The sequence below is a fragment of the Cannabis sativa genome, chromosome 9 (genome assembly GCF_029168945.1).
Source record: "Cannabis sativa cultivar Pink pepper isolate KNU-18-1 chromosome 9, ASM2916894v1, whole genome shotgun sequence".
Classification (NCBI taxonomy): domain Eukaryota; kingdom Viridiplantae; phylum Streptophyta; class Magnoliopsida; order Rosales; family Cannabaceae; genus Cannabis; species Cannabis sativa.
Window position 1 is genome coordinate 6,899,690 of NC_083609.1, and position 144,179 is coordinate 7,043,868.

General features: G+C 33.2%; 8 protein-coding genes, 1 long non-coding RNA gene, 1 other non-coding gene and 2 pseudogenes across 15 annotated transcripts; 7 read left to right on the plus strand and 5 right to left on the minus strand.

Moving 5' to 3' along the window:
* Positions 1-3,119: 3,119 nt before the first annotated feature.
* LOC115724204 (protein SRG1) lies at positions 3,120-6,039 on the minus strand. 3 transcript variants are annotated; one of them, XM_061103617.1, is made up of 6 exons: positions 5,816-6,039; positions 5,356-5,448; positions 4,433-4,677; positions 4,102-4,349; positions 3,677-4,004; positions 3,120-3,567 (listed from the first exon to the last, which is right to left on the minus strand). In XM_061103617.1, exons 2-6 carry the CDS (start codon positions 5,438-5,440, stop codon positions 3,304-3,306), a joined length of 1,170 nt encoding a protein of 389 aa, XP_060959600.1. In that variant the 5' UTR covers positions 5,441-5,448; positions 5,816-6,039; the 3' UTR covers positions 3,120-3,303. The 3 variants fall into 3 exon arrangements, with proteins under 3 accessions (XP_060959600.1, XP_060959601.1, XP_030509548.1); XM_061103618.1 differs by having other exon boundaries at positions 5,812-5,927; XM_030653688.2 differs by lacking the exons at positions 5,356-5,448; positions 5,816-6,039 and having other exon boundaries at positions 4,433-5,217.
* A 6,929-nt stretch (positions 6,040-12,968) lies between these two features.
* On the minus strand, positions 12,969-15,838 carry LOC115724205 (protein SRG1). The gene is made up of 4 exons (XM_030653689.2): positions 15,243-15,838; positions 14,927-15,174; positions 13,592-13,919; positions 12,969-13,482 (listed from the first exon to the last, which is right to left on the minus strand). Exons 1-4 carry the CDS (start codon positions 15,495-15,497, stop codon positions 13,225-13,227), a joined length of 1,089 nt encoding a protein of 362 aa, XP_030509549.1. The 5' UTR covers positions 15,498-15,838; the 3' UTR covers positions 12,969-13,224.
* Positions 15,839-27,305: 11,467 nt separating this feature from the next.
* LOC115722245 (sucrose nonfermenting 4-like protein) lies at positions 27,306-34,291 on the plus strand. The gene is made up of 14 exons (XM_030651400.2): positions 27,306-27,625; positions 27,810-28,012; positions 28,137-28,224; positions 28,721-28,894; positions 29,192-29,326; positions 29,437-29,496; positions 29,801-29,890; positions 30,444-30,578; positions 30,992-31,136; positions 31,211-31,384; positions 31,968-32,031; positions 32,230-32,299; positions 32,993-33,107; positions 33,667-34,291. Exons 2-14 carry the CDS (start codon positions 27,903-27,905, stop codon positions 33,756-33,758), a joined length of 1,452 nt encoding a protein of 483 aa, XP_030507260.1. The 5' UTR covers positions 27,306-27,625; positions 27,810-27,902; the 3' UTR covers positions 33,759-34,291.
* A 24,177-nt stretch (positions 34,292-58,468) lies between these two features.
* On the plus strand, positions 58,469-61,706 carry LOC133030865 (uncharacterized; annotated as a pseudogene).
* A 1,305-nt stretch (positions 61,707-63,011) lies between these two features.
* Positions 63,012-65,919, minus strand: LOC115720111 (uncharacterized). Of its 3 annotated transcripts, XM_061103754.1 has the most exons (5): positions 65,885-65,919; positions 64,645-65,373; positions 64,397-64,555; positions 63,885-64,270; positions 63,012-63,802 (listed from the first exon to the last, which is right to left on the minus strand). In XM_061103754.1, exons 2-5 carry the CDS (start codon positions 65,354-65,356, stop codon positions 63,257-63,259), a joined length of 1,803 nt encoding a protein of 600 aa, XP_060959737.1. In that variant the 5' UTR covers positions 65,357-65,373; positions 65,885-65,919; the 3' UTR covers positions 63,012-63,256. The 3 variants fall into 3 exon arrangements, with proteins under 3 accessions (XP_060959737.1, XP_060959736.1, XP_060959735.1); XM_061103753.1 differs by lacking the exon at positions 65,885-65,919 and having other exon boundaries at positions 64,645-65,585; XM_061103752.1 differs by lacking the exon at positions 65,885-65,919 and having other exon boundaries at positions 63,885-64,555; positions 64,645-65,588.
* Positions 65,920-71,891: 5,972 nt separating this feature from the next.
* Positions 71,892-76,971, minus strand: LOC115723528 (mitogen-activated protein kinase kinase 9-like; annotated as a pseudogene).
* A 7,090-nt stretch (positions 76,972-84,061) lies between these two features.
* LOC133031105 (uncharacterized) lies at positions 84,062-89,021 on the plus strand. The gene is made up of 3 exons (XM_061104425.1): positions 84,062-85,381; positions 85,487-86,711; positions 86,808-89,021. Exons 2-3 carry the CDS (start codon positions 86,520-86,522, stop codon positions 87,255-87,257), a joined length of 642 nt encoding a protein of 213 aa, XP_060960408.1. The 5' UTR covers positions 84,062-85,381; positions 85,487-86,519; the 3' UTR covers positions 87,258-89,021.
* LOC115723127 (uncharacterized) lies at positions 88,921-89,610 on the plus strand. The gene is made up of 2 exons (XM_030652555.2): positions 88,921-89,138; positions 89,288-89,610. Exons 1-2 carry the CDS (start codon positions 88,921-88,923, stop codon positions 89,553-89,555), a joined length of 486 nt encoding a protein of 161 aa, XP_030508415.2. The 3' UTR covers positions 89,556-89,610.
* A 219-nt stretch (positions 89,611-89,829) lies between these two features.
* Positions 89,830-94,340, plus strand: LOC115724134 (uncharacterized). The gene is made up of 3 exons (XR_009684596.1): positions 89,830-89,966; positions 90,291-91,375; positions 93,631-94,340. It is a non-coding gene; the product is annotated as an uncharacterized LOC115724134 (long non-coding RNA).
* Positions 94,341-94,684: 344 nt separating this feature from the next.
* On the plus strand, positions 94,685-96,773 carry LOC115722160 (uncharacterized). Its single transcript, XM_030651289.2, has 5 exons — positions 94,685-95,005; positions 95,112-95,266; positions 96,208-96,269; positions 96,355-96,444; positions 96,543-96,773. Exons 1-5 carry the CDS (start codon positions 94,875-94,877, stop codon positions 96,597-96,599), a joined length of 495 nt encoding a protein of 164 aa, XP_030507149.2. The 5' UTR covers positions 94,685-94,874; the 3' UTR covers positions 96,600-96,773.
* Positions 96,774-96,863: 90 nt separating this feature from the next.
* On the minus strand, positions 96,864-106,022 carry LOC115722159 (protein ALWAYS EARLY 3). Of its 2 annotated transcripts, none has more exons than XM_030651288.2 (20): positions 105,859-106,022; positions 105,160-105,283; positions 104,228-104,326; positions 103,994-104,056; positions 103,476-103,553; positions 103,200-103,389; positions 102,538-102,752; positions 102,050-102,422; positions 101,776-101,853; positions 101,419-101,534; positions 101,257-101,313; positions 100,496-100,816; positions 100,215-100,393; positions 99,812-100,094; positions 99,466-99,705; positions 98,709-98,870; positions 98,425-98,568; positions 98,117-98,317; positions 97,314-97,568; positions 96,864-97,199 (listed from the first exon to the last, which is right to left on the minus strand). In XM_030651288.2, exons 2-20 carry the CDS (start codon positions 105,262-105,264, stop codon positions 97,035-97,037), a joined length of 3,324 nt encoding a protein of 1,107 aa, XP_030507148.2. In that variant the 5' UTR covers positions 105,265-105,283; positions 105,859-106,022; the 3' UTR covers positions 96,864-97,034. The 2 variants fall into 2 exon arrangements, with proteins under 2 accessions (XP_030507148.2, XP_030507147.2); XM_030651287.2 differs by having other exon boundaries at positions 101,257-101,319.
* An 8,533-nt stretch (positions 106,023-114,555) lies between these two features.
* On the plus strand, positions 114,556-114,662 carry LOC133031588 (small nucleolar RNA R71). The gene has a single exon (XR_009684691.1). It is a non-coding gene; the product is annotated as a small nucleolar RNA R71 (small nucleolar RNA).
* The last annotated feature ends 29,517 nt before the right edge of the window (positions 114,663-144,179 follow it).

Genomic DNA, 144,179 nt, shown 5'->3' on the forward strand with positions numbered 1-144,179 from the left:
TTTGAATAATATCTTTTTGATTTTTGTCAAACGATTTGCCAATCATCAGTGGCGGAACCAGACAAAAATCTGAGGAGGGGCCAAATAGGAAGGTCAAGCGAATTATATTTTTACCTATTTCTTTTTAGAAAATATTAATAAAATTAGGCTATTTCAAAATTTTATAACCTTGAACTATTACAATGATCATATCGTATCCCTTGAAATTTTTTATGTTAAAACATGTCAATGTAGTTGATGTGTTATTGTCAACGCCACATATTTAATTTAAAATTTTAAAAAATATTTTCTTATTAACTATGAATTATAGGATACATACTATTTTAGACCCTCTACTTTGTAAAAGTTATCAATTAGACCCTTTGTCTTGTTAAATGACAAAATGGACCCTATATTTTCCAAAATGGTAAAAATATGATCCTAAACTCAATTTTTAACAGTTTTATTTTTTAACATAACTAACTTTAAGATAATTTCTAACACGAACAGATACAGAAAATGTAACTAGATTTGTCATAACATCTTTAGATCAAATTATTATTAAGTTTTATTTTGACAAAAAATCAATTCAGGGTCCTATTTGTATATTTTTCAAAAATACAGGGTATATTTTGTGATTTATAAAATATAGATTCCAATTAGTAACTTTTACAAAATACAGGATTCAAAATGGTATTTACCCTAAATTATATGAATAAAAATAAATTAATCTTAAATTTTCTTGTCAATTATTGATAAGAAAAAAAATTGTTTTTTATTTAAATTATACATGTGGCACTTATGTGACAATGACACACAAGTCCCATTACTATTTTATTAGTCACGTCATTGGATAAAACTTATTAGAAGTCTTATATTTCAACATTGTGACATAGTTCAAAGGGAATAGTAAATAAATATTTCAAAAGACGATTTGATAATCGTATTAATTTGAGGGACAATTCCTACACATAGCCTTTAAATTAATATAAAAAATAGAATACACCTATAAAACCCGTATATAATAATACACATCTATTTATGTACATTGAGGTAAGCTAAACTAACTATATTTCTTTAATAATTAAATTTAATTTTTATATATTATATATATATTAAAAATAATTCCCTAAAATATTAGGGGGGCCATGGCCACCCCATACCCTAACATAGTTCCGCCACTGCCAATCATATTGCTTACTATTTAGCTAAAACTTCGTGGTTAAATGCTGATTGCAACCTATTTAGATTTTACGATTTCGAATAATTTACGTAATGTTCTTTTGAATAATTTAAATGGATGAAATTGCATTTCTATTCAAAATAAATAAATAAACAAATAAACAAATTTAATTTGAATAGTTAATTTTCATTAATAAAAATTAATTTAACATATATATAAAAAATAAATAAATATATAATTTGACATACCCCACCCATTCAATACCCCACCACCAAAACCTCCTCTCTTTAGTATAGTGAATACAACCCGAACCCCTAAAGTATCTTTTCTCTTGATTTATGAAACACCACCACCACTCATGTCTCATGCACACCAAAACCAACTCCACCCCATATTCATATTAAACAACAAGAACTGTAGCGAAGCCTCCAACAACAAACCCCCACCAATTTGCCAATCGAATAGGTTGCACAAATTATAGAAGAGGACATACACGCATGCTACTAGAATCGAAGTCCTTAATTTGAAAATGTAGCTCACCAGAAGATAAAGCTCCCTAGCTAGCATTTAGTAACACTGTCCAATGCCCATGAAAACTTTCTTTTGAGGAAATTAACAAGCAAGCCCTCCCTACTAGAGCTACCCCTAAATCCAAGAGGGGCTAACAAGCCTTAGTCGAAAAGAGAAATATTATGGTTGCTGACACTACACTAGTCTCCACTCTCCAAAGACTATTGAGCCATTCATTGACTTAGGGGGCTGTTGGCTGTAGCCCTCCCCAAAAAAATCTTATGTATTTTTTATAGAGCATTACTATAAGACATTTATGGTGTCTAACACCACAATGAAGTGCCGTTTTATAATTAATTAGTATTTTTTATAATATTATTTAAGTAAAACAAATGGGATCCGATATTGAGTTACACTAATAGCGATCTTACACTTCATAAGAGTGTTAAGTATCATGGGTGCCCTTAGCATTTCTCATTTTTATATGTATTATGTATATATGTAAATATATATAGTTAGGGTTTTTACAAAAATACAAAATTTTAGACAAAAGTTTATAATTTTACTGCTGCACGGAATTTTTTTATTAAAGTACTGTCTTTTTACAAAATAACTGTAAAACAATAAAACAGAACAATCAAAATAACAGTGGGTTAATTAAAAAACAACTATGAAATAATCGTGAAAACTTAACACAATACACAGTATAAAACTTATACAATATTTTTTTAAAAAAAAATACAGTATTTTTGAAAAAAAATCTGCCTATAAGAAGATGCAAAAATTAAAAATTTTAGTATAAAATGTAAAAATACCTATTTTAGATGATGAATACAATGAAATTATGTAATATACGCCACTTTTGATTTTTTTGATTAAAGCCTAGATCACATCTTATGTCATCAAATGTTTGGACTCCTTAATTTCTATGTGCTCTTCTAGTTGTTACCACTCATTTAATAATGTCACTTCAGCTTAGAATCAGCAAAATATCCATGTAATAACTACTTGCTTTATATATAAAATATATATATATTTGACTTAGTGCCTTCCTTGACTCCAATTATATGAACAACTAAAAAGAAAAACAGACACACATGATGTAATTGGGGCCTCTCCTCACTCCCACCATTGACAAAAAAGCTTTCCTTTCCCTTGAACAATGGAGCACCCATATTATTATTATTATTATTGAGTTTTGATTTTTTATTTTTGTTCATGACCATATTGTGATATAATTATATGGTGGGCATTGTTAGATTCCATCCTAGCAAGTATTTTGATTGATTGGCTCTTTCCATATTAGGAATCTCAGAGAGGGAAACAGCATAAAGTGAAAATATACTTATGTTTGATACTCTTTTATTTTATTTTTTTTCTACTTACTACTACAACTTGCTACTACTTAATTTTTAGTCATTGAAAAACAAAACACAATTTGACAAAGAAATTATAAGTACAAGACCCCACAAAGCTTTCATTAATTTGTAAGATTTTTCAGAACATAGTTAAATCCACAAACAGTGTATAGATCACATTGAAATTAGCAAAGGACTGAAAACCCTCTTCTTTTTTTCCTTTTCCCAACTAAAACATTCTAGTTTCTCATATAATGTTACTATACTCTTTTTTCAACATGGGTTTGGTTTAGTTTGAATCTTGGCAAAATCCAGTGTTCTCTTGCCTTGTAACTTGTTTGTCACATAGTGCTTACTATACTCTCCATGATTGTATCTTCTATAGTTGCATGGCTTATTTTCTTCCACCAATTCAGCCAAAGGTCCTATCTCTAATTCATAGGTAGGAGCATAAAAGGTGACTATTGAAAGCCTATCTTTTTGCTTGTGAGTCACAGCTCTGTGTTCCACACTCTTGTACCTTCCATTTGTAAGGACCTGTATATGTTGTACAAGTTAGAAAAAAGAAAAAGAAAAAGGAAAGAAGAAACCCCAAAACACCCAAATTCTGAAACAAAGAAAAAAGTAAAGATATAATATGTCTTACTTCTATAGTGTCTCCAATGTTGATGACAAGGGCATTTGGGATTGGCTGAACTGAAACCCATTTGTCATCTTTCAAGATTTGAAGTCCCACTGAGCTGCCTTTACTTTCTTGTAGAACTGTTAGGGCACTTCCATCTGAATGTGGGCTTAGACCCAAAACAAGGTCAGGTCTTGAACATGGTGGGTAATAGTTCATCCTTATGGCTTGGACAGCCACACCAAACATCTCATTAAATACATCTTCTTTCAACCCAAGAGTCATGGCTATGTATTTCAACAGCTTTTGGCATAGTTTCCTTACTTCTTTTGAATAAAGATCCACAGTTTCACTGAATATAAAATATGTATATTATTACTAAATATAAATATAGATGTATGAGTTGACAAAGTCAAAAAAGCAGAGTAGTGTCTATATATCATCATTACCTGAAGTTAACAGGGTTTTTTGGCCATAGTTTTGGGCTTCTAATAAAATTTGGCTCAACCCCAAGTGCAAACATGTTGCACCAATCTAGTTTTTGGTCCTCTGAGAACACAAAAGCTTGTCCATAGCCCTGAACTGTCCCAGGAGCCATAGCATACTTCTGCTTCTCAGCCAAAGGCAACATGAAAAAGCCCTTGGATACCTTCTCTATTTGCTCTACCAAATTCTGGTCAATCCCATGATTTATCACCTAAAGAAAAAAAAAACATTAGTTCACATGACATTATTATTGTTATTATTACTATAAAATGAAAGTTTTTATGGTTGTAATACCTGAAAAAAACCCCACTCATCACAAGCAGTTGAGAGCTGCAAAAGCTCACTTAAAATTTCATCCTTTGAACCATTTGAAAGCTTGTGGAGATCTATAATGGGAATGTGAGTAGATGATATTGATGAAGTGGCTAGTGTTGGCCTCTCAGTTTTGTCTCTTACAAATCTTTCTGGGATTTTAGACTTAGCCTTTCTCAACTCTTGGACATCATCAATTTTCCCAACTTTGATGGAAGAAATTGGAACTGGGGCCATGGAAACTGGATTATTATTAACTCTAGACTTGGGTTGCTTTTGGGGTTTTGGGAAGGTCTGTATTTATAGGCAGTAGAGTATAACATGACATGTTTATTGTATTATATATTATTTTCCTTTCCATTTATTATATTGTGTTAGATTTAGGGACCCACATGTTAATGATTTCTTCATGCACTTTTATATGTTGAGTTATGCACTTGAAGATGGAGATTGAATACTTTGATCAAACAAATGAGGCAATTTTATTGGGCTTTCATTAGCATGACATATTGGGGTGCATGATATCATCATCAAAGTAGTTATGTGCTAAAACCAATATTAGAAATTAAAAAGCAGACACTTATACTTAAAATTTCAAAATACCATTTGTACGGTTGGGGTGTTTCTTTTGACTTTATTATTAGGGGTATTATAATTAAAAGAAAAAGAATATTATTAGAATATTTCATTAGTTTTTGAATAAATTATGAATAATTTTCAGTGCTGAAAATATCCTTTAGTAAGTTTTAGAGTAAATTTATTTTGTATTTTTCGCAAAAAAAAAAAAAATATTAATAATTATATAAAAGAAAAATTGACTTAAACTTTTTTAGATGTATCACAAATAAAAATAACAACTATAAAATTACTTATATATATTTATAGATAAATATAAAAATTCTAACCTGGTCCACTATGATGATGCTTACATAAGATCTTATTCCTTACTTGAATATTCCATACTACTTTGAAGATTGATAGTGTGGCCATCTTCACCACTATACAATATCAAGAAAGATTAGAAAGTAACCTTGTTTGAAATTCTCTACTTTTCCCTATTTTTATGCTAATGCTAAATTAAATGCTGACATAAAAGAAAAAGTGAATTTGATAAATTATCTTATGGGAATTGCAATCTAATGAAATTATTCTAAATTCATTCCCATTAGATATAATTCTACAAAACTAATGAATTCAGTACTCATTTTATATCATAATTGTTAGGAAAATTAAATTATTCCTATTCACAATGTAATGATGAATAAGAACTTAAACTAGCCAAGTAAAATAATGTTGTTGAAATAAATAATGCTATTGATAAGAACATTAGAAATTTACAAGGTTTGGTACGCAAAAATTACCTACATTCTCAAGTAGCGCTCATAACTTAACTATCAAATTGAATGAACTTCAAAATAACTACAGAGCAAGGCTGAGTAAACAACCACCCTGAAAAATATAAATTTTGGGATTATAATAAATATTAAAAGGGGACATATTTATAGGCTTCAGTATGGGTTAAATTCTCATTTACAATCAATGTGGGATTTTTTACACAGTTACTCACAAAAGAGCCAAAATCCAACAAATCTCCACCTTACCGACTTTACAAACAAATTCCTTTAATTTCTAAAATTTGCGACACCATAGCCAAATCAAACTTGTAAGTTATTAAATAATGTTTGAACTTGCCTTTTGTCATCATATCCGTTGGATTATCAATTATTTCGATCTTCAAAAAGAGAATTTTACATTCTTCAACAATCTTCCTCGGAATATCTATATGTTTTGTTCTTGCATGAACGACTTGATTCTTTGCTAAATGAATTGCAATTTGACTATCACAATACACCTTGATGGGTTTTTTCCCTAAAACCTAATCATCAAATAAACTTTGTAGCCAAATAGATTCCTTCATTGCTTCTATAACTGGCCATACTGCCTTTATGGTAGAAAATGCAACTGTTGTCTACAAAGTAGACTTTCAACTCACATGTGCTTTTGCAAGAGTAAAAACATAGACAGTTGTTGATTAATGCTTGCCTAAATAAGCTACCAATCACATTAGCATACATAACTTTTTCCATGTATTCTCATTCTTCATCAATCTTGGAGATACTAAGCATTGAGCTTGAAATGAGGAATAAGTGGAGTACTTACAGGTTTTATTTGTTCATTTGTACCAAAACGCTACAGTATTTTTTTTTTTCTTTTCAAATATTGACTTTTAGTCAAACAAAGCTTTCCTTTCTTTCTATTTTTACTTATATCCATGTTGAGAATTTAGAAAAAGACAAGGTTTACTTAGAAAAATGGGCATGTAAAGAAAAGCGTGTGAACAGAGAAGCGATCTGGGAACCTTACCCTAAAAGCCTGGTGGCGAAGAGCTTGAGTCAAGAACATGGCATTCTCGCTAGTAGTTATGGCTAACCTTTTTGGCCTAAGTTTCCCTGTAATCGTCCTGATTTGATCGAGAAGGTCAACAACAAAAGGGGTAATATCGCTCTCGAATGGCTCGGTGAATCTGGATGTGGCTACAAACCGATCCACTTGTTGGAATATGTTTTACCAGGATCTAGATTTACTAACAAGTATGTTTCATTAACATCCTAATATGAATTTCTAAAACAATGAAATATACACATATAAAGTTTAGGAAACCTTACATTGGGTGCAGCGGAATAATATATCTCCTGTCGCAGAGTATCACCAAAATCTGACCCTGAATGTCCTTCTCTTCAATTTGGATTCTTCACAATCTTCCACACTATGATTGAGATACCACTTGATGTGTGTGGCCACTCACTCTATCACTCAAGGTTTCGAAAAATTGAAGAAGAAAAGAGGGAGAGAGAGGTTCGACTATGGACAATAAGATAGGAGGCTCAATTTTTCTGAAGACAAAAATTCATATGATTTTCATTCTCTTTAAGTGTGAGCCATCACTATCTATTTATAGGTAATCACTAGGTTTAGGTTAGGAATTACTAGGCATTAAAATAATGAAAATATTAATTGGAAAATCATCATTAAGTGGCCGGCCATAGGGTAATGGGCCCCTCTTGGTATTTTTCCAATTTTGACAATTTTCATTTCTATTTTCTCAAAAACGCCAATTTTCTAATTCTAACCATTTAAATGCCAAAACTAATTATAACTAAAATAAATTATTAAATAATATTGTCATTTAATATATTTATTAATTAGACATAATAAAGACTTCCAATTAATAAATAAAACCTAGAATCTCTTTTCTTCACAATTTAAGCCCTTGCTAAGTGAAAATTCACAAACTAGACATAGTCTAATTTTAGAATTATAATTGATTAATTAAAATCAATTATTTGAGTCTTACAAACAGTATGGTCTCAACTAGAATGGGGACCATGGGCCTATATAACTGAGCTTCCAATAAGCTGAACTAGAATTTACCAAGTAAATTCCCTAACTTATTAATTTCTTGTTGCATCCACTCATAGAACTTGGAATTGCACTCTCAGTCATATAGAACGCTCTATATGTTCCACCATATAGATACGCTATCACATTTAACCATCGTTATAATCTCAATAATCAAAGATCCTCTATAGATTATTTACACCGAGTAGAAATAAATTTTTACCGTTTCAATCCTTAAAACATTTCCTGTAAATAATATTTCAGTGAATATAATCACTTAAACAAGAGCTCTTACATTTACATCTATTAAGTCAAGCTCGAAGGAAATCATTGTTTCACTTTTAAGTACCTATAGAAGCTATAGATTCCATATCTATGTTTAGCGCTCCCACTCAATCATACTACCATGTTCCCAAAATATATGTATCACCCTGACCAGAAAGTAGGTTTAACTAACAAATCAAAGAACATGAATAACACTCCTGAGATTGAACCTAAGCATATTAGGATTAAGATCTTTTGATCTAAGATCAACTAGTGATATTGACTTAGAAAGATACAACGGTAAGATTATAATATCTTAACGAAGATCAATATCGGTCCAGTCCAATGTATACTCCATACATTCGAAACTAGTATACTTTGTCAATGTTCTGGAAAGAACATAACACTTATGCAAAGTGTAAGTACACTTCATCGCTGATTATCACATTAGTGTAAATCCAACACACTGATGAAACATGGACTTTGTCTTTCGAAGCATATAATCACAATCACATTCCAATGTGTTGACATCACTGTAATTGTAAATGACTATATGTTCGGGACTTAACAGATTTTGTATATATATTAAACCATAAACATGAAAACAACATGTAAACATAAATGACTTCTAATCTTTTATTCATGACAAATCAGATTCGATTGGAATGGGTTTTATTTAGGGCATAAAATCCCAACACCACTAACTTCCTAGACAACCTTATGGATGGGTCCTGAGATGATAGCTCAACATTCTACTTGAAGAAAGTTATCAATAAAGTAGGTTCACGTCCCCTAATTTAAAATCCCAAGTGCAGTTTATCAGTTGGTCTTTTTCTTCATCGAGTGCCACCTCGTAGGCATTCAGAGCCAAAGGTCATATTGGAAATCAAGGAGGAACTTAATTACCTTTGTGCACTTCTTCAAAGCCTCCGGGGGCAGTACTCCCCACTGAGTCATCATAAGCTAAGTTCGTTTTAGTTTGCTCTCTTCTCTTGGCTGCCAAGGCATCGAGTATAGCCTTCTTAGCAGTTCTCTCCTCTGCATTCATGGACTTCTTTGAAGAAAAGATTTCTCTAGAACCTCATCTTTGCAAAGATCGATGATTTTTTTCTCCATTTTCTTGACAGCTGGAGCCAGAGGAGCAGAAGCAAAAGGTGGAATCTGACGCAGTGGGATGACATGAATGGTAGCCTCTGGGTTTAGTAATGCATCAACCAATCTGGTTGGTTTGAATTTTGGGGGTACTGTCTCCTTAGACTTTGTTTGAGATGCGAAAGGTTTTGACTTAGGAACTTTCTTGATGACACCAGCGATCGCTCTCAAGGCATTACTTCTGTTGGTAATATTTGTTCGGAAGGCTGCAATGACCTTCTTGGCATCATACACTATAAAATTAAGAGAGTTAGAAACACTTAACCAGCTGAAAATCACAAATACATAGCAAACATTACAATAATTCAAAAAACGAAAACAAAGATCAGGGCTCAACCATCAAAGTTGGAACCAAAGCCTTGAAAGATTTCCCTAGCAAAGTTAAGGATATCTTTGTGCCCTAAAAAGTTACCGTATTTGAAGACTCTAGGATTGTGCATAAGGATAAATGGGTCTACCCTAGTTTGTTGAGAAGGAAGTATAAAATGAGTTGGGATCTCCACTATCTCATCTACCCAAAGCAAATATCGCTTGATAGGGTATCAAGAAGGATTTTCCTAAGGAAATACGGGTTAAACATGTCCTGTCTAGTATTAACAAAACCTTCCACTTAGGGAGCACAAACCAAGTGGAAGGTAGTGTTACCTTCATCGAAAGTGCTAGCTCCTAGAGCCCCCTTGTTGGGAAGAATGTTAACAAATCACTTAGGAAGCTCTGTAGCCTCCTTCAGCACTTCTTGGTCTTCTTTGAATTCTACCATTTGACGCTTGACTTGGGTAACAACCTCCTTTACTTCCTCTGCCACTATGTTGGTGATCCCTTCTCTAACCTCTTTTGGGTTAGTGATTATCCTCAGAAGCTTGGAAGGTCAATGGATTGGTGGTTAGCGATCAACCCAACCTCCTAAAAATTGGCAGTAGTCATTAGTTTCCCAACATCCAACTCCAAACTATAATAAGTTGTTCGATGAGCTTTTAACCGAAAAATTGTTTGGGTTCGAGAATAAGGACTTATCTAGGAAAAAGAAATAAAAGTCGTATAATAATGTGTAGGCAACCAACAACTGAAGTACCAAAAGTGAAAGACTAAAATAGGGAGATGAATACTTACACAGTCGCTAGAAGTTTAGGAGGAGAGTTGGATGCTGATTCAAAGGGAATCCGGAGGTATAAAATAAGTATTATTGTATATTTGGAGGATAAATCTAGGGACTGGTAGGGAACTTAACTTTCTTCCTCTTCTTTAAGAGGTAGAAGCCATTTTTGTTCTTGTCTTTCTTGGAAGGGACATGTTCTAATTCGTAAAAGAAGAGAACCTCCGCAGGCTTGGACACTGAAATCTTCCTCTCCTTACAGAAAATGTACCACCCCACCAAAAGCTTGTAGCTCTACGAGATCATTTGAATTGGGGTGATCCTGACAAAGGTTAAAAATTTCGTGAAGTAATCTCTGAGCAGGAGGCGGGATTCGATAGTGATATGGCCCAGGCTCCATGATCCAAAGCCATCTACAATGGTGATGGATTTTTCATCTCTTCGTGAAAGCCTATTCTAAAATACGCAGAATGTATTTTTGAAGTCGCATTCTTCTTCCAAGCCCGTCAACATTTTGTAATTGTAGAATTTTAGGGATGTTGTCCATCTCCCATTCCATATCGTCAACGTGATCCTCCTCAAGGACCACCGGTCCTACATTGATGTTCCAGGAAGGATCATTGTTATTGCATCCTACATCCCATGCGCGTTCATCATTCTGGTTCTCTTTAGGCATAATAAAATTTGGAAAAGATGAACACTAAGAAGTTAACACCTCCAACTGAATAAAATATTAAAGGTATTGGAGAGTCCTCACAGGTATCTGCTTGGAGCGGTCCCCACCAGATCCTATATCCAGGAATAATTTGCCCATGGATAAAAGGTTTGGAGCATAAGAAAGGGAACAAAAAGAAAATGTGTTGCTATTCGGCACTAGAAAGATCTTGGATAGAATACACGAGTTATAGCAAAATCCTCAGGGAACATTGTTGGAACCCTTGAAATCGGTTGTCATTCGAAAATAGAAAACTTGAAAAATCCCTAGTTTTTTTTATTTTCTATGCATGGCAAGGTTCTCAAAATCAATAACTTCCCTATGGTCTCTAATTTATCAACCATACAAAGATAATAAACCATCCCTACACGGTGGTGCACGCATTTCCAATCATTGAAAAACTTAGAAAAGCCCCAAAATCATGGCATATTCGCCTAAAACCTGCTACCCTAGAATCTATCTAATCAAAAAACACAATAACAAGGTCATGGGAGAGGAGTACTTGAGTTTTCAAAGATTGGGGGTATTGGTCTTTGAATCGCCGCTGAGATTCTCACCCGAAATTTGCTTAGTCTTTTTGAGCTCGTCAGAGTCTCTTTGAAAATCTATAGAAGACAATTCTAGGGCAGCAATGAGAGAGACAGTATTTGGGAATAATCTCTTTTGAAACTTCAATAATTAGTTGACGGACTCTGAACTGATATCAGGCATTCACTAGGAAGAAAATTTTAAGTTTAAGCATGTTTCTCTCTCTAAAAACTCAAAAATTCAAAGAAATGGATAAAGTGCCAAACAAACTATAACTAGGTATTTATAAGGAAGATGGTTATCCATGTGCCTCTAATTTAAAGGCTCAGATTAAATCTGAGAAAGCACAACTCCCACCATCCAATGGTTTGGGAATACCAAAGGTTACATTTAATGCAATCCACAAAATTGAGGAGATGTGTATTTATGGTAATATTTACCTTGAGTAACATGCTAACATAATCAACTGTCAGTACAGCCTAAGACACCATGCGCCCTAACAAAACTATTGATGTCACTGCATCATGTTTGAGCGAACTATATCATTGTTGTAGCATGGGCCTTTACAAAACTAATAATGTTGTAGCACTACAAAATTTTTTACTTTTAGTCACAACAAAAGTTGTGGCTAAATGTGAAAAATATTATGACCAAAAGTTTTAGTCACAAATTTTTCTTGTGACAGCGTTGCGACTAAAAAATCGTGGCTAAAAGTTTTAGTCACAATAAAAACAATATTGTTACTAAAAATTATTTTTTGTCACAACTAATCAACAATTAGTCACAACCACCTTTTAGCCACAAATTATTTATCTTTGGCGATAATGTTTATTTTCATTAATATTTATTTAGTCATAATTTTTGTTGTCACTAATACTTTTTTAGCCACAAAAAAAATTATAACTAATATTTTTTTAGTCACAACAAAAAATTGTAGCTAATATTTCTTTAATCACAACAAAAAATTGTAGCTAATATTTCTTTAATCACAACAAAAATAATTATAATTAATATTTCTTTAGTTACATTATAGCATTGGCCTTTACAAAACTACTAATGTTAAATAGCATCAAATTTGAGTAAATTGCATGTGCTATATAGTTGAGTTGTCAACATTGGGACATTGGCCCATATTGTATGTGAATATGTTATACTATTTTATATGATTTTCTTATTACGTCTTTTTCGCTCACATATATTTATTAGACGTAGGTTGTTCAAAAATGAGTTAGAGGGTTTGGGGCAGAGAGATTGACCTAGGTCGATTTGAATGTAATAGTGCACTAAATTATTTCATAAATAAAGTTTGGGATCCTAAATCAATATAAAGGAAATAATAGAATTTATTTGTAGACCTTCTTTAACTAGTACCAAATTTTACTTAAAATCACACTTTTTTTTTTTTTATTTAAACGTTTATATATTACAACTATGTTTTATCTGGACTCGAACCTAGAACCTCCAACACACACACTCACCTATGGCCACTTGAGCTAGTCTCAAGTGGTTTACTTAAAATCACACTTGGATTTAAAAATATGTCGCTTCACAAGGCACTTGTTTATTAAACCACATGGCGTCCCTAAAGAACAGGGTGTTACATTTTCACAACACGGGGTTGGTTTAGTTTGAATTGTTGGTTTTGATCTTTGCAAAATCCAGTGATTTCTTACCTAACTTGTTTCTCAGATAGTTTTCACTATACTCTCCATGAGTGTATCTTCTATACTTGCATGAGTTATTTTCTTCCACCAATTCAGCCAAAGGTCCAATCTCTAATTCATAGGTAGGAGCATAAAAAGTGACTATTGAAAGCCTATCTTTTTCATTGTGAGTCACAGCTCTGTGTTCCACACTCTTGTACCTTCCGTTCGTAAGAACCTATATATGTATATGTACACTTCAAAGTTAAAAAAAAAACACCAAAAACTACCAATTTTTTAAACAAAGAAAAGGAGGAGAGATTATGTAAAGAAATAATATGTCTTACTTCTATAGTGTCCCCAATGTTGATCACAAGGGCATTTGGGATTGGCTTAACTGAAACCCATTTGTCATCTTTCAAGATTTGAAGTCCCACTGAGCTGCCTTTACTTTCTTGTAGAACTGTTAGGGCACTTCCATCTGAATGTGGGCTTAGACCCAAAACAAGGTCAGGTCTTGAACATGGTGGGTAATAGTTCATCCTTATGGCTTGGACAGCCACACCAAACATCTCAGCAAACACATCTTCTTTCAACCCAAGAGTCATGGCTATGTATTTCAACAGGTTTTGGCATAGTTTTCTTACTTCTTTTGAATAAAGATCAACAGTTTCACTGAACATAAAGAAAAGAAAAGAAAAAAGAATTATAATGTTTGGTTATGAGGTTATTTTACGGGCTTATTTACTAAGAATCACGATATCTCAGTAAAATTGAGGATTAATTAGGACATATGTTATTTTATTTCATATTAGAAAATTTATAGAACGAAAATATACTATATTGCATATAATTTAAAACACTATGAATAATTCAATTCAATGATATAGAAAATATAAATGATCTATAAAACATAATTTGAGACATAATATAGTTTGGTAGTGCAATACTAACATATTAAGTCTTTCTTTATAGATCTATAAAATAGAGTAGACCCAATAGATCAATTAAGACATACAATTGTAATAAGACAATATGTATTGGTAAAATTAGAGAGGAGACCTAACAACAAAACCCTAGTTGCACTGGCCTCCTTATCAAAAGCTTCGGTTGACTAAAAAATTTCACACTTCTACTTCAACTAAACATAATTCAGATGTTAAGTCCATTAATTATAGTATACCCCCATTAAGGGGTGTTTTAGTAGAGCACCCAAGAGAACTTTTAGTTTAATTTTTTTTTTATGATTGTGTATGTTATAGTTATTTAGAACCACATGTAGATTTTTAGAAAATTTCAAATAATTTACTATGCCAAAATCAAAATTTACATATTTTATTATACGCGCGACTGCTTTTTCTTATACGCATGGTAAGTAACTGTTTAAATCTTATTGTAAACTATTCAGAATTTTCTTAAAATTTACAATTAGTCTTAAATAGTTACAACGTATACAATATGAAAAAAAAAAAGAAATTATACTAAAAAAGTTTTTTAGATGTCGAAAAGAGATAAAAAAATCTATTAGAACGATCTTTTAAAAGAGTTTACTAGTGAAATTTTTAAAACTTTAATGTAAGATCATATAAAAGTCTAATATATATTAATAATACTAAATATGAAAAATAGAGATGCATGAGTTGACAAAGTCAAAAGCAGAGTAGTATGTCCATCATCGTCACCTGAACTTAGGAGGGTTTTCTGGCCATAGTTTTGGGTTTCTTATAGACTTTGGCTCAAGCCCAAGTGCAAACATGTTACACCAATCTAGCTTTTGGTCCTCTGAGAACACAAAAGCTTGTCCATAGCCATGAACTATCCCTGGAACCATAGCATACTTCTGCTTCTCAGCCAAAGGCAGCATGAAAAAGCCCTTGGTTAACTCCTCTGTTTGCTCGACCAAACTCAGATCAATCCCATGATTTATCACCTAAAAAAAGAAAAGATTAGTTCAGATGAAAATATTATTATAAAATGAAGTATTTATGGTTGTAATACCTGAAAAAAACCCCACTCATCACAAGCAGTTGTGAGCTGCAAAAGCTCACTAAGAACTTCATCTTCTGAACCATTTGAAAGCTTGTGGAGATCTATAATGGGAATGTCATTAGATGGTATTGATGAAGTGTCTAGTGTTGGCCTCTCAGTTTTGTCTCTTACAAATCTATCTGGGATTTCAGACTTAGCCTTTCTCAGCTCTTGGACATCATCAATTTTCCCAACCTTGATGGGAGAAATTGATACTGCGGCCATGGAAACTAATTATTATTTATTTTTGGTAATAATAGTGGAAAAACAAAAGACAAAAAGGGTTTACAATATTTTTGTTAATTTTAGACTTGGGTATCTTTTGGGGTCTTGGGAAGGTCTTTATTTATAGGCATGCAGCAAAGAAGAACATAGAACAGAACAATATAACATGTTTATTCTATAATTTTCTTTTCCATTTGTTATATTGTATTAGATTTAAGGACCCACATGTCATTGATTTCTTCACGAACTTTTAAATATTGAATACTTGATCAAACAAATGAGGCAATTTTATTTGGGTTTCATTAGCATGACATATTGGAGTGCATGATATCACCATCCAAGTAGTTGTAAAATATTACACAGTGACGGTGACGTTATAATTTTGTAAACAATCACATTTATCTAAAGAGTAATTGTGGTGACTTTTTATTTGGGCTTACATTAAATTTTATTGGTTTTATTAAAATTTGGGTTAATTGTATAGTTCTTTGCTGTGTTAACCCATATTGTTGGTGATCACTTGTTAATGGACTTAGCATCTGTGTGTAAAGTCTAGGTGAAGCAGAAGTGTGAGCTTTTCTAGTTGACTGAAGCCTTTGATGAGCAGGCCCAGTCCAACTAGGGTTATGTAGCTAAGTCCTCCCCCTAACTCTATAAATACATATTGTCTCATCACAATTGTATACTTTTTGATAACCAAATAAATAAACTGCTTCTGATTTAGAGATCTAGGGAGGAAGACTTAGTTGATAGTATTGGACTATCTAATTGAAATAATTGCTATGGATCGAATTGAGATAATTGCTATGGATCAATCAGGTACGCATACCTAATTATTATATATTATTATTGTGTTCTATGTTATATAAAAATTGATCTTGGGTTTATTATTAATTTATCTAACATTCTCGACATGTCGCGTTGTGATTGGCTAGCGATACTCCCTAAAAACTATTATATTAAATTATATGATTATTGCAGTGATATATCGTCCTGTTTGATATTTGGTACATGTTTTGAGTGTACACGTCGTTACTCATATGCTAAAACCAACATCACAAAGAATATAAGCAAATACTTCTCTACTTATTATTTCAAAATACCATATTATACATATGGGTTTGTAATATTTAAAATCTCTTAGTAGTTTTGTAGATATTTTGAAATAATTTAAGTGTTTAAAATACGCTTTAAAGTAACTTTGATGTGCTTATAGAACAAGCTTCAGAACAATCTCATTAATGTACATTTTATAATATGCTAGAGATTTTATTACAATGGAAGAAAATCAAGACATTACAATTCTATTGTAATATAATACAAAGATCAACAAAAAAATTGATAAAATATATGTTACAACACACATATGACTTGAACAAGATATATAAAAGTAGAAAAAGAAGATTAATATAACACATGTAATATAATACATATATATAACAAGAAAAGTATATATATGTATATACATTCACTCATAACTTTGAGTGTAGATTAGTGGGGATCACCGTGACTTGAACAAGGTATTACACCTATATCCAAAAGTTTATTTTCCTCTATCTCGAAAACTCTCATAGAAATAACTTTAGAAATTAGCAAGTCTTAGGATTTTCTAGCAATGTGCTTTTTTGATAGAAAATTTCTCATCCAAATGAGTACATTAGACTCATTTATATAGTGTTTAGGTGATCACACTTAGAATTCAAACACACTATCTCATTTCTCTCATATAATGAGCATTCATATAATTGTAACAACTATATTTCATAATATTTGAATCCTATCATCAATTTTTGTGTAACACTGTAACATTTCTTTTATTATACAAAATATAATCAAACAAAAGAAGTTACAAAAACAATTAACTTTGTAACTCATCTCCATGTTACAAAGTGTAGGTTACAATTTTAGGTTAAATAAATCATATGTTACACAATTTATTACCAAACACTTAATGTATATTATTCACATAATAACATATATTACCATATTTTAATTAAATAATATAACATAATACATATCGTCATATAAAAAAATAAAATTATAATTTTTTAAAATGTCAAAAATAGACATGCATTTACCACGAAGAGTACTGATATTTGGGTAACTTTCCAATGCATCCCCAAAAAAATTACACTGGTAGGCTTCAAAATAACTTTGATGCGCATGAATATTAAAGTATGTTTAATAAATCATGTTTAATTTTATTTTCATTATGCTTTTATTCCTTTTAATAGACTATGTTTAATTTTTAATATATTTAAATGATTTTTTAAAAAACTTTTTTAATTTTAAAAAGATTTTTAAATGTTTAAATTAATTTTTAAATACAATATATAAATTAAATGATGTGGACCAATCAAAGAGTGACATGTGCTCAACGATTAGGTACTTACAGATGCAACAAAAGTATAATAGAAGGTATTTTTACTGCCAAAAAAAATATTTAAGTATTAATCTACGACTAAAAAATAAACTTAGGTATTATCACCGTATATTACTCTATTTTAAAATAGTGTAAGGACATATTTAGAAGAAAATTGTTCTTCAAGAGAATTGTTTGATAATTGAGAATTAATATTTTAGGTAAAAATTACATAAATATGGGAAATTCTTTGTAACTTACAAAAATTATGGTAGTTATTATGAGTAATTTGTGGCATAACCCTCTCATAAATATGTCTAGTTTATTGCAACTAACCCCTAATTCTAAAATTTTAGTGGTAAAACTACTTAAACCTCAAAATTGTAAGCAAAAATACTTCCCCATCCAACAAATCCCAATTTCTGCTTATGTGGCTCGGAAGCCAAGTATCAGGTAGACTTACAAGTGACAAGTCATAAAAATACCAATGATGTGGCATTATCCACTAAAAAACTTGGAAATATAACTTGAAATTAAAATTAACTAATAATATTTTTAGAAATATAGCTTATGAACTAAAATTTAAAACAAAAAAATTAAAATAAAAAAAGAAACGGGTAAATAAAATAAAAATAAACTCTTTATGAATACAAATCTACAAAACAAAAATCCTAAATCAAACTAACCTAAAGACGAACACACCCCATAAATAATTGGAAATCGAAGAATAAGCAAACCCAAACCAATATAAGAACCATAATAAACCCATTTTTGTAAAATCGAAGGAAATCCATTTTTATAGTACTCAATTGAAAATGATTTAACAACTTCTAAAATATAACAATATTTTACTACTTGAGCATAATGTTAAAGATGCCCTTATAAATTTATGTCAACCACTACAAAGTTACAAACCGTATTGAGACAAATATTAAAAGCGGATCTAAGTTCTAATATTCTCATTGTGAAAAAGACAAAATAATAAAATGCACCACCTACCATTTAATAAAATTAAAATATATGAGGAAACAAATTAGCATGCCACCTCACCATTTTAAATCTCTCAATTATATAAAGTAAACCATCTATATAAAAATATCATATTAAAAAATAATCACTAATTTATTATAAATAATTAAGTTTCAATTTGAACTAATTATAAATAAGAATAACCTCTAAATTGTAATTAGTTATACACTTTCTAAATCTCATCTTAAAAAAATATACTTCTATATAAAAATAATTATATCTTAATAAAATATGTACATATAGTTTATAAATTTATTTATGTAAAATTAATAATTTTATTTTAAATTATAATACATGTATAAATATTATATTTACTCATAAATAATTTTATTATGATATAGTATTAACGATTGTTTATTATTATTATTGTTTCATTGATATTTTTAGTGTTTTGATTTTTTTTTCTAGTGTAACTTTATTTAATTATAATCTTTCAATTAGAATATAATTTATTTGATCTCATGTATATAATTATGAAATCTAAATATATTTATCCAAGTTTTGGTTTTTATTTATTTTTATTTTAAATTGATAATTCTAAATTTTAAATTATATGGCCACATTTTGTCTTTTTTCTTATATGGCCACGTTTTAGTTTTTTCTTTTAAATTGAAATTTTTAAAAATAATACTTTTTTAAAAAAATATTATCAAAATTAACATATTCAAATTATGTTTTGGCTTTTGGTTTTTTTTTAAGATAGAAATTCTACTGTATATAAATTGATAGATAATTATACAAATAAATTATATAAATATTCAAATTAATTTAATTTTTTGACAGTGATTAAAAAATTACTATTATATAATAACATTTTCTGATATTTTATTTATATTTGAATATGATGGCATTGTATAATAGAAAATCAAAATAACATATTTTATTTTTAAAAAAATAAAACTAATTGAATAAATCAGTCATTAAAAAAAAATTGACACAAATATAATAAGTAGTATAAAAAATTGTTTTATTTATACTTTATACCTTCTCAATTGTATAAATATGTAGATAGATATAAAATTTTCCATAGAAAGTAACTAAGAAGCCATCACCCAAAATTCTTAAAATAAACTAAAAAAATACAAAATATTAGAAAACAGAATAATATAGTAATAAAAGGAAATTAGCATGTCACTTCACCTTTCTTTTGCCGACAACTTTTTTTCGCCAGTCGAGCTTAGCTGATTCATTCTGTTCTGTTGGGTATTCGAAATTACATGAGTATCTTCATTTTACCTCAAAAGGTTACTGTTGCTATTGATAAACAGATTGGTTGCATGAGTATCTACGACTTTGGTGGCTACTATGGTGCATTTTATTTGGTGCAATCAAAATAGATACATCTTTGAAAGGGCTTGTGATTCTGCAATGTTTATAGGGCAAATCAATCAAGCTGATGTTAAAAGCTAGAGTTCAATTTTTTTTTCCTTTTCTAAAGCTTTCTAGAAGATAGAAGGATACAACAGATTTGATAAAAAAAAATTGAGTTGTTTGGATGTTGCTTCGCAATATGTATTGTTCAGTAATTGTTCGAATAAAGTTTTTGTCCTTTGCCTCAAAAAAAAATTAGCATGTCACTTCACCTCTTTTAAGAATTTTCAATTATATATACAAAACTAATTAGGATTTTTGTCCCTCGAACTTTTTTAGGTCTTTAAAACTTTCTTCAAAACTATTGACAATGTTAGATTCAAGGATTTTTGTCTAATTTTGTTTAATTTTACTAACGCAACGATTGTCCATGTACTAAATTGTGCCCTAAACATGATCTCCTACATGAAATTCTATATTTTGGTATTTTGAATCTGCATAACTTTTCTACCTATTTTGAGAAGCAAGCATCCTGGTCTTGATTTTCGCTATCGCCTCATTGGTCCGCTGAACTGATTCCAGACTTAGGTATTTTTTTTCTCCAGTTTCATCCCAGTGAATTGGAGATCTACATTTTCTGCCATTCAACATCTTATAGGGAGTCATCCTTATTGAACTCTGATAACTATTGTTGTATGAAAATTATATCAATGGCAGATACTTACTCTAGGAGCCTTCAAAATCCATCACACAGGCTCGTAACATGTCTTCTAATATCTTGTCCTTTCGGACTGACCATCTGTCTAAGGATGAAAAGTTGTACTAAACTTTAGCTTTGTACACATGGCTCGCTGGAAACTTTCCAAAAACTTAGAGGTAAACTTTGGATCCCTATCCGAAACAATGGACTTTGGAGCCCACTGTAATTGTACTATTTCTTTTACATAAAGTTCTGTGTATTGATCTATTGAATATGTTATTTTTGTAGGTATAAAGTGTTGGGATTTATGCCCTAAATAAAACTCATTACAATCTGATTAGTTATCAATTTAGAAGTGAAGTATGTTTACATGTTTATGGTTTAATACATATACTTGATATATGCACAAAATCAGTTAAATCCAGAACATATAGTTATTCACAATTACAGTATCGTCAATACAGTGGAATGTGATTGTGATTATATGATTCAAAAGATTTGGTCCCTGTTCATCAGTGTTTTGGATTTACACTGATGTGATAATCAGCGATGAAGTATACTTACACTTGGAGTAAGTGTTATGTTCTTTCCAGAACATTGGCAAAGTATACTGGTTTTGAATGCATGGAGTATGCATTGGACTGGACCGATATTGAACTTGGTTAAAGATATTGTAAACTTACCGTTGTATCTTTCCAAGTCAATGTCAGAAGTTGATCTTAGATTAAGAGAATCTAAATCCTGATATGCTTAGGCTCAATCTCAGGAGTGCTATTCTTGTTCTTTGATTTATTAGTTAAAGTCTGCTTTGAGTCAGGATAATACATATATTTTGGGAACATGATAGCATAACTGAATGGGAGTGCTAAACATAAATATGGAAATCTATAGCTTCTACTGGTGTATAGAAGTAAAGTGATGATTCCTTTTGAGCTTAGTTAAATAGAAGTAAATGGATGAGCTCTTGTTTCAGTGACTATATATTAGATCACTAAAACATCATTTACAGGTAACTAAGTGTTCAAATGGGCAAAATACATTGAGGGGTGTAAACGGTAAATTGGTCCCGTCTCGATGTAAATCATCTATATAGAGGATCTCTAAATCACATTAAGATTATAACAATGGTTAAATGAGATAGCATATTGATATCGTGAAACATATGATATGCTCTATATAAGTCTGAGAGTGCAATTCCAAGTTCTAAGAGTGGATTCAACGAAGAATTAATAAGTTAGGGATTTACTTGGTAAATCGGTTCAACTTATTGGAAGCTCTAAATATAGATCCATGGTCCCCATTCTAGTTGAGACTATACTGTTTGTAAGACTCTATAATTGATTTATGATTAATCAATTATAATTCTAAAAGTTAGACTATGTCTAATTTGTGAATTCTCACAGTTTAGGGATGAAGTTGTAAATAAGAGGGTTTCTAGGTTTAATTATTAATTATGAGACTTTGCATGTCTGAATTAATAATTAATTTTAAATGGCAATATTATTTAATAATCTATTTTAGTTATTAAATAATTGGTTTTGGCATTTAAATGATTAGAATTGGAAAAATGACATTTTTGGAGAAATAGAAATAAAATTGAGGAAACTGCAAAATCCATGTGAGGCCCATTCACACCATGGCCGGCCACATCATTGCTTTTTCCCAATTATTATTTTTCAATTTAATTTGTCATTTAATTGCTAATCAAAGCCTAGCCTAAATAGGAAAGTGGTGAATCACACTAAATAAGGCAGTTATTCAATTACACAGTAAAAGAGGAAACTGTTTATTTGGAAAGTTGTGATCTTCCCTTTTCCTATTTATAGCAGCCCCTCTCCTCTCTTTGTATGCATGTTTTTGCTTGAGAAAACTTTGCTTTGCAAAGTATGTCACACGAAATCAAGAGAGAAAAATAAGAGAGAGATTTCGAAATTCCTAGTGAGAGAGAAGTGCCCACTCACATCATTCAGTATCTCATCATAGTTTGGAAGACTGTGAAGGATCACATCCAACTGAAGAACTTTCGGGCTCAGATCTTGATTATACTCTGCTACAGACAGGAATTAAGGGTTAGAGATCTGAGTGGAAGGAGACATTAATTCCGCTGCAATCACTGTAAGTTATTCTTAACTTTTATGTGTTTAGTTCATCGTTTTAGAAGTTCAATATTAGGTTGTTAAATCAACATACTTGCAAATAGATCTTAGATCTTGGATAAATATAATACCAACATAAAGTGTGTTGACTTGGTAAATCGATCCACAACTACCCATATAGAATCAAACATACATGTGGTTTTGGGTAATCCAACTACGAAATCCATGGTGACATCTTCCTATTTCCACTAAGGAAGTGTCAAAGGCTGCAATAATCCTGCATGCCTTTGATGTTCAGCCTTAATTTGCTGACAAATCAAGCATCTAGTCACATAATCCACCACATCATTTTCCATAGCGCACCACCTGTAGTAGGGTTTCAAATCATGGTACATCTTGGTGGTACCTGAATGTAATGAATCGGGAGTGGTATGAGCTTCATCCAGAATCTCCTTTCTAAGTTCCACATTATTTAGGACACAAACTCAGGTTTTGTAAAGTAACACCCCGTTAGCTGATACTGAGAAGTCTATAGCTTGGCTAGCTAAGACTTCTTCTTAAACCCTTACCAATTTTGGATCCACCAACTAAGCAGCTTTAATTTTTTCTAACAAGTCTGATTGTAATGTCAAATTACTAAGTTTTCCAACCACAAATTCAATACCTGATTTGACCATGTCATCTGCCAACTGGGGTGAGATGATAATCGTGCTAAATATCTGCTCGAGACCTTTCCTGCTTAGGGCATCTGCCACCATATTGGCCTTCCCGAGATGATAAAGAATCTCACAGCCATAATCTTTAGCTAGTTCCAACCACCGCCTCTATCTCATATTCAAATCTTTTTGAGTAAAGGAATATTTGAGGCTCTTGTGATCGGCATAAATTTTACACTTTTCTCCGTCTAAAGATAGTGTCGCCAAATCTTCAACGCGAAAATCACTGCAACAAGCTCTAAATCATGAGTTGGGTATCACTGCTGATACTCCTTCAACTAGTGAGAAGCATAAGCAATAACCCTATCAGATTACATCAGAATGCATCCCAGACCTTGTTTGGATGCATCACAATAAACTATAAACTTTTCCTAATCTGACAGTAATGCTAATACTGGAGTTGTGATCAATCGCTGCTTCAACTCTTGGAAACTAGATTCACACTTGTCCATCCATACAAACCGCTGATTCTCTTTAGTTAATTATGTCAAGTGCATTGATATCTTGGAGAACCTTTCTAAGAATCATCGGTAGTACCCAGCTAAATCTAGAAAGCTTCTGACCTCGGTAACTGTTTTTGGCTTTGGCCAATCTCTGATGAATTCAATCTTTCCTGGATCAACCATGATCCCATCCTTACTAATAATGTGCCTTAAAAATGACACTCGGGATAGCCAAAATTCACACTTCTTAAATTTGGCGTAAAGTTTATGTTCCCATAATCACTGTAAAACCATTCATAGATGTTGCTCATGTTCTACTTCTAACTGAGAGTACACAAGAATATCATCGATAAATACTATAATATAGATATCGAGGAAATCCGTAAATACCCTATTCATCAAATTCATAAAAGCTATTGGCGCATCGGTTAGTCCAAAAGACATAACCGAAAATCTAACAATCTCAATAGTTTAGGAAAAATTTTTAACGGCCAAAAAATTTACTGAACGTGCGTAACATTAAAGAATATATAGTTTAAATTTTACCTTTTATATGATGTGGTGCCTTCGAATTTATGTTTTTACACGAGTTTTTAAAAGGTAAAGTATAACTATTAATAAAATTAGGGATATTGGCGGCTAAACCACATGAACTTTACGGTTTGTAACACTTAACCACAAAAATTAAATTTTTGGCGGCTAAACTACCTAAATCCTGGTTCTGTTTTGCTCTGCACACCTCCGTCTAAAAATCACAGTTAAGTGCCACGGTGGACTGTCCACGTGTATACACTTGTACACGTGGCAAGTTTTTAGTGGTCCACGTAATATTAATTTTAAAAATAATTATAAATATTAAAAAAATTAAAAAATCAGAAAAAAAATTAAAAATATTTTTTTTACTTTTTTTCTTTTCCCTTTTCTTTTCTTTTTTTCTTTTTTTTTTCTTCTTTTTTCTTCTTCGTTTTTCTACAGAAGCCCTCTCTCTCTATCTCTCTCTCTCTCTCTCTCTCTCTCTCTCTCTCTCTCTCTCTGACGAAGGCAACGACGATGATGCTGAATTGAAACTCTCCATCCTCTTCAGCTCCAAAGCTTCCTTCCTTCTCTTGTAACGAAACCACGCCGCTTGTACGAAGCAAGCCGTCCATGTTCGCCACTGAGGGGAGTGGAACCTGAACGCTTGTCGTATCTGTTTGCTATGCAGTCGCCGAAATTGAGCCGCCACGAATTTTAGATCCTTGGAGATCAGAGCAAAGGCCTCGACTTGCACAATGGCTTTGACTGTACGTGTTGACGACGGCAACACCACACCAGATCGAGGATCAAGCGCAGTAGCTCCTCGCCGCAGAACTCGCCGGGACCGATCTGGCACGAGTTGAAGAACCTGGTATAGCCACCGTTTGTGGTGCACGAATCCAAATGGCCAAAGAAGAAAAACGAAGAAGAAAGAAGAAGAAAAAAAATTTTTTAAAAAAAAAGAAAAGAAAAGGAAAAAGAAAAAAAATAATAAAAAAATATTTTTAATTTTTTTTTCTTCTGATTTTTTTAATCTTTTTAATATTTATAATTATTTTTTAAAATTAATATTACGTGGACCACTAAAAACTTGTCACGTGTACAACGTGTACACGTGGACAGTCAACCGTGGCACTTAACTGTGATTTTTGGACGGAGGTGTGCAGAGCAAAACGGAATTAGGGTTTAGGTAGTTTAGCCGCCAAAAATTCAGTTTTTGTGGTTAAGTGTTACAAATCGTAAAGTTCAAGTGGTTTAGCCACCAATATCCCATAAAACTAAGTATATTTTCGTTTTTGTTATCTGTCAAAAATATACACTTTAATTTATTGTAGAATTACTTAAATTTAGTGTCATAAGTAACATTTATTGAAATTTATCTTTCAAAGATATTTCACCCATATTTTATTGAAATTTATATACCTATAACATTTATATGAATATTTAGTTTAAATTGTACTTTTAGTATGATGTGGTGCCTACGAGTTTATATTGTTGCACGAGTTCTTACAAGGTAAAGTGTAACTATTAATAAAACTAATTATATTCTCATTTTAGTTATTTTTTAAAGATGTACACCTTAATTATTGTAGAATTAATTAAATGTAGTGTCGTAACGTACCTTTGAATTTATGTTGTAGCACGAGTTTTTAAAATGTGTAACTATTAATAAAATAGAGTATTATCGTTTAGTTATCTTCCAAAGATAAACACTTTAATTTATTGCATAAACACTTGAATTTAATGTCATAAGTAACGATTGATATTTCATGTATATTTTATTAAAATTTACAAAACACACTTAAAATTTATCAATATGCAATGTAAATTCTACCTTTACTATCTGATATGATGTCTTCAAATTTATATTGTTACACAAGTTCTTAGGTAAATTGTAACTATTAATAAAACTAAGCTTATTTTATACATTTCAATTTATTATAAAAGTGTTTGGATTTAGTATCGTAACATTTTTTTCCTTGTAAGGAGTATCATAATGTTTTACATTCTACATAGAATTTAATGATTAAGATATTTTTTTTCCTTAAGGAGTATCATAAAGTTTTACATTTTACATAGAATTTAATGATTAAGATATTTTATTTTTCATGATGCATAAAATATATATGAATAAAATTTAATACTATTAATTTAATTTAAATGAAGATCAATGGTGATAAAATGTTTTTTTTTCCTAAGAAAAAGATGACATAAAAGTCTTAGAAAACCTAACATTTGAATTTTTTTTTTGTTGTTTCGTGTAATAATAAAAAAATACAGAGAATAGGTGGAAGACTATATTGTTGTACAAAACAAATAAAATTATATTCACAAAATATAAAATTGTAACAATATAATAAAATGATTGTTCCCTACATTTTAAAAAATAACAATAAAAGATGTTCCTTGTAGTCCGGTTAGTTTTCTCCGGTTCCCACAATACTAGCCGCACGTGCGTCCGGTTCTCTACCAACACCAACTACTACCGTTATTACCAAACCAAACCAATCTAGAAACTAAAAATTGTCCCCTAAACTCTCTGTAAATTTATATATGACCCTGAAGTTTTTAATATTTTAGAAAAACCCCCTTAAATAATAATCAAATTCGTAATTTCATTTGTTAAAAAAACAAAAAAAAAGCAATTTCATTTTATTATGATTATTATTTATTTTTATTTCTAAACAATCTCTATCGGAGCTTTCTGTCTTTTTAGGGTTCCGAAATTAGATTCGATCGTATCGCAACTCCTCTCGGTTTTCTCACCCACCATTTAATCTCATTTCATTCTGTTTTTGTCCCCTTAAATTACTTATATTCGATTTTGGCTTCCTTAGGGTTTCGAATTCGATTACAGTTCTACTTGCATTTGCAGTATTTTTTATTTTTTCTTTCCCAAATTCGAATTTTTGTCTTTTTAGAGTTAGGGTTTTGACCGATGATTCTCATTAACTTGTAAGTTGTGACCTCAGTTTCTGTTTTATTTTATGATTTTTTAAGTTGAATTGTGTTTTTCTTATTTTGCTTTCTTTGGGTTAATTACAGAGTAATTTTAGTTATTTAGGTTTGTTGAAATTTATATTCTTTTTTAGGGCAAGGACAAGAATTTAACTCAATTTGGTTCAATTTGATTTTACAGGCAATAAGTAAAGCTTTGATGTTGAAGAATTCTTTTTTTCTTGGTGGGTGGTGAGTTTTTGGTAAATTATTGACGCAAATATTTGCTGCAAACATGGATGCTTCACGAGAGGTTGGTGGCGTTCCAGGTCCAGTGCTTATTCCAATGCGGTTCGTGTGGCCTTATGGGGGTAGAAGTGTTTTTCTCAGTGGCTCTTTCACACGGTAATAGAAATGGATTGAACTTGATTTCAACGAATTAACTAACTCATTCTGGTTTAATGATCATGCGAATTGAGAATGAACCAAATAATAATAATAATTCTGATTGGCTTTTAATTTTGTAAAGGTGGTCTGAGCTTGTTCCTATGACACCAGTGGAGGGTTGCCCCACCGTTTTCCAGGCTATATACAGCCTATTGCCTGGATACCACCAGGTTAGTTGATTAAATTGGTTGGAGAACAATATGAATGCATGCATTATATTTTATAGCGATTTAATCTTTAGCAAGAAATTTTTTTTAGTGATTTAATGGATTTTTATTTTGAATACTTAGTTGATGATTTATATCCTTGATTTGATGGAAACATGTAATTCTACTTATGACATGCACTCTAGAGATACAGTATGGCATATTGAAATGGTGCTTTAAATGGTCACTTCCATGTAAAGACTATTAACGTAGGTTTAATATGTACATTACAATGTGAGAACCTGCTGTCTTCAGCAACCCACTAACCTTTATTGTAGAATTATGGACACTATGGATGCAATTATATAATGCAATTCAAAAGGGGTGCTTACATAGCAACTATTATAGTTTTTTGTTCCTCTTGTAGGCTTAGGTGCGGTGCAGAGATTCGAAGTAATAATATTAATAATGCATTTTAAATTGGAGGCTTATGTTTGTATGTATTATATACCCTGTGCAGTATAAGTTTTTTGTTGATGGAGAATGGCGACATGATGAGCACCAACCTTATGTGAGTGGCGAGTATGGCGTAGTGAACACTATCCTGTTGGCTACAGACCCTAGTTTCCTACCTAATCCAGTAATATCTCCTGGACCTAATATGGATGTGGATACTGAAGCCTTCCAGAATTTGGTAAGAACTAATGATTATTAATTTGCTATTAGATACTATTGATAACTAACTTTTCTTCTTTCTGTTTGTTTCACACTTTTGAGTTTTTTTTTTTCTTTTATGTATAGATGTATAGACTGTTTCTGGTTTTCTTTTGTACTATAGTCTCTAGTCAGTAATGTATGCGGTAAGTGGCGTTTCTTTGCTGTATGTTGTTTCTAGCGCATGGTGCATTCCTCTGGGCAGTAGTTATTGGAGATTATGGACTATTGATTTTGCTGTGTTACTGTTATTTTGTCTGGTTTTGTGACAACACAGGTTCGAATTACAGATGGTTCCTTGACTGAAGCAGTGCCAAGGATATCAGAGGCTGATTTGCAGGGCTCCCGACACCGCATTTCACTATTTTTGTCAACACGCACTGTATATGAGCTACTACCCGAGTCAGGCAAGGTTTGGATGCTTTTCCATTTGCCCCTTTTTGCGTGTCCTGTTTTTGTTGCTTTTTTTCCATTTTGACTATCTTTGGATAGGTTCTGTTTTAATAACTGTCTAGCTTTCAGGTTGTTGCGTTGGATGTTAATTTGCCTGTGAAGCAAGCATTCCATATATTGTATGAGCAGGTATCTTTTTTTTTTTTTTTCAATAATTTGCTTTTAGAATCATTCAAGGTTTTTTGTAATGTTTGAGATTTTACCTATGATTGTCACCACAAATGTTGTGAATTTAGGGGAACAATTGAGGAAGGTCTAATTATTTATATGGCTGTGGATTTCACCTAAGACTAAATCCACTTTTAACTAGACAAATAGACTACATTGGTGTTGCTGTTTGAGTTTCACTCTGTTGTTTTTAAACATTTTCTAGTATTTATTTGCTGCTGATCAAGTACTTGGTTTGAATTTTCTAAGTTTAAGTTATTTTCAGGGAATCCCTCTAGCGCCGCTTTGGGACTTCACGAGGGGACAGTTTGTTGGTGTTCTTAGTGCATTGGATTTTATATTAATTTTAAGAGAGGTATATCCATGTCTAGAACTATGATCTTTTCCTATTTATGAGCTCTTCTAGATTGATAAATCACTTTGTTGATTTCATGGATAAGCTTTCTTGCTCCTACAAAACATACAAAAAATTTGAAGTAATTTGGAGGTTCCCAAATTCTGTTGTTGGATAGTGTGACATGGTAAGATGAGAATAACACATGTCATGAAATATACTCTTGAATGTATATTGAAATATTTGTTTCTGGATTTTGTTTTGCAGTCAATTTGACTTGCTTTAAATATGATCTAGAGGCTTGGTCGTGCTTTTATTTATTTGAAATTTCACTTTATTTCATTTCTCATCTTTTTCCAAACATGTCATTTGACATTTGACATGAGCAATTGATTTTTCACCTGATTATTTTTTTTGTTTTAATTATTCCATCAATTTGTTTGATGGGTGAAATTGTTCAGATTTTTTGTTTGTTTGTTAAAAATTAAATTTAATAATACCGTGACATGTATGTTTCCAAAATTATTTCTGAGTTTGTAATTATATTATATACTAACTTGACTGTTACTTTTAGCTTGGGAATCATGGTTCTAATCTGACAGAAGAAGAGCTTGAAACACATACTATATCTGCTTGGAAAGAGGGAAAAGCATATTTGAACGGACAAGTTGACGAGCATGGAAGAGCATTGCCAAGACTTCTTGTCCATGTGAGAATTTTGCTTCTTGAATTTTACTATGCTTATTCAGTAGGCTTAATTATGAAGATTATTGTTGTGCCTTGGTGTGTTGCACGATAAGTGCAGACTTTAGTGCTCTAGAAACGTTGCTGAGCGCAGAACTAGGTCACTAGGTAATATTGTCTCGCAATTTCAATCTCACGTGAGTAAAGTTTTTTATGAGAAAATATTAAGTCATTCTGCTAGTAACCAACTTGGGCCTGCTATGAGTTTGGGTGATTTGTAGGTTAAAGTGTAGAAAAAAAATGAGTTTGATAATTTGTTTCCACGGTTCTTTAATTAATTTTTCGTCTCATTTTTCAACATTTGATATTACGTCCTCAGAGCTACCAGTGGTACGGAGAAAACTATTCAACAATTCTTTTGTGTTATTTCTTATGCAGGGTGGACCATATGATAATTTGAAAGATGTTGCTCTGAAGATTATACAGAATGAGGTTGCTACTGTTCCAATTATCAATTCATCGACTGAAGACGGTTCTTTTCCCCAACTGTTACATCTTGCTTCACTTTCTGGAATACTAAAATGTATGCTGTTTTGATTGTGCCTTTAAAGTTACAATAGCTATGTAGTTGTTTTTACAAATGGTATTAGTTTTCAGGTATTTGCAGGTATTTTAAGCATTGTTCTAGTTCATTGCCCATACTCCAACTACCAATTGGTGCAATTCCTGTCGGTACATGGGTTCCCCAAATTGGAGAATCAAATGGACGGCCATTAGCTATGTTGAGACCAAGTGCTCCTCTTAGTTCAGCGCTAAATTTGTTAGTTGAAGGTGTGTATAATCTTATGTTGGGTGTTGGGGGGGGTGGGGGGGTTGGGGGGTGGGGGGTGGGGAACACATCTCATATATATACATTTTAGAAGCCTTTAAGTGTTTTTGTTGAATTGATCGAACAAGATTCAGTTTTCTTATTTCACTGCCCCATGGCAATAAGCATTTAAATCTAATGATTACTCTGCTACAAAATGTTTGCCAAGCACTGAAGTGGGCTTGCATGGTTTGCTCTTAAAATGTTTTGAGGTTTGAGTTCCCCCGAGCACTATGTAGCAATTGTTATAGTTTCTTATTCCTCAATTATTGTAATGTTGGGCGGATAGAGCAAATTAAAAATAATAATAATAATAATAATAAAGTGCGAAGCTGTGATCCATTTAAGTTCATGTGTATGACGATAATGCCTTATGATAGATTTTGCTTACACATACTTAATAATTATAATTTATTAATTGAAAGGTAACAAGCAGATGATATTGGTGGGAAAATGTATACTTGTCCAATTTTGAAGTAATTATGCCACTATGTTTTCATTTTGCTAACACTCTTACCCTACTCTTTTTTTTTTCTTTTTTGGCAGCTCAAGTAAGTTCAATACCTATAGTTGATGATAACGACTCCTTGCTGGATATATATTGTCGGAGGTCAGTTATTAAAGTTCAATACCTAAATATTGCTTCTTTGATTACAAACTATGTCGGTAGTCCTCAAAAAAAAAGTTGTGTTGTGATACCTGTTTTTCTTTTGATAATTTGTGTTGTGATACTTTGATTATGATATTTAGTTTTTCTTTGTACTGTATTAATTTACTGTGTTTTTTATGTTTCAATTGTTACTTACAGTGATATTACAGCTTTGGCTAAAGATAGGGCTTACACGCATATTAATCTCAATGAAATGACAATTCATCAGGTAAGTTTTGTAACTTATAAAAGTTTTAACTTGTCATATTTAATGGCATGTTTACTTACTTGGAAAGGGGATCATAAGTATGGTAATAATTCCTATTCTATTGTTTACTAAAATAAAGAATGGGAAAACTTGGTTAAGGAGTAAAAGAAAGGGGATACTTTTCTGTACAATTTTTTAAGGAATGTCACTAAGAGTAACGCCTTCTATTTATTATTTTTTTTAATATATTAAATGACAATTTTGTTATTTGAACTTTATCTTACAAAATAACTACGTTATGTTATATCTTAATCAAAAAGGGCAATTTGGTCAATTTAATTATTCCAGTTTTGGTTTTCAATAAAGTAAGCAAGGTAAAATCATTATGATTCCGCTTCTATATAATTTTAGTAAACAACATCTTTCAAAAGATTCTGATTTTTTTCCATTTATTCTGTTACATTTCTCTATTAATTTATTCTGATTTACCCATAAAATTTGTTTTATCGATTAGTAGAACTAGTTGTTAAAGTCAATTTTATGGAATTTTATTGAGACTTAATGTCAAATTTTAAGACAAGAAAAGGCATGAACTGTGGTGTGAAGGATAAATATTGACTGCAAAGGCATGTTTTCTTTCTGGGGTGACTTAGAAATAATAACAATACAGTTCAACTGCAAAAGAAAGAAATTTACATTTGTGGCACTCTGTAGGCACTGCAGTTGGGACAAGATGCATACGCTCCTTATGAACCTAGAAGTCAGAGATGTCAGATGTGCTTACGTTCTGATTCACTGCATAAAGTGATGGAGCGGTTGGCAAATCCAGGTAAATTAGTTATCCTTTTTCCTTGTGTGCTTTCTTAAATATGTCGTCTGGGCAGAAATTTGATCATGGTAGCTTTACTGCCAATGGAGGAGAATTAGTCATCATTTTGTTTGCATATTTCCATAAATTCGTCGACTGGACTGGACACTGGAAGCATTATTGTCAGTAGTCTGTACATTAATGGAAATTTTGCTATCTCCTTTACCTGGGACAGGGTTTTTTCTCCTGCCTTGAACTTATAGTCAAATCTGGGATGTCCATTTATTACTCAAAGAAATGTACATAATATACTGTGCTAACCAAAAAAAAGAAAATCTAGAGCATGGGTTACCAAACTTTGTGGAGCCTTCTGGTTTTCTCTGCGTTGGCTTTACGTTTGATACCCTGGGCAATATTCATAAGCTAAATTTTGTGCAGTTTTTCGTGTTATGGACGAAATATCTAGTCATTAAAGGTTATGATGTTGAAAGACGTGTTACAATCCATTTAAAAATGTTGACACTAAGTATTGATTTTACTTATCCAATATTATGGTAACCTTTCTCTTGCATGTGTTCAGGTGTTAGACGACTTGTTATTGTGGAGGCTGGAAGCAAGCGAGTTGAAGGCATTGTTTCACTGAGTGATATTTTCAGGTTCTTGCTTGCTTAGGTCAAAACAATGGCGGGAAATCATAAAAGGGGTTGACGCTGTTGCTGTGGTTTTGGGCTGCAAACTTGGTTTCTGCTAATCATTCATTCATGATCCTACCCAACTGTTCGTTAGAGAATCCAGTGCTTTGCTCGGTGACTTTGATCTCATTTCTCATTGAATATACAATTGGATTGGCCTCTTTGCTTCGTTTCCTGGTTTTTTAGAATATCAGGCAAAAGGAAAAGAGGCCTGTAAATTTGAGAGGATTTCATTCCCTCCGGAAATTTGTTGGTCTTCTTCCCCGCTTCCCCTTATTTTTATTGACCTCATTTGTGCTGCTGATGTAGATGGAAATGTTACCGGCTAGCCAGGGACTTGTATTAGTCTTTTGTCACCATGAAGGCAAAAAAGGGAAAAAAAAAAGTATAAAAAAAAGGATGTGGTAAAATTGTTTGGGGAAGGAAGAACATTGAACCATTGAAATTATTGTGTTATGCTCACTTGTTAACCTGTAATTGGCTTTTGGTTATATTTCACCTTTTTTTTTTGCAGTTCAATCCTTTCGAAGATGGCTTATTATTAAGTGTGGGCAAGGTGAGATGCTATTAATGAAGGGCAATGTTTTAGGCATTAGAAAACTAGAGTGTTAAATGGATGGATTCTAGTATTAATTAATTCTTTTCCCTAATGAAAATAATATAAGATAATGAAATTCGTAACAAAATAAATCGATCTGGGATGATCCTATGTTGGACTTTTATTTCTTTCTTTCTTTCTTTCTTTTCATTCTACTTTGTTATATTTTTATTTCTTTTCATTCTAATTTGTACTCCAGTCCATGGCAAAGGTCTTGTTCACGACATCTAGACTTTGGTCAATGTCTCTCTAATTTGAGCCAAGCCTTATAACTGTCCGCCACATAGGTCATTGGTCACGTTTGCACCAAATAAATAATGGTCGGTATTACATAAGTATTAAAGTGTAACTAATTAAACTACATAAGTAATATTTACTCAAAAAAAAAAAACTACATAAGTAATAATTTAATTAGTACTAATGCTGCAAATTTTATATGAAATTTTCACCATATTTTTTAATTTGTTATATTCCCTTGAGAAATGATTGCTGGTGGATATGACATGTCAACTTTATACGAATTTTATTGGTTAGGATTGTAAAAATTAGACGGGAATTGAAAATGAGTCGCAAAAAATTATAATAGGTCAAACAAAATTCGCTTAATATGAATTTGATAGATTTTTTTTTAAAATAAAACAAAATAAAAAATTATTAATAATAATATAACTATGTAAAAATATATATTTAATGATTTTATGTTAGAGTTAAAAAAATTAATTTTAATTTTCTTTAAAAAGAAATTAAAAATAGTTTAAATTTTAAAATTTTTATTATATATAAAAAAATTATATAAATAAATGTACATAATTTTTTTAATAGAATTTGAAATTTATCATTTTTATACAACTCCAACTTAATTAATAGCAAATAGGTTAAAGTGGATCAACACGAACACGACACGATTTCTTGCAGATTAAGTTAGTGTTGAGAAAATTAGACAATGGTCGAAAATGGGTAGACACGCCTAAAATAAAATGTAGAAGCGAGTCAAATAAATATAACACGAACACTACATAATAATGATACATTTTACCACCCCTAATGGTTGCTCATTAATGAGTACAGACTACAGTGCTAAATGATTACCGTATATATTTTGATAGAGTGATTTGAATCACAAAGACAAACGTCGATGTAAATGGACATTCAGCCAACAGGCTAATTGTCGAGCCAAAAGATATATATACCCCGAAGATTTAGACAAAACCACTTGAGGCCATCTCAAAAAAGGCACATAGCCTAAATAAACAATTTAAGAAAACCTACAAAATAAATACACAAAGTAGAAAATTGATTAGCACACTAAACAAACGAAATGAAAAGAAATATTATATAAGAAAAATGTCCAGGTATTTTCCTTTTCTGACAAGAAATAAAATTTAAGGATTTTTTCAATATTATACTTAAAATTAATTTTATTTACAAAAATACCTTTAAGAAAATTATTTGCACAAATATCGTTATGTCACGTTAGCATACATATCAAAATTTAAAACAATTATCGAAAATGAAAAAAACTAGAAATATCTCGTTTTCAGAAATTTTTGCTCTTTGGGGAGTTTTGAAAAAAGTAACTATTTAGTTGCTTTTGATGTGAATAAGATATTAATTGGTTACTTTTTGGGATAATTCTATAAATATGGTAAGGAAACTTAATAAGAAAAAATATGCTATTTAAAATAAAAACTTAACATATATGGGATTGAATTACTATAAAAGATATTAAAATTCCCTTCATATATATTTTTTTAAAAAAATAAAACAAATGAACTACAGTGATCGCCAGAGTTGTCACCGGTGCCGGAAAAGGCACCAGAATTTGCTGTCGACAACGAAAAAATTGCCGAATATGCTGCCGACGCAAGGAAAGTCACCAGAGTTGATGCCGGCGTTGAAGAAGTCATCGGAATTGTCATTATCGCCGAAAAAATCACCGAAAAAATGCCAAAAAACTAGTTTCTTAAGGAGAAACCAATTTTTTGGTGATTTTTTTGGTAATTTTTTCGACGACAATGCGAATTTTGATAAATTTTCTAGAGTTGGTGTCGGTACCAAAAAAGTCACCGGAGTAGCTGCTAGTGTCAAAAAAGTCGTTGGAGTTGCTACCGACGCCATCGTCAGAATTGACATTGTCGTCAGAAAAATTACTAGAAAAGTCGTTGCTTTCTTGATGAAGAAACTAGCTTCTTGGTAATTTTCCCAGCGACTATGTCATTTCGATGACTTTTTTGAAGTTTACTGTCGGTGCCGAAAAAGTTACCGGAGTAGCTGCCAGTGTCAGAAAAATCATTAGAGTTGGCATTGTCACCGAAAAAATCACCAAGAAAGTGGTTTCTTCATCAAGAAACCGATTTCTTCATCAAGAAACTTGTTAAGTTTCTTGTTAAGTTTCTTGGTGATTTTTTCAGTGATTTTTCTGCCGACAATGCCAATTTCGACGAATTTTTCAGTGTCGGCAGCAACTCTGATGACTTTTTTGGCATTGACAACTACTCCGATGATTTTTTCAACACCGACAGCAAGCTTCGGCAACTTTTCGAGCACCAGTGACAAATAAAACTACCTAAACAAATAAAAACATTAAATATGGAATTTAAAAACCTAATTTACATATATATGGCAATCAAATACCATAAAAAGACCTAAAAACAAAAAATAACCATATAAAATGGTCAAACTTAAAATTGACATATTTAACAAAAGAACTTTTAAAATCTAATAGTAAGTGTAATTTTCTTTTACTTTTTCATTAAAAATTTATTTCATAAATTTACATATATATATATAAATAATAAAATAACAATTTTAATATGTGAGAAACATATATTTTTTTTGTCTCTAAAAAAGGATGGCTAATATTTAAAAAAAACTTTTTTGTTTTGTTTTTTTTATATATATATTTTTAGGCTATGTTATGTTATTTTATTGTTTAAGATACCTTGAGGTTATTTTTTTAATGTAACTCATATGATGTTTCAGATACTATTAATTTTATTTACAAATTATTTTATAAACTTATTAAAATAGTTTTATAAAAATAAGTTTACTTTTATTTAATCTTATCTAAATATAAAAATAAAAAAATATGTTTTTTTAGTAATTTTTTAAGTTGTTTGATACAATATTGTTTATTTATTTATTAACAAAATATAAAAAAATAAGTTTTAGTAACTTATAAAGTTGTTTGATATATACTGATTTAAACTTTGTTTACTTATTAGTTAATTAAATATTAAGAGACTAAACGTGCGTTTGGTAATATTTTTTTAATCAATTTTTGCTTTTAAATTAGAAAAGTGAAAATATTTTCTAAAATTATGTTCTATAAAAGTATTTTTACTTTTTAATTTTTTAATTAAAAATCTAAATTTTGAAAATAAATAAAAAAAAAGAATTACTTTCAATTTTTTTTAAATACTTTTTTTAATCAATATTTTGGACTCCGACCCCAACTTAAACTTTGGAAACCGAACTTGGACTTGGCACCAGACTTGTACCCGCCCCCAGTCTCGACCTCAGACCCGGTCCCAGACCCGACTTAAATAAAATCAATAAATGAAAATAAAAATAAAATTTACATGAAATTAATTAAAAATCTAAATTTTGAAAATAAAAAAAAAAGAATTACGTTCAAATTTTTTTAAATAATTTTTTTAATCAATATTTTGGACTCCGACCCCAACTTAAACTTTGGAAACCGAACTTGGACTTGGCACCAGACTTGTACCCGCCCCCAGTCTCGACCTCAGACCCGGTCCCAGACCTGACTTAAATAAAATCAATAAATGAAAATAAAAATAAAATTTACATGACACACTTTTATTTTTTGTTTTTAAAATTAAAAAATAGAAGTGGTTATATAAGACATTTTTTATTTTTCAAAATAATTTTTTTTTAAAAAAAAATTACTTATACTTTTGTGATTAGAAAATTTAAAAATAAAAGTGTTACCAAACGCCACTTAAAATGTTACTTTTGATTCAGGTCATCTTCTTCGGTGATGGTAAAAAAATATATGCTTTCCACATCTTTTTTTTATATAATTTACATTTACTTGTATGTTTGAGTTTTGAGTTGTAACTCTTTTCTTTTATTTGTATTTTGTGCTTTGGGATTGTAACTCTTTGTTTAATATATTGTCCTTGTAATATTTTGCTTAGAGTTGTAATTTTCTTAATCTTTTATTCATTTTATTTTATTCTTCCATTGTAATCTCTCTTTTATTTCTAACAAACTCTCCCAATGATTTTTGGAAGATGTTGTGGCATTTGACCACGTAAGGTGAGTGCGTACGGCGGAGGATCTCCATCTCGCGGTAGAGTTGGCGACAGTAATTTGAATTGGATCGAATATTATCTTGGATGATTTTCAGAGGATAGATTTCTGAGGTTTCCTTATGGCAGACTTTGTAAACTGTTTTGCCATTTCCCCTTCCGAGAACTTGAATCTTCCCAAGATCGGGAGCTGAGTAAGGCGCAGAGGAAGATGACCAGTTGAATTCGGTGGCGGCGGGGTGGAAGTAGGAGGTAGTGGGAGAGAGATCCTTTTTATTTTTAGAAATATTAATTTTTAAAAATTATGGGACCCATTTTATGAATTTTAATTTAATTTTTACAAAATGATTTAAACAATTGAAGTAAATTTAAAAATAAATATTTCTATTAGTACTAGGATTACAAAATGAGATAGTATTAGGATTGACGGACTCAATGCAATTTTAAAGTATACCCAAACTACTATAATGATAAATAATAAAATCACAAACTATATATCCTATTAGTACTAGAAGTAGGGTTTTGACCAAGTTAATTAGTTAAATTTTGAATATATTGAACTATATTTCTACTTCAAATAGAACTATATACGTAGCTATAAATAATAATAAGTGGAGATTTATTTCAGTTAATTTCATTTCGACGTACTTAATTTCAAAACAATTAAAAACCTTAATTTGTATTATATATTTGGATCAAATTAATCTTGAATTAATTAATTTAATTAATTAATAATGGCGCCTTCCATGAAACTGAAACTGGGAGATCGAGTAGAAGTTCACGAACGCGGCCATGCATCCAGCGACCCATACTTTCCGGCCACCGTTATCCGTACTCCGCTGAAGATGAAGCCTCATGTTACACTCCTGTACGTTGAGTACGGAATCCGTACATCATCTTCTGATCATCATAATCCCTTGGAGAATCCCCTTAGGGAAATAGTGAATGCGGACAACGTTAGGCCGCCATTGTTGCCGGCCAAGGAGCTGGTTGTTTTCAAGGAAGGCGATGATGTGGAGTTTTTCTTTCGGAACAGATGGTTCCGCGGTGTGGTTGTGAGTGTGAATGTAGAGGGGTTGAGGTACACTGTAAGGTTACGCGATTCAACTCGACCAAGTGTAATGGTATGTTTACACCACAATTTAAGGCTTCATAGAGAATGGAATAATGGAGCTTGGAACCCACCTCTTCCACAAGATTGTGTTGATTTTATTAATTTGCAGATGAGGACTAATAAAATAAGGACCAAGAAGGACCCATTGAAGGTGAAGGTGAAGGTGAAGAGTATGAAAGTGAAGATCTGCAGTACTACTCCAATTAAGGACAACTCATTAATGGATCAGAGTTCTTCTACTTCTAATAATAAACCACTAAACAATATTACTGTCAAAGAGGAGATAATATTTAAAAATGAGTGTAATGTTGTTTAGTAATACTAATTAATGCACACAAATATATATTATTGGCCTCCTCCTTAATTATTATTATGCTAATGTTTTGGTCCCATAAATGACTGTCCCAAAGCACCCTACCATTTTTTTTTATATATCTGAATAGGTATTTTCAATTTTTTATAGGGGAATTACTTTATATACTGTTTTTTTTAATTTCTTTTTTCAAATTTACGGTTTGGGTTTTTAAAGTGGTTGCAACGCTTATTGTAATAGGGGTTTGTATACGATTTTTTGTTGCGATTTAAGTTGAAGCGCTAGTTACATAATAAGGGTTTCTATATAAAATTTTGTAAGAATGCAAAAATAAAAAACATCTAGAAGTGTAAAAATGAAAAAAAAAAAACCCTATTTTATATCATGGTATTAGCAAATAATCGATGTCATAAATTCTGTTATGACAATTATGGAACACTGTTAACTATTCTTTATTTCGTAAATAAATATCATTTACAAAATTGTAATATATAGTTTGTTTACAAAAAAAATAAGTGGAAAAATTATATTGTATGACCACTCGACTGTACTCATCTTAATTTTGAATAATTACTATTTTTGTCTTGTGAAATTTTAACACTATATGATCTTGCACTCTAAAATATACGTACAACTTGCTAAAAATTTCCCATAAAATATAACAGTTATATAATTATGTTTCTTCTGTTAGCATCTGTTACTTTCATTGTTAAAAAATTAGTATTTTTATCTACTGAACTTTAATCACAAAATAAAACCTAAATGAAGACATCCAGTTATGAAAATTATATCAAAAAATTAATAAAATTAAAAAAAATTAAGAGAAAAAAAACTAAATAGTATAATATAAAAAATAATCAAAAATACAAAATGTAATTGATTTATGAAAGTTTCTACTTACAAAAATGAAATTATATATAGAGTAAATAATGACATAAGTACCCAAGGTTTTAAGTTTGTAAGCGGCATAAACCCAATGTTTATTTTTAGCAGCATAAATACCCAATGTTAGTAAAACTGTAATTTTCAGTACAGACGTTATTCTGAATTTATTAAAGGAACACTTGGAAGTAACTGACACTAAATATTTCTGTCTAGACTTGATGATCTAGAATCTGGACCTTATATGTAGCCTGTTTAAGAAAATAACAGAGTTTGTACTGAAAAAATTAGAGAAAAATTACAGTTTTACAAACATTGAGTACTTATGTCGCTTAAAATAAACATTGAGATTATCCCACTTACAAACTTAAAACTTTAGATACTTATGCCGCTATTTACCCTTATATATATAAAAAATCATAACAAAAAATGTTCCATACGAGTTAAATGAGTTAATTCTTTTCCTTAAAGTTAGATCCCAATTAAAATGTTCTCATTCACCAAGTATTTTTACAACTACAATATTCTAAAAAAATCAGTATAAATTCTCGGATATGATTCTCTCCATTCAGGTCAGGTGAGATTTACAGTTCTTTAGTTGTAAAATCTTTATAGAGAAAAGGGTGAGAGAACAACTTCGATGCAAACCATCTTTTTTTACTTGATTCAATCTGCAAACGAAGCTCTATAAACTCATCAGAAACGCTTTTTGGCAGACTTGGCAGCTCACTGAAACATATAGCGCACATTAATGTAGGCCAATCATGTTTCTAACCTGTCGAAAGTAGCAGAAAATGACCCATATAAAGCTCCATTAGAGTCAGATCCAAACTCCAGATATCTTCAGCGTAACCATCGTAATTTTTGCAATATGTCTGCGAATCGAACCTATCCGAACTCATGTAAGCACACATTCCTTGTGGCGGACTTTTTATATATCTGAATAGGTATTCTCAATTTTTTATAGGAGAATTACTTCGTATACTGTTTTTTTAATTTTTTTTTTCAAATTTACGGTTTGGGTTTTTAAAGTGGTTACAACGCTAATTGTAATAGGGGTTTCTATACGATTTTTTGTTGCGATTTAAGTTGAAGCGCTAGTTACATAATAAGGGTTTCTATATAGAATTTTGTAAGAATGCAAAAATAAAAAATATTTAGAAGTGTAAAAATGAAAAAAAAAACCCTATTTTATATCATGGTATTAGCAAATAATCGATGTCATAAATTCTGTTATGACAATTATGTAACACTGTTAACTATTCTTTATTTCGTAAATAAATATCATTTACAAAATTGTAATATATAGTTTGTTTACAAAAAAATAAGTGGAAAAATTATATTGTATGACCACTCGACTGTACTCATTTTAATTTTGAATAATTACTATTTTTGTCTTGTGAAATTTTAACACTATATGATCTTGCACATTAAAATATACGTACAACTTGCTAAAAATTTCCCATAAAATATAACAGTTATATAATTATGTTTCTTCTGTTAGCATCTGTTACTTTCACTGTTAAAAAATTAGTATTTTTATCTACTGAACTTTAATCACAAAATAAAACCTAAATGAAGACATCCAGTTATGAAAATTATATCAAAAAATTAATAAAATTAAAAAAAATTAAGAGAAAAAAAAACTAAATAGTATAATATAAAAAATAATCAAAAATACAAAATGTAATTGATTTATGAAAGTTTCTACTTACAAAAATGAAATTATATATAGGGTAAATAATGGCATAAGTACCCAAGATTTTAAGTTTGTAAGCGGTATAAACCCAATGTTTATTTTTAGCAGCATAAGTACCCAATGTTAGTAAAACTGTAATTTTCAGTACAGACTTTATTGTGAATTTATTAAAGGAACACTTGGAAGTAACTGACACTAAATATTTCTGTCTAGACTTGATGATCTAGAATCTGGACCATGTAGCCTGTTTAAGAAAATAACAGAGTTTGTACTGAAAAAATTAGAGAAAAATTATAGCTTTACAAACATTGGGTACTTATGTCGCTAAAAATAAACATTGAGATTATGTCACTTACAAACTTAAAACTTTAGATACTTATGCCGCTATTTACCCTTATATATATAAAAAATCATAACAAAAAATGTTCCATACGAGTTAAATCAGTTAATCCTTTTCCTTAATGTTAGTTCCCAATTAAAATGTTCTCATTCACCAAGTATTTTTACAACTACAATATTCTAAAAAAATCAGTATAAATTCTCGGATATGATTCTCTCCATTCAGGTCAGGTGAGATTTACAGTTCTTTAGTTGTAAAATCTTTACAGATAAAAGGGTGAGAGAACAACTTCGATGCAAACCATCTTTATTTTTTTACTTGATTCAATCTGCAAACGAAGCTCTATAAACTCATCAGAAACGCTTTTTGGCAGACTTGGCAGCTCACTGAAACATATAACGCACATTAATGTAGGCCAATCAGGTTTCTAACCTGTCGAAAGTAGCAGAAAATGACCCATATAAAGCTCCATTAGAGTCAGATCCAAACTCCAGATATCTTCAGCGTAACTATCGTAATTTTTGCAATAAGTCTGCGAATCGAACCTATCCGAACTCATGTAAGCACACATTCTGACGAAGGATTTTGCTTACCCCAAAATTGACGATCTTAACTTCCATTTTTGAATTCACTAACAGATTGGCTGGTTTGATATCATGATGAATAATTTTGTGTGAGTGAAGGTAGTGAAGATCGTTGAGTACTTTCTTTGCTATGTCAGCAACTTTGGATTCAGAGAAAGCTCCTTATGACTTGAGAACATTCTCTATGGTTCCTGAATCCATATATACTCCATGACTATACCAAACTCTCCCGATGGTTTTTGGAAGATGTTGTGGCATTTGACCACATGAGGTGAGTCCGTATGGCAGAGGATCTCCATCTCGTGGTAGAGCTGGCGATAAAAATTTGAATTGGAATTGTCGTGGGTGATTTTCAGCAGCGTAGATTTTTGAGGTTTCCTTGTGGCGGACTTTGTAGACTGTGTTGGGTTTGTGCCCTAAATAAAACTCATTTCAATATAATCAATTTTATTAGTTAATAAAGACCAGAAATAACATTTTATGTTGCATGGTTCACATGATTTATTTCATGATTATAATCATATGTATTTGTTAATGATTATAGTGTTGTCAGCACAGTGGAATATAATCTTGATTATATGTTCGAAAGTTTATTCCCTGATTTGTCAGTTCACTAGATTTAGACTGGCATGATAATCAGCGATAGGTATGCTTACACCTTGGATAAGTGTTATGTCTTTTCTAGGGCATTGGCAAAGTTTACCAGTGTCGGATGTATGGAGTAAACATTGGAAGGGACCGATATTGAACTTTGATTAGATATGTTAAATTTACCGTAATATCTATTCAATTCAATATCACTTAGTTGATCCTAGATCAAATGATCTTAATCCTGATATGAGTAGGTTCGATCTCAAGAGTATTATACATGTTCTTTGATTTGTTAGTTAAGCCTACTTTTGGGTCAGGGTGATACATACATTTTGGGAACATGATAGTATAATTGAGTGGGAGCGCTAAACATAGATATGGAATCTATAACTTCAAGAAGTGAAACGATGATTTCCTTCGAGCTTGGCTAAACAGAGATAAATGGTTGAGTACTCATTTCACTTCGCTGAAATATCATTTATACGGAGCTAAGTGTTTTAAGGATAAAATACATTGAAGGGTGTAACAGTAATTTAATCTCTATACAATGTAGATCATCTATTAGAGGATCATTGATCAAATTAGGATTAATATAACAATGGATAATTAATAGCGTGTCTATATCGTAGAACATATAGAGCGCTCTATATGACTGAGAGTGCAATTCCAAGTTCTATGCGTGGATGCAACAAGGAATTAATAAGTCAGTGGATTTACTTGGTGAATTCTTGGTCTGCTTATTGGAAGCTCGGTTATATAGGCCCATGGTCCCCATACTAGTTGAGACCATACTGCTTGTAAGACTCAGTTAATTGATTTTAATTAATCAATTATAATTCTAAAGTTAGACTATGTCTAGTTTATGATTTTTCACTAAGCAAGGGCAAAATTGTGAAGAAAAGAGATTCTAGGTTTAATTTGTTGATTAAGAGACTTTATATGTCTAATTAATAAATATATTAAATGACAATATTATTTAATAATTAATTTTAGTTATTAAATAATTGGAATTGGCATTTAAATGGTTAAATTGGAAAATTGGCGTTTTTGAAAAAACGGGATAGAAAAATGACAAAATGACAAAATTGCAAAGTGGTTGAAGTAAATCACCGGAGAAGCTGCCAGTGTCAAAAAAGTCGTTGGAGTTGCTACCGACGCCATAAAAGTCGTCAGAATTGACATTGTCGTTATAAAAATCACCGAAAAATTTACCAAAAAATTGGTTTCTTCATAAAGAAATTGGTTTCTTGATGAAGAAACTAGTTTTTTGGTAATTTTTCCAGCGACTATGTCATTTCGTGATGACTTTTTTATAGTTTGCTGTCGGTGCCGAAAAAGTTACCGGAGTAGCTGCCACTGCCAGTGTTAGAAAAGTCGTGAGAGTTGGCATGGTCACCGAAAAAATACCAAGAAAGTGGTTTCTTCATCAAGGAACTTGTTAAGTTTCTTGGTAATTTTTTCAGTGAATTTTCCAGCGACAATGCCAATTTCGACAAATTTTTCAGTGTCTGCAGCAACTCTGATGATTTTTTTGGCACCGACAGCTACTCCGATGATTTTTCCGACACCGACAGCAAGCTCCGGCGACTTTTCCAGCACGAGTGACAAATAAAACTACCTAAACAAATAAAAACATTAAATATGGAATTTGAAAACCTAATTTACATATATATGGCATATCAAATACCATAAAAAGACCTAAAAACAAAAAATAACCATATAAATTGGTCAAACTTAAAATTGTCATATTTAACAAAAGAACTTTTAAAATCCCATAGTAAGTGTAATTTCCTTTTACTTTTTCATTAAAAAATTTATTTCATAAATTTACATATATATAAATAATAAAATAACAATTTTAATATGTGAGAAACATATATTTTTTTATCTCTAAAAAATGATGGTTAATATTTAAAAAAAAACTTTTTTGTGTGTGTGGCTATGTTATGTTATTTTATTGTTTAAGATACCTTGAGGTTATTTTTTTTTAATGTAACTCATATGATGTTTTAGATACCATTCATTTTATTTACAAATTATTTTATAAACTTATTAAAATAATTTTATAAAAATAAGTTTACTTTTATTTAATCTTGTCTAAATATAAAAATAAAATTAATATATTTTTTAGTAATTTATTAAGTTGTTTGATACATTAAATTTTTTTTAAATTTAAATATTTTTTATTTATTTATTAACAAAATATATAAAAAAAAAAATACTTTTTAGTAGCTTATAAAGTACTGATTTAAACATTGTTTACTTATTAGTTAACTAAATATTAATGGTTAACTAAATATTAAGAGACTAAAGGTGGGTTTGGTAACATTTTTTTAATCAATTTTTGTTTTTAAATTAGAAAAGTGAAAATATTTTCTAAAATTATGTTCTATAAAATTATTTTTACTTTTTAATTTTTCAATTAAAAATCTAAATTTTAAAAATAAAAAAAAAAGAATTACTTTCAATTTTTTTAAATAATTTTTAATCAATATTTTAGACTCCGATCCCAACTTAAACTTTAGAAACCGAACTTGGACTTGGCACCGGACTTGTACCCGCCCCCAGTCTCGACCTCAAACCCGGTCCCAGACCCGACTTAAATAAAATCAATAAATGAAAATAAAAATAAAATTTACAGAACACACTTTTATTTTTTGTTTTTAAAATTGAAAAATAGAAGTGGTTATATAACACATTTTTATTTTTCAAAAATAATTTTTTTTTAAAAAAAAATTACTTATATTTTTGTGATTAAAAAATTAAAAAATAAAAGTGTTACCAAACGTCACTTAAATTGTTACTTTTAATTCAGGTCATCTTCTTTAATGATGGTAAAAAAATATATGCTTTCTACATCTTTTTTTATATGATTTACATTTACTTGTATCTTTGAGTTTTGAGTTGTAACTTTTTTCTTTTATTTGTATTTTGTGCTTTGAGATTGCAACTCTTTATTTAATATATTGTTCTTGTAATATTTTCCTTAGAGTTGTAATTGTCTTAGTCTTTTATTCATTTTATTATTCTTCTATTGTAATCTCTCCTTTATTTCTAACAAACTCTCCCAATGGTTTTTGGAAGATGTTGTGGCATTTGACCACGTAAGGTGAGTCCGTACGGCGGAGGATCTCCATCTCGCGGTAGAGCTGGGGACAGTAATTTGAATCAGATCGAATATAATCTTAGATGATTTCAGAGCATAGAATTTTGAGGTTTCCTTATGGCGGACTTTGTAAACTGTTTTGCCATCTCCGCTTCCGAGAACTTGAATCTTCTTGAGATCGGTAGCTGAGTAAGGCGCAGAGGAAGATGACCAGTTGAATTCGGTGGCGGCGGGTGGAAGTGAGAGGTAGTGGGAGAGAGATCCTTTTTCTTATGTTTAGAAATATTAATTTTTAAAAATTATCATTTTATGTATTTTTAATTCTTACAAAATGATTTAAAGAATTGAAGTAAATTTAAAAATAAATATTTCTATTTCAGAAAAAAAAAGATATATAATTATAGGTTAAATGGCGGCAAAACCCCCAATACTTTCGTTTTAGTTTCATTAAACCCCCACAACGCAAATTTCTGTGGGTAAACCTCCAATACTCGGGTTCTATTAGCAATTTAACACTTCCGTCCAAATTTAGCTGTTAACTGCCAGGTTGGATTATCCACGTGAACACAATATACACGTGGCACAATTTTATTAGGCCACCTAAAAAATTATTTAAAACAAATAAAAAAAAATAAAGAAAATTAATTTAAAATTAAAAAAAATTATAAATAAAAATTAAATAATTTTTTTTTCTTTTTTTTCCTTTCTTTCTTTTTCTTTTTCTTTCTTTTTTTCTTTTCTTTCTTGCAAACAGTCTCTCGATCCCCCTCTCTCTCTCAGCACTCGATCCCCACCTCTCTCAATCTCAGCCATCACTCTCGCTCTATCACTCTGCCCAGACCACCGCCCACACCACAACCACCCTTCCTCCGCCCAGACCACCCTTCCTCCACCCAGACCACCACATCTGCCCACCACAACCGAACTGCCTACACCACCAAAACCACATCTACACACCAAAACCATCACCGAAACCTCTTTTTCAGATCCAAACAAAACTCCACATCCAGATCTAAACACATCAAAGAGACTTCAGATTAAAGAGAAATAAAATCGCAACTAACGGCGCAAGGGCGAGAGAGAGGGCTTACTGAACACGAGGCTCGTGAGGTGTGGGGTTCTGCGATGGGGCTCGTGAGATCGGAGATCTGTCGATCTCCTCCTTGGTGTCAGGCGAGGCTCGTGAGGGTGGAGAACTGCGGTGGCCGCCCAAGGGGGTTTTGAAAACCCTAGATTGAAAACGAGAAAGAGAGAGGAGATCGAGAGAGAGTGATGTAGAGAGAGAGAGGGTTTGTTTCAGACGAAAGAAAAAGAAAAAAACAGAAAAAAAAAAGAAAGAAAGGAAAAAAAAAATTATTTAATTTTTTATTTATAATTTTTTTTTAATTTTAAATTAGTTTTTTTTATTTTTAAATAATTTTTTAGGTAGACCAATAAAATTGTGCCACGTGTATATTGTGTCCACGTGGACAATCCAACCTGGAAGTTAATTAACAGTTAAATTTGGACGGAAGTGTTAAATTGCTAACAGAACCCGAGTATTGTGGGTTTACCCGCAGAAATTTTGGTTGTGGGGGTTTAATGAAACTAAAACGAAAGTATTGGGGGTTTTACCGCCATTTACCCATAATTATAAATCTTGTATCCTATTACTAATTTAGTACTTTAGAAAGTACTAGGATTGACCGACTCAATCAATTTCAAAAATACGTTTTAACTCAATTTTCCTATCCTTTATATGTTTAGAAATATTAATTTTTAAAAATTATGGGACCCATTTTCTGTATTTTTAATTTTTACAAAATGATTTAAAGAATTGAAGTAAAGTTAAAAAAAAATATTTCTATTTCAGAAAGAAAAAAAAGATATATAATTATAAATCTTGTCCTATTACTAGTAGATAGTTAGTATTAGGATTGACGGACTCAATGCAATTTCAAAGTATACCCAAACTACTATAATGATAAATAATAAAATCACAAACTATATATCCTATTAGTACTAGAAGTAGGGTTTTGACCAAGTTAATTAGTTAAATTTTGAATATATTGAACTATATTTCTACTTCAAATAACTTGAGAAGAAGATGAGATGAAAGTGAGCTTGAATTGATCAGAGGCTCAAGAGTCTTATTCAATATATATATATATATATGTGAATGAGTACAGTTACATCATAGCATAAGGCTGTAACAGATTACAGCTGTACAACTAACATCCCAACTGAAATGTCTAACTGAAAGTAACAGACTAAACTAACTCTAACTGTCTGGCCTAATACCCCCCCTCAAGCTATGTTTGGTATTAACCAAATTGAGCTTGTTACATAAAAATTGGAACCTTGGTGAAGACAAAGGTTTTGTAAAGATGTCAGCAGTCTGTTCATGAGTAGGGATGTAGCAGATTTCAATCCGTTTTTCTGCAATTTGTTCTCGGATGTAGTGTACATCTAATTCGATATGTTTTGTTCTGGTGTGGAAGACCGGATTTAATGCAAGAGCCTGTGCACTTTGATTGTCGCACCATAATACTGGTGGAGTTTTGTGAAGTGTGACACCAAGTTCACCAAGCAGAGAGCTAATCCAAACAATTTCTGTTGCAGTGGATGCTAATGCTCGATATTCAGATTCTGTACTGGAGCGAGCTACTGCCTTTTGTTTCCTAGAACTCCAGTTAATGAGATTGCCACCAAGATATAAGCAGAACCCACTTGTGGACTTACGATCATCAAGGCTTGATGCCCAGTCGGCATCTGAGTAGGCCTCCAAGTTAAGAAGTGTGGAGGGTTTGAAATGAAGTCCTAAATGAGTTGTACCTTTGATATATCGAAGCACTCTTTTGCAAGCATTCCAGTGATGAATTGTGGGATTTTTGAGATATTGACTCAACTTGTTTACAGAGTAAGCAAGGTCGGGGCGTGTCATTGTGAGATATTGAAGAGCACCGATTGTGCTTCTGTACAGTTCTGGTTGATCAAAGAATGGACTGTCAGCAAGAGAGAGTTTGTTGGCCATGATCATTGGTGTGTCACATTCTTTAGAATCTTCAAACTGAGTTCGGGCTAGAAGATCGGCTGCATATTTCGATTGAGTCAGGTACAAACCAGAGGGATTTCTGTAGGCTTCGAATCCCAGAAAGTAGCTGACTGAGCCTAGAGATTTGAGGGCGAACTTCTGATGAAGAGCAGCTATGAGGGCAGAAATGGCAGCACTGTTTTCACCAGTGATGAGCAAGTCATCCACATATACTAATATGAGTAATAGTGAACCTTGGTGTTTGCTGTAAAACAGAGAGGAATCTGATATAGAGGCTGTAAATCCCCATGTAATTAAGGTGGTTTTTAATGTGTCAAACCAGGCCCTTGGTGCTTGTTTTAGGCCATAAAGGGACTTGGTTAATTGACATACGAAATCGGGTTTAGTGGGATCTTCATATCCCTTAGGTTGCTCCATAAAAACCTTCTCTTGCAATGTCCCGTTTAGGAAAGCATTATTAATGTCAATTTGTTGAATATCCCAACCAAATGTCACTGCTAACCCAAAAATAATTCTGATGGTGGAGGCCTTGATAACCGGGCTGAATGTGTTTTTAAAGTCTAGACCAGGTGCTTGTTCAAAGCCTCGTACAACCAGTCTTGCTTTAAATTTGTTAAGACTGCCATCCTTGTTATACTTTGTCCTGAAGAGCCACTTGTTGGAGAGGACATTCATATCTGAAGTTCTAGGAACCATAACCCATGTTTTCTTTTTAACTAAAGCATTCTTTTCATGATCCATGGCCTTTTTCCATTGAGGCATGGTCATGGCTTGTTTGACAGACTTAGGTTCTTCATAAAGTTGTTGCTGAGATGCAGTAACTAAGAGAACTTTGGGTTTATAAATGCCCGATTTTGACCGTGTCTGCATGTGGTGACCAGTAGGTAATGGGGGAGGTTGAATGGGTATATGGGGGTCTGGGACAATGGTGTCTTCAGGTAGGGAGGGCTCTGTGTGGAGATGGGTGTTGCTGGTCTGTGGAACAGGGGGCAGTGGGCTGTTTTGGTCATTCTGGTGTGGGATTTCTGAGGCAGTAAGTGGTACGTTGGGCTCTATGTCAATTGTGCCAAATTGGATAGGGGTAGTGGGATTAGGAGGTGATATATCTGGTATTATAAATGCTGGTGCAAGAAGATTGTGATGAAAAACTTGGGAATTTTGTTGGGAGAATAGGTGACTATATGGGAATTCAGTTTCATTGAAACTGACACTGCGGGCTATGTAAATTCTGCCCGAGGTGTGTAAACACCTGTACCCTTTGTGAAAGGGACTGTAGCCAAGAAAAACACACTTTGAAGTTTTAAATTGAAACTTTTGTTGGTTGTATGGTCTAAGAAATGGAAAGCAAGCACACCCAAAGGTTTTGAGAAAGGAGTAATCGGGTTTGTAATGAAATAGACATTCAAATGGAGACTTGTAGGCATTGACTATTGTGGGAAGTCTATTGATCAAGTATACAGCAGACACAAATGCATCCCACCAAAAATGCAGTGGCATTGTGGCTTGAGCAAGAAGAGTTAATCCCATTTCAGTGACATGCCTATGTTTTCTTTCCACTCTACCATTTTGTTGGTGAGTGTGAGGACAAGGGTGTCTAAATAGAATGCCTAATTGTTGTAAAAATGGTTGTAACTTTCTGTATTCCCCACCCCAATCTGTTTGTAGAGTTTTGATTTTCAGATCAAATTGATTTTCTACAAGCATTTTAAAGGTTTTAAAAATTGGATAGGCATCTTGCTTGGTTCTCATAGGGTATATCCAACTATATTTGGTAAAGTCATCAGCAAATAAGATGTAATATTTGTATCCCTCATGTGTGGGATAAGGGGATGGACCCCATACATCAGAATGAATGATTTGTAATGGTTTGGTGGTTTTGATAGTGGAACTACTAAAATGCATAAGATGATTTTTACCCAACTGACAAGCATCACAAAAGGACAAATCTTTAGTAGTGAATGGAGTATTTATTGAATGTAAAACCTTTGCAAGTATTACAGGGGAAGGGTGTCCTAATCTTTTGTGCCAAAGATTAGGAATGCTAGACTTATTACACTGGGATCTATTTATTGAAGAAAGATTACAGACAACATTATGAGACACATTAGTGTTGCTGGTTTGGGAGTGTGGCTGATGTGCTTGATGATTCCTTTGGCAGTGGTATGGATTATGATTTCTTGGCAAGGGGTGTGAGATTTTGTAGAGGCCTTGGCTAAGGGTTCCCTGGAGAAGGACCTGCTTCGTGGTCTTATCAATCACAAAACATATGTTAGTGTCAAAAACAATAGAGACATTGTTATCAACAGAGAGTTGTGATATGCTTATGAGATTTTTGTGAATGCCAGGAACATATAAGACTTGATTCAAAATAAGAGGTTTTGAACATGAAATGGTTATTCGGCCAGTAGCTATTATTGGGAGAGAATGTCCATTACCTACAGTGAGTTTACCCTTGCCTTTGTAGTCAATTTTGTTGGTTAGGGAAGCACCATCGGAGGTAACATGATTGGAGGCTCCACTATCCAAATACCATTGGGGATCAGCAACCGTGTTGGCTGTGGCAAGCATGGCCTGGGGCTCATCAGTGTTTTGATCTGAGTTGTTCGAGTTTCCTTCTCCCTGGAAATTGAGATCGAACCGATGATAGCATTTTAATGCTGTGTGGCCAGATCTACCACAAACTTGGCAAATAGGTCTATTGCCTCCTCGATTATTGGAGTTTCGTCCTCCTCTTCCTCTGTTAGTTCCACGGCCTCGATTGTTATTGTTGTATCCAGTGGAGGGTGTTGAGGAAGGACCTTTCTTGGCTGCAGCAGCATAGTTTGCTGTCGGATTATGCAGATCCAGTGCAGCAGTGGTGTGTTGTTGTTCGATTCTCATCTCTTGAGTTTGAAGCAAGAATTGAACATCTTGCATAGAGACTGATTCTTTGGAGGTTAAAGTTACGATTGCCGGATCGTACTCACTTCCAAGACCACCAAGAATATAGATGATGAGTTCATCATCTGTGATGTTATGGCCAGCTGCCATTAACGCATCACCAAGACATCTCATCTTGAGTATGTACTCATCAATCGGAGTAGAGCCTTTCTTTGTTGATTGAAGCATGCCACGGAGCTGGAGAACTCGCGCACGAGAGGTGTTTGAGAATAGTTGCAGTAGAACACTCCATAATTCTGCAGACGATCCACATCGAGCAACGTGTCCCAGCATACCTTCAGATATCGAATTGAACAACCAGCTGAGCAAGAACTGATCCAATCGGATCCAATCGGCAAATTCAGGGTTAGGCTGTGTTCTTGAAGTATCTGAGGAATCAACAATGGTGGCAGGGGGTCGGATGCGTGTTCCTGTGAGGAAGCCTTCAAGTTGATGTGCACGAACAGTGGAAAGGACTTGGGATCGCCAATAGAAAAAATTGTTGCGGTCGAGACGCAAGGTGAGTGGTACTATGTGATTGGGAATTACTTGAACAGCCTGTGTTGGAGGAGCATATGTGGTTGCAGATGCGGCAGGTTGAGGTCTGGAACCAGTATTGGAAGAAGACGCCATGGGAGAAAGCTTCAGTAGAAACAAAGAAAGGAAAAAAATTGTAACCTAGAAACTCTGATACCAACTTGAGAAGAAGATGAGATGAAAGTGAGCTTGAATTGATCAGAGGCTCAAGAGTCTTATTCAATATATATATATATGTGAATGAGTACAGTTACATCATAGCATAAGGCTATAACAGATTACAGCTGTACAACTAACATCCCAACTGAAATGTCTAACTGAAAGTAACAGACTAAACTAACTCTAACTGTCTGGCCTAATAAAATAGAACTATATACGTAGCTATAAATAATAATAAGTGGAGATTTATTTCAGTTAATTTCATTTCGACGTACTTAATTTCAAAACAATTAAAAACCTTAATTTGTATTATATATTTGGATCAAATTAATCTTGAATTAATTAATTTAATTAATTAATAATGGCGCCTTCCATGAAACTGAAACTGGGAGATCGAGTAGAAGTTCACGAACGCGGCCATGCATCCAGCGGCCCATACTTTCCGGCCACCGTTATCCGTACTCCGCTGAAGATGAAGCCTCATGTTACACTCCTGTACGTTGAGTACGGAATCCGTACATCATCTTCTGATCATCATAATCCCTTGGAGAATCCCCTTAGGGAAATAGTGAATGCGGACAACGTTAGGCCGCCATTGTTGCCGGCGAAGGAGCTGGTTGTTTTCAAGGAAGGCGATGATGTGGAGTTTTTCTTTCGGAACAGATGGTTCCGCGGTGTGGTTGTGAGTGTGAATGTAGAGGGGTTGAGGTACACTGTAAGGTTACACGATTCAACTCGACCAAGTGTAATGGTATGTTTACACCACAATTTAAGGCTTCATAGAGAATGGAATAATGGAGCTTGGAACCCACCTCTTCCACAAGATTGTGTTGATTTTATTAATTTGCAGATGAGGACTAATAAAATAAGGACCAAGAAGGACCCATTGAAGGTGAAGGTGAAGGTGAAGAGTATGAAAGTGAAGAGGAGTACCCCAATTAAGGACAACTCATTAATGGATCAGAGTTCTTCTACTTCTAATAATAAACCACTAAACAATATTACTGTCAAAGAGGAGATAATATTTAAAGATGTGTAGTGGCCAAAAATTGCTCTAAGCCCAATGAAAAGGCCCAACGATCGAAGTACTTACAAAGCCCACTTATAAATTAGATACAAAGAACCCATAAGCCCAGTGGCTCACATGGGCCACGCCCAATCCATGCCTTTTGGGTCATACCCATATTCAAATATCCAACCCACAATAAAGCTTGATTTTAAAGTGTAATGTTAGGGTTGACGCGTGGAGGAAGAAGAACGTTAAGTTTCCCAACTAACCCACGAAAATAGCGATCTTCCCTAGCATAGCGGAGCGAGAATATCAACCCTCTGAGTGATACGCTAATGGGAAGATGCTCATCTAGGAACAAACCTAAAAGATGACGCTCATCCCTGGAGAAGTGGGGGAAGACCGTTTCTCTAGGGACGGACCACGTTTCAAGAGGTAGCCGTTTTCCTAAGATAATAAATAGGCCCACACTGGGACTGGGGGAAAGAGGATAGACGAATATTCACTCTCTCTCTCTCTCTCTCTCTATAGTTTTACTACCAAACTTATTATTTCTCTACGATCTGACATACTCTTTCTCATTCCGGTGAGCGAGGTTTGACCGTGGATCACCACATAACCATAAACACAGGAAGTATTTATTTACATTTCTTGTTTTCTTTTCTACTTCGCACTATAAATTTACTGACTTGATCGTCGGAGTGCCTTCGGCCGGCACCACCCCGGTGTCCCAAGGTTTTACGGTCATCCTTTGTCTTTGTTCTGCAGGTTGTCGGTGCCCACAAACGCTCATTCCGATCATTGTAGATTTTAGCGTCTACAATTTGGCGCCCACCGTGGGGCCCTCACCAACTGACTGTGAGCAAGGCGATCTATCATTACCACACTTCAAATGGCAGAAGAAGGAGAGTTTGTTGCCCAAGAACAACCCAATGTCAATGAACAGCTTGCCACGATAATGGCCCAGATGCGCGACATGGCTGAGCGAATTGGAGTTCTGGAGCGAGAAAATGCAACCTTTAAGGAGGAGAACGCAACATTTAGGAGTGAAAATGCCACAATAAAATCACAAATGGAGTCACTGAAGGCTACCATGACGACTCCCAGTGTTGCTCAAAGTCGGTTCCGAGTTCCAATTGCACCAATGGCATCACTAGACTCAACTCCTATAAGAACAGAGACCCAAGTCTCTGATCAACAAACACTCGGAGGAACGTCGACTCCAACGTTAGGACGTCATTCTGTCGTAGGAGGTTCTCAACCTCAACAATCTGAACATGCTGATATGCAAATAGATGGGACAAACTCTGGAGGTCTAACGACCAACAATGTTGCCTCTGACCTGCCTACGGCCAGTCTTCCTACAACTGGCCTGCCTACGGTCAGCCTTCCTGCAACTGGCCTGCCTACGGTCAGCCTTCCTGCAACTGGCCTGCCTACGGTCAGCCTTCCTACAACTGGTCTGCCTACGGTCAGCCTTCCTACAACTGGTCTGCCTATAGTCAGCCCCCCATCGACTAGCAATTTGGGTGTTGGCACTAGAACATCTGATCCTCCAAAAACGTCTCCCCTTGAAGGATTCCCACCATCACAGGTAACTGCCACACAGGCATGCTAAACTCTAACCTGAATCCATCTTCTGTTGATGCAGGTCATACCACCATTCATACTCTAACTCAGGAGGATTTGATTAAACGAGCGATCACTCGGAGGTTCGAAGGGATGGAAGCAATGATCCAACGTATCCCAGGGGTTCCAACACCAATAAAGAAAAGTTTGCCTAGCAGTTTTGCTGACTCACCTTTTGTTGACGCCATTGCATTGGTCGAGATGCCAAAGAAGTTTGTGTTCCCATTAATGAGGATGTACGACGGAACAAGCGATCCAAACGATCATATAGCCAGTTATAAACAAAGGATGTTCACTGCTGCCATCCCTCGCCAGTTGCGCGAGGCATGCATGTGTAAGGGGTTTGGGTCTAGCTTGGCTGGCCCAGCCCTCCAATGGTACACGAATTTACCCAATAATTCGATCTCTTCTTTTGCTCAGTTAACGGATGTTTTTGTAGAACAATTTGCGAGCAGCAGAAAATTGGAGAAACTCTCAGATGACCTATACCGCATCAAACAAAGGAGAGGCGAATCCTTACGAGACTATGTGGCAAGATTCAATGCTGAAAAAGTTTCCATCACAGCATGCAACGTGGACACAGCCATTACCGCCTTCCGTAAAGGCCTGCAGGTAGAATCTGGCCTTTACAAAGAACTCACAAAATATCCATGCAGGTCAATGGAGGACGTGCTTGCCAAAGCTTGGGCGCAGATCAAGTGGGAGGAAGACGAATCCAATAGACAATCGACAACATCCTACTCTTACTCTCGCGACAGTAGAGTACCGAAGAGGGTAGAGCGACGACAGTCCTACCATTATTCAGAACCTTATCCAACCAACAGATCACGGTCATACAGAGATAGCGAGAACTCCACCCAATCACACAGACCAAGAGATTACATTGCAAAGACAACACTACCTCGGCGGATGAGGGAATCAGACAAGGGACCGATTCCTGAATACAACCTGAACATTAGCCCTGTCGAAATAGTTGCAGTAATGAAAGGAATGGGAAACCAAGTCAAGTGGCCTGAAAAGATTAAAAAACCAGCAGCAATGCGCGACACGACAAAGTGGTGTGAATTTCATAATGACCACGGACATACCACTCCAGAATGCATAGCATTAAGATATGAAGTGGCTGGACTCTTGCGCAAAGGTCAATTGCGAGATTTTTTATCAGACAAGGGGAAGATGACCGTGACGGAAGCAGACAAGAGGCCAACAACACCACCAGAACCACCTCAGCACACCCGGACATGTAATGTCATCTCCAGAGGGTCAGAGGTCAGCGGCGTGACATACTCAGCTGCTAAGAGGCATGCACGTGAAATAATCGGGACAGAGGGTAGACCAAAGAAACAACCAGTAGTCTATAACGGCCAGATCATCAGCTTCGTGGACGACGAAGCTTCAGATTTGCTCAATCCTCACCATGATGCTTTAGTCATTTCTTTATTCATTTCGAATTGTTTTACTAAACGTATATTGATCGATAACGGTAGCTCTGCTAACATCTTATTTTTGAATGCTCTTAGGGAGATGGGGATCGACGAGGCCACCATCATCCGCAAATCCACAGTATTGGTTGGGTTCAGTGGAGAGCAGAAACACTCAGTCGGCGAGGTCACACTCCACGTTTATGCAGAAGGAGTCAACCTACAGACGAAGTTCATTGTAGTTGACTCTCCATCAGCTTATAATGCAATCTTGGGCCGACCGTGGATCCATTCCATGAAAGCTGTGCCATCCACATACCACCAAGTGATCAGGTTCCCAACCAAGTGGGGAGTGAAAGAAATATGGGGAGCCCAAAAAACTGCTCGAGATTGTTATCAAAACTCGCTAAAAGAGAAATCGGCAACATTATAGCAGCTACAGCAGTCGAGTCCAACCTTTGCACCGGATGAACCTAGTATGGAAGACCTAGATGACGTGTGCATTAGCAAGGAGTTCCCAAACCATAAAGTCCAGATTGGAACAAAGCTTACACCTGAGTTTCGAGCCAGGCTGATCGAATTCTTAATCAAACGCCATCACTGCTTTGCATGGTCCCACGAGGACATGACAGGTATTGATTCTAACATTATTGTTCACAAGTTGCAGGTTGACCCTGATTACCCACCGGTCCGACAAAAAAGACGTAAATTTGCACCCGATCGCAACAAGGTGATAAATGAAGAGATACAAAAACTAATCGACGTGGGATCAGTCAGAGAGGTTGATTATCCTGACTGGTTAGCAAATGTAGAGTGAAGAAGAAGAATGGAAAATGGAGGGTATGTATCGACTTTACTGATCTCAACAAGGCATGTCCGAAGGATTCGTTTCCACTTCCTCACATTGACATGATGGTAGACGCAACAGCTGGACATGAATTGTTGAGTTTCATGGATGCCTTCTCTGGTTATAACCAAATCTTAATGCATCCCAATGATCAAGAAAAAACATCATTCATAACTGAGCGAGGGACTTTTTGCTACAAAGTCATGCCGTTCGGACTAAAGAATGCAGGGGCCACGTACCAAAGGCTAGTCAATCGAATGTTTGCCGACATGCTTGGAAAGACGATGGAAGTTTACATTGACGACATGCTTGTCAAATCTTTAGCAGCAGAGAATCACCTCGATCACCTCAAGCAAGCATTCCAGGTATTAGAAAAATACAATATGAAACTTAATCCTACTAAATGCTCTTTTGGTGTCTCTTCAGGAAAATTCTTAGGTTACCTCGTCACAAAAAGAGGGATCGAAGCAAATCCAGACCAGATAAGATCAATCCAAAATATACAATCTCCAAAGTCAATCAAAGATATTCAACGTCTCAACGGAAGGATAGCAGCGCTCAGCCGTTTCATTTCAAAGTCATCCGACCGCTGCCACTTATTCTTTTCAACTCTTAGAAAGACCAAAGACTTTGTGTGGACGGAGGAATGCGAAGAAGCGCTAAGACAACTCAAGAGCTATCTTAGCTCCCCTCCACTCCTAGCAAAGCCTAAGGATGGAGAAACACTGTACATGTATCTGGCAGTTTCAGAAGCAGCGGTCAGCGCCGCACTAGTTCGAGAAGATGAAGGAAAGCAACAACCGATTTACTACGTTTCGAAGACATTGCTAGGATGTTGAAACAAGATACACTCGAGTGGAAAAATTGGCCTTAGCGCTTGTCACAGCAGGACGCAAGCTCAGGCCCTATTTCCAGTGTCATCCTATAGTGGTGCTAACCCAATACCCACTCCGTAGCATTCTACACAAACCGGAACTTTCTGGACGCATGACCAAATGGGCTGTTGAGCTCAGTGAATACGACATAACATATCAACCGAGGACAGCCATCAAGTCACAGGTATTGGCAGATTTTATTGCTGACTTTTCTTGTGTTGGACAGGTACAAGCTGAAAAGGAATTATTATGCTTAAACGAGCAAACCAACTCGACATGGATGCTAGCAGTAGATGGATCAAGCAATAGTAAGGGGAGTGGCCTAGGAATCGTCCTTACCTCCCCTCAAGGAGATGTTATCCAGCGGGCGATCAGATGTGACTTCAAACTTACCAACAATGAAATTTGAATACGAGGCGTTGATCGCTGGGCTAGATCTATCCATTGAGTTGAATGCCAAAACCATTGAAGTCATGTCAGATTCTCAACTTATCGTAAACCAACTCAACGGGTCATACCAGGCCAAAGATTCAAAAATGGCATCCTATCTCCAGATTGTTCAAGACAAGATTTCAAGATTCACAAAATTCACCATTAACCAAGTGCCGAGACTAGAGAACAACCACGCCGACGCTCTTGCTAATCTCGGCTCATCCATTCAAATCAAAGATGGAGTCACCATTCCTGTGGTGATAATGCAATGGCCAGCGACATGGAAACCCAACGAAGATGTAAAAAATATGAATGAACAAGACAACTGGATGACGCCAATAATGCAGTACCTAGAGGATGGAACCCTACCACATGACAAGAACGAGTCAAGAAAACTAAGAGCTAAAGTGGCCAGATTTACACTCTACAATGGGAAACTCTATAGACGATCATTCTCAGGGCCATTACTCAGATGTCTATTACCAGCTGAATCCAATTACATTCTCCAAGAGCTACATCAAGGTGAATGCGGAAACCGCTCAGGCCATCGGAGTTCATGCAACAAAGCTCTAACAATAGGCTACTATTGGCCAACCATGCGAGCGGACTCCTATAATTTTGTTCAACAATGCGACAAGTGCCAAAGGTTTGCTCAAATATCTCATTTACCTCCAGAGAAGCTCCACTCTTCACTTACACCATGGCCATTTATGAGATGGGGGATGGACATTGTAGGCAAGATGCCAACTGCTCCAGGGCAGAGGGTATTCATGCTAGCCTTAACTGACTACTTCACCAAATGGGTAGAAGTTGAAGCCTTCGCACAAGTTAGAGATCGAGAGGTAAAAAACTTTATCTGGAAAAATATAATATGCAGGTTCGGAATTCCAAAGGAGATAGTTACGGACAACGGTTCACAGTTCATAAGCCAAGACTTCCAAAGCTTTTGTGCAGAATGGGGGATACAATTATCATTCTCAACACCACGATACCCTTAAGCAAACGGACAAGCAGAATCAACCAACAAGACAATAGTCAACACACTCAAAAAACGTCTAGAGAAAGCCAAAGGGAGATGGGCAGATGAATTACCAGGGGTACTGTGGTCTTACCGGACAACAGCAAAGACCTCGACTGGAGAGACCCCATTTGCATTGACATATGGAACTGAAGCGGTCATCCCAGCAGAAATCGAAATACCAACCATCAGATATGAACACTCCACGGATGATCTAAATCAACAGACCATGAACACAGAACTTGATTTGTTAGACGAAAAGAGAGAACAAGCACTTATCAGAATAGCAGCATACCAGCAAAAGGTGGCCCAACATTTCAATAAGAACATTAGGGTCCGACAATTCAAGGAAGGAGAATGGGTACTACGATGAGTGTTCCAAAACACGAAGGAAGAAGGAGCAGGCAAGTTAGGACCCAATTGGGAGGGGCCTTACCAAATTACAAAGATAGTTGGCCAAGGAGCATACAAACTCCGAGCAGCAGATGGAAGAAACATAGGAAATAGCTGGAATGCCATACACCTTAAGAAATACCATTTCTAATCACATGTATGGCAAAACAATGCCCCCCTTGTACACTGTCATTCTACATAGTGAATTTTCGCATGCTCCGCCCGTTGTTTTTTTCCCGAAAGGGTTTCCACGTAAATACCTGTGTCAATTGTTTTAAGTGTTTGTTATATTTTGGAGCTCAAAAACGTAAAATAAAAGTAATAACAAGTGAGCCACGCTCAACCAGAATATTCACTTACAAAGTAAGTAATAGGAGCTACGCTCCACTCAGATATTCACTTACAAAGTAAGTAATATGAGCTACGCTCAACCCAACTTTTCACTTATAAAATAGGTGACATGAGCTACGCTCATCCCAAATATTCACTTATAAAATAAGTGACATGAGCTACGCTCAACCCAACTATTCACTTAAAAAGTAAGTAATAGGAGCTACGCTCAACCCACTTTTCACTTATAAAATAGGTGACATGAGCTACGCTCATCCCAAATATTAACTTATAAAATAAGTGACATGAGCTACGCTCAACCCAACAACTCACTTAAAAAGTAAGTAATATCAGCTACGCTCAACCCAACTTTTCACTTATAAAATAAGTGGCATGAGCTACGCTCAACCCAACTATTCACTTAAAAAGTAAGTAATATGAGCTACGCTCAACCCAACTTTTCACTTATAAAATAGGTGACATGAGCTACGCTCATCCCAAATATTCACTTATAAAATAAGTGACATGATCTACGCTCAACCCAACTATTCACTTACAAAGTAAGTAATAGGAGCTACGCTCAACCCAACTTTTCACTTATAAAATAAGTGATAAGAGCTACGCTCAACCCAACTTTTCACTTATAAAATAAGTGACATGAGCTACGCTCAACCCAACTATTCACTTACAAAGTAAGTAATAGGAGCTACGCTCAACCCAACTTTTCACTTATAAAATAAGTAACATGAGCTACGCTCAACCCAACTATTCACTTACAAAGTAAGTAATAGGAGCTACGCTCAACCCACGCTCAACCCAACTATTCACTTATAAAGTAAGTGATAGGAATTACACTCAACCCAAGTATTCACTCACAAATTAAGTGATAAGGGCTGCGACCAACCCACCTATTCATCTATAAACTCAAGCCTTCAGAATTGCATTCAATCGTAACTAAATATAAAATTTACTCAACAGTGTTACGGTCAGCCAAGTGTGATGTACTCAGTCAAGCTGTTCCAAAGTCTAAGTTTTAATGACCCTCGCTAAGACTTAAACTAGGGGATATAGTACATGGATCAATGCAAAATTTACATCAACCGAATAACATAAAACATCAGCAAAATGAAAAATGAAGAATATTAATACCAAATTAAGATAATAAGTCACACCACCGCAAAAGCAACGTTCATACATCAAAGCGTCATAAAATTCAAAAGGGTCATCACTAAGAGGATGTCCGCACATCAAAAGGATCGTTAAGCATACATACTTAATGCCACAATGGCGATGTTCATACTTTAAACAAATTGGACCTAAAGTTTAAATCAATTGTCACTTGTAAACAAAAGGGAGAACTTAAAAGACCCACTATGGAGCAATGGTACCATCTTCAGCAATGGAGAACATCACATCATCAATGCCACTCCCGCCAGAGACAGAAGTATGAGCGTCGACACCCATACTAGGGACAGAGGTATGAGCATCAGCGCCCTCATCAAACACAGAGATATGAGCGTCAACATCCATTTCATTCTCTTGCTCAAGAGCCAAATATTCTTCATGAAGTGCAATAGCACCATCGACGTCCCATCCACGATGGAGCCCTTTCTTATACTGTATCATCAACTCCCCCCTTGTCTTGATGGCAGTCTTGAGTGAAATATCATCAACCTCCTGGTACAATGCGACATACTTAGCCTCCTCCTCCTTGAGTTTGGCACGCACACGCTCCAACTCAGTATTCAACGAGGAATAATCTTGTTTTAGCTTGTCATATGATGATTTGGTAGTCTCTCCTTCCAGTTTCAAGTTCTCCACTTCCTTTCTAAGTCTAGAATGCTCCTTGTTCAAAGCTCTGTTCTCTTGATCAAGCGAAATTGTGTCACGCCTTAAGTAGAGGACTGCTTGAATAGCCTACAAAAAACAAGTTGAATTACCACGAGTAACACACAAAAATAACTACATATGCGTACATACAAATTCTTTCCAAACTTACTTGGTAAATCGTAGAAACACCGTAATTCGCTCGCCCCGCAACTCCGATGCCCCTCAAACGCTCTTCATCTCTCGGATGGAGAAGAGCCTCAACATGACCTTCGATAGAAGTAGGGTCAGAGTAGGCCGAAATGTTGGAAGAGATGGACAGGTTGATCATACTCTCCTCAATAGACAACTCGTTGTCACCCCTCAGTGGAGAAGCCGCAACCACACCATCAGCTGGCAACTGAGAGCTATCGGTTCCATGTTCCTTAGCAGGAACTCGAGGTTTCACAACATGACTTGTGGTCTTCTTAGACCTCTTTCCAAGTAAATTAGTCTTACCCCTAGCGACAGCATCATCCGCTCCACAAACCTTGAAAGTCATCCTCTTATAATAACGGTCTGCAAGGTAACGTTCTTCTTCCGTTAAATGACGAATCAAAGAGAAGGGACCACTAACCTTCTCTAAAGCTCGGGTCAACAAAAGGATGGGGACGCGCTTGACAACGTTGAGTGAAAAAATACTACCTTCTTGACGTTGCGCACCTCTCCACAAATTCCCAACACAAGATTTATCCAAAACAAGAAGCTTGTTATGGGCTCTTTGATCGGAAGGAATAGAGAGCAAGTCGTTAACTCGAGCTTCGGACCAATACCCCCCTCGAGGACATCGAGTGAGCCCCTTACCTACAATGACAAAGAGAAGTAATTAGTATTCATAGACAAATCAAGTATCAAATAAAAAAACGACAAAGAAACCAACACTCCTCACTCACTTAAGGTTCTCCATGAAGTAGGAACCTCATAATCACTCGTTCCAAACAGGTCACCTTTGACAAAACAATATTTCTTCCTCCAACCCCTCTTGTTGCTCGGAACCAGCTCCGTTACCCAAGCTTTTTTGTTCGCTCTAAGAGTGAATAGAAATCGACCCTTATCTGTATCGTGTTGTTTAAGATAATAACTTGACTGAAAATCTACAAGGTCAACCCTCTTACCCTTCACTCTAACTATGACTTCTATACCCAACAATAACCTCCAAGCATTTAGCATAAGTTGGCTAGGAGCTACCTCATAATAGTCCAATACTTCTTGTACAAATGGAGGGAAAGGGAATCGAAAGCCAATCCTAAAAGGAAATTCATACATACAAACCCAATCGCCACTATCCCAATCGGGACGCTCAGCGATAGTCGGAAGTCGCATTTGTATAGAAGAATGAATCTCATATTGATGTCGCATGCGTAGGATATCACCCTTAGTCATACTAGACCTCGGGTTGTCCCTCAAAAAGTGAAGGGACCGCCCGACATACTCATTCTTGTCACCCTCATAATCATGTACCATTATTGCATACTCAAGAGCTCGAGGTTCTCCATCAATCTTACATACATTCTCATCAAAAACTTCCCCCTCATCATCACTGTCAACCAAAGTGACTTGAGGTAATGGTTGAGCATTAGGAATATCTTCATCACTATCCAACATTGAATGAGCACCTCCTTCTGTAGAAGAAGGGACCCCAATCATTAATGGTGAAGTCACACTTTCCCAAGATCCCATCTCACCACTCAACAAGAGTATGGTCACAAACACTAGACAAAATTTAATGATCTATGAAAACTCAAAATATAGATATGCTATGATATCCAACGATCATACTACGCGTCATATAAAAACATTACATCCATGCTACACATTATGCTTTTATTAAAATTTTAGTGGACGTATTATGCATCAAGCTCATACAAAATCCTACGGTCATACCACACCCACTATGCTTATCAAAAAATTCTTGTTACTTTTATACAAAAATTCTATGGTCATACTATGCAAGCCATGGATAAGTTCAAAACACAAAAATTCTACTATTTGTTACAAATTCGAATCAGAGCATACAAACACTTCACATTTAAGATTATGAATAATACACTATTCCATGAACACCAAAAATATCAAGAACACCAAGAATAAAATAATATTCTAAATAGTGAAAGAAAGACTAGAAATACTTACAAACAAGAGAGACTTCTTAGCCTTTCACCACACAAAGCTCTCCTCCACACCACTTGAAAATGAAAGAAGACAAATGACAAGTAAAAATTAGTGGTCCTACTTATATAGTACAATACAAAGGAGGGAAAATGAGTATTTCAATGAACCAATACACTTCCTAAACCTACAATCAGCCCATACACGGGTTGCATCAATTTTTTGATGAATGTATATATGCACACACTCATGTGATCTTGCAAATCACTACAAATATAAATTGTCTACATCAACAAAAGTCACTTTAAGTGGAATGCAAAAAGAAAAGGCATTACATTACCTAATATTGGTACTATTAATATAAAATAAATATATATATGTGGAATGGTCAACTCAAGACTAGTGTAATAAACATTTACTCTCACATATACACATATATATATGTAGTACTTATTTAGACCACCACACACTCCTACGGTGGTATTTTCTAATCACCAAAATATATTGTTTATTCACATTTCACATTAAGTTTAAGACATGAAGTGACAATGCACACTCATTTCATGTTTGTTGTGTACTTTTTACTTCTTCCACTACACAATGATCTTATATCCTTATAGACCTTTTTCATAGCCTATAAGGGACGTGAATGACCACATCACATTAAGGTACCATTCCAAATATAATTTTATATTTGTATGTGCATCTTTCATGATATATATATATTCTTATATATGTGATACACTAACCCAACATTATTTTTATTAGTAGTATAGAAACTACCACCTCACACTCCTTTACAAAATCAAATTTAGTTGAATCTATTATGAGTCATGGAGTAGAAACACTTATTCATACCATGTATATACATATAGCCCTTTATTACTTGTCCACCCATATACTAAGTTTATACTCAACATGTATTGTCCAATCACATCGATCGTAAACATCAAAGAAAACTACTCTCTATGTACAATATGAATATATATACATGTGATTAAATTTACAAAGTATTTAAAACTAACATTGCTTCACACTCATAAAATCACAAGGGACAAAATCTCATATGAACCTCTTAATCTATTGGCGCTCAGCCATACGCAAGGCATCGAACAGGAGTTTTTAATGTTTTGCTCATTGGAAAACTATATTCAATACTCATTCACTTATCTCCATTCATTCCCTTGCTCGAATTGCCTCCAACTCTAATTAGCTACAATTTCAAATTGAACAAGATGAGGCACCAACAAATTGAAGATAAACAACACACTTGCCTTGAAAGTCACTGATGTAACAAGCCCTCATCAAAACAAAATTACTTATAGATATATTCAATCTAACTACTTCAACTTATGCCGGCCCAATCATTCTCGATCTAAAATCACGCTTACAGGCACTGTGAGTCAATCATGCACGCCTACGAGTAATGCTCTTTAATTTGAGTATAACCCAACTTAAAGAGCAAGGGACAAACTGTAGTGGCCAAAAATTGCTCTAAGCCCAATGAAAAGGCCCAACGATCGAAGTACTTACAAAGCCCACTTACAAATTAGATACAAAGAACCCATAAGCCCAGTGGCTCACATGGGCCACGCCCAATCCATGCCTTTTGGGTCATACCCATATTCAAATATCCAACCCACAATAAAGCTAGATTTTAAAGTGTAATGTTAGGGTTGACGCGTGGAGGAAGAAGAACGTTAAGTTTCCCAACTAACTCACGAAAATAGCAATCTTCCCTAGCATAGCGGAGCGAGAATATCAACCCTCTGAGTGATACGCTAATGGGAAGACGCTCATCTAGGAACAAACCTAAAAGATGACGCTCATCCCTGGAGAAGTGGGGGAAGACCGTTTCTCTAGGGACGGACCACGTTTCAAGAGGTAGCCGTTTTCCTAAGATAATAAATAGGCCCACACTTGGACTGGGGGAAAGAGGATAGACGAATATCCTCTCTCTCTCTATAGTTTTACTACCAAACTTATTATTTCTCTACGATCTGACATACTCTTTCTCATTCCGGTGAGCGAGGTTTGACCGTGGATCACCACATAACCATAAACACAGGAAGTATTTATTTACATTTCTTGTTTTCTTTTCTACTTCGCACTATAAATTTACTGACTTGACCGTCGGAGTGCCTTCGGCCGGCACCACCCCGGTGTCCCAAGGTTTTACGGTCATCCTTTGTCTTTGTTCCGCAGGTTGTCGGTGCCCACAAACGCTCATTCCGATCATTGTAGATTTTAGCGTCTACAAGATGAGTGTAGTGTTGTTTAACAATACTAATTAATGCACACAAATATATATTATTGGCCTCCTCCTTAATTATACTTTTTTATTTTTGTATGTATTGAGACTTTGTTATAATAATCACATTTTCTTTTTAATACGAGTTAAATGTTCCATACGAGTTAAATGAGTTATAATAACAGAATTTACCCTTATATATATAAAAAATCATAACAAAAAATGTTCCATACGAGTTAAATGAGTTAATCCTTTTCCTTAACGTTAGATCCCAATTAAAATGTTCTCATTCACCAAGTATTTTTACAACTACAATATTCTAAAAAAATCAGTATAAATTCTCGGATATGATTCTCTCCATTCAGGTCAGGTGAGATTTACAGTTCTTTATTTGTAAAATCTTTACAGATAAAAGGGTAAGAGAACAACTTCGATGAAAACCATCTTTTTTTACTTGATTCAATCTGCAAACGAAGCTCTATAAACTCATCAGAAATGCTTTTTGGCAGACTTGGCAGCTCACTGAAACATATAGCGCACATTAATGTAGGCCAATCAGGTTTCTAACCTGTCGAAAGTAGCAGAAAATGACCCATATAAAGCTCCATTAGAGTCAGATCCAAACTCCAGATATCTTCAGCGTAACCATCGTAATTTTTGCAATAAGTCTACAAATCGAACCTATCCGAACTCATGTAAGCACACATTCCTTGTGCCGGACTTTTTATATATCTGAATAGGTATTCTCAATTTTTTATAGGGGAATTACTTCGTATACTGTTTTTTCAAATTTTTTTTTTCAAATTTACAGTTTGGATTTTTAAAGTGGTTACAACGCTAATTGTAATAGGGGTTTCTATACAATTTTTTGTTGCGATTTAAGTTGAAGCGCTAGTTACATAATAAGGGTTTCTATATAGAATTTTGTAAGAATGCAAAAATAAAAAATATTTAGAAGTGTAAAAATGAAAAAAAAAAAAACCCTATTTTATATCATGGTATTAGCAAATAATCGATGTCATAAATTCTGTTATGACAATTATGTAACACTGTTAACTATTCTTTATTTCGTAAATAAATATCATTTACAAAATTGTAATATATAGTTTGTTTACAAAAAAAATAAGTGGAAAAATTATATTGTATGACCACTCGACTGTACTCATTTTAATTTTGAATAATTACTATTTTTGTCTTGTGAAATTTTAACACTATATGATCTTGCACTCTAAAATATACGTACAACTTGCTAAAAGTTTCCCATAAAATATAACAGTTATATAATTATGTTTCTTCTGTTAGCATCTGTTACTTTCATTGTTAAAAAATTAGTATTTTTATCTACTGAACTTTAATCACAAAATAAAACCTAAATGAAGACATCCAGTTATGATAATTATATCAAAAAATTAATAAAATTAAAAAAAAATTAAGAGAAAAAAAAAACTAAATAGTATAATATAAAAAATAATCAAAAATACAAAATGTAATTGATTTATGAAAGTTTCTACTTACAAAAATGAAATTATATATAGGGTAAATAATGGCATAAGTACCCAAGGTTTTAAGTTTGTAAGCGGCATAAACCCAATGTTTATTTTTAGCAGCATAAGTACCCAATGTTAGTAAAACTGTAATTTTCAGGTTAGACTTTATTCTGAATTTATTAAAGGAACACTTGGAAGTAACTGACACTAAATATTTATGTCTAGACTTGATGATCTAGAATCTGGACCTTATATGTAGCCTGTTTAAGAAAATAACAGAGTTTGTACTGACAAAATTAGAGAAAAATTACAGTTTTACAAACATTGGGTACTTATGTCGCTAAAAATAAACATTGAGATTATGCCACTTACAAACTTAAAACTTTAGATACTTATGCCGCTATTTACCCTTATATATATAAAAAATCATAACAAAAAATGTTCCATACGAGTTAAATGAGTTAATCCTTTTCCTTAAAGTTAGATCCCAATTAAAATGTTCTCATTCACCAAGTATTTTTACAACTACAATATTCTAAAAAAATCAGTATAAATTCTCGGATATGATTCTCTCCATTCAGGTCAGGTGAGATTTACAGTTCTTTAGTTGTAAAATCTTTACAGATAAAAGGGTGAGAGAACAACTTCGATGCAAACCATCTTTTTTTAATTGATTCAATCTGCAAACGAAGCTCTATAAACTCATCAGAAACGCTTTTTGGCAGACTTGGCAGCTCACTGAAACATATAGCGCACATTAATGTAGGCCAATCAGGTTTCTAACCTGTCGAAAGTAGCAGAAAATGACCCATATAAAGCTCCATTAGAGTCAGATCCAAACTCCAGTTATCTTCAGCGTAACCATCGTAATTTTTGCAATAAGTCTGCGAATCGAACCTATCCGAACTCATGTTAGCACACATTCCTTGTGGCGGACTTTTTATATATCTGAATAGGTATTCTCAATTTTTTATAGGGGAATTACTTCGTATACTGTTTTTTTAATTTTTTTTTTCAAATTTACGGTTTGGATTTTTAAAGTGGTTACAACGCTAATTGTAATAGGGGTTTTTATACAATTTTTTGTTGCGATTTAAGTTGAAGCGCTAGTTACATAATAAGGGTTTCTATATAGAATTTTGTAAGAATGCAAAAATAAAAAATGTTTAGAAGTGTAAAAATGAAAAAAAACAACCCTATTTTATATCATGGTATTAGCAAATAATCGATGTCATAAATTCTGTTATGACAATTATGTAACACTGTTAACTATTCTTTATTTCGTAAATAAATATCATTTACAAAATTGTAATATATAGTTTGTATACAAAAAAAATAAGTGGAAAAATTATATTGTATGACCACTCGACTGTACTCATTTTAATTTTGAATAATTACTATTTTTGTCTTGTGAAATTTTAACACTATATGATCTTGCACTCTAAAATATACGTACAACTTGCTAAAAATTTCCCATAAAATATAACAGTTATATAATTATGTTTCTTCTGTTAGCATCTGTTACTTTCACTGTTAAAAAATTAGTATTTTTATCTACTGAACTTTAATCACAAAATAAAACCTAAATGAAGACATCCAGTTATGAAAATTATATCAAAAAATTAATAAAATTAAAAAAAAAATTAAGAGAAAAAAAAACTAAATAGTATAATATAAAAAATAATCAAAAATACAAAATGTAATTGATTTATGAAAGTTTCTACTTACGAAAATGAAATTATATATAGGGTAAATAATGGCATAAGTACCTAAGGTTTTAAGTTTGTAAGCGGCATAAACCCAATGTTTATTTTTAGCAGAATAAGTACCCAATGTTAGTAAAACTGTAATTTTCAGTACAGACTTTATTCTGAATTTATTAAATGAACACTTGGAAGTAACTGACACTAAATATTTCTTTCTACACTTGATGATCTAGAATCTGGACCTTATATGTAGCCTGTTTAAGAAAATAACAGAGTTTGTACTGAAAAAATTAGAGAAAAATTACAGTTTTACAAACATTGGGTACTTGTGTCGCTAAAAATAAACATTGAGATTATGCCACTTACAAACTTAAAACTTTAGATACTTATGCCGCTATTTACCCTTATATATATAAAAAATCATAACAAAAAATGTTCCATACGAGTTAAATCAGTTAATCCTTTTCCTTAAAGTTAGATCCTAATTAAAATGTTCTCATTCACCAAGTATTTTTACAACTACAATATTCTAAAAAAATCAGTATAAATTCTCGGATATGATTCTCTTCATTCAGGTCAGGTGAGATTTACATTTCTTTAGTTGTAAAATCTTTACAGATAAAAGGGTGAGAGAACAACTTCGATGCAAACCATCTTTTTTTACTTGATTCAATCTGCAAACGAAGCTCTATAAACTCATCAGAAACGCTTTTTGGCAGACTTGGCAGCTCACTGAAACATATAGCGCACATTAATGTAGGCCAATCAGGTTTCTAACCTGTCGAAAGTAGCAGAAAATGACCCATATAAAGCTCCATTAGAGTCAGATCCAAACTCCAGATATCTTCAGCGTAACTATCGTAATTTTTGCAATAAGTCTGGGAATCGAACCTATCCGAACTCATGTAAGCACACATTCTGACGAAGGATTTTGCTTACCCCAAAATTGACGATCTTAACTTCCATTTTTGAATTCACTAACAGATTGGCTGGTTTGATATCATGATGAATGATTCTGTGTGAGTGAAGGTAGTGAAGATCGTTGAGTACTTTCTTTGCTATGTCAGCAACTTTGGATTCAGAGAAAGCTCCTTATGACTTGAGAACATTCTCTATGGTTCCTGAATCCATATATACTCCATGACTATACCAAACTCTCCCGATGGTTTTTGGAAGATGTTGTGGCATTTGACCACATGAGGTGAGTCCTTATGGCAGAGGATCTCCATCTCGCGGTAGAGCTGGCGATAAAAATTTGAATTGGAATTGTCGTGGGTGATTTTCAGCAGCGTAGATTTTTGAGGTTTCCTTGTGGCAGACTTTGTAGACTGTGTTAGGTTTTGTGCCCTAAATAAAACTCTTTTCAATATAATCAGATTTATTAGTTAATAAAGATCAGAAATAACATTTTATGTTGCATGGTTCACATGATTTATTTCATGATTATAAATTCTGTTAAGTCCAGAACATATGTATTTGTTAATGATTATAGTGTTGTCAACACAGTGGAATATAATCTTGATTATATGTTCGAAAGTTTATTCCCTGATTTGTCAGTTCACTAGATTTAGACTGGCATGATAATCAGCGATAGGTATGCTTACACCTTGGATAAGTGTTATGTCTTTTTCTAGGGCATTGGCAAAGTTTACCAGTATCGGATGTATGGAGTAAACATTGGAAGGGACCGATATAGAACTTTGATTAGATATGTTAAATTTACCGTAATATCTATTCAATTCAATATCACTTAGTTGATCCTAGATCAAATGATCTTAATCCTGATATGAGTAGGTTCGATCTCAAGAGTATTATACATGTTCTTTGATTTGTTAGTTAAGCCTACTTTTGGGTCAGGGTGATACATACATTTTGGAAACATGATAGTATAATTGAGTGGGAGCGCTAAACATAGATATGGAATCTATAACTTCTATAGGTATTTAGAAGTGAAACGATGATTTCCTTCGAGCTTGGCTAAACAGAGATAAATGGTTGAGTACTCATTTCACTTCGCTGAAATATCATTTATACGGAGCTAAGTGTTTTAAGGATAAAATACATTGAAGGGTGTAACAGTAATTTAATCTCTATACAATGTAGATCATCTATTAGAGGATCATTGATCAAATTAGGATTAATATAACAATGGATAATTAATAGCGCGTCTATATCGTAGAACATATAGAGCGTTCTATATGACTGAGAGTGCAATTCCAAGTTCTATGTGTGGATGCAACAAGGAATTAATAAGTCAGTGGATTTACTTGGTAAATTCTTGGTCTGCTTATAGGAAGCTCGGTTATATAGGCCCATGGTCCCCATACTAGTTGAGACCATACTGCTTGTAAGACTCAATTAATTGATTTTAATTAATCAATTATAATTCTAAAGTTAGACTATGTCTAGTTTATGAATTTTCACTAAGCAAGGGCAAAATTGTGAAGAAAAGAGATTCTAGGTTTTATTTGTTGATTAAGAGACTTTATATGTCTAATTAATAAATATATTAAATGATAATATTATTTAATAATTAATTTTAGTTATTAAATAATTGGAATTGGCATTTAAATGGTTAAATTGGAAAATTGGCGTTTTTGAAAAAACGGGATAGAAAAATGACAAAATGGCAAAATTGCAAAGTGGTTGAAGTAAATCACCGGAGAAGCTGCCAGTGTCAAAAAAGTCGTTAGAGTTGCTACCGACGCCATAAAAGTCGTCGGAATTGACATTGTCGTTATAAAAATCACCGAAAAATTTACCAAAAAATTGGTTTCTTCATAAAGAAATTGGTTTCTTGATGAAGAAACTAGTTTTTTGGTAATTTTTCCTGCGACTATGTCATTCCGCGATGACTTTTTTATAGTTTGCTGTCGGTGCCGAAAAAGTTACCGGAGTAGCTGCCAGTGTCAGAAAAGTCGTGAGAGTTGGCATGGTCACCGAAAAAATCACCAAGAAAGTGGTTTCTTCATCAAGAAACCGATTTCTTCATCAAGGAACTTGTTAAGTTTCTTGGTGATTTTTTCAGTGAATTTTCCAGCGACAATGCCAATTTCGACAAATTTTTCAGTGTCTGCAGCAACTCTGATGATTTTTTTGGCACCCACAGCTACTCCGATGATTTTTTCAACACCGACAGCAAGCTCCGACGACTTTTCCAGCACCAGTGACAAATAAAACTACCTAAACAAATTAAAACATTAAATATGGAATTTGAAAACCTAATTTACATATATATGGCATATCAAATACCATAAAAAGACCTAAAAACAAAAAATAACCATATAAATTGGTCAAACTTAAAATTGTCATATTTAACAAAAGAACTTTTAAAATCTCATAGTAAGTGAAATTTCCTTTTACTTTTTCATTTAAAATTTATTTCATAAATTTACATATATATAAATAATAAAATAACAATTTTAATATGTGAGAAACATATATTTTTTTATCTCTAAAAAATGATGGTTAATATTTAAAAAAAAAAAATTGTGTGTTTTTTTTTTTATATATTTTTAGGCTATGTTATGTTATTTTATTGTTTAAGATACCTTGAGGTTAATTTTTTTTAATGTAACTCATATGATGTTTTAGATACCATTCATTTTATTTACAAATTATTTTATAAACTTATTAAAATAGTTTTATAAAAATAAGTTTACTTTTATTTAATCTTGTCTAAATATAAAAATAAAATTAATATATATTTTAGTAATTTATTAAGTTGTTTGATACATTAAATTTTATTTAAATTTAAATATTTTTTATTTATTTATTAACAAAATATATAAAAAAAAAATACTTTTTAGTAGCTTATAAAGTAGTTTGATATATACTGATTTAAACATTGTTTACTTATTAGTTAATTAAATATTAATGGTTAACTAAATATTAAGAGACTAAAGGTGGGTTTGGTAACATTTTTTTAATCAATTTTTGTTTTTAAATTAGAAAAGTGAAAATATTTTCTAAAATTATGTTCTATAAAATTATTTTTACTTTTTAATTTTTTAATTAAAAATCTAAATTTTAAAAATAAAAAAAAAAGAATTACTTTCAATTTTTTTAAATAATTTTTAATCAATATTTTAGACTCCGATCCCAACTTAAACTTTAGAAACCGAACTTGGACTTGGCACCGGACTTGTACCCGCCCCCAGTCTCGACCTCAAACCCGGTCCCAGACCCGACTTAAATAAAATCAATAAATGAAAATAAAAATAAAATTTACAGAACACACTTTTATTTTTTGTTTTTAAAATTGAAAAATAGAAGTGGTTATATAACACATTTTTATTTTTCAAAAATAATTTTTTTAAAAAAAAAAATATTACTTATATTTTTGTGATTAAAAAATTTAAAAATAAAAGTGTTACCAAACGTCACTTAAATTGTTACTTTTGATTCAGGTCATCTTCTTTGATGATGGTAAAAAAATATATGCTTTCCACATCTTTTTTTTATATAATTTACATTTACTTGTATCTTTGAGTTTTGAGTTGTAACTCTTTTCTTTTATTTGTATTTTGTGCTTTGAGATTGTAACTCTTTATTTAATATATTGTTCTTGTAATATTTTGCTTAGAGTTGTAATTGTCTTAGTCTTTTATTCATTTTATTATTCTTCTATTGTAATCTCTCCTTTATTTCTAACAAACTCTCCCAATGGTTTTTGGAAGATGTTGTGGCATTTGACCACGTAAGGTGAGTCCGTACGGCGGAGGATCTCCATCTCGCGGTAGAGCTGGGGACAGTAATTTGAATCGGATCGAATATTATCTTGGATGATTTCAGAGCATAGAATTTTGAGGTTTCCTTATGGCGGACTTTGTAAACTGTTTTGCCATCTCCCCTTCCGAGAACTTGAATCTTCTTGAGATCGGTAGCTGAGTAAGGCGCAGAGGAAGATGACCAGTTGAATTCGGTGGCGGCGGGTGGAAGTGAGAGGTAGTGGGAGAGAGATCCTTTTTCTTATATATGTTTAGAAATATTAATTTTTAAAAATTATCATTTTATGTATTTTTAATTCTTACAAAATGATTTAAAGAATTGAAGTAAATTTAAAAATAAATATTTCTATTTCAGAAAAAAAAAAAAAGATATATAATTATAGGTTAAATGGCGGCAAAACCCACAAATACTTTCGTTTTAGTTTCATTAAACCCCCCACAACGCAAATTTCTGCGGGTAAACCTCCAATACTCGGGTTCTATTAGCAATTTAACACTTCCGTCCAAATTTAGTTGTTAACTGTCAGGTTGGATTATCCACGTGAACACAATATACACGTGGCACAATTTTATTAGGCCACCTAAAAAATTATTTAAAAAAAAATAAAAATAAAGAAAATTAAAAAAATTAAAAAAAATTATAAATAAAAAATTAAATAATTTTTTTTTCTTTTTTTTCCTTTCTTTCTTTTTCTTTCTTTTTTTCTTTTCTTTCTTGCAAACAGTCTCTCGATCCCCCTCTCTCTCTCAGCACTCGATCCCCACCTCTCTCAATCTCAGCCATCACTCTCGCTCTATCACTCTGCCCAGACCACCGCCCACACCACAACCACCCTTCCTCCGCCCAGACCACCCTTCCTCCACCCAGACCACCACATCTGCCCACCACAATCGAACTGCCTACACCACCAAAACCACATCTACACACCAAAACCATCACCGAAACCTCTTTTTCAGATCCAAACAAAACTCCACATCCAAGTCTAAACACATCAAAGAGACTTCAGATTAAAGAGAAATAAAATCGCAACTAACGGAGAAAGAAAATCGCAAGGGCGAGAGAGAGGGCTTACTGAACACGAGGCTCGTGAGGTGTGGGGTTCTGCGATGGGGCTCGTGAGATCGGAGATCTGTCGATCTCCTCCTTGGTGTCAGGCGAGGCTCGTGAGGGTGGAGAACTGCGGTGGCCGCCCAAGGGGGTTTTGAAAACCCTAGATTGAAAACGAGAAAGAGAGAGGAGATCGAGAGAGAGAGTGATGTAGAGAGAGAGAGGGTTTGTTTCAGACGAAAGAAAAAGAAAAAAACAGAAAAAAAAAATTTATTTAATTTTTTATTTATAATTTTTTTTTAATTTTAAATTAGTTTTTTTTTAAAAAAAAAAATATTTTTTTAGGTAGACCAATAAAATTGTGCCACGTGTATATTGTGTCCACGTGGACAATCCAACCTGGCAGTTAATTAACAGCTAAATTTGGACGGAAGTGTTAAATTGCTAACAGAACCCGAGTATTGGGGGTTTACCCGCAGAAATTTGGGTTGTGGGGGTTTAATAAAACTAAAATGAAAGTATTGGGGGTTTTGCCGCCATTTACCCATAATTATAAATCTTGTCCTATTACTAATTTACTACTTTAAAAAGTACTAGGATTGACCGACTCAATCAATTTCAAAATATACGTTGTAACTCAACTTTCCTATCCTTTATATGTTTAAAAATATTAATTTTTAAAAATTATGGGACCCATTTCTGATGAATTTTAATTTAATTTTTAGAAAATGATTTAAACAATTGAAGTAAATTTAAAAATAAATATTTCTAATTTCAGAAAAAAAAAGGATATATAATTATAAATCTTGTCCTATTACTAGTAGAAAGTACTAGGATTGACTGATTATACGTTGTTTTAACTCCAAACTATATAATGATAAATAATAAAATCACAAACTATATAGTGTTGGAACTAAGTTTTCCTTTATATGTTTAGAAATATTAATTTTTAAAAATTATGGGACCCATTTTCTGTATTTTTAATTTTTACAAAATGATTTAAAGAATTGAAGTAAAGTTAAAAAAAAATATTTCTATTTCAGAAAGAAAAAAAAGATATATAATTATAAATCTTGTCCTATTACTAGTAGATAGTTAGTATTAGGATTGACGGACTCAATGCAATTTCAAAGTATACCCAAACTACTATAATGATAAATAATAAAATCACAAACTATATATCCTATTAGTACTAGAAGTAGGGTTTTGACCAAGTTAATTAGTTAAATTTTGAATATATTGAACTATATTTCTACTTCAAATAGAACTATATACGTAGCTATAAATAATAATAAGTGGAGATTTATTTCAGTTAATTTCATTTCGACGTACTTAATTTCAAAACAATTAAAAACCTTAATTTGTATTATATATTTGGATCAAATTAATCTTCAATTAATTAATTTAATTAATTAATAATGGCGCCTTCCATGAAACTGAAACTGGGAGATCGAGTAGAAGTTCACGAACGCGGCCATGCATCCAGCGGCCCATACTTTCCGGCCACCGTTATCCGTACTCCGCTGAAGATGAAGCCTCATGTTACACTCCTGTACGTTGAGTACGGAATCCGTACATCATCTTCTGATCATCATAATCCCTTGGAGAATCCCCTTAGGGAAATAGTGAATGCGGACAACGTTAGGCCGCCATTGTTGCCGGCGAAGGAGCTGGTTGTTTTCAAGGAAGGCGATGATGTGGAGTTTTTCTTTCGGAACAGATGGTTCCGCGGTGTGGTTGTGAGTGTGAATGTAGAGGGGTTGAGGTACACTGTAAGGTTACACGATTCAACTCGACCAAGTGTAATGGTATGTTTACACCACAATTTAAGGCTTCATAGAGAATGGAATAATGGAGCTTGGAACCCACCTCTTCCACAAGATTTTATTAATTTGCAGATGAGGACTAAAAGGACCAAGAAGGACCCATTGAAGGTGAAGGTGAAGGTGAAGAGTATGAAAGTGAAGAGCAGTACTCCAATTAAGGACAACTCATTGGAGAGTTGTTCTACTTCTAATAATAAACCACTAAACAATATTACTATCAAAGAGGAGATAATATTTAAAGATGAGTGTAGTGTTGTTTAGTAATACTAATTAATGCACACAAATATATATTATTGGCCTCCTCTTTAATTATACTTTTTTATTTTTGTATGTATTAACACTTTGTTATAATAATAATCACATTTTCTTTTTAATAGTACTGTAATAAAATTAATTTATTAATTCAAATACTTCAATATTTAAATTATGAAAAAAGTAATAAAAAAGTTATTACTAAACTTGATAAAAATATTAAATTTACTTTAAAAAACCTAAATTATTCCTAAAAAATATTTTCAAATTTTAATTTATTTATAAACTCGTATCTTAAAGAATAACACAAAAATTATTAAAAATCTAATAAATTTATGCACAACATTCTAGTTCTAGAATTAACACTTAAAGAAATCTGTTAGGAAAGTTAGAATTCCATAATTCTAAATCATGTTCTCAACCATCCACATTATTAGCTTCCCAAAATAGAAGTTGTAAGAATCATCTTCTCTAAGAAACTAATTACATGAACGTGAGTTCATGATGATTACTCAGGATTATGTCGATCTACTATTGATCATCGTTATGATATAAATTTAGGTCTTTATAGTAAACGACATGTTAGATAAAAACTACAGCTTCATTTATATCGGTCATTGTCATATATAATCTCTGTTATATACAACACCTTCACTTTGATGTCATACTACATCTGTAATCTGAATCGAGATGAGGATTTCGTTCATTGAAAGATGGAAGGTTATGTTTCGTACATTTTACTGCTTTAAACATAATATATATATGAAATACTTCTTAATAGGTATTACCTATTGATGAGTACTAAACAAATTTAACTATAAATATTAATTTTAAAAATATTAAACCATTAGATTTTAGTCCGATAGCAAATAATAAAAGAGAAATTTAAATTTTTATGTTAAATTTAGCTACTTAATTGAAAAAATATATCAAAAAATACCTCTTTTTACACTACATCAAAAATATATTCATATAAAAAATATTTAAGTCAAACTCAATTTTTAGTCGAAAAACTTTTTTTTTAGCCGATGAAATAACTTCAACCCATACAATGTAAAAATGAAAAAAAAATTCTAATTAAATAGAAAATTAATCATAAAAACTCAACTTTTTCTAATATTATATATATATTAAACTTATCAAACTTGATAAGTTCTATAAAAATAATAATATAAATAATATAAAATAATAATCATATCACTAATAATAAAAAAAAATATTGTTAATAATTATCTTATTATTTTTTAGCCACTAAAAAACCTCTACTTTTAGGGTATATGGTCAACTCCGAGTCTTAAAATACCCCGGTATTTCTAAAATCAACTTATTCCAATAATCCCAATAATATTTCTAACTAATACCGTTGTGATATTTTTAGCCTCCAATTAGGTCTTCAAGGTCGGCGAATTTGAAAATATATTTATCTCACAAATAATTTATATTATATTCACATATTTCAAGGTATTGCTTCTTTCTTTCCATTTTTTTATTTTACAGATTTTAGGGTTTTTTTTTCCATTTTGATTTATGTGTTTATTGAAGTTTTTTGGTTGTTCATGGAGCTTCGTTTTTTCTTTTTTTATTGTGCTCTTTACTGATTACCATTTTAGTTTTTTTAGTTTTTAGTTGATCTTCTTTTTTAAAAAATGATAAAACCGAAGTGAATAGTGTTTGTTGTTGTGTTATTTTTTGAAATTTTGATTTCGAAATTTTGTTGGTTTCTTTTTCGTTTTAAGCCGACTTATGGGTTATTTTGAAAATGGATTTCTGTGTTTTGATCATTATGAGCATGTCCAGTCACTACAACAAATATAGTTATTACCGGCGGGTTTATTGCCGGCGGAACTCACCCGCCGGTATTAATAGGGGTATTACCGGCGGAAATAGACATCCGCCGGTAATAACTATATAATTAATATTATATTAAATAAATAAAAGAAAAATTATTTTAAATTTATTATTACCGGCGGGTTTGTATTAATACCGGCGGAATCCCGCCTCGAAAAAAGTGGGCGGGATTTTTACCGCCCAATCTTTTGAAATTACTTTTACCGGCGGATTAATACCGGCGGGACCCGCCGGTATTAATCTGGGATTCTGACCGTTTTTATTAATACCGGCGGAACCCAATTAATACCGGCGGGTCCCGCCGGTATTAAAAATCTATATAAACCCCTCCCTATTTCAGAATACCATTTTCCCCATTTTCACTCCCCCCCACCTTCTCCATTCCACCTCCCCTCTCCGTGTTCAAACACAATCCGCCCCGTTCTCCGGCATCATTTTCCCGACACCGCCAGTGCGCTGCCCGTCTACCACCGCCAGTGCATCGGTAATGATTTCGTTTTTCTTTTTTCTCTGTTTTACATATATTATTTTTTTTCTTAATGTCTAATTTTTTTCTCCATCTTTAAAGTTTGGGATAAATAATCTGTGTGGAAGAAATTTCTGAGTAAAACGCCGGAATCGGTTGGTGTACTAAATATTTGGAGGTTAGTTCTTACAATATTTGTGTATATATATCTCATAAAAATAATTTTTTTTCTGTAAAAAATATTATATATGTATGTATACTGTGTATTGTGAATGGAAAATGTGTTATATTTGAAAATTTTTAGTTTAGTGTATTTTTAATTGTTGTTTTGTGTATACTGTGTACTGTAAATTATATATTTTGTATATATGCTGTGTGTTGTGAATGAAAAATTTGTAGATATTGTCAATTTGTACACAGTGTATACATTATATACGGTATATACAGTGTATATACTGTGTATATAGTATAGTGTATACACTGTATATATAATATACACAGTATATATACAGTATATACTGTTTTATACCGTGTATATACACTGTATAGTTAATATAGTGTTATATATATTATGTAAAAAATAAATGTAATTTATAGAATTTTGTATTAAATTTTTTGTAAAAATTTTGTGTCATTAATATTTTACAATAATAAACAACTTTTAAATATTTATAAAATTTATATACAATTGACTATTTTTAAAAAATGTAATAAAAAAATTAAGATAAATCTATATTTTTGAAAAAAAATACTCATATGTTAAATATTTTATAACATAAAAAAATAAACTTTTTCATGTAAATATTAAATAAGATTTTAAAATCTATAATTTTATTTTTTTAATACTTAAAATTTAACAACAAAAAATTTATGAAATGTTAACATTAAAATATGTAAAGAATAAATATTAATAAAATAATAAATTTCTTTAATTTAAAAAAAATTAATAAAAAGCAATTTTAATATAATATATACTTGAAAAATAAATATAAAAACAAAAAAAAATATTTTAATGTAAAGAATTAAACTTTTTTATAATTTTAATTATAAGTTTTTTTAAAAAAAAAAATGATTTAATATAGGAAAATATTTTTAAATAATATTTCTTTAAAAAGTTAAATAAATAATATAATTTTAACATTAAAATATATAAAAGTTTAATTCATTCTCCCAACATGTCTTTTCAACAACAACAACAACATTCTCCCAACATGTCTGGTGGCTCTTCACAATCGCCTCAGTTGCATTACATGTTCGGGCTTCCCTCGCAGTCTCCTCCTATATTTTTTTCGGAAGCCGCTGGAGGATCTCAGACACAACCTATGGTTGGTAATATTGGAGGCTCATCCCAACAACCATACCCTGTGTACGGTCAATTTGGGTCATTGTTGCAGCAACAACCTGTGTATGGTCAAATGGGAGGATCTCCACAACAGCCAATGTATGGAGGCTTTTTCAGTGCTCAGAGTCAGCAACAACAGCAACAACCAATTTTGGTTCGCCCCCACCCTCGACAATATGTGGAGATCTTGCCTACGCCGCAGACTCGACAACCTTATTACCCTGCCCCGCCGGCTCAATCCCGTGAGAATATTGATGGTTCAAGACTTAGCTCAAATGCAGACGAATTTTTAGAATTTACTGATTTGAACAATGATAGTTAGGTTTTTTTTAATTATGTGTTATGTTTTAAAGTTTATTTAAAGACAATTTCCTAATTTTATTTAAGATAATATAATTTTTATTGTAATGGACAAATTAATTTTAATACTTAATTTCTTAATTTTGATATTTTATTTCTAATTAATATATTTATTTATAAAATAATTATTATAATTAATTTAATTATATTAAATAATCAGAATATTATTTTTTTTAATATTTAAAATTATTATTACCGGCGGATGGGTCCGCCGGTATTTATCATTATTATATTTTTTTTTAAATATTTAAAAATATTAATACCGGCGGACCCCACCGCTATTAATCCGCCGGTATTAATATTATTACCGGCGGATTCCCCCTTTCGTCGGTAATAACCATTTTTATCGACCAATTAATGCCGGCAGATAATTACCGGCGGATTCCGCCGGTATTAATTATTACCGGCGGTACTATTACTTATTACCGGCGGATGCTTCCGCCAGTAATAATGATATTTGTTGTAGTGAGTGACTTTGATCCTTTGGTAACAAGAGGGAACCTTCAAATCTTTAACAAGCACTGCTTATAAAATCAAGTTAGAATCCAAACATGTTTATCAAACTCTGGTTATGAGTGTAGTGTATGAGTGTAGTGTAATTTAGTGTTATACTAATTTACATTATTAAGAATAATATTGCATTAATGTTGTGGTATCTATTCTCTTTCCTTAGACATCTTTAAAATTTGCCTTTTATTTGGTGAAATGATTGATGTTTTAATATTTGGTCAACATTATGAAGATAATGCTCCAAGCAATAGGGAAAGAAAATGACATTAGTTAAAATTGTCTTGCTTAATGAATCTTTCTTCAAAGAATAATAATCTTTCTTCAAAAACCAGTTTCTCGAGATTAATTTGTGTTATTTGTGAGTTCTGTGATTTTAAAAATTGTCATTGGAAAACCTGTTTTTATATGAAGATCACAGTTTCTATATCAGGTGTTGTTTGGGCTTATCCTATACCTAATTTGGAATCATTTAAAAACCAGTTTCTGAGATTACAGTTTCTATATTACTTAGAATTGATGCAGGTGTTGTTTGGGATCCTCAGATTTTTGGTTTGTGAGGTGTTTTAATGTTCAGGTTAAGCACGTGAGATTCAGGTTAATCTCCTTCTTCCCTGTGTTGGTTCTTGACCCTACTGAATCTCACGTGCTTAACCCTACTGAAAGATATAAAAGGAGAAATTGGTTTCAACCATCAATGTAATGCACATATTTGATCATATACCTATTTTGGAAACATGTCAAAAACTAGTTTTTACAGATTGATTTGTGTTATTTGTGCGCTCTGTGATTTTTGGTGTGTGGGTGGTTTTAAGGTTAAGGTTGAGGTGTGTTACTATTAGTTTGTATGAAACTGGTTTTCATGTTAATTATCATGACTGTTTTTGTTGTTTTGTGTCTAATATTTATTTTGTGGTTTGTTTTTTATCAGATGGAGAGTGAATCAGATGATAAAGTCTCATCCATTGTTCAAAAGGTTGAGCCTTCTAAGAAGGCTAAAAGGCGACCGAAAAAAGATTCACGCAAAGCTAAAGTATGTTTTATGTTTTGTATTGAAACCGGTTTTTATTAATTGTATATGTTTTCTTTTTTGGTTGTTACTAAACTGGTTTTAATTTTTTTTTTTTTTATGAAACTGATGTTGTGTTGTTTTATTTAAGGTTGATCATGTTGTGGAACCTTTGAAAGCTCCAGGATTAAGAAGATCTCCACGGAAAAATAAAGTATGTATTAAATTTCACTGAATCCGGTTTCGAATTTATTTTATGTTTCATTGTGGTTTGGTATTTTTATTGTGTTTAAATTTTCCAAGTATTTGTTCCTTGAAAATTGTTTTTTATCCTTTATATGTTTGTTTTTTGGATTTTAATATGTTATATAAAACTGGTTTTTTTTTTGTTTGTTTGTGTTTTTTTTATTTGTTCTGTTCTGTTTTGTTTATGTTTATTTTGTTTATTTTTTCAGGATGATAATCAAGAGGCTAAAGTCGATGTTGCTGATCATGTTTCTCAGAAACACCGTTCTAAAAAAGTTAGTAAGAAGGATACGAATGTCCTTCCAGCTGCGAGTGATGATGATTTTCAAACTGAGAAAGTTGTGGCAAAACCTGTTTCAAGCAAAAAAAGAAAAGCTGTTACTGATGACGCTAGTGCGTCAAAGAAAAGAAAATCTAAGGATGTGGGGGACCATTCTAATTTGGTATGTCTTCATTTTTTCTTATATTTTTTTGGTTGTTTTGTTTAATTTAATAGTTTTGTTTTTTTTCATTTTCATTTAAGTGTATTATGTTTTATATTTTTTTAGGATAAAGTTTGTGAACCTAGTGTTGCTGATGATCCAAAGCTTGTTAATGTTGTCAAGAAAGTCAAGAAGAAACCGGTTTCCAAATCGCTCGGCAAGAAGAAGAGCGAGGCTCCTTCTGTTGACATTCCTTTGGTAATTTTTATTTTTTTAAGAAACCGGTTTTTCAATTTGTTATTTTGCATGTTTCAGGTTTTCTATTTACATTTTTATTTTGAATCTGTTTTTTTTATACTATATATATTTTTATTTTCAATTTTTAGTTTTTATCTTTGTGGTGGGTAACCCGTTTTTGATTTTTTCTTTTTTTTTTCTATGCGTATTTTTAATTTCGATTGTTTATATTGTTTTTTCTCTCACAGGAATTAAAATTGATGTGAAAAAAAGATTTGCTGGGAAACCTCAACTCTACAATCCTTATAATGTCATTGATGATATCAATGAGAACCTGTCAGATGATCAGAAGGAGTTGTTTTGCAAGTCTCCATTTGGGCATTTTCTTGATGTGAGCAACTTTAACTATCAGATACAGCTGATTCATCTCGTTCTTTTGCGACAGATTCACACCGAAAGAGATGATGTCGAGCTTTGGTTCAAACTGGGAGACAAGGCTATTCGTTTCGGAATTGAAGAGTTTTCCATAATAACCGGTTTGGATTGTACTAAATCCTATGATGTTGATCTCTTCAAATCAAAGAAGTTGCTTGCTTACAATGAGTGTATTTTTTGCATGCATGTGCTTACTGAGAAGCTTACGGTGAAGGAAGTTGCTAGTATTTTCTTCAGTGGTGCGTTGAAAGACGACGAAGATTATGTGAAGATAGCCCTTGTATACTTCTTCGCTGGTTATTTGTATGGTTATCCCCAAGGGAAAAAGATTGACAACTTCATCTTTGCTATGGTTAATGGGGATGATTACATTGAAGTTTTTAATCGGTTTGGATGGGGGAAATTATTGTGGGAAAAGACTTTTCATCACTTGAAGATTGCATAAAAAGATGGGAACAATACTTTTGAACAGCTTGCTAAGAAGAAGATGATTGAGAAGGGTTACAAGCTTAAAGGCTTTCCTATTGCATTTCTTATTTGGCTGTACGAGATTATCCCGTCTTTGTCTCCTCGATTTTGCAATAGAATCAGCAACAAGATTCCTCGCGTTCTGAATTGGGAGAATAGCCCTACAACGGAGTTTAGTGAGTTGATTCAGGGTGTGTTCAACAATCCGAAGGTAATTTTGTATTTTTATCAAATTTTATTTTTTGGTTATTGTTTGTTTTATTTATTTTTTATTTTTTTAAATTGTTTTGTGTTTTTATATTTCCAGATTGTTGTAAAGGATTTTGTTGCTTCGAGTGGTGAAAAATCTCAAAGGCTTTTTTCTAAATTCAAGTTTGATCCTAAATATGTTCCGAAGAGGATTGGTGGCGCTGTGTCTTCTGATGAAGTAAAGGATGAGGTCAAGGTATTGAAAACCAGTTTCTGTTTGCATTTGTTTTGTGTATGTTTATCATTAGTTATGTTCATATTTTTTATGTATACTATTCAGGTATCTCATGGAAAGTTGGACCAGATTTGTGCTGAAATTACTTCTATCAAAGAGTGCCAACAACAAATAAAGGATGGTATTTCTAGCTTGAGGATTGAGTTTTTGAGTGAATTTGCTAAATTAGCAGAAATTATCAATGGATTGAAGAAGAAGGAGAATGATGGAAGTTCTAAGGACTCTGAATTTTTTTCTTCCCTTATAAGAGAGGTAACTAGTTTCTTTGTTTAGTGTTTTTTGATTATAGGTTTGTTGTTTATGGTTTTATTATAGTTTTTTATCATTTTGTTGAAACTAGTTTCTGTATTGAATGTATTTTTATATTATTTTACACAGTTGTTTGAAACAGGTTTCTGTTTTGGGTTTGGTTGAGATACGTTTTTTCTATTTATTGGCACTGGTTTCTGGGTGGGGTTTAGGTCTCTGTTTTGTATTTTTTTTTTTTTTTGTAAGAAACCAGTTTCTTGATTTATGTTGTTCTTGGTTTTTTTTATATATTATTTTTTATCATCTGGTTTAATGTAGTTTCTGTATTGGATGTGTTATGTTATGATTTTTGACTATTAGTGAAAACAGGTTTCTGTAGGAACTGGTTTCTGGTCTTTGTTTATGTCTATGTTTCTGTGTTATTTTCTGTAGGAAACCAGTTTCTATATTTATGTTCAAAATCTTGTTTCAATTAATTTATGGTTCAGGCATACTATCAGGATATATCGGATGATGGTGGTGGGTTACAGTTGTCCGTTCATACTATTCAAGCTGAGGTACAAGCTTTTTCACATTTATGTTTTGCATTGTTTGGATGTTATTGTTTGTTCTAAATATTTTTTCTTCAATTTTGTAGGAGGAAAAGGACACTTTGAATTTTGAAAATATGTTTATCGATCCTGATTTTCTTAAGGGTGTGGTTGATAGCACTGTTAAGAGTGCTTTGAAGACAGATGATGTTTCGTTTCATGATGATAGTGATAAGTTGAGTTTAGTTTTGTACGATGAATCGTATTTGTCTCCGGAGGTTCAAAAGAGGCAGCCCAAACCAAGCTCTGTTGTTCTGTCGCCATATGTTGTGGACTTTGGGTCTTCGTCATCTTCAAAGGAAGACTTAATGAGGATTGTGCAAGATGATAAATTTATTGTGCATGGAATCAATCCTTTTAAAAATGAAATTGGTTTTAATACTGGTGTTGAGCAGTGCATTAAGTTTTCCAAGTTTATTGATGAGAACATTGTCATGAATAGGGGGTTAGTATTTTTTTTATTTATATTTATATTATTTACATTTATTTTTTTGTCTTTTTTTTATATGCGATTGACTTTTTTTTTTTTGTGTTTGTTATTTTTTGTGTTGTCAGTGTGAAGAAGTACTCCGATGCGGACAACATCTTATCTCCACCGATGGATTTTTTTTTTCATTGAAATTTCCGAGAAGATGTGGTTCTACCAGCTTCATGCTTGTGGTAAATTTCTGCGTGACAGTGTAAGAAACTAGTTTTTTTTTATTATTTTCTATGTCTTTGTTGTTTGAGTCTATGTTTCTGGTATCGGTTCTTTCAAAAACCGGTTTCTGATACATGTGTTTATTGCCTTTCTGTAGCATTTAGATGTGGTATTCTATTACCTTAGGAAGAAGATTAAGCAAGACGATACTTTGAACCAGAGGATTACCACCACCGATTGTTTGTTTGATCAAGTCATGTGGAATTCCTACAATCCATTCTTGAAATCGGGTTCTAATCCTTCTAAGATTGACTTTGATAATGTCATTCCTAGATACATTGTTGGTGAGTATTTGTTTTGCAATACTCCTTGGGTGCTTACTGACCATGTTCTTATATATGTCAATATTTAAAAGCAAAAACATTGGATATTGGTCCATTTTGACATCAAGGAGAGGATGTTGAACGTATATAACTCCATGTCTGGTGCTCTCAACAAGAAACGCGCCTTGGATCATGTGAAAGCTTATTCTACTATGCTGCCATTTTATTTGGAGTATCTTGATGTTTATTCTTCTAGGCCGGATCTTAATTTGGATCAAGGTCCATATTCTGTTGGGAAAAGAGAACCTTTGAATTTCAAGTTCATAGATGGGCTTCCAAGTCAGGTCAATAGGTAATTCTTCCTCTTTTCATCATATATTTTTTTAATTGAAACTAGTTTTATGTTTTGTTCTGTTTATATTTTTGTCAGGTTTTGTTTTGTTTGCACAGAAACCGGTTTTTTTACTTGAATTAATTTTTATTTTTTTTGTTTTATTGCAGTGACTGTGGAGTGTTTGTCATCAAATTTGCTGAATTTTTCATTCGTGGAAAAATTGATGACATTCCAGCTAAGATGTCTGATTTGGTAGCGGTATATAGAGATGATCTTGCTGTGAGTTTGTTTATTCATGCTAGGAGGAAACAAATTGGTGGTTATATAACTGATGATGAAGTGTTGAAAAAGGGGAAGAAATCAAAGGATAATGCAAGTGTTAAGGCAAAGGTCAAAGGGAAGGATATTCCAAAGGGAAAGGGCAACGCGAAATGATTTCAAACAATGTTCTATAGTTTTTAGTTTTCAGACAAACTGGTTTCATTTGGTTTTTTTTTTTATTATTTATTTTTTTTTTGTATTAGGTATTTTAAGACAATGTTCTATAGTTTTTTAGTGTTGGTTTTTTTTTTTTTGAAAGACTTGTTACTTAGTTAAAGTGGTTGTATTTTTTTTTTGTTTGTAAAGACTGGATGTTTCAATGAATCAGCAACACTTTGTATTATAAGTTTTTAGTTGATGGCTAAATTTTTCTTTCTTTTTTTTTTTTTTGTAACTGGTTTCTTTTTTACTATTAATTTCATTTTTTTTATTTGAATGTACTACTAACTGATTTTTGTTTTTGTTTTGTTTTGTTTTTCTTTTTTGTAGGTGATACCAATGGCAGTATGTGTTTTTATTTATTTGGTAAGTGGCAATTGTTTTTTTTTAGTATACTTTTGTCAATAACTGGTTTCTTGTTTTTATAAAATTTATAATTTTTCATGTACCTTTTTAAAATAATCTAGGATATTAAGAAAAAATATTTAAAACAATGATTATGTAAACAGATAAAATTTCAAAAGTGTAAAAATGTTGTTGTGTGTATCCTTCTGAAAAAATTATATTCTGTTCAACTTTATTCAATGTTGAGAAACCAGTTTTTATAAAACTGTCAATGAATATTTATTTCTATTGTAGCTGATCAATCATTCATCTTTGACTCGTTGCTTTTGTTATTCTGTTTTGGAGGTTTGTAAAGCTGTGGGTTATTGCACGTTCTTCGGTTGTGGCCAACTTTTCCGCACCTTGTGCATTTCAAGACAACTTTTGGTTCTCCTTTTGATCTTATTCTTTTCTTTCTAGGTCTCCCAGCTGGTTTTCTTGATTTTGGTGGCCACACTATTCTTTCCATGCTCTCAGGTATAGTCCATTCTCTTTCATTTAGTAGATGATGTACAGTTCTTTCATAGGTTGCCTTCATTGTTGCTGTTTTGTAGTAATCGGCAACATAGTCATAAGCTCTTAATCCTCTTTTTGCAAATACAACTATTGCATGTGAGCATGGTATCTCATCTAGTTGGAACCTTCTACAGCTGCATTTTCTTTCCAGTATGTTGATTGTGAAATCACCTTTTTCTTGCACCTTTACTTGGTATTGGATTGTTGTGATTGCGATGACCTTTTTTTTTTTTTTTTGAAATATAAGATATGTGTTAAAAACCGATTTTTCATGATGATCAAGAAACAGGTTTTTTAATAACTGTTGTTTTCTATGATTTAGTTATTGTACCTGGTATTTCATTGCTTTAAGCAGATTGTCTCTCAGTAGTTTTTCAGCATCTGATGCTACTTCAGTAAATATTTCATGTGCTTCATTGCCAATTTTTCACACCCATTTTTGTACAAGGCTTCTGAAGCACTCAATCATTGTTGTTATAGGTAATGATCTTGCAGCTAGGATCGTCGAATTTATTGATTCTGCTATGTTTGAAGTCATCATTGTGTACCTTCTTGTAGGGGAGTGGCTCCTGGTCCAAACCTCATGTCCAATTTTCTCAAGGTATGGTCTTATTCGTTTGTCGATTCTATCTATCTCTGCCATGTATCTCTCAAATGAGGTGAGCTTGTACGTCTTTGCTGCCTTTACAAAGTTTATGGTCAGATCGTCTCCATGCACTCCAAAGTTTGTTTTGATGTTGTTTAGCAGGTCTAAGATGCATGCTCTGTGGAAGTGGTTTGGGTAGACATTGCTCACCGCCTTCTCTATACTCTTATGCCTGTCTGATATCATTGTCAAACATGTTCACAGAAACCAGTTTTTACAAGATCAGTAGGTATGTTTTGGAAGCCTAATCAATTTTTTTTTTTTTTTTGTGGAAACCAGTTTCTAGATTTTGTTATCTTTTTGTCTGAGATCAGTAGCTATGAAGTTAAATTTTTAGATGGAATTTACATTAAAGGGAACCAATTTTTTCGACAGTGTACCTTCTCTATCTCCGAATGTTTCCCTTAGTTTTGTGAAGAACCATTCCCAAGAGCAGTCATTTTCTGAGTCTCCTATCCCAAATGCTAGAATGAATGAGTTGTTGTTTGCATCCATTGTAGAGGCTGTGAATAGGGTTCCTCCAAATGATGTTTTTAAAAATGTTCCGTCGGTTACAATGACTGGCCTGCAATGTTTCCAACCTTCTATGGAGTTTGCAAAAGCTAGATACAAATATTTGAAACGATCCTTCATATCAGTTTCCAATTGTGCAATTGTTCCAGGATTTACTACTTTTAGCATGTGAAGGTATTTTGGTAGTTGTTGATAAGATTCATCTTGCCTTCCTCTTGCCAACTCCAAAGCTATCTCTCTTGCTCTCCATGCTTTTTGGTAGCTCATTGACACTCCAAAATCATCAATCATGTCTATCATAATGTCATTTGGTCTGTGATTTCTTTTGATTGACAGAAATTTCTTTTTTATCATTTCTGCAATCATGTTGCAGTTTGCCTGCTTGTGGTCGCCCATTACAATATTCAGTGAGCAGTTGTGATCTTGGACATATTTTCTTACTTTGAATGTTGAGGTACTCTTGAACTTTGAAGCTCTCAGAAACCAGTTACAGTTGTCATCCACACAAGTCACCACATACTCTCTTGGTTCAGATCTTTTGGTTTTAAACTGGAAATTGTTGATCATAGCAAAAAAACCCACTGCAGTCTTCAATACTTTTCTGTCCTTGTAGATCTGTCCTTTTTCAATGTTGAAAATCTTATGATCTGTTATTATTTGTCTTTCTTCTTCTTGTCTTTTCCTTTTGTGTTCTTGTGTTTTCTCAATGATACAATCAGCAACACTATCAGCTACTTGAAATATGTTTGGTAATGCAAGTACCTCGCTTATTTCTGAGGTTTCATCATCATATTCCATATAGTCGTATGTTGGCTGGTTGATTATTTGTAAAACCAGTTTCTAAACATCTGTATCTTGTCTTACAGATTCAATTTCTGGTTTTTGTTGAGCAATGATCTAGAGTCTTGTCTCATCTACTGTTGTGATGCAGAGTGGAGACTCACTAACTGCATTTTGTGTCTTTCTAAGTTGTAAGTAGAACATCAGTGAATTGTCACTAATTATTTTCATTGGTGGTGAGTCTGGGCATAACTGGTAATGCATTTCTATTGTTGTGTTGCATTTGATTTCAGTCTTTACTAATTCCAACAAACTTTTTAGATCACAGTTTGTTGGTATTAGTAGTCCAGTCATTATGTAGTTTTCATACTTTTTATCCTCTTTCCATTGCCCTCCATATTTGACCACACACATTATTGAGTCCATTCCTGTACACAGTATTTGAAAACTGTTAGTTAAAAATTACAATGTATTAAGAAACCGGTTTTTTTTTTTTATTTGTTTTAAAATTATATGTTTATTTTCACTATATATTTGAGAAACTGGTTTCCAACATTACTGTATCTTTGTTTATTTTTAACAGGTAATATCATTTTGAAAACTGTTTGTTAAAATTTATAATGTATTTAGAAACCGGTTTCTGTTTTTTTTTTGTTTTTATTTGTTTTAAAATTATATGTGTTTGTTTCACTATATATTTCAGAAACCGGTTTCCAACATTACTTTATATTTGTTTATTTTTAACATATAATATCATTTTAAAAACTGTTAGTTAAAATATATAATGTATTTAGAAACCGGTTTTATATTCATAATTTTCAGTAATCTTTTCATTTTTGATCGTGGACGTCTAAAACTAAATTTTTCATAATGTTTAATTATTGGTTTTCTTTCTTTTTTTTGTTTGTGAATCTTCATAGTCTAAATCTAGATTAAGTATGGACATTTCATTATGAAGCAATGCAAGATCATATAGTTTTGGTATGAAATTTACTTCAATCTAGTTTTTTTTTTTTCTTTTAAGTTTAAATTGGAATTGTACATAGTCGGTGTATTTTTCTTTTGCAGTATATATATGCCTATAATATTCATAGCATAATTTATATAATTGTACCTGTATTTTATTTTGATCGTTGTTGACAGGGACGATCGGAGTTGGCTTGATTTGTTGATTGAATTTTCTGGGTGCAGGTTGATCGGTGCTCTGAGCTTAAGAATTCGTTTTCTGCTTTAAGGTGAGAGCTTCATTGCTTGTCAGGTGCCGATGTTGCAGGTTGCTTCTGTGTGTATGGCCATGGCCATGGCTGTTTTTCAGATCAGTTTTGTTTGAATCAGAGGAATAATTTGCACAAGGAGAAGAGATGAATTGAATCGGAGAACATGAAGAAGTGAATCGCAGGCCAGTCGAATCGCAGTAGAGAGAGAGAATCGTAGGAGAGAGAAGTGAGAATCGCAGTAGAGAGAGAGAGAGGATTTTGTTTATATATGGTTAAAAATAGTAAATTTTATTCATTTAAAATTAGTTTTTGTTTTTAACTTATTTTATGGTTTTTTTAAAAAAAAAAAACCATATTTGTAGTTTGCTTCCTTAGTTAATGCCATATTTTGTGGCATTTAGTTTTGTTGCCATATTTATCATAAGATGGCTCATTTTTTTCATATTTTTGAAAATATCCCATAATAATATTTCTAAGTAACATTAAATATTGTATTGACTCTATCTCTCTTTGTTACGCAAACTATTGGTCTTGTTTGTTTGCCTTGTCGAAGGCTGTTGAGTTTCCTGTTTGGTCTCCTCTTTCGGAAGATTGGGTCAAAATTAATTGTGATGTTAAAGTTGATTACGGATCCATGTGTGTGGTGGCTTTAGTTGTTTTGTGGGTGGCTACAAACATGCTTAACTTCTCTCACCCCCCTCCCCAATTGGAGAAGTTGTGGTTTGTCTGTTAGCCATGGAGACAACTATTTCTCTTAAACACCCTTTTGTGATGATTGAGAGAGTGACTCTGAGACGGTTATCAAGACACTGAAGGGAACATGTTCCAGTTAGAGTATTGATAACTATGTGCATCAATGTTTTTAATTGTTTGTTAAGTTGTAATTTTTCATTTATTTTTAAATTTTATAATTTTGCAACTCATAATGTAACTAAGTGAACTTTTGCTAAAAATATTAGAGGTATGGTTGAACTTTCTTTTATATGAAACAACATTATATGTAATGAGGTCTAACTCTTATTTTAATTTATAAACACTTATTTTCAAAAAAAAAAAAACTCAACGAAACAGATTATTTTTTATTCTACCAAGTCTAATTAATTGATTTTGATCACCACGTCTTAAAAAAAAAAAAAACCTGTGGTCCTCCAAACACGACGTCGTTTAGTCTTCTATATACATAACCCTAATTTCAAAATTGGGAGCGGTGATGAGAGAATGAAGAAGAAAGAAAGAGAAGAAATCGAAGAGTTGAGCGAAGAAGAAAAGAAAGCTCTTAGAGGTAGCAAATTCGCACCTCTTCCCCCATCATTACCACCTTCTTCTTCTTCTTCTCGTCCTCAAACCAGGTTTCATATAAACCCCCCCTTTTTTTTCTTTAGGGTTTTTCAATTGATTTCAGTATCTAGTTATTATTTCTCAAAAACGAAATAATAATAATAAAAAATGGAATAGGTTGGCTCATCCTGGTGGACCATTGACGACGAATAAGGCAGCGGCCTTGGCTAAGTTTCTGGAGAGAAAGCTTCAAGATCCCAATGGGTTGGCATCCATTAACCCAGATCTTCTCGAGCGCGCCATCAAAAATGCCCAGGAGACTGTTCTTGCAAGTAAACTTTTTTTTGTTCCTTTTCATAATTAATTGAATTTCTTGATCAATTTTTTTTTTTGTAAGGACCAAAATTTTAACTTTAATTTGCTAGTGTTATTGTTCCTTCAAAAAAAAAATGCTAATGTTATTGTGTTACTGTATTTTTCTGAATGTGTTTTCAAAATATTGGTATTAAAATATTGTTAAAGCAAATAAATGTGATATAAAATACAAATAAATAAACCAATGTTACTGCTTTATTAGAACTTTTTTCTCTTATGAATGTATTATACACACAACAGTAAAAAAAAATAAATACTTTACCCTCATTTTGGCATGGCTTTTAAGTGAGAATATAAGTATATTTATATATATTAATGGGTTCAGGGAATTGAAGAAGTAACCTACCATTAAATTTCTTTATAAATCCTCTGTTTACTTCCTTAATGTGTCAATTAAGTACTTATATTGTTAAGCTTAGGTGTCTTTTGGTAACACTTTGTTTTTTAATTTTTTAATCACAAAATGAAAGTAAAATTTTTGTTTTTAAAAAATTTAATTTTAGAAAATAAAAATGTTTTTTTTTTTCAATTTTAAAAACAAAAAACAAAAGTGTGTTCTGTAAAATTCATTTTCATTTTTATTTTTTGATTTTATTTAAGTCGGGTCAGAAGTTGGGTTCAGCGCCAAGGCTGTGAGGAGGGGTTTTGAGTCCGGGTCTGGTTGTAATCTAAAAGATTGATTAAAAAAAAAACTGTGTAAAAAAAAGATTGAAAGTGATTTTTTTTTGTTTTTAAAATTTTGATTTCTAATTATAAAATTGAAAAATAAAAAGAGTTTTATAGAACATGTTTTTGAAAAATATTTTCACTTTTCCACTTTTAAAAACAGAAAACTGATTAAAAAAGTGTTACCCCACTTTAATATTTTTTCTTTTTGTCCCCTTATGTATGAAATCAGGTACTTCAAGCTCAGGAAGAATTATTAAACATGTAGATTCATTTGGAGACACTGAGACTGAGGTGCTTTTTTACTTTCATCTTCTAACTGAGTAGCTTTTAAAAGTGTTGTGTTTTATTTAATAATGAAAAGTTACAAAATATGTAGGATTGTTTGGAAGAAGAGAGTTCTGAACCAAAGAAACAAAAGAAAAAGAAAAAGAAGAGAAAAAACAAAAACAAAAACAAAAAGGAGAAGGTGAGTAACTTAATACTAATTGCATTTTCTTTCTTTTTTAATTTACTTTTGTTTGTTTAACTTTTGGATCTTTACCACCCAAATCTATTGTGTGGCAGGTGGTGGATCAAGCGTGTACGGTGATAAAAAAACCCAAGAAGAAGTTTAAATTTTGATTGGAATTATTGGGTTTATAGTATCATATAAAAGTCTAATTTTATTGGGTAAATTTCGACGAATAGCTTCACTGGAGAGTTTTTTCTCTTTTTTTTTTTCTCAATTGAGAATTAGGAGCTATCATGTAAGGAAACAGCCCCGTAATAATGTTATTTGACAATTTGATTTAGAAATCTGGCTTTTTAGCTTTGTTTTTAAACAACTTTCTTGTTTAACTATTGATGAATTTAGTTATACAATGGAATAAAAATAACATCAAAGCGTGGTAAAACTGTTAACTCAACTTATTCTTATATACTGGCACTAATATACTGTACAACATTATTAGAAAACATTAGAAGAAAAGGGAAGAAACAAATAATTGCTGCAGTAAACCTAGTAGTAATTATGTTATATGGTGCAGATAGAAAAATAATAGGGGAATTTAGCACGACTTATGTAGGCACAAGTGCAAATATCTTAGTTCTAATAATGCCCATTAACATCTGTATTTCCTCATAAGCAAAACGGTTCTGTGAACAACGCGGTTGCACAGTTGTGAGGGCATAGTCTAGCACCCGGGCAATTTCAGCCGGTGGGATTGGCCGTTCTGTGCATCTCTGCATTTTGTTTACAAAGGTCAACCAAAATCAAAATCATCAACTAGAGTTGGAACTTGAACTTTCCATAAAAAGCTTCTATATCAATATAATGAGAAAGATCTGTATTTATACCTTCACCATGAGTATGGTAGCTAAACAGGATATAATGAGTTCTGAAGGATCAAGAGCATGACAAGTTGCCGAAGGTGTTGATGTTGCTGGAGACTGCTCGAGATGAACCTTAGCTTTATCTCTGTAGGTTGTAGAAGATCTCGTGGATGGCATGTCTAATTCTAAATCCTCATCCGAAAGTTGATTTTGTACGAACACTACAGCCTCCTCAGAACTCTTGAAGCTTTTTCCCATCTTTTCCAAAGAAGACATTACCTGAAACAGTAATAAACTTATATGTGGGAAAATTAAGCAGCTAACAGTTGATCCACTGGTACTGTCAGACATGTGGAAATCAGCGTAGAGTTACTCACTGGAGGAACTATGAAGGGCCAAGTAGTAGCCTTGCCCCCCTCCAAAAAAAGATTTCTTTATAAAAAATATAGATACATATACAAAAATTATATATTATGCAAATAATTTGACCCCTCCAAATAAGTTCACCTAGTTCCGCCACTGTTTACTCATTATAAACTAGCGCATTTACTTTAGTAGTGACTCATTCTTTAGCCCGAGTATACAATATAGAACATGAACATACGTGCTTATATCACAAAGATATACCGAGCTCCAACAAGCTTCAACATTAGGATTAATGATGGCTTGAAGTCTATTGTATGGTTTAAAGATTTGAGCATTTGTAAAAGTAACTATATTAAACAAAAAATTTCATCAAGAAAGAGGAAATGCATGATTAGCACTGTATATGACTTGCAGATACCATGTAAAATGAAAAGGCTATGCATTTGTTAAATTCTCAATACCTGCATCGCTTTACCAGCAATTTTTCTGGCCTTCATTTTTGAAGTGTCAATAATTTCAGCTACCTGAGACCCACATTCTTGGATATTGTGTGAGCAAAAATCCGCGGAGCTTAAGCGACCATCAGGGTCATTTAAACTAGCCAAAGGAGAGAATCCACTATATGTATTGCGTTTTCTCAATGCAAGTAGAGCAGAAGAAACCTTCATATGACAGGAAACAGCTTGAGTAATGTCTCAAAGAAGAAAAAAAAAAGGCACATGATACAAGAAAAGGGTTGAAATCAAAAACAGTTCATGGAAATTCTTGCCTGTTTATTGACTTCGTCGAATTGCAAGAGTACAGCAGCATAATGCTTCTTGAAAGTTTCAGAATTCTTTAAAGAGCTGTCACCATTCTTTTCCTTTTCCAAGACATCGTCATTCATGCACCTCAACATGAACACTACAGCTTCCTATACACGTTTAATGTAATCCATCAGCCCAATTTTTAACTTTGAAAGGATATAAAAAATCTGAAAAAATGTTTAACACCTGAAGTCTAAAGACAGGGAATAAGCAACTAGTAAAAGTGATGGGTGTCAAGTAGAATAACCTTTTTGTCAAGAGCAACAGTTAATTCGGAAATAGCTTGTATGTCAGCTTCTTTTGCCCGAATCTGCGCAAGTGGTGAAGACTGAGAATTTGCTTTGTTTTGTGGGGTAGTGGTTTTGTAGGACACAAGTTTAGCTTGTAAATCAGAATGTGATGCATATCCCTGTTCAAAAAAAATGTTCTTAGACAACTACATACTACAGCATTCACGATTTTTAAAACTATACTATCAAACTTCCAAGTTAAGCTATGGCAGTAGGAAGAAGTAGAGACAATCCTATTATATTATTCACGAGAGTAAAGAAAAAAAGCCCATTAATGAATGCTGGAAAAGCATCTTACTACTGAGGCGCAGCACAAACAACTGAGGAAGACAATATAATTCCAAGAAACATTAAATTTAATGTAATGAATTCAGATATTTGGGTTTTGACAATCAAATTTAAGCAGTTTGATTGCCCGTTTCACTAAGACTTATATGTGAAAAGAATAGTCTGCTTTGCAAGAATACATAACTTTTTGGTCATGAAAGAGGTGTTGGTCATTAAAATAGAGAAACCGCACAAGAACTCAATAAGGGACCAATATAAGAACTATTGACCATAAGCCAAAAAAGTATTGTCATTTGAACAAAAATAATCAAATTTCACAAGCTATACTTGAAGAGACCCCCACCCACCCACAAATTTCCCCCTCTTTTGCTAAGCAAATCATCACATAATTTTAAAGCTGGTTCTCCACTACTAGGAGTCACTAACCTCTTTCTGCCTTAATCCTTCACAAATGTCATGAGTTGATGGGGAAGCATAATGATTTCCAGGGTTATCCACATTGCCAATTGAGACAACCTTTGTGTGCTCATCACTCTTTCCTTCTTTTGGCTGTTTATTGATTTTGCACACATTAAAAGTCTCAAAACAATTGTTGACAATGAAATTGTGCCTTGTGAAAGATGCCGGCAGATTCTCCATTGGATTTAACGGCATGCAATCAATGTCCTGTGATAAAAATAAACACGAACCATGCATTCTCAGTTACATCATTATTCTTTAAAATCAATATGTGAAATCGATGCAACTGGAAGAAGAAAAACAAAAGGATTACCATGACATATTCAACTCCTAAATCAGGTCTGTCAAACTGAATGTGGTACCTACTATCATCAACCGTTAGCACAGTTCCATCCTGAATCTCCCTAGTCCTAGGATGAATAGAAATAACACGTTGTTGAACTGATAGAGGCCGAGCTAAATCAGTAGAAAGCCCTTCCCTGGTGCCGGCACGTAACTCGGCATAATGTGCTCTAACAGACTCCCGGTACTCATTAAGCTTCTCCTTTTCCTCCTTCAAAAATTGCTCTGAAAATCTTCGTGGTCTGCCAAGAGAACTGCATAAACAAGATGTGCAAATTAACCATCCTTTGGTCAATTAATCATCTGCCAGAAGCACATGTGTATTGACAAAGAAACAAGCAGCTGGAAGGAACACAACAGAGAAAAAGAAAAACCTTCTTATTACACCCCATTCAACACGAGTCAATCTTGTAACATGACCTAATCCAACATGAATCAGGTACTCAACAAACTCACTTTTGGCGAACCATGGGTAATCAATCGCACTATAAAACCACTCAAAAGCACACCATCTTCGTGCCTGATACTGATGTAGGCAAGTAGATAGTTTTTCCTGCAAACATAGATCTATAAGTAAATATATAGCAAAATTCAAAGATTCAATCAAGAATCAACTACATTAGACAAACAAGTGACAAATTTAAAGAGATCTAACCTTGAGACTTTGGCTTCCATTACGAAATAAAGAGATGTGTAAATTAGGTCGGTCATCCAAAACTTTCTCAGTTTTATTTACATCTTCTGTAATAAATGGTCTCTGTTTGTTCATCTTCCGTCTACTCCGGGCTTTTGTAGGTATGTTCAACTGGTTTGCAGGATGAACTTCTCTTGTTGATAAAACAGAGTCGTTCACTTTCCCTTTAACACTGCTTTCTGAATATGTAAGATCTAAAGGCTTTGCCAGTTTTCGTGGTAGGCTTGAAGGATAAGACGAGCGTTTGCCTTTACACATAAACCTCTTTGCCTTGTCATTAATCTGAAATCAAGTGCCAAGTTCATAACTATCAGTATTGCCAGTATCAATAGGATTATGCAATAGGAAAGAAAAATTGTAAGTTTCACTATCACAGGAGCTAGACTACAATGAACCCAAAAGAAAATGTTATAGAAAAGGCACATATGAAAATCAAATAGCATAATTTGAGGCTATGATTATGAAAAACTACAGAATTGTAATCACAACAACAGCTAAGAAGGAAACACAAGTTTCAGTTTCTTCTCAGTGCTAAGAATATTTTTTATTTTTTTGTGGGGATCGAACCCCTGCTCCCCAACTCACACACACCCCTCCCATGAAATTGTAGATGGGACAAGGACAAGTATGATCTAATCATTTTTTTGTGAAGCCTTAGTTTTAATATGATGATACCCTAGAAAATATAACATTATTTAACTCTTAATCATTAGAACACACACCTCAATCCTTTGATTGTCACTCTGACAGAGATCAACTTGTAGTTCATTTTCATGTGGCTGCAACTATAAGCATCTTCCATAAGTTCAACATTCTTGCCATAAACCAAATAAATGGTCCAGAAATTAAAATATAAATAAAAAATTTGAAGTTATTGTCCTTACTTTTGAGGGGAAAAACTTCTGTTTACTTTTCTCTATACCAGCATTAAACTCAGGGGCACCCCCCTTGGACTTTCCTAGTTTAGATGCTCTGGAATTAGTATCTTCAACATCACAAACTGCATGATTTTCTTTAAGTTAGATCTGTTAACACTATCACCAGCTTGTATTTATCATTACAGATGACTCTTAATTTTAAAAATTTAAAAGTAAAACATAAAAGAGTTTCAAGTCAAATTATCACAATCATGTTAAAGAGTACCCGTATTTCAAAGAAGGATAAGAGATTACAGAATGGCAAAAATTGTCATTATCCATGATAAATATCTAAAAGCTAATTTCAAAAGATAAACTTCTTACCTGTATCAGCAGTTTCTTCTCGCATCATCAAAGACGTAGTTGCCAGGGTTACCAGGGCATCAAAAGGAGAACCCTCATCTGCAAAAAGAAAGTCAAACTGAATAAAGGGAATAAAAAGGTCTACAGAACCATTGGGAATAAAAAAATTGATTAGAGAAATTTGTTTTGGTAACAGTGGAAGTTAATAAACATTCAAAACCTCCTTTATAAAAAATATACTACGTAAAAATGAGGAAGGGGCATGAAGGAAGGAGTAGCTTGGACCCAGAATTACCTCCTTCATAAAGAGAATTTCTACTTCTTTTCCTTGAATCCTTAGTAATGGACCTAGGACTTTTCACATTCACAACCTCAGTTTGAATTCTTCCCTTAGCACTTAACTTTTGTTTCTCTGTTCCAATATAATCTTCTTCTATGTCATCCAACTGATCACTTACCTTGTCTTTATCGTCTAGCTTTTTTAGAAAATAGTTCTTTCCTTTCTTTTGACCATATTCTGTACCAGCACCTTTTCTACCCATCAAATGATTTCTTGGTATCTCACAATCCTTATTATTAGTTTCTGTGTTCCCTATGCTAAACCCACTAGCCCTGTCATCAACTTTAGCATACTGAAGCTGTCCACTGCTCATTTCAGGTCTAGCACACTAAATACCAAACAAATTGTGAATAATAATTAATTTTTAGCTAGGTTTATGATAAATAAAAATACTGTACGTAAGTTGGTACAAAAATATTACTATACAATTAATTGAATATTACCATCCTACCACCATCTCGATGTGGTGATGGTGAACCACCTTCCATTTTCCTGTTAGGCCTCCAAGAAGCATGGGGGGAACCACTTCTTTGTGAGGCCTCCGTCAGAACCATTGCTAGCTTATGAACACCATCATTATTAACATCCCTGCTATCTTTATCAGCATTTGATACATCAATACGAGGAGTCCTTTTTCGAACAGTGTGAGGTATAATACCTGTAAAGAAAATTTAGATGACTTTTTTTAATTTGATGAAAAATTTAGATGACTTTTTTTAAATTTGATATAAAAGTTAGATGACTTATTACAATCAAAAACTCAAAATACCAAATTTGAAAATGAACAAAAATAAAAAAAAAATAAATAAATAAAATAAAAAGCTATTTTTTCTAAAAAGGAAATCAAGAATACCTTCTTCTAAACAAGGTGAAAAAATAAATAAATAATGAATTTACTTTCTGGCACACAGCAAATTAAGTGCTTTCCAGGTATATTTTTTTACGACTTTGTTGATTTAAAAGGAAGCACCAAAACTATTGCAATAACTTGTATATTCCACGTAGCATTGGAAACATATCATTGCTAAAACGTTAAAAAGACATTGAGATCTGCAGAAAATCACATTAACGCAGAAGCGATTGAAAGCAAATAATTTTTTCCCACCTGTGCGCCTTTTTTTTAACATTGGCAGGCCCCCATTATGTGATGCAGCTGAGTGGAAATGCGAAAGATCTGGCAAAGTCCTGTCTAATCCTTTATTTGTGCTATTATGAGATCTTCCTCGTGTGCCCTTTTGAGGCTCTTGAAATTCTCCTCCAGTCTCATTGCTCTCTTCATCACTGTCACTTACTCCCTGACCGTCACCATAATGGTTAGTCAAACTAACTGCATAAGCACTGAAATTGTTTTTTAAAAAAAAAAAAAGGAATCCTAACTCACTAGTACACAGTAATGATCAGTCATCATTGCTACCAGTCCAGCAACTGAGGCAGTACCCTCAGGAAGAGATAAGTATGCCTGGAAATACAGCCAAAAGAAAAAGTTTAAATCAGAACATTTTATAAGTAGAGGAAGTGTCAGATGAGCTGGAAAACATAACAATTTTGTAAAGAGTATTCCTTATTACCCAAAAAAATGAAGAATGAAGAATTTAGATAAATGAAGAATGCAATGCTTCGTTTTTTTTCTGGCTATTTTGTATCCATTGGGATCCATTTATTAAAAATTTAAATTGGTCCAAGTTGTAGAGCAATATGCTAACCCTAACCAAATTGTTCAAAAAAAAAACAGAGATTTCTTAGATTGTGATATTCACACCAAGATGATAATAAGAAAATAAAAGGAGCAAAGTAAACTCGGTCAATAGCTTTTATATAAGCAAAAATAATAGAATCTAAATTTAACTAGTAAAGTTAAAAGAGGCTAGCACAAGGAAGGTAGGAGTTAACTACACATACCCTATTCATTGAATAGAGGGCCTCAACCATCTCAGATGAACGGTTACGAATCGCAGAAGCCACCTAGCAAAATTAAAAGAATATGCAATAGTTAAGAGTAACTATAACACTGTTATAATGACAGAAGAATAGAACCATTAAATGGCCGTGTGGTTATCCTAACCAAATGTTTACTGCTAGCTCCATGATCATGTATCGTATAAAGTTTAAAATTACAAACAAATATAAACTAACCTTCTTCCAATCTTTCCCATACTTACGATACGCTTCATAGAAACGCTCAAGTTCTCGCTTACTCCACTGAGGCCCTAACATGTCAGACAACTTCCGCTTCTGCATATTTTAGAATTGAGACAAACACCAAAGATCAAACTACAAACTTACCGCATAGGTAACACTCTGTAAGTGTATGGTAAGACTAATAAAGAATATTTACTTTAGGTAAAGAGTGTGTGTGTGTGACGTAAGGAAGAAACATGCTCAATATGGACCATAGACAAAATACAGCAAACTGCCAGCTTTCTATTCCTATAATGGTAATATGTAGACATTTGTTACATACAAAAGAACCAATTAAGAAAACAAAATCAGAGTTCACTGGATGCAATACATCAATAAGTCACAAGCTAAAAGGATAAACAAAAACGAAAGTTAAAAGAGTAACTTTATAAGCTAGAAATAATCACGAGGACCCTGCATAATGTATCAGAGGAATCAAAATGTTGGAAGATCAACAGTATGTCCTACATTTCAGGAAATTATTACTTAAACAAATTATCAGAGGCAACATGTAAAATACTTTAGCAAGTTTTGGTACCAATTTTAGAGACCATCCAAGTAACTTTCTCCTGAAACATTTGGTGAAAAGAGAAATGTTTACATGTTTGTGGTAAAACTATAATCTAGCTAAAATTGAGTATTCGAAAGTTCCTAATTCTTATTTCCCACAATTACAACTTAGGAAAAGAAAAGAAGAAACAAAATAAAATATACAGTACCTTTTCTACAAAAAGAAAGAGCAAGGTAAACAAGCTTCAACACAAAAAGCTCAAACCTCCCACCAGGAAAGGAACACATATTATACATAAATAATCAAGCTTGCAAAATAAGAATAAAATTTCTGAGTTAAAGGACACAGTGATCCAATGAGGAAAATGAGCTCATACTTTCAGCCTACTTCTGTTTATAGGTTCTCCATGTTTGTTAGGAGAAACTTCAATAACGTTAGAAAGCTGCTTATTTCCGTTTCTAGATTTTCTTGAAGGGGCCATGGAGAACTTTCTTAGCTTTCTGAAACACAACAAATATACAAGGAAAGATCAGATTTTTTTTTTAGTTAACATAAATGGACATAGAAAACTCTTCTATTAAGTCAAATGTCTAGTGAACTAAACACGATAATCTTTTTCTTTCGCTCCCCATTATCAACTTATAATAAACCAAATAAAAAACGCTATTTTCTCTAACCCATCGAAGCTCAGCATTACAAACAAACAGACACCTAAGCATAAATGTTTGCCCGCTCGGAAAAAGGAAACGAGAAGAAAAAAATTCCACTTGCAATTTCTACAATTACAGTAATAAAATTCGCAATAACTAAACATACAACTCCAAAACAAAATCCCAAAAACCAGTAATTTGAACGGAAACACGACTACCTACTCAAAGATTGAGCTTTAAAAAAGACGAAGGACAAGATCGTCAAAAATCCACATTCTTCTCCTGTTCTAAATTCACTCGACAGCCAAAAAAGACACAAGAAAACCCTAGAAATCGAGAGAAAAACTTGCAATTAAACAATTCGAAAATTCCAAACCACGAAAAACAAAAGAAAATTGCAGCCGAAGAGAAAAGGAGTGGCTCACCAATCGAATCGTTTTCACATTCAGAGCCGTTGGGCGATCGAGAGCGAAGCAAGTAGTGGTGATGATGATGGGATCGCAGGAAGAGGAAGAAGAAGATGATGATGATGAATGAGAAACTGAGGGCATAACCGCGAAACTTTAAAATAAATACTTTACAGAATTTCATAATTTTTGCCTCGGTTTTCTTATTTATTTATTTAATTAATTAATTATTGAATGGAAAATACAAAAGAGGGCCCAGCTCTGCCTGCGTGACTCGACAGGTTCAGTCTCTCTTCGCACGTGGTGATGCAAATTGCAAATGACTGTTCTGTCGTCTTGTGTCGTGGGCTTCACTTTTTAATGGGCCTATAATGTACTGGCCCATAAATTAGTTGTCCAGTTTAATTGACCAAATTTGAGCTGGACCCAATTGGGTTATATTGACAAGAGGTAGACAAGATTAAATTACTCTATATTTTTTTTTCTTTTATTTTTATCCTATTTTTTAAAGTTTATCACTTTTACTTTTTTTTTAGATATTGTACCAATTTTACCCCTGTCACTTTAAGATACTCTGTGACTCTCTTGTGTCAAGGTATTTTGGGTACAATACACATAAAAAGAAGTATGTTTCAATTAAATATAAAATTAGTGGTAAATTTGATTAATAAAAGTGGTATTTTTCAACTTACCCCTATTGACAAGCTCAAAGAATGGTTAAATCTCACGTTGTAAAATCAACTTTAATTACAAAACTACCGGATCTTTATAATGAATTTTAAAAATGAGACAAATGCAACACCTCTTCTTTCCCAAATCACATGCTTATTGTGGATGGTGGAAAAGGTTTCAAGTGGCGATCAAAGCCATCGGATGGGTAGTTTCGAATGTATTTCGGGCCACTCCAAGGCCGATATGATATAGTTGGGAGGGATGAGCTTTTTGAGAGGAACATAACCCAACTAAGGAAAGGAACGGATGGTATTTTTTAGTATAGAAATATCATTTATATAATTTTTTTAAGTTGTGCTTTTTATATTAAAAATTTGTAACGGTTCCATCTTAAAATTAATTAGGATAAGTTTATAAATTCCTCTTTTTTGTATCTACTAATTAAAAATAGCCTCATATTATATTTCATTAAAATTTACTCACTTTTGTGAGTGGGTTGCCTAATATATTTTTGTCCTAGCACATAATTAACATTAACCTAAAGGGTATAATAGGGACATCATCTATAAAAGTGGGTATAATTTAAAGAATATGGAAATGAAGGTAAAAATAAAAATAAATAAAGTAAAGTAAGTATACAATGTAATTTCCTCAAACTAATTAGTGATAAATCGAGTAGCTTATATTCTTACATATTACTCAATACTCTACTATTTATTTTATGTGGGACTTTGTCCACTATAATGAAGATGGGGACGGGGAGCCCTCCCTATACATTCTTTGTTCCGTGTGCATTCCTACTCGATAGTATTATCATTAGGAGCTATTCTTTGATGGCATGTTTACTAATAAGTAATGAGAATCAATAGTAAGATAATCATTCTCTTACATTTGTTTACTTGCATTATTAAAATTAGGAAAGGGAGAAAAGAAAGGGAGAACTTCCCCCACCAATTTTGTAAGGAATGTCATTAAGGGCATTGGATTTTATTATTTTATTTTATTTTTAAAATTAAATATATAATGACAATTTTGTCTTTTAAAATATGTCTTACAAAATGTTGACCGAGGTTTCGGCAACTAATAAAATATTATAAAGTTAGTGAGTTGTAAGAAATTGAGAGAAGGATTTTTACGTGGTTGGGGCGTTAATGAGCCTTAGTCCACGAGTCTTTGTTATTTATGGATGTCTTTAATACAGAGAATGTATTTGGGGAGTGTTTCACTCTTATAAATACAGAGAATGTTCTTGGTGAGTATTTACTCTACTTGCTCATATGCAGCCCAAGATTCTCGATCCCATTTAATGAGCTTTGAGGGGGTATTTATAGTGTTTTTAGTGGGGTGATCCCCAGAATTGTCCTTACAAGTGTATCTGCAAGTATCCATAAAGTTGGGCATTCCCAATTAATATACCATGGGTAATGCATGGTCAAATCCCTAGGTGTTGTAGGGTTTTTATGTGGAATGACCTTATTGTCTTTTGACTGATGTGACTCTTCACAGCGTAGCCGTCGCTAGACTTAAATGATCATTACTGTGCAGCTGCTGGTTGGAGGTTGTACCGTCAGACTTTATTGCGTGTAGCAGTCCCAACACGCTTCCCCCCATGCGGCATTTAATGCGACTTGATTGCTCAGGAGAAACCTGACACCTCGCGGAGATGCCTTAGCGTTACTCGAGCTTCCGGGAGCATATGGAGTTCCATATGCCTTCTCCGGGAGCTACGTCCTGGACGCTACCTTATGGCATAAAGACTTAGCAAATATTGTAAATTGCTTGATCCACGTGTCCTTATCTGGTTGGTCCACGTACATTGGGCAAAATCAGGGGCAACACAAAATAACTACCATATAATATAGTTTAACTCAAAAAGGCAATTTAGTCAATTTAAGCATTTCGATAACGTTTCCTAATAAAGTAAACAAGATAAATTATAACTATTCCATTTCTAAAAAAATTTAGTAAACAACATATTACAAATATTGATTCCGATTATTTTTCATTTATTCCGTTATATTTCTCCATTAATTTATTCTGTTTCTGATTACTGTACAGTAAACGTGTCATGAGTGTGTCATTTCCGCTTATGGCAAGGCAAGTATAAATTTTAATATGTATCAGATTGGAGTTACTTTTTACAATATTCTAAAGTGATATTTTTTGTAAGATAAGTTAAATTATAACAATGCATTATTGTTTCGTAATGATGTTGTAAGATGTTGATGAAGATATTTGAGTGATTAATATTATAATTATTTAGGAGGCGTTTGGTTGGGAGGAATGAAAATATATAAATAGAAATGGGAATGGGAATATGAATAGGAATGGAATGGAATAAAATTTAAAATGTATAAAAAAAAAAATTGATAAAAAAATCATTAATTTTTTTTTTCTTGTTACATTGGAATGGTCATTCCTTTCTTTTTAAAATGGAATAGTCATTCCACCAAAATGGTGGAATGTCATTCCAATACCTTAAAATGCAACCAAACAAAGGAATAGAATGAAAATTGTTTCAATTCCATTTCACTACCTCCAACCAAACGCCACCTTAAATTTTTCTATTGTAATACCATTTTGATTATTTGGTAATATTTGTGTAATGAAAAATATGTCCTGTTCTTTCATGGTATTTAAAGTGTTTTTCTTTTTTCTTTTTTTGGAAAGGAACAAGTAAAAATGTTTTTTTTTTTCAATAGTATAAAAAAAGTGTTCAGAACAATTAAAAATGCAAGGCTAATGTTTTGATGGGTTTTGACTTTTGTGACTTTGTCACTTTGGGTGGTGCAATTAAGAGTTCCCACTTGAATTTTGGGGCTTATAAGTTGCACTAAAAAGTACAAACTTTCAATTTTGTAGTTTCTTTATAATTGATTCTCACACACATCACATATCAATTTAGTCATATTATATGTCCTAAGTCTCTTGTCTGAAATATAAAAGTTTTGTATTTATTATAAAAAATGTTCTTCGCCATTTTTTTATATATATAATTTCAACTATTTAAGCAACTTTCTAATTGCATCTAATTTTAGCTCAAAAAAGTGACCATATAAATCAACACAATTATTTTCTAATCTAAGCAAGAATATATCACTAGTAGTTCTAAGTGTGAACCAAATTCTTCAATAAAGAAATCAATGTACTTAATTTTTTCTTTTTTAATATTAATTTTAGAATAGGCTGGTTTTAAAATTGGCATTTTAAACCCATAGTAGGTAATAGAAAAAAGCGTTCATATATAAATTCGAAAAAATAAGTTATAAGATCATCACAATTTACATCGAATGTGATCAAAGAATGAACTTCATTCAACAAAACCAAACATGGCTTTACATAGATCATCTTTGATAAATATTCCAAATTTGATACTAAATTTAAATAAAAAATAAATTAATAATATATTTAACCAAATGTTTATAATTAAGTATGTAAAGGAACAAAATCATCTTATATTTATTATATACATACTTAAAAACAGTAAATAAATAAATAAATTTTTAAAGAGGTTTAATTAATAAATTATACTAATTGTTAAAAATAAATAAATGAAATATTTTTTTTCTAAATTTAAATCACAATAAATAATAAATAAGTGATATTGATTAGTGATTAGTGGTAAAAATGTAAATTTTCAAAAATTAATGTGTATCAAATGTGACATATTGTATTTTAGGTAATATTTTACACCTTTTTTTTTTAAGATAAGTTAAAATATTATCCATCACTTTTCTAACATTCCACTAAAAATATATATTAAAACTATATATATACATATATTATTAGTTTCACAATATGTCTTAACATTATAAGAACCAAATTAAAGTTTACATGACCAATCAAAGACGATTCAATTCTAGCTAGGGATATTATTTTTAAACGCTACGCAAGTATACGCAATCAAGTAGTAAATCTCACACAGGTGAGGTCGATCCCACAGGGAATTGGATTAAGTACCACTAAATTATACTTATGATTCTATTCGGTAAATCAAAAGCAATTACGGTTTAAAAACAGTAAAATTTGAAAGAAATTCAGAAAACTTAATAACACAGTTTAAAGTTGAGCAAGATGAGACAATAGGGAGGAGAATCCTGTTGTTGTTTACCCAAATCGTTAATGATTAATTACTATCCTATTCTTGGGGTGAATGACAGATTATAAAATAACCTAGCTCCTTTCAGATCTTCTAGATTCTAAATCACATGTTATCTAATTAATTCCTTAACTAAACTAACATGAAATCAGCATTAAGCAATAATCTACTCGTCACATAAGTCATGTAAATACTTTCGTTTCACATAGAACATTGATTATCTTAATTTTAGCATTCTCAATTCTCACTTTTCAGATTTTGAATTGAGATCATAGAGCATGCACAAGGTGATCAATCTTAAACATGAAATTAAACACAAATTAAGATAATTTCACACACAAGAATGGAGGAATGGTAATTAAACATTAACTAGGAAAACATTAAACAACAATCATCATCCTCCCTAAATGGGAAATTTAGTTTAAACAAATCCATAACCATTCCTATAAACAATATTCAACATAAATAAATTAAAGAGAATAAAGAAAAGAATCAAGCCAGGATGAATATCGGATCTTCACTTGAATCTCTACGCTCTTCCGCCGCTCTCGGCTCGTGTTTTAGTGGTTCCAAATCGCTCTCCCCGACTTCCAATCGCAGCTTTTCTATTTATACTTGAATTTTAGTGGTTCGATGGACGAAAATGCCCCGGTCCGTACGGATCTCGCCGCGCCAAGCTTCCTCTCGCCGCGCGAGAATTTGCCAATTTTAGGTGCTTTCGTTTCTCGTAACCGCTCAGCAACGAGCCTCTTCATCGCCGCGGCCGCATATGGAAAAACTCAAAAATTAAGTTTTTCTTCGCCGCACGTCTTTCAATGAATTTCTGCACCCGAGACCTCTTTTACTCCAAAGAACCTGAAAACATAGAAAACAAGCGTAATTCCGTCCCAACACAGCTAAAGATGCACATAAATTGGATCCAAAACATAGGCTAAAAATAGCCTAACAAACTCCCCCAAACTGACTCTTTACTCGTCCCCGAGTAAACTAAGACTAAACTCAAAAAAAAAAAAAAAAAAAAAAAAAAAAAAAAAAAACTGACAATGATAGCTGAACTTTCCAACAATTAAATTGTTACCACCACCTGCACGACTTCAATCCATTAATAACCAGAATTTCAACTTGCCAACTCTAAGAACTAAGTTGAATGTGCAATTTACAAGTAAGTAATTCATACAAACCTAAAGCACCGCAATTCCCATCAATATCACAACTGTTCTAACTTTCCAACTTCCCACTAACACATGATCAATAAGTTTGAATGACATACTCCTCTCCACTAATGTTGACAAATTTCTATTTGGAATCAATAGGTCTTTTTCGGTTAAAATCACATGGCTTAGGTACATGGGTAGGTGAGAAGTCATTTAGGCTATACTATACCATAAGCACAATTATACCAAACAAGCCTAGACATTTATTTTGCTTTCTTTCCATATATCCCAAAAACAGAAATAAGAGATTACAATTTTTTTCCTTATGTGTGTGCCTCATAATTTTCTTAACCTTTTTTTTTTCTTCAAGAAGACACATTTTTTTCTTTTTTTTTCATAGGCACAACACACAATATTCTTATTTTTTTTCAATCTCTCATTCCTACACTTTATATTTTTTCACTTACAGCACTTATTCCCCCCCCAAACTTGCTTCAAGGCTCATGGCATAATAAGGTATGTTCAGGGTGAAAAGAGTTGAAGATAACGAATTCAAATTTCGCCTAAGTTGGTGAAAAATTTTTAAAACAGGCTAAGGCTCAACTTTGGGTATACTAAGGATAAAACTTTTTTTAGGTAGGCTTGAAAGGCTCAATCGATCCAAAGAAAATTTGCCTAAATCATTTTCCAAACAAAAATCATCAATGATTTCGCTTCAAGAGAGTATGTCAAACAAATTCTATTCCATGTTCAATCAATCATTCCACAATCCAAATAGAACAGAGGTGATACGTGAGAATAGCAAATGTTTTAAATCTACATGAATCACTTCCTAGCACACATCCAATTTAATTCAAACAGTTGCAAGTCAAGCACACAGTTATGTTTCAATCCATTGCACAAGTGAATAACAACAATTCAATCCATCTTTCAATTTAGCTATCACGCAAGACTAAAAAAAACTAAAACAAACTAAACTAATTAAAAATAAACGCGAAAAAAAAATAAATTAAGTTTCTCCCCCCAAACTAAAATGCACATTGTCCCCAATGTGTGAAAATAAACCAGGGTGAGAGAGACTTACCTGAGCCCCATCAGAAGGGATCAAGTCCACCCTTTGCATTCAAAAGAGCCCTCGCACTAAATGAAGAAAATTTACCACCAATAGTGTTGATTTCAGAGTTTTGCACAAGAGTAAGCTCACCTTCAGAACTACCACACATCAATCTTTTCCAACGACGCTGAATCGTTCGAAGTCGCTCTTTAGGCTTTGCTTTCTTCTTATCGCCTTTTAACAATGTAACCCTTCACCACCTCAATCTTGCAAATGTAGGAATGTCACGGGGGCAAAAACATTAAAATTGACCTCTTCATCTTGGACTCGCAACTTTAACTCCCCCTTTTGAACATCTATTAATGCTCGACCCGTGGCCAAGAATGGTCTTCCCAAAATAATGGGAATAGTTGAATCTTCCTCCATATCAAGAATTAAGAAATCAGCAGGGAAGATAAACTTACCAACCTTCACCAGTACATCTTCAATTATGCCACGAGGATGAGTTAGAGAACGATCCGCTAGTTGTAGAGTCACTGTTGTGGGCTTTGCTTTTCCCAATCCTAGCCTTTTGAAGACAGCGTACAACCCGCATTAGATTAATGCTTGCTCCCGCATCACATAGAGCTTTAGCTTCCACCGAACCCCCATATGAGCATGGAATATTGAAACTACCCGGATCTTTAAGCTTGGGCGGTAGTTTCTTTTGCAAAATGGCGCTACACTCCTCAGTTAATGCCACTGTTTCATAGTCCTCCATTTTTCTCTTCTTAGACAATATCTCCTTCATGAACTTCACATAACGTGGCATTTGTTCCAAGGCTTCAGCAAAAGGAATGTTGATGTGTAGTCTTTTGAAGACCTCTAGAAATTTTGTAAATCGCTTGTCTAGATTGGTCTTTCTCGTGAGTCTCCCGAGGATAAGGTATCTTCACATGATGATCAATACCGATTGGTGGAGACCGTCATGGTGGTGGTGCAGTGGCTATCGTAGTTTTTATTTCTATTGATGTTGGAGTTGGTCGATTGATCTTTAACCCCATCTTCAACTGGTTGCTTGCCACTAGGTCCTTCATAACTCTTTCCACTCCTCAAGGAAATTGCTTTACATTGCTCTTTTCCTTTTGCCTCACTAGTGCTAGGTGAATTTCCTTGAGCTTGGTTTGCCACTTGAGTAGACAATTGTTCCATTTGAGTTTCTGTAGTTTTAATAGAGGCTCTAGGGCCTCCATCATGAATTGGAGCAATAAATCAGCCTTGGATATCGAGCCTCCACTCAGACTTTGTTGTTGGTTTTGCTGGTGCCGATTTCTCGCCGGTAGAACCCCCGTTGGTTGTGCCCATAATTATTATTTTGGGAGTAGTTCCCAATGGCTTTTGCTTGATCCATTGGCAAATTATCCACATCCGCTCGACACTCGAAAAGTGATGGTTGCCTCCACATATCTCACAAATAACTTGGGTTCGTTTAGCTTGCCCCGCAATCCGCCTTTGTCAAGGCCTCAACTCGAGCCGTCAATTTTGTGATGGCATCAACCTCTAGCACACCAAATACTTTCTTAGTTTGACTCCTTTCAGCTGGCCACCGCCGATTATTTGCAGCCATCTCCTCCAATAGATCGTAAGCCTCATTAGCACTCTTTCTCATAAAAGCTCCACCAGCTGCTGCATCTATTAGAGTTCTAGCGTTACCAACCAACCCGTTGTAGAAGTTGTGAACCAGCATCCACTTCTCTATACCGTGATGAGGGCACTTTTTGATCAGATCTTTAAACCTCTCCCAAGCCTCATAGAGAGATTCATTATCTTGTTGGCGTAAATTGTTGATTTCTCCTCTTAGCTTTGCAACACTTAATTTGGAGGAAAGAACTTTGACAAGAATTTTGTTGCCGCATCATTCCATGTAGCAATAGAATTCGGTGGCAAAGAATTCAACCAACTCTTGGCTCGTTCTCCGAGCGAGAATGGAAACAACCTCAATCTAATGGCATCGTCGCTAACTCCATTAACTTTAAAAGTTTCACAAAGTTCCATGAAGTTAGAGAGATGCAAATTAGGATCTTTAAGGAGACCACCAACCGAATCAAGACCGCACCATTTGAAGGATGGCAGTTTGATCTCGAAGTTGTTTGCATCCACCGCGGTGGCCTAATACATGACCGCACTCCCGTCGAGTAGGGAGAATGTAATCTCTCAAGCTACGCCATTAGCTTCGATCTTCCACAAGCCGCCACCATTATTACGCCCATTGTTCCCAACATTATTGTTCACATTGGTACCATGATTTCGATGTTTCGCCAGCTTGCCGAAACTCTTTCGCCTTCTTGTTCTTTCGATTCTTCCCGCAAGTTTTCTCAATTTCAGATCAACCGGTAATATGACCGATTGTCCTCGACGCGCATGCACTTAGGATTCCCGAAATAGATCAAGAAAATATTGCAAGAAAAAGGTTAGAAAAATCAAGAAGAGAAAATATACCAAAGTGTAAGTTAGTATAATTTTATGTAATATTAATCTTTAACAATTCCCAAGAACGCGCCAAAAAACTTGTTGCTATATTTTTAAACGCTACGCAAGTATACGCAATCAAGTTAAAGTAAATCTCACACAAATGTGAGTCGATCCCACGTGGAATCGATTAAGTACCACTAAATTATACTTATGATTCTATTCGTAAATCAAAAGCAATTACGTTTAAAAACAAGAAAATTTGAAAGAAATTCGAAAACTTAATAACACAAACTTTAAAGTTGAGCAAGATGAGACAATAGTGAGGAGAATCCCGTTGTTGTTTACCCAAATCGTTAATGATTAATTACTATCCTATTCTCGGGGTGAATGACGATTATAAAATAACCTAGCTCCTTTCGCATCTTCTGTGATTCTAAATCACATGTTATCTAATTAATTCCTTAACTAAACTAACATGAAATCAGCATTAAGCAATAATCTACTCGTCACATAAGTCATGTAAATACTTTCGTTTCACATAGAACATTGATTATCTTAATTTTAGCATTCTCAATTCTCACTTTTCAGATTTTGAATTGAGATCATAGAGCATGCACAAGGTGATCAATCTTAAACATGAAATTAAACACAAATTAAGATAATTTCACACACAAGAATGGAGGAATGGTAATTAAACATTAACTAGGAAAACATTAAACAACAATCATCATCCTCCCTAAATGGGAAATTTAGTTCAGAAACAAATCCATAACCATTCCTATAGCAATATTCAACATAAATAAATTAAAGAGGAATAAAGAAAAGAACTGTTTGAGGATGAATACTGGATCTTCACTTGAATCTCTACGCTCTTCCCCGCCGCTCTCACTCGTGTTTTAGGTTCCAAATCGCTCTCCCCGACTTCCAATCGCAGCTTTTCTATTTATACTTGAATTTTAGGGTTCGATGGACGAAAATGCCCCCGGGTCCGTACGGATCTCGCCGCGGCCAAGCTTCCTCTCGCCGCGGCGAGAATTTGCCAATTTTAGGTGCTTTCGTTTCTCGTAACTCGCCGCGCGAGCTCTCTTCATCGCCGCTACGTATATGGAAAAACTCAAAAATTAAGTTTTTCTTCTCAAAGACGTCTTTCAATGAATTTCTGCACCCGAGACCTCTTTTACTCCAAAGAACCTGAAAACATAGAAAACAAGCGTAATTCCGTCCCAACACAGCTAAAGATGCACATAAATTGGATCCAAAACATAGGCTAAAAATAGCCTAACAATTATCGCGCGCCTAGGCATGTTAAAAAGATCAATTTAGTTAGAGCGGGTTAGAGTTTTGATCCGATCGATCACTTATGATCCAAAACATTCAGATACTTATTGGATCTCAAATCAGATATGCTCCGCCCTGCCTAATTTTTTCTGGATCAGAATATATTTAAAAAAAAAAAAAAAAAAAAAACTTAATTCAAGACTCAGACCCCGAACCCGGACCCCTTGGGACCCGAACCCAAATCGAGAACCAAGCTCGAGACCCAAGCCCAGACCTAGACCTGAGACCTGAACCCAGACCCGAACCTGGGACCTGGACTCGGAACCAAACCTAAACTCGGACCTAGTCCCAGACCCAAACACGAACCCAAACCTGGACTCAAGATTGAGACCCGAACCCAAGACCCGAGACCCGAACCTAGGACTAGACTCGGACCCAAACTCAGACACAGACCTAGACCTAGACTCGAGACTTGAGATGCGAACCCAGGACTGAAACTCGAACTCGAGACCCAAATCCAGGACTGAACTCAGACCTAGGACCCAGACCCAAACCTGAGAACCAGACTAGACCTGGGATCCGAACTGAACCCAGGATCTGGACCCAAACTCAAACCCGAACCCGAACTTGTGACCTCGACTGGGCCCCTAGACCTGGACCTAGACCCGAACCTAAGACCGAGACCCGAACCTAGGCCCGGGGTTCGGGACCTAAGCCTGATGGGACCAAACTTGAGACTTGGACTCGAGACTCGATACCCAAACTCGGGACCCAACCTGGACCCGAACCCAAACTCGGACCAGGGACCTAGACATGAGACCCGGACTTGGACCCAAATTTGGACCCAAACCCGTACCTGGACATGGGACTCAGGTTCCAAAGAACCCAAACCCAGACCTGAGACACGGACCTAAACCCAAACACGGACTATGGACCCCGACCTAAACTCGAGACTCAAGACCCGAGACCTAGACCTAGACCCGAACTTGGGACCTGTACCTAGACTCGGACCCAAACCCAGGACCCCGACCCGAACCTGAGACCTGGAGTCGAACCCGAACCCAACCTATATTTGGTGTTGGGGTCAAGTTTATTGAAAATATATTATAACTTTATACAATCTATTAATACAAGTCAATACCAACTATAATATTGTATTAAATAATACTAATACAAAAATAAAATAGATATAAAATTATAAGCTTAGATATAAATTTAAAATTCTTTTGAAAAAAGTTAGGTTGGATCAGATTCGATCTGAATAAGTCGGGTTGGATTTAGTAGCTCTATTATTTATACTATTTCTGGATACAATAACAATTCAAGAAAAGAGACCTTAACAGTCACTAACAACCTCCAACCACTCTAACTGATTCTAACTAATTTTTCTTTTTATATAATAATAGAATTAATTGTTTATATATTCTAACAAGGTAAAAAATTTATATTAGTTAAAGTTTCAGGGGTAAAAATACTAATTTTTAACAGTAAAAGATTCAGAATTTAATAGAAATGGCATAATTATGTAACTGTTATATTTTTAGAAGAATTTTTAGTAAACCGTATATTTTAAGGGGCATGATCAAATAATATCGAAAATTCATAAGGTAAAAATACTAATTATTCCATAATATTAATAATAGAGGAAATTACACTCACTATGAGATTTTAAAAGTTGTTTACTTAAACATGGTACTTTTAACTTTAACCAATTTATATGATATTTTTTTTAAGTATTTTTATGGTATTTGATATATCATACATATGAAAATTAGGTTTTCAAAGCCCATATTTAATTTTTTATTTGTTTTTAGGCAGTTTTAATTGTCACTGGTGTTGGAAAATGTCACTGGAGTTTGTTGTCGGCATCAGAAGTTGCTGGAGTAGTTGTCGGTGTCAGAAAAGTCGTCAGAGTTAATGTAAGCGTCAAAAAAGTCGTCAGAATCGGTATTGTCGCTGGAAAAATCACCAAAAAATACCAAGTAACTGGTTTTTTAATGACGAAACTGGTTTCTTGGTGAATTTTCAGGCGACAATGCCAATTTCGACGATTTTTTCGGCGCCACAGCAACTCTGGCGACTTTTCTGACACTAGCAGCTACTCTGGCGACTTTTTCGGCACCAACAGTAAACTCTTGAAAAGTCATCGAAATTGGCATTGTTGCCGGGAAAATTACCAAGAAATTGGTTTTTCCGGTTTCTTCATCAAGAAAACGGTTTCTTGGTGATTTTTTCGTCGACAATGTTAATTCTGACGACTTTTCCGGCACCGGCACCGGCAACAACTCCGATGACTTTTCCGACACCTATAGCTACTCTTACGACTTTTCCGGCACCAACAACAAACTTCGACGACTTCCTGGCCCCAGTGACAACTTCGGCGATCACTGAAGTTTCAAGTTTCATTTGTTTTGTTTTTTTTAAAAAAAAAAAAAATATGAAAAGAATTTTAATGTTTTATATAGTAATTCAAAATGACATATCCCATATATATATTATATTTTTATTCTAAATATCATATTTTTTTCTATTAAATTTCCTTGCTATATTTATATAAACTAGTTTTATTTTTGGGTAAATACTATTTTGGATCCTGTGTTTTGCAAAAGTTACTAATTGGACTCTCTGTTTTGTTAATTGACAAAATGGACTCTGTATTTTCCAAAATTGTACAAATAGGACCCTGAACTGATTTTTTTGTCAAAATAAAACTTAATAATAATCTAATCTAAAGATGTTATGACAAAACTGGTTATATTTTCAGTATCTGTTCATGTTAGAAATTGTCTTAAAGTTAGTTATATTAAAAAATAAAATTGTTGAAAATTGAGCTCAGAGTCTTATTTTTACCATTTTAGAAATATAGTATTCATTTTATAATTTAACAAAATAGATAATTCAATTAATAACTTTTATTAAATATAAGATTTAAAATGGTATTTACCTTTTTATTTTTAGAAAGAAATAAAGGCTACAAAACCTAGTTTCATTTAGTAGGAATAGGAATAGGTAAGATCCTCAAAATGCACTTAAATATCATTAAATGGTGTGGGCCAATGAACTTTGAAATAAAAATGTTGCCAAAAATGATGTCATAACGTTGAATGTAAGGATTCTTCTAACTGCTAAATTTGATGTCTCTTTACTATTACTACTACTATTTTCATTTATTTAAGTTAAAGACCACTTTTGAGGCTTCAACTATAAATGACCTCAAAATAGTTTAAAATAAATATAATTTTTGCTCCGATCTATAAAACCATATTCTATAAATTTTTAAGTTACTTCAAATTTCACTCGAATTATTATAGTTATCAAATCGTGTCTCTCTATCCAAAATTCTGAAGGCACAAATAGTTGTGGTAGTAGTATAGGTGTAATTCAATAAATTTGAAATAATTTAAGGAGCACAATTCTACAATAACATACTATATGAGTTATTAAATAGTTACGAGTCAATTTCTTAAAATATTACATTAGTTCTTTTGAATAGAAGGATCCGATTAGGTTATTATAATAATTCAAGAGAAATTTACACACAAATTTGATACATACTTATATAATAAGGTGGCGTTTGGTAACATTTTTTTAATCAGTTTTTTGTTTTTAAAAGTAGAAAAGTGAAAATATTTTTCAAAAACATGTTCTATAAAACTGTTTTTACTTTTCAATTTTATAATTAGAAATCAACATTTTAAAAACAAAAAAAATCACTTTCAATATTTTTTTAAACAGTTTTTTTTCTTAATTAATCTTTTAGATTACGATCAGACCCGGACCCAAATCCCCTCCCTACGGCCCTGGCGCTAAACCCGGCTTTTGACTTGAACCTGAATCCGACTCGGGACCTAGACCCGACTTAAATAAAATCAAAAAATAAAAATAAAAATGAACTTTACAGAACACACTTTTGTTTTTCACACTTTTGTTTTCTGTTTTTAAAATTGAAAAACAAAAGTGGTTATAGAACGCATTTTTATTTTTAAAAAATAAATTTTTTAAAAACAAAAATTTTACTTTCATTTTGTGATTAAAAAATTAAAAAACAAAAGTGTTACCAAACGGTACCTAAATAATTGTAACGAATCATTCTTGTTTAAGATAGATCCCACTTATCAAAAGTGATTTATGATATAAGAGTGTGTGTAATTTACATGTGCACATATTATTGTAACAAAATTACATGGTAATAGTTCAATGGGAAATTCTATAAATAATAGTAATAGAAAACTATCATCTGATAAATAATATTTGAAAAATAATTTGATAATTTTCTAAATAGTAAACTCCTAAACGGGTGTTTTGTATTGTAGGTCCATGAAGGCCCAATAATATAGTGGGCCCATTATAGCCCAGTGCTCAACCCAATACTTTTCAATAAATGCAACAAAAGATTTGCAAAACCAACCCATTCACCAACTTTATTTTTTTAATAATAATAACTATTATTATTTTTTATTTAAAAGAAAAAAAAAAGAAAGGGTCGCCGACATTTGGATGATAAAGATACGGTTGCTACCAGAGAAAGAGCAATAGTACCAAATCTTAAAAAGTTCCACTTGTGGCCAAATGTTGTCCAAGTCAAACAAAACCACTTTCTACTTGCTTACCGGCTACCCCGGTTGCCCAATCAATGGTCACCAAGGCTGCTATCACAGGCTATACCCAATTACCGGTTTTACCCGCTGCAAGGAATTACTCTATTATTATTAGGCTCTTTGTCTTGTGAATTTTTACATGTATCAAATTATGTTAAGTTCATTCAAAATACAGCCTGAACTAGATTGTTGTATTTAAAGACTTTTGTCTAATTTCATTTAATTTTATTATTTCAGTGATTGTTTATGTACTAAACCATGCTTCTGACTTAGATATCTACCAAATCATACACTTCGAACTTTGACATGTACTAAATTATGGCTTCTGAACTTTCATCCATATTAGATTTTTTTTACTAAAATTAAAAAAAAAATTCTTAAATCTAACAATCTCAATAGTTTATGATGTATTTTTAACGTTTAGAGAACATTATTATTATTATTATTATTATTATTATTATTATTATTATTATGCATTAATAACACACCTTACCTACTCCCTCTTCTCACCGTCGACTCACTACGAGTCTCCGAGTTTTGACACTGCCCCGATGCTGACACTAATTTAATCTCAACCGTCCATTCTTCTTCAACACATCTCCACCATTCATTTGTCGGAGTTACCAACACCTCCATATTATCAACCCCTCTCTCTTTCTCTCTCTCTCTCTCTCTCTCTCTCTCCATATATAATCATAGTTTCTTTACTACCCTTTGTTTGGCTCTTTAACGGAATTTAATGCCACACCAACTCACGCGCCACGTTACCACGTGCCAAACCCACTTACCCTGTTTATTCCTTTTTTTTTTTCAACTGATTTATTTGTAAAATTTTATAATAATGTTTGTTGTGCATTTTTTTTTACAGGTTAACTAACATTATTTACAATTTACTTATATTTAATTATATTTTTAATTATTATTTATAAAAAAAATATAATAATATTCAAAAATTATTATTAATTATAAAATTTAACCGTAATACATTTATGTTTATAATACTTTTATTTTTTTTTTTAGAAACATCAAATATTCAAACATTATTGACAATTACAAAGTTTAACCATAATACTTTTAATTTTATAATACTTCTTTTTTTTTCTAGAAATATTATATTCTTTTTCTATTTTTTAATAAAAATAATAATAGAAAAATATTATTTTGGTAACTGATTCTTTAAGAAATATAAATGTATTTTTTATTTTATTGTTTGAAAATTAAACAATAATAAATACGTGCAATAAATTTAAATTTGGATTATAATATTAAAAAAATAATTTATGTTATATGATCACATTTAATATAATAAATAGAAGATAAGATAAATATGTATAATGTATAGTGAATTTAAATTTGAGTTGTAATATTTTAAAAAAGCTACATTTAGTAAACATAGATATATTTTAAATTTTGTAAACAATATCAAATTAATTTACATTTATTTGTTATTAAAAGAATATTTAGAATTTACTTGACCCATTTTTTCCACTTCCTGTAGTTTTTTATTATTATTATTTTTTGCAAATCTATTACTGTAATATTTGGTGAAAAAATATAGATAATAAAATAAAGAATTACCATGTACATAGATAAATAAAAAGTTCTTGATAAAATTTGAGGGAGAAGATATTTTTACACACAGCATTTCTTGTTTTTTTCTTTTTTTTTTTTTTGAAAGACACAATAATGCTCGTTTTAAAGTTAGAAAGATAACTCAGTAAATATTTATCTTTTTGACCCTAAAAAGAGAAAAATCTGTCTTTCTTCACTTTTAATAAAATATTCGAATTTTATTATTCTATTGTTTTCTTTGAACATACTTTTAAATTACTCAAAAAAAAAAAAAAAAGAATATTCTAATTCCTCCAAATCTACAAATTTTTTTGAAAATGAAATCTACAAATTTAAAATCTATTGGAACTTGGGGGAAGTTTTTGTACGGACAAAAGCAGCGCGTGGTTCACGCTCTTTCAAAGAGAATGGAATGCAGTAGTTTAGTCTTGGCGAACACGTTTCAAATTTTGATTGGCTTAGAAGAAGTGTCGAGCCACTGAATCTGAAAGTGTCCAAAATCTTGAGTCCCTAGTTTTTGGCTTCGACCACCAAAGGTTTACACGAAAAGATATATGTAATTCCTATTTTGTCCCTACAATTTTTGTTGAATGTAATTAGTTATCCTAAATAAGATTTATGTACATAAGTTAGACAAAGAAAAAAAATAAAATAAAAGGGGAAAGATTGAGGGTTTGAGATATTCGTGGGGTTAGTATAATTAGACAAAAGATTTCAAAAAGAGAGAAATAGAAAATGTTGGAAATAGACATGAAGAAAGGTAAGAATAATTTTAAATAATATAAATAGGAAAAATTATAAAATAATAATAAAAAAAGGCTGCTAAAAGAGAAGAAGGAGGTGAAGAAGAGAATTGGGTAATAGTTATAGGACCACTAAATTGGCTCAACTCTCTCTCTTTCTTTATGTATGTATTTTCCCATGAGATTAGGACGTGATTGACTGAAGTTTCAAAAAAGTGTTGGATCTCATTTATACCAAAAACAAATCAAAATAATAATAATAATAATAATAATCAACTAAATTATTACTTCTTCACTTGTTGTCCCATTTAAGCACACACCAATAATTTCTTTATTATATTTTGAAGGGTAAATTCTATTTTATATTACAAAAATTATTAATTGGATTATTTGTTTTGTTAAATGATAAAATAAATCTTATATTTTTTAAAATTATAAAAGTAGTTTAATTTTTAAAAATTTTATTTTTTTAATATAACTTACTTTAAAAAAATATTTAACACGAACAGATATAAAAAATATAACCAGTTTTGTTATAACATCTCTAGATTAGATTATTATTAAGTTTTATTTTAATAAAAAATTAATTTTGAATCCTATTTGTACATAGAAAATATATGGTTTATTTTATCATTTAACAAAAACAGAGAGTCTAATTAATAATTTTTGTAAAATACAAAGTCTAAAATGATATTTACTCCATTTTTAAAGAAAGTAAAATTAACAATTTGAACCAGCCCACATCATGAGTAAGAATAAATTCCTTTTTGTTTTTTTTGGATAAATTATTTAGTCATGGTTGTATAAAGAATGGGAGAATATGTCTTCAGTCTTCACCATTGGTAAATTGGTTCAAAAGTGTGATGAAAGTTACAAATTATTTTGGGATACAAAATAAATTAAATTACAAATAATTACACAATAGACCACTATTATTTTTCTCAATTAGAGTGCATATGTATTAAATGATTCTTATAATAAAACACATGGAATAATAATTGTCGGCTCTAGTTAAGACAAAATTACTAAATTTTGATATCATCAAACTTCTTGTCTTCTTAAAAATTTATAATAAACTAAATTTATATAATATTGTTAGCAAATTAGAGGTTTCTAATTAATCTTGTAAAACATTCCAAAATTATTCTTTAAAAATACACTAAACACATATTTGACATGATGCGCGTGTTGACGAAGTTAAAATAAGATCTATTTAAGTAGAAATGATAATTCATATTTATAACTATGTCGAAATTTAGACTAACAAATGTTCAAATTCAAATTCAATTCATATGTTTATGATATATTTAATTAAACAAATTTTGTATGTAATAAATATAAGTGTCTATAATTTAAATAGATTATTATCTATCATTTTTAAGTTAAGCGTAAGAATGATAATAATACGAATTCTTAATTACATTCCCATCTTCATAAATTATTTATATAACTATACTCATTCCATTAATCGTTGGGAATGGTGCAATTATTAACCATCAAACAATGAGGAATAACTTGATAATTATTTATATAGAAAATAAAAAAAATATATATATTTTTTTGAGGTAAAATGGTGACATTTTATTAGCAAATTGAATCAACCATTACAATGTTTAAAAGATCATCCGGAGCAGTACTCTCGGTAAACATACGAACTGAGTGAAAACAAGAGCTGCGAGCCATATAATGGGCAGTCTTGTTAGCAGAACGTTTAACAAATTGAATCTGAACAGATTTTAAAGAATCAAGCAACTCTTTGCACTCTTGAATCACCACGCCAAAGGGGGAACGTAGAAGAACTGAAGAGTGTACAACTTGGACAACCACAAGACAATCGGTTTCCAGCTGTACATCATGCCACTGCTTGTCTTTGATCCAGCTAAGCGCTTCCTTGATACCTATCGCTTCCACCACAGCAGCCTCTAAATGTCCCGGTTTACTACTTGAAAGAGCTTCAAGAAAGTGGCCATGACAATTACGAGCCACTAAACCAGTCCCATACCATCCTTCTGCCTCAAAGATAGCTCCGTCTACGTTGACCTTAATCGTATTAGTAACCGGTTTAGACCAATGCTCACTTCCTTCATTTTCACCCGAAGCCAAAAATAAAGGACCCTTCTTTTTCAATTGAGCATTTTTCCATTGATTAAGGTTGACTCTAGCAGACAAAATTACATCTGATGCTGAAGTGCTCTTACCTTTCCAAGTGAACGCATTACGGGCATTCCAGATGGCCCAACAAATCATGACTGCTTCCTCTTTTACATCAGAACTAGAGGGCATGACAAACGATTCAAACCAGGTTGAGAACTTTCCATCCAATAAGGCCGCCGCATTTAAAGATGATCTATGCCAACAACTTTGGGCAAAGGAGCATTGTATCAACAGGTGCACAATAGATTCATCCTCAAAATTACACATGGGACATTGCAGATCCAAGGGAACATGTCTTGAGACCAGCTGAACCTTCGTGGGAAGAGTTTCAGAAAGGGAGCGCCACAAAAAATGAAGTACCTTTGGTGGGACATTGATGTTCCAAGCTATCTTCCAAAGTCTCCTTTCATCAGCTGACAGAAGCAAACCATCTTCCTTGTGTAACAAGTTATAGGCATCTTTCACTTTATACACACCAGAAGGATTAAGAGACCAATACCAGAAATCAGAAGGAGCCGAAGAAATAGGGGTCTTACATATCAAATCCCGATCACGGATATTAAACAAATCATTCAGCACTTCCAAGTCCCAGCTTCTATCATGATTATCCATTAGGCTAGCCACTTGACAGTCATCTAACCCCACCAGTTGGGTTGTTACAAAGGGATTGGTTGCGTCAGGAAGCCAGGGATCCCGTTGAATATTAATGGAAGTTCCAGGCCCAATATTACAACGCACCCCCGATAAGACAAGCTTCTGGGTATCAAAGATGCTCTTCCAAATGAAACTTGGATTGTGACCAAGTTCAGCAGTAAAGAAAGAGCCTCGGGGAAAGTACCTAGCCTTGTATAAACGACTGACAAGAGAAGACTCATTAACAATCAATCGCCAAGCTTGCTTACCCAGCATGGAGAGATTAAAATCTCTTAAGTCTCTAAATCCCAGACCACCAAAATGCTTATGCTTTGTCAGATGTTGCCAACTCTTCCAATGAACTCCATGTGACTTTGAACTATCAGACCGCCACCAAAACTTGGCCATCATCCCCTCAAGTTTGTTACAAGTATCAACAGGAAGAAGAAAAACCGACATAGCATATGAAGGGAGAGCCTGGGCCACTGTCTTCACAAGAACCTCTTTGCCAGCCTTAGATAAAAGACGACCCTCCCAACTTAGAATTCTCTTTTCCATCTTATCCTTAAGGAAACCAAGGATAGCATTTTTATTCCGACCCATAGTGCAAGGAAGACCCAAATAAAGACTATTTGGCGGGGCCTCAATCATACCCAAAAGAGAACACATTCTAGCTTTGACAGATTCTGTCGTATTCGAACTAAAAAAGATGGTGGATTTGGCTAAGTTCACCTGTTGACCAGAGGCTTGTTCAAATAACTGCAGCAATCTAATGACATTCAAAGCTTCCTTTTCAATAGCTTTACAATACAAGTAGCTATCATCCGCAAAGAGCATGTGTGATATAACCGGAGCTCCATTACACACCCTACAACCATGCAACTCACCCCGAGCCTCAAAAGACTTAATAAGAGATGAAAATCCTTCAGCACAAATCAGGAATAAGTAAGGCGAGAGAGGGTCACCTTGTCTAATACCTCGGGAAGGAGTGAAAGGATCCAACTCATGACCACCATGAGTGACCGAATAGGTGACTGTGGAAATACATTGATAGATGAGATTAGTCACACGGCTATCAAAGCCCATCTTAAGCATCATATCACACAGAAAAGACCACTCAACTCGATCATATGCCTTGCTCATATCAAGCTTTATAGCCATGTACCCTTCCTTTCCAAGCCTTTTCCTTTTCAAGTAATGCATCACTTCAAAGGAAATCATGATGTTATCAGTGATGAGCCTTCCAGGAATAAAAGCACTCTGATTGTCAGAAATGACCAGAGGAAGAGCAACTTTTAACCGGTTAGCTAACACCTTAGAGCACACCTTATACAGGACATTACATAAGGCAATCGGTCTTAGATCAGACATATGAGAGGGATTCTTCTTCTTAGGAATAAGCACAATATTAGTATGATTCAATCCCTCAGGTAAGGAGCCAAACATAAAGAAAGAACGAACTTGTTTAATTACATCCTTACCCACAATATGCCAGCACTTTTGGTAAAAAGCAGGAGTCATCCCATCAGGACCTGGGGACTTGTCAGGGTGCATTTGAAAGAGAGCATCTTTGACTTCTTCATCAGTAATTGGCGCAAGCAGAGCAATATTATGATCTTCAGAAATCGTAGGACTAATTCCATTAGTAACATTCAGAGAGTTGCACGTCCCACTAGAAAAGAGAGTCTTGAAATAATCAGCTATTACATCTGGAAGACCATTGTCCCAATCTGCCCAAGTACCATCATCTATCTGAAGCTTATGAATGAAGTTAGAGCGACGACGCGAGGTAGCAGTAGCATGAAAATACTTCGTATTCTGATCACCCTCCTGAAGCCACAACTGTTTGGATCTTTGACGCCAGAAAATTTCTTTTTGATTGAGGACCTCGAAGAGATTATTCTCAGCATCTTTAAACCGTCTCAAAGACATATCATCACGCCCAGCTTTAAACTTTCTTGCTTCACTCTTCCAATGTTTCAACCGAGAGTGAAATTTCCCCAAATAATCATTGTTCCACGCTGTAAGCTTGGTACCACAAAGCTGAATCTTCTCCTGAATCCCACTCAAAGCAGACTCCACCCAACAATCATTGATAACTTGGAAACACATGGGCTCTCGGAGCCAAAAGTTCTCAAATCGAAACTGCTTATGACGAGAGATATGAGACTGACTAACCATATTAAGTAACAAAGGACTATGGTCAGAGGAGCTCAATTCCAGGTTCAACAACTGAGCTGAAGAGAAATAAACCAACCATTGCTTAGAAACAAGAGCCCGATCAAGGCGAGATTCAATCCAAGCATCCGAACCACGACTCTTTTCCCAAGTAAATTGATGGCCAACAAGCTCCAAATCACTCAATTCACACTCTTGAATTGTTTTCTGAAAACCCTCAATAAGCCAGTTAGGATAAGGAGCACCTCCATGCTTGTCTTCATGAGACAATATGTTATTGAGGTCCCCAATAACACACCAAGGCAAAGAAGAAGCAGTAGCCAATGTTTTCAGTTGATCCCAAGTAGTCACCCTTGCATTACGGTTAGGCTCCCCATAAAAACCAGTTAACCGCCACACACCTTGATCAAAAGAAGTAACCTCCACATCAATGTAGTTATGAGCAAAATGGAGAAGGTTAATGTCCCCATTATTCCGCCAAAGAAGAGCTACACCACCACTACGCCCAATAGCATCCACCGCAAATAAGCCATCGAAACCAATAACAACTCGAATTCTTTCCACAACTTCCTTTCGACACAAAGTTTCACACAGAAAAATAAAATTAGGCTTCTTTTGGATTACAAGATCCTTAAGGAATTGAACGGTCCGAGGGTTCCCAAGCCCACGGCAATTCCAACTAAGGACACTCATAATGTTTGGTGGGCCTGGACACCAGAACCCACCAAAAGCCCATTTTTTGAAAGAGTAGCATTATTTGAAGACATAATTAAATCATCCTCCATAGCATCATTCGGCCCATTTAGAATTTCCACATCATTAGGCCCACTTTCCATAAAAACTACCTCATTTGACCTCCTCCTTTTATGGTCCGAAATTTCCCCATTGGCCAATAATAAATTAGTGGTCTTTGGTACAATCAAAGCATTCTGACCAAAATTCTCAATAAATGAATTATTATGAAAAGAATGAGGAAATAGAGGAGATTGATTACCTCCCATAAAATTAGGAGAAATCGGCTTGGGTTGTACATTGCCGTGATTCTCTCCATCAGTTAAAAAAGGCAACTTCTCTTTGCCTCTGGTAATCGCATCAATGGACGGCAGCTTCTCCTTCCCTCTGTTCATCGCATCCATGGATGGCACAGGGTGGTCATCGGCTTGGACCTCAGCAGCCGGTTCTTGTGGCCCAAAAGCTTGTACATCGGCCTCCGTACCAGTGCGCAAGTATTGAGAGTGAAGCAGATAATTTTTCCGACGAGTTTGAGCCCTCAACCATTCACCATACGGCTTGACAATGGCTTCCTCCGGTGTGTCGAACAGTTTGTGACAGAAATTTTCAGTGTGGCCAATAATACCACATATATAACAGAATCTTGGTAGGAATTCGTATTTAAATGGCGCCCAAAACCAGTCACCACCAGCCTTTTTGAGTTTCATTCTCCTCTTGATCGGTTGATCAATATTGACTCGGACCCGAACACGCAAAAAATCACGCCACAGTCCATTGTTGTTCTTCGGATCGGTTTCAATAAACTCTCCGATCACCTTCGCCGCCTCCTTCACCACTCTCTCCGTCATGAAACCCGAAGTTAAACCATGAATCTGCACCCACATATCCAACTTATTCAGCGGGATCGATTTCGGATCTCCACCGCGCGACACTCTTCCAAACAGAAAAAGGAGTCGATTGAACGTCCACGGGCTTCCATTGATGACTCGTTTGATATCGATTTCATGATAGAATTGAAAATGATAAAGGTTGGGCCCCAATTCCTTGACAAACAACCCTTTACCAGGCTTCCAAAGTCCTGCCAAAGTGTGTCTCATGGCTTCAAAGTCCACCGTTCTAGCGTTCAAAAACCTTCCCACCAAACAAAACCGATCGTCAAAAACTACCTCCTCCTCCGAGTCAAGAACGTCAATCTCCACACCCTCCTCTTCTCCTTCAATATCGATACAGGCGTATCTCTCCTCCATCTCCTCCATGGATCGGCTGCTGGAGGCCATAATCAGTCCAATCGTATAACGTGTTTACACTATGGTACCCAATATTAACCCAGAAAAATAATAACCCAAAAAAGAAATAACCCAGTAAAAGACAAAGAAAGACTTTAGAGAGAAAAACCAAAACACATGCCAAAAGGCAAGACGTACTAATTGTTATTTGTGTTTTCGGTAATAAACACATAAATTCTAGAAGTTTAAAATTCATTAGTGAACTCAAATAACATAAATTGGGTCAAGCTCAATTGACATTTGGCCTTCCGGGAGAACAATCGGACGACTTGCCAGGCGAAGTTCTGTCAACACTAGTCAGCATACAGAAGAGTGATAATTCTGTGTACTTGGAAGAGGTTCTCAATGTATATTCAGAAGCTAGTCCCAATTTTCTATTTACTGCTCTACATATAAAATAGGGAATACTTTCCTAAAATCTTTGACAGAGAATATTATCCTGGTTAAGAAGAAAAACTGAATAAATTGAAGATCAAGTAATTAATAGGATACAACATGAATAACTTTTACTATGATCAGATCTCTACGTCAGTGTATACGCATTGCCTCATAGGCTAGGTATCATTAGATAAGCCTAAACTAATATATTATCTATAAATTCCCCATGAGAGGGAAAGGGTAACTAAGTAGACATCTATTACTCTATAAATACACATTGAAGTCTTCATGCAAAGGGTTAGAAATTCTTGACTTATTTGCTCAAGAAGAGAATAGAGTGCACATACTCATTATAATCTCTTAGGCTTTTCTAGCCAATCTCATAATAATATTGACTTGTGGACTAAGGCTCATTAGCGCCCCAACCACGTAAAAATTTTAAGTTGTCTTCTTCGTGTATTGTGTTAGTTTTTAATGGTTCACATTAGAGTTATAAAAGCGGAAGCAAAATTTGATCAAAATAATTTTTATCTAATATGAATCATTAGCATAAGGATCTCAACATAATATATATAGCTTAAATATAGACTAATGAAAGAAAGATAATACCTCTTGAAGTCTATCAGGGTATTCTTATTTCTTTTCGTAAAATTAATGATCATCCAATTCAAGAACTTTTATTGAAGAATCCACACATTTATCTTCCAAGCCAGTCTCAACACTCATGAATAGAGTATACTATTATATCTTATTTGGATGAATTAATTTATGTATTACAGTGCGTACTTAATTCATGAGATACTGTAACTAAGACAGGGTTGTTTAATTTCACACACACCTTGTATGGGTGTATGTGTGTGTGTGTGGCTGTGTGTGAGAGAGAATAGGATTAAAAAAATCAATTCTTATTTTTCTTTTCTTTTTCAGTTGTATTCCGTCTGTTAATAGGCTTTTTCTCTGTCATTAATTTATGATATTATATATCTTATATATAGTGTTATATCAAAATTCTTTTAATTCTTTATTTAAAATAAAAGAAAATATTTAATTTGATTTGAATTACAATCCAAATTCAAATATAAATATGTAATATCTGAATAACAAATATCAGTCACATCTTTTATTTTAATTATTACCTACACGTATGGGTCATATTTTAAGGTTCAAAATTGATTTTTTAATTTTGCCATAAATAAGATTTATTATTTATTTCACCAATAAATTATAATTAATTAATTTTCATTAATCTTTTATTTCACAAGGATTAAAATAATATATTTTTCTCTTTAATATAATATTATATTTAACTAGATAATATAGTTTCATCTAATTGCCATAATTAATTAAAATAATAGTTTCACAAATTATTATTTTACCCTTAAGAATTTATTTCCCATAGAATTTAATTCTCACTCGAAATTCATTCATCAAATAAAATCTTCCATTGTACAATGTTGTATAGAGGTGACTCGGGGACCATGGACCTATATTTCGAAGCTCCAATAAATACTTGATTACTATCAATCGCATCAATAGAATAATCTGGTTTATTAATTATATTATTACTTCACTATAAAAATTAAATTACACTCTTTGACAATATAGAATTATATTTACAGAATTCTTACTTGTAGTCCATTGATATAATCAATATAAATAGTTCGCCCTCCAATTATTAGTTCATTATTAGAGTTGGTCAAAGTACCTGTTTACCCTTCTAATTATCTCTTTTTTTCTTATGTACCATTAATTCAATGTGAACAAATAATCTATTAGGGATGTTTGTAGTTCGGGTGGTGCAGTTTTTGACCATTTTTTTAAATCAACCCGCACATGCAGTTTTTCCAATTTCCCAAACCGCACCCGCACTGTGAAACTAAAAAACCGCAAAAACTGTACCGCAAAAAATAGTGCGGTGCGGTTTTTGCGGTTTGGACTATTACCAAATAATCAAACTATCACAAATACAACAAAGCTTGAGCAACACTTGTCAAAAATACCATAAGACTTAACAATAAATATGAAAAGAAAATTTAAGTTTGAACAATACAATAATTAGTGAGTTTTAGGTTGGACATTCACATATTGGACTAAATAAATATAAAAGTTTGTATTTTTATAATGTGCGGTGCGGTGCGGTTTGAACCGCATATTAACAATTCAAAACCGCAAACCGCACCACACCGTGCGGTTTAGGAAAAATTCAAACCGCAATCGCACCGCAAAGAATTTTAATCCGTAAAAAATGCGGTGTGGTGCGGGCGGTTTGAGCGGTTTGATGAGCACCCCTATAATCTATAACTTATTGTAGGTTTGGATCTAACTGTTAGTACTCCCAGAATTAGCACTATAAGGGAACTAATATTTGATCTGTTAGGAAAGTTTCGATTCCACTATTGTATAGCATGTTCCCAGCCACTCATGTTATTAAACTCCAAAAACAGAGGTTGTAAGAATCATCTTCTCTGAGAAACTTTAACGAGTGAATCAAAGAACTCAATAAACACATATAACACATATAGGAGTTCATGTATACTCAGGATTCAGACTGATCTACTAATGATCATCATTGTGATATGAATAACTCTTTCATGGTAAATGACACGTTAATAAAAGATATTTATTACACATCAGTTCAGTTATGCATAATCGAATTATACGCAGCACATTTACTACATTTCTATCCACTTATGTGATTTGAATCAAAAATTACACACTAGAAGTATAGTGTATTGTAAACCGTACTTAATAGTTCCATATTAAAGATTCTCATTACTTTAATACACTGCTGACTTTTTTTCTATATCATATAATCTTAATTCTCTTGTACATCCTTACAAGATTATACATTCTCCATATGAATAAGAAAATTTTAGATATTTAATAATTATACTCTTATAATTAATATATCATTTATCTTATAATTGTATTGCATATATTCTCTAATATATTATCTATTAATTACTTACTTTAAATTTAGCGCATAAATCCCAATATATTGTTCCTCTAATTATATTTTCTTTAGCTCTAATAGTAAATAATTAACTTTCTGAAAATTTCGCTAAATATTTTGGTGCTTTTATTAAGAGCTAAAGAAAACAGTGATACCATTTAAGATTACATTCAGTAATTATAGTACTTACTTGAATTAAGTCTGGTCTTCACTTCAATGGCCCTAAAAAGGTTAATGTTGATCCCAATGCTAAGACAGGACACGAAGAGGATCCAATTGAGGCGAGCAGTCGCCATAAGAAGGATCAAACTAACAACGAGCATATCCCTAAAGATCATATAAATGAAGACAATGAATCTGAGGGGACTGACTCTGTTGATCCTGAGGAAAATCCTCAAGACATGCCTGTTTGTGACAGTCAGTAGTCCCGTGATCCGTAAGGGGAAATACCGGGTAAGCTGTACAATCTCACACCGCCTGGGGAAGGTCAAGTGGGATGATTCTGAGACTGTGTAGTTATGGGACTATACAGTTGAAGAGGGCTTAAATGGATTGATTGGTACTACCTATGTGAACAAGGTGCATCTTGTTTTTCGGTAGCCCATCTCGAAAGAACTCCACTGTTAAGCGTGCTTGGCTTGGAGCAATTTCAGGATGGGTGACCTCTTGGGAAGTTTTCTCAGGAAACGTGCGAGTGAGGACAAAGCACGCTGGAAACACTCGTGTTGGTCTGTAGGGTCAGTCATCAATCAATGAAGCAGCCAGAGTGACATACTCGTGTATAAGAGCCAGTAGTCCGTGGGTGTAAGGGCCCAATAGAGGCTTGAAGCGGGGACGTTACAAATGGTATGAGAGCCTTGACCCAGCCGGAAGTGTGGTCGACGAGGACGTCGGACCCCGTAAGGGGGGTGATTGTGACAGTCAGTAGTCCCGTGATCCGTAAGGGGAAATACCGGGTAAGCTGTGCAATCCCACACCGCCTGGGGAAGGTCAAGTGGGATGATTATGAGACTGTGTAGGTATGGGACTACACAGTTGAAGATGGCTTAAATGGATTGATTGGTACTACCTATATCAACAAGGTGCATCTTGTTTTTCGGTAGCCCATCTCGAAAGAACTCCACAGTTAAGCGTGCTTGGCCTGGAGCAATTTCAAGATGGGTGACCTCCTGGGAAGTTTTCTCAGGAAGCGTGCGAGTGAGGACAAAGCACACTGGAAACACTCGTGTTGGTCTGTAGGGCCAGTCATCAGTCCATGAAGCAGCCAGAGTGACGTACTCGTGTATAAGAGCCATTATTCCGTGGGTGTAAGGGCCCAATGGAGGCTTGAAGCGGGGATGTTACAATGATGATGCCAAAAAGGAAGGCTATCCCGATGAGTCAGACCCTATGGTCACCATGGTCGGAAAGCTAAAAAATAGTTGAGGACAAATTATAGTTGCAAGAGCAATTCTCTTTATTGATGCATGAAAATATGGCGAGAATGGAGGAAGTAATTGCGACACTGACAAGTGCAAACAGAAGCAATCATATTACCCCAAAAGATAACACTGCTGGGAAATTTGATCTCAAAAATTCTAGAACCTATGATCCTCATAAGGACAAAGGGAACGAAAAGGTGGGCGAGACTTCAATTAAAGCTGCCCATACTGAACAACAAAAGAAATCTAAATCTTTCAGCCAACTTCAAAAGAAAAAAAAAAGGAATCCATGCCTCAAGGTAAGGTGACCAGACTAATTCTAGAGGCAGAGCTGTGCTGAAAGACAAATCTTATGTTACAGCCAAGGAGCTTGTTACCTGAAAGGACACAAATCACTGTGATGATTAAGTTAGTCGACGTGACGATGTCAAAGATATGTATCCACTATCAGATGACAAAAGTGGAAGTCTTTCCACGAATGATCTTCAGGCAAAGTTGAACACCAAAAGAGAAAATGCCAGAACTGAGAAAGCCAAACCTTGCAGAGATAATTTAAAAAACCATATCAACGATTGCTTTCATGAAAGAGAATCACCAGATGCTACGACTCAACATTTGGAACATAAAATTGAACAGTTAACAAAGCTCACAGAAAAAATCTCCCAAAAGCAAAATAGAACCATTTCTAACTTGGAGGAGGAGGATACAGAACCGTGTGTGAAAAGAATTATAGATGCATAGTTGTCAAAACACTTCAAAATGCCTCAGATGGAACATAAAATTGAACAGTTAACAAAGCTCACAGAAAAGATCTCCCAAAAGCAAAATGGAACCATTTCTTGTTAGCCCAAGATATGTTTCCAAGAGGGGGTGAATTGGAAATTTAAACTAATTTCGGTAAATTAAAACTTTTAACACAAAATTATGCAATTAGTCAATTAATCAAGTATAAGCAAGTAGTATGGCAAGCAATATATTAAGACAAATAATTAAACTTGTAAAGTAAAGAGTTTAAGGATTAGAAAATGCAAACTCTCGATTTTTACAAGGTTCGGTAGAGCTATGCCACCTACGTCCTTGGTCTTCAAAGCTATGGACCTAGCTTTGAGTTCCAATATCGAGCCAAGTTAACGGGCTTGACTAACCCTTACAACCGGGAAATTTTCACCAAGGTATTTCCAAACCTCTTACAATAGTTTCACACCCCCGAGGACTATTAACCTCTTTCTCGGATTGTTGAAGTGCCAATCTCACTATTATCGGGTTGTTTACAATACCGGTGCCAACCTCACCTCAATCACAATATGGAAATGTGTTTGATATACAAGCTAAAATCACTCTAGAAATATGATGATACAATGGAAACCTAGAGTGAAAAGCAAGCACACTTAAGATGAGTAAAATCAAATTTTTGCTCAAAGTGTGTGAAAAGTGTATGTTTGGATTTCAAACTTGGAAGCTTTTTATTCTCACTTAGATAGGTTAGATTTTTGTAATAAATGCTCAACCAACTTAATTTTTGAAAGAAAAATCGAGTTTATATAGTGTTGGAAAGAAAACTAGCCGTTTATAGCCGTTAGCACGTTTCCCGAGGTGAGGTCAGCCGTGAACCGGAAGTCCGGATGGGAACCGGAATTCCGGATTGATTACAACCCGAATTCCGGTTGCCAACCGGAATTCCGGATGACTGACCAGAGGCAAAAATGCCATTTTTCGGGACTTAAACGCGCATAACTTCTTACTCGATTATTCGATTTCAGAAATTCCAACTTTGTTCTCTTAGTTAAACAAAATGTGATTTAGAAATTCAATCAAAAAAATTTTTGAACTATCGTGTGAGAAAACTTGTTGCACAAGTTAGTGAATGGGCCAAAATTCAAATTTATAAAAACTTAGTGTGCTATGCAAATCACTTTAACAAGACTAAAGTAAATTTATACCATTTGATTTTGAGTAGTCTTGATGTAGATGAGCCTCCTAGCTTGATTTGCATGTTTTTGATCCTATGTTGATTTTTTCCGAGAGTTGACCTTGACTTTGACTTTGACTTTGACTTTCGGGTTGACTTTTGACTTTGGGATTTTGAAGACCTCTTTTGAATAGGGTCTTGAGTTGTTGATCCCTTGATGAATCTTTTGCTCTTGATATGCTTGTTGAATCCATTTAGTGTTGCTTTCAAAAGTTTGGTAAAAATACCAAAATATTTATTTTCTCTTTTAAATTTGCTACAAAATCAATAAACCATTAGTAACAAATAATAATCAAATATTTGTTAATCATCAAAACAAGGAGATCTAAAAGTATGAATTAACATTTCTAACTTGGAGGAAGAGGATACAGAACCGTGTGTGAAAAGAATTATAGATGCATAGTTGCCAAAACACTTCAAAATGCCTCAGATGGAATTGTGTGAAGGAAGAACGGACCCTAGGGACCATCTATCCAAATATAGTTGAATGATGTAGGTAGCAAAAGCTAGGGATGACGCAAAATGCCTATGCTTTTCACTAACTTTGTCAAAATCTACGGAAGACTGGCGGATAGATTATCTCCTGAATCATTTCGTAATTGGAAGGATTTACAAACAATATTCGAGAAGCAATTCATAACAGTAAAGGATTTCGACCTGGAAGTTAGTTCTTTGACGAACATCAAACAACAACCAAAAGAAAGCCTGAAGAAGTACATTTAGTACATGATGGATGTGGCTGCAAAGACAAAGGTTATTGATGATATGAAGATGGTGGCTTTGACATCAAGAATAACCACTGGATCATTGTTATGGGGAGAACTTCAAAGGAAAAGGACAGATTCTTTATCTAACTTCTTATCCAAAGCCCAAGGATTCGTAAACCTGATGGATTCTTGCCTGAGTCCTCAGGCATATGGAGTACTTCTAGCACCTACTACTAATACAATAACTACTCCAACTATCTTTCCTCCGACAACCACATTCACAACTGTCAGGGTTTATGTCTTGAAAAGCTTATAAAGACATTTTTGATATATTTATGAATGTTAAATTATTCATTATTAATATTTATTATTGATTATTTTTATATAAATATCAGAAAGTTCTTTATTCATATATGAGGCTGTGACTTGTAGTTGTACAAAGAACTAAGATCACTTAGCCATGAATAAAATAGTCAGTAACATATTATAGTTTGGGAATCTTTAATTAATGGTTGCTAGTACAGTTCAGTGATGCCCGTTCTTTAGTGCAAGTAATCTCATCTCGAATTACGAATATAAAATGACATTAAAGTGAATGTGTTGTACATAATAGAGATTACATATAACAAGGACCGATATGAATGAAGTTGTCTTTATCTAACATCTTGTTTACTATAAAGGCCTAATTCATATCATAGCAATGATGAATAATAGATTGACCTAAATCCTGAGTTATCATGAACTCTTGTTCATGTTATTAGTTTATTTGATTCACTCGTTAAAGTTGCTCAGAGAAGATGATTCTTACAATTTTTACTTTGGGAATCCAATAATATGGATGGCTGGAAACATGATCTACAATTATGGAATCCTGACTTTCTTAACAGATCGAATGCTGGTTCCCTTTAAGTGTTAATTCTATAACTAAAAAGTTGTGCACAAATATAGATGAGATCTAAATTATACTTCCACTAGTAAATTAATGGTACTAAAGGATAAAAAAATAATTAGAAGGGAAAATGGTAATTTAAACAAAAATAATTTCAAACCAATACATGGAGAGCTAATGACTGGAATTGATTATATTAATGGACATTGCAGTAAAACTCAATAAATACAATTCTATAATTACTAAGAGTTTAATTTTATATTTATAGTGGAGTAATCATGAAATTCATATATAAAGAATATTTAGTTGATGAGACTCAATAAATAATCTAGTTTATTGGAGTTTAGAATTATAGGTCCATGGTTCTTGAATCGCCACCTTAAAACACTATCAAGGGAAAGGATAAAGAGTACTATAATTTTATTCGGAAAAATCTATTTTGAATTGGCAAAATAGTAATTATTTATTTTTGTAATAAATAAATAATTTTTTAAATTAATTAAATAGAGAAAAGATAAAAAATTATTAAGATAAAATTTGTCAAGACAATATTTGTTGAGACAAAAATTATCAGAATATAAAAAAATACCATCTTTGTCCTAAATAAGACATGGTAGGCATTTGTCCCATGAGGTTTGTCTTTTTAAGTTAATTAATTAATAATTCAATCAGATAAATATTTAAATTTGAAAAGTAATTAAATATATTTCAAAATTGTTGAGATATTCTCTCAAGTAGTTGAGAGATTTTCTCATAAATATCAGTAACCGAATTTGGTTGTAGATATTTATTTATTTAAATAATTAAATATGATTTAATTAGTGAGATTTGACTACTATAAGTAGAAACTTGATTTAAGAAATTAAAAGAGTTTTTCATAACATTATTGTCAAAATACAAAAGAGATAAGAAAATAGTTTTCTCTCTCAACTGTTCTTGCTCATGTGTTGAGAATTCAACAAGAACAATGCAAGCTCCAGCTATAGAAGCCCATTAGGACGTACAAAATGCCCCAGTGGCAAGACCTATTATTATTTGAAACTTGGTTTACCATGATCTTATTTACTACTCATGTATGTTAAATTAAGACTAATCTAACATCCTAACATGGATTCCTAAAATAACAAAAGAATTACATCAAAGGACTACAAAATCTTTAAGTGGTTGCAACGAAATAAACTTTCTCCTTCCGTTCAGTTTTCTAACCCTTAATCCTTTCTGTCGCAGAGTATTGCCAATAACTGAACTTGGATCTTCTCCTTCTTTGATTATGCTCATTATAGTCTTCCACAAAGGCCTGAGTATCACCTTGAGTAGTGTGGGATGATACTCAAACACCTTTGGAACATATTTTTGAGAAAGAATTTAGGGAATTTCAAAAATTATGAAGAAAGAAGAGAAGAGAGTTGTTTGACATTGAATTAGATCAGTTCAATCTTCTCATCACTTTTTTTAATATAGGCATTCACTTAGTGTAACGCCCTAATAATAGAAACACCACGTATTGCGACTAAACATATACTAATCCCGCTAAACCAGGATTTACTAGAGCCAATAGCAGAAATCAAATTTAAAAAAATACATGATAAAAATAATAACTTGCAATTATTAAACTTTACAAAATATCCAAAAGATCACATTTTAGTTCGGGATCTCGTAATTTTTTTTCTTTAGAATATTACAAGTTATTAGTACACACCGACCTAAGCAACAAAAGTGAAGATTACAATATTTTCTCCTGGTAGACCCAACTCCTATGATCTAGCTTGGACTGAACATGTATAATACACCCCAAAAGCCCTCGATCTCATGGTTGATCAACCATTGACTTAACCTTTCCTACACAATAGAGCACATGTGAGCCAAGGTCCAACAAGACAGTTAAAACAACAATATGAATATCAATTAAAATCACTTAAGTATTGATGTCACTGCATCTATTGTCTATTTGACATAGACCTACGTGTTATGCTCACACATCTATTTACAATAAGGCCTTAGATTGGTTTGTCTTGGTTCTGATTGCCAAGTCTAGCCTAATTATGCCTTACGCGCATAATTCTTTATTTCAATATATACAACACATTATTGCATTTATAATCACTTAAATTCTAGAGTAATAACCCTAGATCATATAATCACCAAATCTTAAGGTAATAATCATAATCTCAGTTTATCACATAGCAAATAAATAATAACGTACATGAGCACCACTGTGCTAAACTCTATGTTCAAGTTTACTATCTAACCTGGTAATCCAAGTATATGGAGATTCCAAATCCCTGAGTGTTCTTGAGCAAGCACCGGTAACCCGAGTCACACATTCTCGAGATTTCACAAATAAGGTTAATCCCAAATTCATTTTCACATATGTACATAATTTGAACTCCAATTACAGATTAACACATAGATCCCAAAACGTGTTTTTCAACGATATAAAGAACGTCCAAAACAGAGTTTTGAGTTAAAAGTTATGGCAAAAATGAGAAAATAAAAAACTAGGAAAACAGGGGTCCTTGCCGCGGCGACCAAGGCCCTCGTCGCGGCGACATGCCATGAACCCCCAAAAATCCAATTTTTCATATCTTCAAAATTCAACCAAATTCAAGACAAGTCTCATCCAAAATCATGCACAAACCAATCTTTTAATCAATAGCAAACCAATATAACATTGGTATACAATTGAGCACAACCGAAAGCTCAAGATCAAAGCAAAAAACATACCCAAAGCATGCTACACAAAATTCAAAATTGCACATAAATTCACAAGCTTTGAAACTCAAAGCTTCAAAGCACAACCCACAAATTCAAAGGATTTTTCCAAAAGTTTTAACATCAACAACTCACTCCAAAGCTCCCAAAATAATCTAAATGCATCATACATAAACCTAATAGCACAATCCCACAATAATTACCATAATTTCTCCTTAATCTCAACAACATGCAATCATAGACACAAGAACATCATTATGAAGCTTTAAATATCAGAATTTATACAAGCAAAATAGATTATAGATCACTACTTCAAGTTCCTCAAGCTCCAAGCAAGATCAAGCACAAAATCACACCCAAAATCCAAGCTCTTCTTCCAAAATTAATTTGAAAACACAAAAATAGAGAGAGTGAGAGAGAGGCGGTTTTGGAGTGAAAAAACCCCAAAAAATGAAATTAATTTTGGCTGAAATGTTTTTTTTGTTGAAAAAAATAGCTTATTTGGTCAAATGACCAAATTGCCTATAAGGCACACATATAGGCATAATTACATAAAAGGGTAAATTTATCATTTCCATTCACATATATATCACATAAATTCAAATTTTCTCATTTAACATATAAAAGTCATAACTAAATCTAAAAAATATATTTTGGGCCCCAAACCCAGTTCGGTCTAAAATACTCGATTGTGACTATAGCGTGCTGACTTGTCAGAAATCACATGCAGAAAGACAGAATACACGTAATATATAATAATATAGTCCATAAACACAATAGATTATAAAATTACAGTTTTACCCTTCTTGGGTCAAAATTATGAAAATATCCCTGACACACCAACAGGATCTTAAAATATAATAAATCATAATAATTTCACATATTAAATCATATAATAATATAAATTCTTATTAACACATAATTAACCTAGTTAGGATTGCTAATCCGGTTATTTAACTTTAGGGTATTACACTAAGGTTAGGTTAAGATTAGATGGACTAAATTAAAGATAATTGGGATGAAATTAAACTATAGGGCCAAAATCCACTTATGGGCTTTAGAGTTTGCCACTTTATTTCAACTAATGAAACTAAAATATCTTTTCTAATTTTACCACTTATCTCATCTAATTATTTAAATACCAATTTTATTCTAATAATTTTAAATAATTATCAAATAAAAATATAATTTAAATATATTTATTAATTAGACCCAAAAAATGTACTAATTAACAAATAAACCCATATTTCTCTTTTTTTCTCAAAATTACCCAAACTTGATGAAAAGTCTCAAATAAAATATAGTCTGTTTTCAAATTCTAATTGGCTTATTAAGTTAATTAGTTGAGTCTACAAGATGATATTATCCCAGACAATATGGCGACCATGGGCCTATATAACCAAGTTCCTAATAAGTAGATCTTGAAATTTACCAAGTAGATTTCCTAACTTATTAATTCTTCTTAACTCCACTATATATTCGGAATTACACTACTGATTACATAGAATGCTTATATACCAAAGATAGACATGCTATGAATTATCTATTATTTTAATCACAACAATTATTGATCCTCTATAGACGGTTTTCATTGAGTGGGGACAAAATTACCATTTTATCCTTCAGTATATTTTATCCTTAAAACACTTAGCTACTTGTAAATGATATTTTAGAAAACTAATATAACTACTAAAATGAGGCCTTTATTATTTATCAAATTAAGCCAAGCTCTAAGAAAACTATCGATCGGTTTACTTCTAAATAGTTATAGAAGCTATAAATGTCCATATATATGATTAACACTCCTACTCAACTGCAATACTGAGTTCCTAATTTGTAAGTATTGGGTTGGTTCTACGGTAAGCTAGTAACGAACAAGTCAAAAAACTTGTGCAATACAACTAAGCTGAAGTTTAACCATCTCAGAGATGAGATCAAATGATCTATGATCAACTAAGTGATATTGAATTAGAAAACATATAACATTAATTTATGATATTCTTTCCACTGTCAATATTGGTCAAGTCCAATGTATAACTGATACATCCGATACTAGTTTACTTTACTAATGCCTTGAAAAAGACATTCCACTTATCTAAATGTAAGAAAACCTTATCGTGGATTATTACGTTAGTGTAAATTCAGTGCATTGATAGATTGTGTAACTAAATAAGAGTGCAGGATTAAGGTTTCTTGCATATACACTGTTAAAATATCAAATACGCTTTTTAAGGCTAATAGACTGACTCGTGGACCAAGACTCATTAATATCTGAACCACATAAAAATCTCTATTTCTTTTATTATTGTATTTTACTATTTCTTAAACTCTTATTATATTAATTTCGAAAATTTTGATAAATACTAGCATTTGCTATGATTTTTTTTTTACATGTGATAAAATAAAGTATTTTTAATTTTTTTTTTTTCAAATGCATATAAATTTTCATATTTTGGAAAAAATTAAATAAATAAAAATATTAAAAAAAATGAAATTTTGTATAGTATAAATTTTAATATATTTGTGATTATAATTAATAATATTATAATATTATTAATAATATAATTAGAATCTTAATATTCATAGTATTTTAAAATTTATAATTTACCAAACATGTAACGCAAATTTTTTTCACAACTAATATACAACTGTTATTCTTTCATAGCACAACTACAAATATTTTTTTTTTAATAGTATAAGGGAAAT

What these genes read in the sequence shown, in the direction of transcription:
- LOC115724204 (XM_061103617.1), bottom strand. Translation starts at nt 5,440, where the DNA reads ATGGCCACACTATCAATCTTCAAAGTAGTATGGAATATTCAAGTAAGG. An exon ending in GCATCATCATAGTGGACCAG is followed by an intron (nt 4,678 to 5,355) that starts GTTAGAATTTTT and finishes CCATGGCCCCAG; the next exon opens with TTCCAATTTCTTCCATCAAA. An exon ending in AAAAACCCTGTTAACTTCAG is followed by an intron (nt 4,005 to 4,101) that starts GTAATGATGATA and finishes TTTTATATTCAG; the next exon opens with TGAAACTGTGGATCTTTATT.
- LOC115724205 (XM_030653689.2), bottom strand. Translation starts at nt 15,497, where the DNA reads ATGGCCGCAGTATCAATTTCTCCCATCAAGGTTGGGAAAATTGATGAT. An exon ending in GAAAACCCTCCTAAGTTCAG is followed by an intron (nt 13,920 to 14,926) that starts GTGACGATGATG and finishes CTTTATGTTCAG; the next exon opens with TGAAACTGTTGATCTTTATT. An exon ending in ACATTGGGGACACTATAGAA is followed by an intron (nt 13,483 to 13,591) that starts GTAAGACATATT and finishes ATACATATATAG; the next exon opens with GTTCTTACGAACGGAAGGTA.
- LOC115722245 (XM_030651400.2), top strand. Translation starts at nt 27,903, where the DNA reads ATGGATGCTTCACGAGAGGTTGGTGGCGTTCCAGGTCCAGTGCTTATT. An exon ending in TATTGCCTGGATACCACCAG is followed by an intron (nt 28,225 to 28,720) that starts GTTAGTTGATTA and finishes TACCCTGTGCAG; the next exon opens with TATAAGTTTTTTGTTGATGG. An exon ending in TACTACCCGAGTCAGGCAAG is followed by an intron (nt 29,327 to 29,436) that starts GTTTGGATGCTT and finishes TCTAGCTTTCAG; the next exon opens with GTTGTTGCGTTGGATGTTAA.
- LOC115720111 (XM_061103752.1), bottom strand. Translation starts at nt 65,431, where the DNA reads ATGGGATCTTGGGAAAGTGTGACTTCACCATTAATGATTGGGGTCCCT. An exon ending in TACTTCATGGAGAACCTTAA is followed by an intron (nt 64,556 to 64,644) that starts GTGAGTGAGGAG and finishes TTGTCATTGTAG; the next exon opens with GTAAGGGGCTCACTCGATGT. An exon ending in GTGTTTCTACGATTTACCAA is followed by an intron (nt 63,803 to 63,884) that starts GTAAGTTTGGAA and finishes TGTTTTTTGTAG; the next exon opens with GCTATTCAAGCAGTCCTCTA.
- LOC133031105 (XM_061104425.1), top strand. Translation starts at nt 86,520, where the DNA reads ATGATTGAGAAGGGTTACAAGCTTAAAGGCTTTCCTATTGCATTTCTT. An exon ending in GTGTGTTCAACAATCCGAAG is followed by an intron (nt 86,712 to 86,807) that starts GTAATTTTGTAT and finishes TTATATTTCCAG; the next exon opens with ATTGTTGTAAAGGATTTTGT.
- LOC115723127 (XM_030652555.2), top strand. Translation starts at nt 88,921, where the DNA reads ATGTTGAACGTATATAACTCCATGTCTGGTGCTCTCAACAAGAAACGC. An exon ending in CTTCCAAGTCAGGTCAATAG is followed by an intron (nt 89,139 to 89,287) that starts GTAATTCTTCCT and finishes GTTTTATTGCAG; the next exon opens with TGACTGTGGAGTGTTTGTCA.
- LOC115722160 (XM_030651289.2), top strand. Translation starts at nt 94,875, where the DNA reads ATGAAGAAGAAAGAAAGAGAAGAAATCGAAGAGTTGAGCGAAGAAGAA. An exon ending in TCTTCTCGTCCTCAAACCAG is followed by an intron (nt 95,006 to 95,111) that starts GTTTCATATAAA and finishes AAAATGGAATAG; the next exon opens with GTTGGCTCATCCTGGTGGAC. An exon ending in CCAGGAGACTGTTCTTGCAA is followed by an intron (nt 95,267 to 96,207) that starts GTAAACTTTTTT and finishes GTATGAAATCAG; the next exon opens with GTACTTCAAGCTCAGGAAGA.
- LOC115722159 (XM_030651287.2), bottom strand. Translation starts at nt 105,264, where the DNA reads ATGGCCCCTTCAAGAAAATCTAGAAACGGAAATAAGCAGCTTTCTAAC. An exon ending in ATGGGAAAGATTGGAAGAAG is followed by an intron (nt 104,057 to 104,227) that starts GTTAGTTTATAT and finishes TAATTTTGCTAG; the next exon opens with GTGGCTTCTGCGATTCGTAA. An exon ending in TTGCTGGTAAAGCGATGCAG is followed by an intron (nt 97,569 to 98,116) that starts GTATTGAGAATT and finishes TTACTGTTTCAG; the next exon opens with GTAATGTCTTCTTTGGAAAA.